General features: G+C 32.5%; 5 protein-coding genes and 3 long non-coding RNA genes across 13 annotated transcripts; 5 read left to right on the top strand and 3 right to left on the bottom strand.

The window, feature by feature from the left end:
• Positions 1–6,543: 6,543 nt before the first annotated feature.
• On the bottom strand, positions 6,544–15,831 carry LOC143048606 (uncharacterized). The gene is made up of 5 exons (XR_012969894.1): positions 15,544–15,831; positions 14,747–15,028; positions 13,540–13,709; positions 11,541–11,716; positions 6,544–6,898 (listed from the first exon to the last, which is right to left on the bottom strand). It is a non-coding gene; the product is annotated as an uncharacterized LOC143048606 (long non-coding RNA).
• A 1,494-nt stretch (positions 15,832–17,325) lies between these two features.
• Positions 17,326–36,153, bottom strand: LOC143048605 (2'-5'-oligoadenylate synthase 1A-like). Its single transcript, XM_076222386.1, has 8 exons — positions 36,111–36,153; positions 31,028–31,221; positions 29,969–30,175; positions 26,863–27,051; positions 25,241–25,520; positions 21,227–21,396; positions 20,197–20,372; positions 17,326–17,771 (listed from the first exon to the last, which is right to left on the bottom strand). The coding sequence occupies exons 1-8, from the start codon at positions 36,145–36,147 to the stop codon at positions 17,630–17,632; spliced, it is 1,395 nt and encodes a 464-aa protein (XP_076078501.1). The 5' UTR covers positions 36,148–36,153; the 3' UTR covers positions 17,326–17,629.
• A 6,291-nt stretch (positions 36,154–42,444) lies between these two features.
• Positions 42,445–46,367, top strand: LOC143049396 (uncharacterized). Of its 2 annotated transcripts, none has more exons than XM_076223052.1 (5): positions 42,445–42,548; positions 42,870–43,014; positions 43,381–43,502; positions 43,795–43,909; positions 46,177–46,367. In XM_076223052.1, the coding sequence occupies exons 1-5, from the start codon at positions 42,509–42,511 to the stop codon at positions 46,316–46,318; spliced, it is 564 nt and encodes a 187-aa protein (XP_076079167.1). In that variant the 5' UTR covers positions 42,445–42,508; the 3' UTR covers positions 46,319–46,367. The 2 variants fall into 2 exon arrangements, with proteins under 2 accessions (XP_076079167.1, XP_076079166.1); XM_076223051.1 differs by having other exon boundaries at positions 42,448–42,548; positions 42,867–43,014.
• A 6,606-nt stretch (positions 46,368–52,973) lies between these two features.
• Positions 52,974–56,912, top strand: LOC143049395 (uncharacterized). 3 transcript variants are annotated; one of them, XM_076223049.1, is made up of 5 exons: positions 52,974–53,051; positions 53,770–53,917; positions 54,793–54,914; positions 55,211–55,325; positions 56,670–56,912. In XM_076223049.1, exons 1-5 carry the CDS (start codon positions 53,012–53,014, stop codon positions 56,809–56,811), a joined length of 567 nt encoding a protein of 188 aa, XP_076079164.1. In that variant the 5' UTR covers positions 52,974–53,011; the 3' UTR covers positions 56,812–56,912. The 3 variants fall into 3 exon arrangements, with proteins under 3 accessions (XP_076079164.1, XP_076079162.1, XP_076079165.1); XM_076223047.1 differs by lacking the exon at positions 54,793–54,914 and adding an exon at positions 54,322–54,443; XM_076223050.1 differs by lacking the exon at positions 54,793–54,914 and adding an exon at positions 54,322–54,443 and having other exon boundaries at positions 52,986–53,051; positions 53,773–53,917.
• A 10,701-nt stretch (positions 56,913–67,613) lies between these two features.
• LOC143049394 (uncharacterized) lies at positions 67,614–78,091 on the top strand. Its single transcript, XR_012970215.1, has 3 exons — positions 67,614–67,654; positions 76,371–76,664; positions 77,800–78,091. It is a non-coding gene; the product is annotated as an uncharacterized LOC143049394 (long non-coding RNA).
• Positions 78,092–78,448: 357 nt separating this feature from the next.
• Positions 78,449–94,884, top strand: LOC143048602 (toll-like receptor 4). Of its 3 annotated transcripts, none has more exons than XR_012969892.1 (2): positions 78,449–80,349; positions 92,340–94,884. XR_012969892.1 is itself a non-coding variant. In XM_076222384.1 (2 exons), the coding sequence occupies exons 1-2, from the start codon at positions 80,301–80,303 to the stop codon at positions 83,212–83,214; spliced, it is 2,430 nt and encodes an 809-aa protein (XP_076078499.1). In that variant the 5' UTR covers positions 78,449–80,300; the 3' UTR covers positions 83,215–83,348. The 3 variants fall into 3 exon arrangements, 1 of the variants encoding a protein (XP_076078499.1); XM_076222384.1 differs by lacking the exon at positions 92,340–94,884 and adding an exon at positions 80,834–83,348; XR_012969893.1 differs by lacking the exon at positions 78,449–80,349 and adding an exon at positions 91,695–91,838.
• A 5,768-nt stretch (positions 94,885–100,652) lies between these two features.
• LOC143048604 (tumor necrosis factor ligand superfamily member 11-like) lies at positions 100,653–105,522 on the bottom strand. Its single transcript, XM_076222385.1, has 4 exons — positions 105,010–105,522; positions 104,649–104,712; positions 103,426–103,506; positions 100,653–101,689 (listed from the first exon to the last, which is right to left on the bottom strand). The coding sequence occupies exons 1-4, from the start codon at positions 105,241–105,243 to the stop codon at positions 101,250–101,252; spliced, it is 819 nt and encodes a 272-aa protein (XP_076078500.1). The 5' UTR covers positions 105,244–105,522; the 3' UTR covers positions 100,653–101,249.
• Positions 105,523–127,878: 22,356 nt separating this feature from the next.
• On the top strand, positions 127,879–129,055 carry LOC143049393 (uncharacterized). The gene is made up of 2 exons (XR_012970214.1): positions 127,879–127,961; positions 128,530–129,055. It is a non-coding gene; the product is annotated as an uncharacterized LOC143049393 (long non-coding RNA).
• The last annotated feature ends 343 nt before the right edge of the window (positions 129,056–129,398 follow it).

Raw genomic sequence — 129,398 nt, 5'->3', positions numbered from 1 at the left:
AATCAAACTGGATAGCAGAACTTTCTAAACTTAAATCTGCAATTAAAAAGGAATGGAAACTCATGTTAAAATCAAATCAATCAATTTCAACTAAAATTCAAATAGACAGAAATCTTTACTTAGAAACACAAAACAAAGCCAAATCAATTTGCATTAAAAAAATAAAAGCTAAATATATATATAACTATATCAAAGTTATGAGGAGGACAGATTAAAATTGACACTCCGTAAATTTTATGGACACCATCACGATTTGGTGGATCCATACGATGTTTCGTTGACCAAACTAGATAAGGACATTTTTACAACATGGTAGATTGTGTTTTGTCATAATGTCGTCTAATCTTTTAATTACCAAACGTGACTTATTCCCGATTGTGACTGTTTTGCCGAGTGTGAACTCGCATTACTATAAGACGTGGTACGGTACTTGTCCATCCCAAATTCATGTATTTAGTTTAAATGTTTAATGTTATATTTGTAATTCTCATCGGATTTTGTCAAATGTGTTGACGTCTTTTCTATTATATTTATGTGTTATGGTAAAGAAAATTAATCACCGCCTTCATTTATCAGATTTGATTTCGTTCAACGTAATCAGTACGATATTTTACGTTTGAAGTTAGATTCATAACAAACCGGATAGAGTTTTATAATATAGTTAATTGCTACCTTAGTTTGATATTAATAAGTATTAAAATGTGCTTTGTTACTAAATGCAATATCAGTATTTAGTTCAAATATATAATCTTAAATTAATCCTAATTCTATCTTATTCATTCTTATGTGACGTCATTTTTGATTTTTTGATGATCTGTTTTACAAATTCAAATGACGTCATTTTTTCGTCATTTTTCAGTTTCAAATAGGACATCACTTGGCGTAGAGGTTTAAACGTATTCGGATGTGTCTACTTTTGTGTTTCAAATGTCTGGTTATGTAAATGTATTTCAGTTGTTTCCTGTAATTAGTTAATACTTCAGCTTTATCATGTACATCTTTTGAATATTCATTTTATTAAATTTACTGTTTGCAAAAGTATAAATTACTCTAAATTATAGGGATTTTCTGGTAACTAACAGAAAACCCTTGCCGTTTTTGGCACAACCTTTTTGATCTTTTGGTCCTCGATGCTGTTCAACTTTGTACTCGTTTCGGCTTTCAAACTTTTGTATCTGTGCGTCACACGTAGGTCTTGTGTGGACAAAATACACTTCTGGCGTATTAAAATTTTGAACTTGTTACCTTCTGTTGGCTGTTGTTCGTGTGATATTTTGTCAATTGTGTTCTCCAATTTATTTATATTGTAGTCCTGTGTTGTCATTTTGATGTTATATTTCACATGGCCATAAAAGTTTGAGGTTTGGCATGCCACAAAACCAGGTTCAACCCACCATTTTTTCCTTTAAACATGCCCTGTACCAAGTCAGGAATATGGCCATTGTTATATTATAGTTCGTTTCTGTGTGTATTACATTATAACGTTGTGTCGTTTGTTTTCTCTTATTTTTGAGTGTAAATTCACATTGCGATAAAACGTGTCACGGTACTTGTCTATCCCAAATTCATGTATTTGGTTTTGATGTTATATATATATGTTATATTTGTTATTCTCGTGGGATTTTGTCTATGTGTGTTACATTTTAGTGTTATGTCGTTGTTCTCCTCTTATATTTAATGCCTTTCCCTCGGTTTTAGTTTGTTACCACGATTTTGTTTTTTGTCCATGGATTTATGAGTTTTGAACAGCGGTATACTACTGTGGCCTTTATTTAGAAAGTGACACACCTATTGGTTTCATAAAATGGAAAAAAATATTCAATCTAAATTCCTCAAATCAATTACATGATATATTAAACTTTAACAAATTAAAAATGTTTAGGTGGAAATTGATCAATTATATATTAACATGTAAGCAACTGCTTTATCAATGGAAAATAATGAAGGATAATCAATGTCACATATGTCACCAAGTAGACAATTATAATCATTTTTTTAAAGAGTGTGAATTTTTACAAGAATTTTGGATTAAAGTTGGGTTATTACTAGATACAATAAAAATAGGTACACATATTTTATCAATGCAAAATTTAATACCTTGATACAAAATTTATGACAGTTCATATTTTGATATTATTGTGTTGTTAACAATTGTTGTATTTGCTGTTTACAAAAGCAATTATGCATCAGAGTTAAAACACAAGTACATAGATGTATACAAGGTTTTTAAATTAGAATTCTTAGAATGGTATGAAAATAGTATACTCTTAGAAAGACAATGCAGTAATTTTTTGAAAGAAACATTTAAATAAATATAATTCACCGCAATGTAATTCAATAGGTTAGGCGTACAAGTACTTATGATTGAGTAGTTGTGTGACAGAGAGTGTGTGTGTGAGAGCTAGTTTTGTGACCAAGTTTGTGTGTAGGTACGATGTGGGTGTGTCTGTTTATGTGAAAGTTAAGACATTATACTCGTAGAGCAATATTATGTTTTTCATTTATGTTTTATGTATACGGTTTCTCTGTTTACACGAAACGATTGTCAATACTTTATACAAAGTATCAAAAAATCTCTGTCTTTATCCATGTTTTGACCATGTTAACTCACCATCAGAATGTCATCAATGTTTGATACTCATAATAGGCTTATGCACCAAGTTTCTCAGTATTCTGTAGCACATTCAAGTTATTGTTAAAGAAAACAGAACAATTATTTCATTAAATTTGAAACTTACCAAATAAGTTAAGAATATTCCAACATACAAGAATGAATAAAATACACGTGTTCGAGATACATAATAAACATCTATACCACGTGATATACAATTAAAATAAGTAGAAAACCGTAATCAGAGAGAACGTATGTTTTCCGGATTTATTGCTATGCTGATTTTGTAAACTATATAGATTGTAATAATTTATTAACCACTTTTGAAACTTATAATAAGTTTATCTTGTGAATCCCCTGCTTCATTTGATAATTCACACACAGGGATAAACCTATCTGGGATAGTTGTACCTGTTAAGGTATTTGTTAACAACCAATAGTGCAATAAACTGAATAATTATTAAAAAAAAACAAAAAAAACGTTTCCTCGCCGTATTCATGACGTTGTGATAAGACACCCTTAATGCGACATTACTAGCATCTGTATCTAAGATGAACTCTTTGTTTAAATCAGGATGTGTTAATATTGGGACATTTTTCAACTTAATTGAAGTAGATCAAATGCATGCATGCTGACAATCAGATATCCATTCAAACCTTTTGCCGTTTTCAGTAAAAACATGCAGACATTAAGCAATTGAGGCAAAGTTTTAAGTGAACTTTCTATAAAAGCTGCAAAGACCTAAAAATGAACTTCAGTAGGGTTTGTTGGAACAGGCCAATTTTGTACAACTTTAATTTTCTCAGGATCTGTGGCTATACCATCTTCTGAAATGATATGTCCTAAATAACGACCCATAGTTACACACAAGTTACACTTTTTAGCCTTTATTTTCAAGCCTGCTGATTTTAATCTGTCAAAAACTGTCCTTAAATTAACCAACATATCGTTAAATTTCTTGCCGAAAACAATAATGTCATCTAGATATACTAGACATACCTCCCATTGGAGCCCTGCTAGAACAGTTTCCATTAAACGCCCAAACGTTTGTGCAGCACAGCACAACATGCACAACCCAAACAGCATTACCCTGAACTGAAACAACCCTCTTCTAGTCGCAAATGCCGTCTGATGTTTATCTTTCTCGGCCAGTTCAACTTGCCAATATCCAGAACAACAGTCAAGAGTACTAAACCAGCTGTTGCCTGCAAGATGTTCAAGTGAATCATCTATTCTAGGCAGTGGATTTGTGTCTTTATTGATGGTCTCGCTATTCAGTTTCCTGTAATCCACACTATTCAGTTTCCTGTAATCCAGACAAAAACGGTACGTGTCGTCCCTTTTCTTAACCAAAACTAAACCTGCAGCCCATGGACTGTGTGAAGGCTCTATGACCCTATTTTCTAACATTTTATCTATATTGTCATTAGCAACCTTCGATAAATGAAAAGGTGTGCGGCGAGGAGGTTCTTTGAAGGGCATTGCATTACCAGTTTCTATTTCATGTTTGACTAAACTAGTCTTACCTAGGTCTGAATCTATTTCAGCAAACAGACTTTCATATTCTTGCACTAAACTTTTGACCTTCTGTTTTTCTGACCATGATAATTTGTCAGATGTTCTGTTTAAAAGATAATGCAAATGTGACCTCAACCCCTTTTTATTTTGTCCGTCATTCTGAGAGGGCAAAGATTTCGCTACGTGGCTGATTTCACACATCTGTGCAATAGTCGTGCCCGGAAATATAGTCTTATCCTCGTTCTTTACGTTCATGAGTCTGACTGGTATACTGTCATTTGATTTGATCAAGGAACGTGCCGTCAAAATGAAATCTTTTCCTTTTTTTTCACTAGCTTCTACTAAAACATCATTTGTCTGACCTTCTGATAAGCAAACATCCCCAGAAACTACTATCTCTGATTGAGCTGGTATTGTAACAGATTCTGTAAAAACACCCTGAAACATCCTAATGTACCTTGAAAAATTAAGGGAACACCAAGGTTACATGTAGCCAAAAGCACAGGCGATAATAAACTACATAAGGATTCTTAATGAGCACTACTTCCTATCTTATGGCAAGCCGTTCTCGTCAAAACTATGTTTAAACCATTTTTCGATAAATTTACACACTGAGAATTACAACAAAGGACACTGAGATTTAAAAACTTCAAAACACACACTGAGAATTAAAAATTACACACTGAGAATTAAAAATTACACACTGAGATTTCATAAAGACGCACTGAGATTACAAAAATGAAAAACACACAATGAGAATTGAAAATTACACACTGAGAATTTGAAATTACACACTGAGAATTGAAAATTACACATTGAGATTTGTGCGCACTTTTTATGCGCACATATCTAATTAGCATACTTAATCTGAATCTATTACAAGCTTAAAACAACTAGGGGACAGAACTCGTTAGTCCTTCGATTTGGTTCCAAATTATTTATAAAAAAAACCTTTCAGAAGTACAAGAAAAAAAAAAAATACCCACTTACTCTTATCACATAATTTAACCAAATGGTGAAAAACTTTATTAAAAATATAAGAAATCATTGGAAGAATGTGCAAAATATACAAAGAATGCAGAGAAATTTTTAATCAAGTGTAATAGCATATAAACGCAACAAAACTATAAAAGATTACCTTGCGAAATCAGGGTAACAGTTGGAAGACTTCTGAAAAGGGACCCATGCTTAAACGGTTTTTAAGTAACAAAAAATCCCGATAAACTGGTAGTAATAATCTGAATTATAGGCAACAAACTTATGAATATAAGCGATGTTTAGTCTTGAAATTTATAACGAAGTTGGTTGAATGAATCGCGTTTCATTATTAAGACAAGAGTTCTTGAGATCACGATATTAATCTGTTGAATTATTTATCTCATGAATATTTATTTGTAATTTGCATATTAATCTCAATGTGTATTTTTGCAATCTCAGTGTGTAATTAACAATTCTCGTGTGTGTTTTTCAATTTATTCCATCTCAGTGTGTCTTTTTAAAATCTCAGTGTGTAATTTTGAATTCTCAGTGTGTGTTTTTTATTTTTTTAAATTTCAGTGTGTAATTTCAATTTCTCAGTGTGTTATTTAAGGTTTTTAAAATCTCAGTGTGTATTTTTTTTCGAAAAAAGGGGTTAAACATGGTTTTGACGAGAACGGCTTGCTATACTATCTGCAGCTCCAGAACTTTTGGGTTATTCGACGATCTTTTAAGGCTTTTCTGGTCATATTTTTTGTAATCCAGAATTAAAAGTATTATAAAAGTGTTCAATTAGTTATATATAACATAGTAGTCAGCTTGATTATAACAATGGCAAGTATTTCAGCACTTATTGAGTAGAACACAAATCTAGGGTGCTCGCAAAATGCAGCTTAACTGCATAAAATGGCTTTGTCCGAACACAATCGTTATATAATCCTTTGATCACGGTTGCCCCTGATAAAAAAGCATTTTGACATTGTTAGTTCACAAACACCGTCCTCTGAAGTCTTTAGCATAGTCCTTATTCCGAATAGAAACCACATACCGGAAAATACATGTACGAAGTTTGTAAAATTAACTTTTTAACTGTTGAAGATTTTTTCCCCGCAGATGTAAACAAATCTTTCGCATTTTGTATGTGTGTGCTTCCGCGCATGACAGACTAATCCCTTGGCGGCATTTTGTGGACCTTTTGCATGAGTAATTCCTATCTAGTTTTGAATAACTCGAACTCTGCAACAGAGCTTATGTCTCCCATACACTTTCTACTTTTATACTGACTTAAACAACCATCTGTAAATTTGTGCATGACTGTGATGTAGGCAGAAATAAATTTTAGGTAGTCAGAGAATAATATTTGACAACGAAATGTGCAATATCTGTCATGTTGAAAGTCAGGACTAATGGAAAAACCCTGTACAGACACAATAACCTTATCTTTTCAATTTTTACACAAGTAATTGAAGACACACATGTAAAATGAAATACATAATACAGCAGGCTGATGTATGGAATCATAGTTAGAGGAATATTGTCAATTAACTGAAACTAAAGATTAAATTACAAATCAAATGACAGGTCTATTATATATATATATGTTTTTCTAAATGAAAGTCCTATATTATTCATGTATTATATTGAGCTAAATAAATTTCGAAGTAGCATTTTTCAACAATGGTGTCTGCAGGAACTTGTACCCCTCCCGGCTTATCTCATCCCAGCGACATTTTGCAGCTTCGTTTGAATACGGATTGACTGGATCAATGATATATGGAACAGAGTGAACCCTTTAAATATAAGAAAAAACAGTGTCAGGTGTTTTCCGAAGAAGAACTAAATGTTATGATATGTCTTTACATACTCAAATGGTCGTCTGATCTGTTAATTTAAATGATTGTGTCCCTTTTCCAAGTATGATAATTTGACTGAGTGTTGATATGAATGACGCACAGTACTTGTATAACAGGAGACACTTACCCTGTAGACGCACCTAGTCTCGGCATTTAGTTTTAAATTCGTGCGATATCCTCAGTGTTATTTTTTCTAGAATCTTTCCTTGTGTGTAGAGTAGTTCGTATATATTGAACTGAGGAAAGGATTGCTGTTTATATTTGATTTATGATCATTTGGATTAATTGCGACAGTTTTTTAAGAGAAATCTTAGGTACGAACAATATCACCAAGAAAGTTTTTTTTTTTAATTTATCCATCATAAGGAATTTAGACTGTGGTTTGGCGATTCATAACATTACAGACTTAAGTTTGCTGTCAGGCTACCGCTATATGTCCAGTATTATTTTATCGGATCATAAATGAAATGACTTCAGCTTTTCAATATGTGTTTGTTTTTGATTGACATCATTTTTTGGTTGTCCGTTGACTTGTACCGTTGATTTTTATTTGGTGTATATCGTATTCTTGTTATTTATTTTATGTTCCGCTATTCCTTTATATTAGTCAACAGTATATTGGTCCTATCATTTATCGGTGTTTCATTGTTTTCTCAATGAAGATCACTCTCTAATTCTACCAATACCAGTAAAGATCAAGATTTTCGATAAGGAAAATTTGATTTCACCGTCTAATCACGACTTGTGTATTTAAGACGTATCAATAAAACAATGATTCATGCATATTAGTATTGTCATATGATAATTAAAGCATGTGCCATTCTTAAATAAAGGCAACAGTAGTATACCGCTGTTCAAAACTCATAAATCCATGGACAAAAAAACAAGTTTAAAATTTTAATACGCCAGAAGTGCATTTTGTCCACACATGACTTACTAGTGACGCTCAGATACAAAAGTTTAAAAGCCGAAACAAGTACAAAGTTGAACAGCATCGAAAGTTCAAAATAATTGTGCCAAAAACGGCCAGGGTTTTCTGTTAGGTACCAGAACATCCCTATTATTTAGAATAATTTCTACTTTGGCAAACAGTAAATTTTATAAAATGACTATACAAAAGATATATGATAAAACTGAAGTATTAACTAAAACCTCAAGGCCAAGTGACGTCATATTTGAAATTGTAAAAAATGACAAAAAAATTACGTCACATTTGAATTTGTAAAACAGATCATCAAAAAATGAAAAATGACGTCACATTTGAATGAATGAATTGAAGATAAAATAAGGATTGATTTAAGATGATATTTGAACTAAATACTGATATTACATTTAATAACAATGCACATTTCAATACCTATTAATAGCAAACTAAGGTAGCAATTAACTATATTATATGTCCGGTTTGATTTGAATCTAACTTCAAACGTAAACCATCGAACAGATTACTTTGAACAAAATGAAATCTGATTAATGAAGGCGGTGATTAATTTTCTTTACCATAACACACGAATATAATAAAAAAGACGTGAACACATTTGACAAAATCCGATGAGAATTACAAATATAACATTAAACATTTAAACTAAATACATGAATTTGGGATAGATAAGTACCGTAACACGTCTTATAGTAATGCGAATTCACACTCAGCAAAACAGTCACAATCGGTAATAAGTCACGTTTGGTAATAAAAAGATTAGACGACGTAATGACAAACCACAATCTACCATGTGGTAAAAATGTCCTTAGCTAGTTTGGTCAAAGACACATCGTATGGATCCACCAATTCGTGATGGTATCCATAAAATTTACGGAGTGTCAATTTTCATCTGTCCTCCTCATAACTTTGTTGGAGCAGTTCCTGCGTAAGGAGCACACTCCTGTATATGAAGTCCGTATAGTTTGAACAAGCACGAGAATAACGTATCAATTGTGATATGTAAACACCACACGAAGGTTCAGAGGGTATGTTACTGCTGAGAAATGGGAAATTAAAAATTGGGAAGTTGAAATCGTCCCGTTTATCATAGATTTTCTCGGAAGTTGTCCATCTGCGTCTCTATTGAGGAAAAGATCAAGGTATGAAGCAGTCCTTCTAGTATCAGTAGTATCCCTTATTTCAAGTTCACCGGGATATATGAGATGTAAGTGTTAGCTGAAATATTGGTTATTTAATGATAGAACATCATCAATATATCGGAAAGTAAAATTAAAGAATTTCGCAAGGTGCTTTTTCTTTTTGTCTTTTAGAAGGTTCTGAATGAACTCTGCTTCATACGAGTACAAAAACAAATCGGCCAGCAGGGGTGCACAATTAGTACCTATTGGAATACCGACTGTCTGCTGAAATATAAATCCTCCAAACTTCAAGAAATATATTGTCGATAAAAAAGTCCAGCATTTTGATAATATCACCTTCAGTATATTTTCTGGAAGATTCAGTGTGATTCTATACAAAATATAAATTATTGTAATACAAAACAAAAAATTTGTATCTACGATTCCCTTTTTATAGAAAATGGTCTGTTTTATGAGATGGTGAAGTCGATCTTTCAACTGAGCATGGGGAATAGTAGTATATAGCGTAGAAAAATCAAAAGTTTTTATGTTGCTGCAAAATTGCAAAGATTGTGATCGAAGATTTAACAGTAGATCTTTTGAATTTTTGAGAATCCACATCTGGTTAACACCAGTTAGAATATATTTCATCACAATATTTTTGAAGCCCATCTTTAACTGTAGAAAGAATAGTAGTCAGTACTTTAGAAAGATGTTTAGTCGAACATTTTGAAGACCCAGCTCTGTATCGTTCTTTATATGGAGTTTTGTGTAATTTAGGTATCCAGTATAATGAAGGTAAGTTTTCTTCGTTTTCTTTGATGTTGATACCAAAAAAAAGAAGGACAGATTTATGATTTTGTAAAATTTCGTCCTTGGTAAATGATGTTAAAGAATATGTAGGGTTACCAGTAGTTTGATTTATTCCAAGCTCTGTTGTGAGACATTGCAAATAATGTTTTTTTACATATGAAGACAATATTATTGGAGGCCTTATCTGCTGGAACATATTTGTCATGCATAGAGGATAAATCATCCACAACATGGGGATTCTTGAAAGGGTTAGTAACTCTTGTACTCATATTACATCGTAGTTTTTGTATGCGCCTCTGAATGCATGATCGAATAGCTTTGATCCATTCAGACAAAGTGTCCAGTGCTGGTTCTTTTGGTTCGCGCTTTACCCATTTTTTTGCATAGTCCTTAACTGCATCCATCAGTAACTTGAAATTCTTTTTCCAGTTGATGGACTGAGGGATTCTATATTTTGGTCCCTTGGCTCACAACTCTCTTAGTTGTTCATTGGTAACGATGCCAAGGTCACCAGTAATACATGACCAGCTGGACTATGATTGTATTGTGACGATGCACATGAGCAATCCGGAGGCTTGGATTTTGTATCTTTGAGGTTAAAAGCCTTTAAAAATCACTTGTGGTTGAAAATCTTGGATGCAATAGACTTGGTGTAAGTATAAGAAATAACAGGTGTAGCTTTATTTTTAAAGTAATCGGGTATAGTTTTATGTACATATTTTTGATGGAAAATATTGCTAATATTTACAGCATCTTAACCTTTATTTGCGAATTCTACCTTAAAAAAATAACGTTTTTCCTCACTATAGGATGTAGTCGATACGGGTTTGAATATTCTATGGTTAGCAATGTCCATGATTATTGCAACTAATCTATACAAAACAGAACGAGAATCAGTAACGGAAGTATTTTGGGCTTCTTGAAATAGTAAAGAAAGTTTTGACAATGGAATGGAGTATAATTTAGTTCTAATATGATGAATTCCTAAAGGTTTATGAACAGACGTTAATAGACTATCAATTGTCACGGTGTGTACAGCAGGTAGTATATATTTTCTGTGATCATGACTTCTATTTCGTCGAGCAGAAGTATTAAATAATTGTAATGTATTGACGGTACTACATCTGGGACTAGACAAAATACCTACACCATCAATTTTGTCATTGCATCCATAGGGAATGGCTGTTCCCAACTCTCTTATCCAAAAGTCTTCTCTTTATAAACGATATGGTGTACCCAATAAGGGGTCATTTGTTGGATAACATATTTTCTTTATAATCCGGTCTTTCGTTGAAACAATAGAATGGTCAGGCTGATTGAAATGTATATAGAGGAATTTGTTGTTATTATGATCATTTACATTAGACCAATGATCATTCATTCTAAAATTGAGTCTTTGTCGAGTTTACCCGACGTAGATCAATCCACAAAGAGTACATTCAATACCGTATACAATATTGGAAGCGGTGCAATTCAAATCCTCATGACTATGTGTATTGTAATTTTTGGTGGTTAAATTACTCTGAAGGTGAGTATCAGTTATTAGTATATCACAGGTTTTACAATTTTTATGGTTACATTTGGTAATAGAGCAATATTGATGGTTGTCATTGAAACGTTGGGTAATTATTTACCTTACATGGTCCTTTTCCTTAAACAAAAACGCCCAATTTCCATTTGATAATTATTATACAACTGTACTCACTTTTGCTGAAACTCCTGGTTGTAATATTCGAAGAATTCAGCTCTTATTTGTGTAGTATCAGCAATAGTTACCATCACTTTCTTCAATGCATTTGTCAGTTTGAATTGTTGAGGAGTGCGGTCCATGTTCCAAAGAAAAATTATCAGTAGTTCAAGTGCAAATGATGATTGAGACCTCTAGTAAAATAAACAAAGTACAATTATTTTCAATTTGTGTGTTTTTTTAACCTTAACATGAACTGTGTAAAGTATTTATAATTAAAATGGAAGCTGCGTTTGTAGATATTGAATACTGTTCTGACCTTGGAATGATCAATTCAATCTAGCTTTAATAAACTCTTTGGCACATTCCCCATTTCCATTCTAAATTTTAGAATTGGATTGGCTTGACAGTTAAACATTTAAATTTCGGGTTTGATAGATAATTTTGAATGGAATATATAGTCCACCATAGAGACGACATTCGCGTGATATCATTGAACATGATGAAATCATTTAATTAGAGCCACAAAATGACGGTTCACTCCTCTTAAAAAATGGTCTCTTACTACAAAATATGTCATGTGTGCATGGCCTATACCTTTTCATTTTAGCTTTATTATCAATTCAAGAACTGTATAAGTTTTATTTAGTTATAACTGACTGACAAACTTGAAGTAGTACACGTATTCAATAAATACTGGAAAGATTTCTATATGCTTTGTTTATGTCAATGTTTTGAAGGATGTCACGCCCGTTGAACAACTTGTTTGTTGTGAATCGCATGGGTCAATATCAACACTTAAGTTTAAAATGAAATATACTAAAATTAGGGGATGATTGCCTATGTTACAACTATTAAACAAAAAACGATCGGTTACGGACATGACTAATTAAAAAGTTTTCTGTATGACCAACGAAATTCAGACACCATCTAAATATTGACAGCTAAATATGAATCCTGTTAATGAAATACAACAGAGCTAAACCTTTGCTTGATTTCGGCAAGAATCACGGTACTGACAATAATTTTGCCATAAAGAATCCAAAAACAAACCTACGGGACTTGAGCTTCCTGCCTTCGAGAATGTGGCGGGATTAAACACGGTTGTTGTTTCCTCGGCACAGCCTTTGTAGGAAAAGTGGGAAAACAGCCCATTCGTGCATCTCCAACGAATGGAAAAAGCAGCCTGACAACATATTTAACCTAAGATACCAAGTAGCGATCGCGTCATGATTTTGACCATTCGAGGTAATAACTGGATAACAATAAATGTATATAAAGTTTTAAAACAAAATTGAATGTGATAGGGATATAATTTAATTTTGGATGTAATGCGTCTTCTGATTGCTTGACGTTGATTTTTTTATCAGATCATAGACATAATTTTGCCAGGTGACCGTGATGTAATCAACGTTTATTCATGGTTTACTCCGGTTCAAAAGAGAATTTGAAATTAAAATATAGAAATGACTGTTATATTTGTTTCTGTCAATTCGAAATAACGTAAAAAAATATAGTGCACACTTTTAAATATTCAATATTATGTTATTTCTTCATAGAACAAATAATGCAGTCATTCCTTGAATAGACTTTATTGATGGATCTTTTTGTTCTAATGTTTAATTTTATACCATGTCAATACGGTATACTAGTATGCGATTTAGACATTTACACTTGATATTGAAATTTAAGGTAGATATATATTTTACTATAGTAGAATATTGCCTCAAAACATATTTGACCACATTAAAGATCAACACTTACCACACTAATGTGAACCCAAATTCCCTCTTTTGTCTTACAACAGGTTAACCAATAACATGATTAAGGACATAAAAGACGATATTTTATATGAAAATAGGGAATAAAATGTTTGGTAATGCCTGAACAGTAATTGCATTTATATCATTAAAGAGGACAACTCTTTTTACTTTGACAAAACGTTGTCATCGTGTTTGAATATTCGATCGATATATTCTAAGTAATTTTTCCTTTTTAACAAGCTAATTGATGATACCTCAACGCAAACATTCTTCGCGTACTTTACAAATCTGATTAGCTTTTTCAGTTGCTCTGTTCTATCTTTCTTGATGAAATCTTTTTGCCATTTTGTTAAAGACGGAGTATACAGATTTCGTTTGTCATCTGACGCTCTTCTCATTTGGGAGTGGATACTCCTGATATCAGCTGAAACAAAATCTTTCAATTTGTACTTTTAATTTCAAGCCTTAAAATCGTTATTATAACTGTGATAATATATCATGAAAAAAAAATTCAAATATTTATGTATTCAATCGAAATCACTTATTTTAGGGGAAAATTGGAGGAGCTATATTAGTAACATAATTCATAATTGTCTGTCGAGATGTGATGGTGTACACATTTTTTTATATGACTCTACTGTTCTTCAGAACAATATGCAATATTTGAATTAGGAAACGTAAAAAGTAAAATCACAAAAATACTGAACTCAGAGGAAAATCAATTCGGAAAGTCCATAATCACATGGCAAAATCAAATAACAAAACGCATAAAAAACGAATGGACAAGAACTGTCATATTCCTGACTTGGTACAGGCATTTTCAAATGTAGAAAATGGTGGATTAAACCTGGTTCTATACAAATAGATAAACGAAATCTACACTATGATTTGTGTCTACCAAAAGTGAACTTTGTACATGTTGTATGATAGATTGTGCGGATTTTCTATACTGAACAATAGAAATATGAATTGTTGTACATCTCTTAATTTTGATACAAGTCATGCAAAATGAAGGTAATTGTTTTTGGACCAAAGGACATTTTTTCTGCTGTAATCGCACAAAGGGGAATAGATTTACTACAGTAGATTCATTTGATTGTTCAAATTAAGAGAATTGTTCATTTTTGGGCTAATCATTTAAATATTTGAATTTTAGTCAGTTTATTGAATAATTTACTGCTTTTTTACTAAACATATACATTATTTTGCTATGTGCAAGTTACATGAAGAAAATATTTTCAACTGATTGCAAATAAGTTTTTAATTCACAAACACACATAAAATACACTTTAAAAGGACACACATAGTACATACATTTTGAATTAACTTTTACCGCGATCATAGGGTTTAATTGTCGTTACAAAAATACATTGTCGTTTTAACAGTCATGCAGATATTTTTGAAATGGATCTGTGTTTCATGTTAAGGTTTCGTCAAACAAATGACAAAATTCATTCTTACCATCGCCAAAGTTTACAGCTGGTAAGATGTCAACATCTATGACATGGACGTGATCAGTCCCAGGTTCTCTACAATCTGTTTGAAATGAAACTGCTCTTGGTTGCACACGCACAGTCCTGAATTGGCGTGAAACATGTTCAGTGCATCTTTGATATTCTTCAAGATTGTCTGCAAGTCAGCATAAAGATGATCAATCGAAGGATATTCTCGTCTTGACAGTAAGAAAACTAAATCTACATCTGACTTCCCTTTGACAGCCGTTCCTTTTGCAATCGATCCAGTCTAAATATTATAATAGAGATATTTGCCTTCAGACTTATAACATGATCATATCAATAATACTTTTATAAGTATCTTGTATTTACAGATAGCTGTAACTCTGAAAAACTAATATTTCTGAATTGTTAAGATATAATAAAATCATCGGCGTTAGAAAAGAGGGACAAAAGATAAGAAGTTTAGATTTGGACGAGATAATGGCTTATCAATTATGCGTAAGATTTCGCCTTGTTAGTTTTTTGTATTTTAGTGAATAGCGTGAAAACAATGACCTCTAAAACAGAATTACAAAATAGAGAAAAGAGTTAATTTATAATTTAATTTAAATGAACTTATCATCCAGAAAACTCCGTTTGAAGATAAAAGATCAAAAGATGTTCTTATTTATAACCTACATATTATAAACCTATTATCGTTAATGCGTTTTTCTGTGTATATCGTCATTGTGTCCAAGCTGGAGTAGTATTCCTGAAATGAAGTCGACATATTTTGATTTGATTGGAATTACATATTCGCACCTTTAAGACTTCCTCTGGTGTGTATTTTCCCTTTATATTATTCTTTAGGATATCACTGACATTCTTGATGACACCTTTGAATACTGTTCTGTATGCATCATTCGTTTCAACATGGTCTCTAATAAATATTTCTAAATCATGTTCAGTCCGAATAGAATCAATTGAAACATTTGCCATTGCCATCGTGTACTAGATTATTTTTAAAATGAAAACACGATAAAGATATAATACATTAATTTATATTATCATGAATAGCCGATTGTAAACGCTTGTAGTTTTTGCGTCGCTAAATGACCTATATTTGAATTTCTCGGAAAGACGATGTGATTTAAGTTTTACTTTCGATTAAAATATCTTAATATATACACAAGGTTACTAAATTTAAATGTTGAGGTCGATCACTAGGTTAAGAAAGAAACAAATTAAAGGTATACATTGATCTATCTGCCAATATTAGTCACAATAATATGAACAGCTGAAACCCTGCTCCATGTGCGTGATTTTGTGTTGAAGTCAAATTGGTGGCCTTCGGCTGTTTTATGCTTCATTTATGGGCATGATGTTTTCTGGTATGTGCGTCTGTTCGTCCGTTCATCCGTCCGTTCGTTCGTTTGTCCAACTGTCGGAGTTCAGTATTTTTGTGATTTTACTTTCGGATTTATTGTTAGAATCCGCCCATCTTTGTTTAAGATATGAGAAAAATATTTAATGACATTATGTTATAAAGTATCATTTCCAATTTATTACATCCCAGCTCCTTTGTTCTAACAGGGGTGATCTGAGCCGGATCACCCCTACCAGATCCCCCCCAGTTTGAGTTTCTTTGTTATGCATGCTTTCCTTTGTTCTGTAACATTTTGGCGAGAATGTCAAATCCTCTATAAAACTTAATCAATTATACGCAGAAGACTATGTATCAAAATTCACGTAGAAAAAATCCAGTGTATATGCTAGGATTCGAACTCAAGACCTTCAGCATATCAAGCCACGAAACATACATTGTACCACTACAACAGGACGACTGGATACGAACTAACAGTTATTTAATATACTTTATGGAAGCAAGATCTTTTTATAAGTGGGGTGAGTTGGCAACCCTTTATTCATTTAGGTTTAAACCGTTTTCGTTAATAAGTGAGTTGTCTGACTGATTGTTCAATTTAATTTTACACTTTTTCAAAAGTGGGGCGAGTCGGTAAACAAGAGTGGGGCGATTTTTTGGGTAAAGTGGCTATATAGTATGGGCCGATTGGCAAGTGGGGCGAGTTGACATTGTTTGATATCTACTCATCGTGTTCGGGGGTCATAAAGGGTATACATCATATAGTAATATATAAAGTATATTTTGATGGTTGTGTGGCGTTCTAAACTAGATTTTATGAATTGTAAATCGTCTAATCAGAAATAGCTGGGATGTAAATTAGTTATCCCACTCGGACTTCGGCCATCGGGTTGATTTTACACTGACATACTGCGTTCTTGTGAGATAACTATTAATTAAGGCCATGATAGCACGCTTGAATTGTAAATGTTCTTTGTTAATTGCATGTAAACAGTTCACCGAACTTGTAAAATACTATAAATGTAGTCAATTTAGTGTGATACGGTACACCTCAGCAACAAAACTTGAACTTTATTTAGATTGCGATAAAAAAAAAAACAATCAACAAATGATATATCATGTGTTGATAATACTTTATAGATTCGAAGTTAATACGAATACAGGTCACCTACATGTCATAGGAAGATTGCAAAATTAATTTGTTGATGTTGTGCACTTGCTTATATAGGATTGTTTGAGGATTTATTTCTCATTTACCAGACTTGGGAATGTATTTTGTCCCACATAATATTTATTTTGTTCAATCTATTATTGTCTTTCCATATTTTCATACACATACCAATGACAAAAATTAATGAAAGAAATAAAAACAAAAAAAATATAGTTTTTTCATGTGCTTAATGCAGTTTATCCCAGCAAAACGCATATAGCCAATAACTTGATACACAGAAGTTTGATAATATATCCAATAACAGTTTCATATCACTGTTTTGTTTAAATCCATCTAAATCAAGACAAATAAGGTTAAATAAATTTCGAAGTAGCACTTCTCATCAAGGGTTTCTGTAGAAACTGGTTCGCTTCTCGACTTATCTCATCCCAGCGGCATTTTGCAGCTTCATTTGAATACGGATTGACAGGATCTATGATATATGGCGGGACATGCCTACAAATATAAAACAGTGTTCAATGAAGAAAACGACTGCATCAGTAATTTTACGGTCACCATCCCAAATTGTTTGAGCGGTACGATATGTTTGCGTCAAAGCTCCCCAATGATATTTATTCGCGGTTTTTATTGTTAGAAACACACATGTGCATGTGTCTTATTACTGATTACAAAAAATTATACTTTGATATGTATGCATAGAAGGATATGCTTACCCTGACGGCGTCCCTATCCCCAATGATAGAGTTATTAATATCATGTTTATAGCGTTTCCTTAGACATGTAAGACCATGCTGAAAGTATTAAAAATATAATTGTTGCCAATATGTTAACGAATTTTTTCCTTTTCAAGCCACAGGTGAAACAATATATTCAGTACAAATTTGCTTTAACATGGTCGATATACATGTAGAAATGCGTGTTGTTAAACGATTAGCTTACGAACGCTTTCTTGTTTACAAAAGCATACGTATAAGCTTAATTTGTTCATAACATTCCTCATGTAATTGAGTTTTTAACTACCTCCAGCCTACAATTGCATGCTCTTTGTAATGTAAACATCCACTCTTGTTGGTCTATTTACTTGTCTCGTTGCTTTCAATCTGTTTTGATTAATACTATGTCTTGATTTCGTTTATTTCAATTGTCTTATTTTTCGGTTCATAAATCACATTCGTCAATAGTATCTTATAGCTATAAATTTTGTGTGTGTCCTATTCAATGTCAATAATATGACATAACCTGTTTGTTTTTGACTGATCATAATTGTGAGTTTGAATATGCATTTACGTTTCAGTCTCGTTGAAATCTCGTTCTGGAATTATTTCCAAAACATGTGATACAAGTCAAAAATATCAATGAATTCTTAAAATATTATAATCAAACATAACTCTGTGAAAAAATTGTGTATTAACAATGAATGGTTTTTATGTAATCCGGTTTTCAAATTTTGGGACCAATCAAGTCAGTCTTTAAAGCCAAAATTTCGAGAAATGGGTGAGGGGTACTAAAAATGATTTTACAAGAATCATGTACACCCCATATCTTTTTTGTCTTTTCAAATTTCTTAGACATGTATTTTTTTCAATCATTTATAACAAAAAAGTTGAAATACTATGCATTTAGCTCTAACAAGTGAGAAAAATCACAACTTTACCAAATTGACAGTATGATAAAACTTTCTTATATTAACACCTACTTATAGTTTTTTTTTTAAATTTAAATGTATTCAAATTGGTCCACTTCATCTTTATTGAAAGTATGAAAAAAGTTTAATTGTGGAACTGTGATCTTTTCACGATTATAGCCCAAAAGTAGGTAAAAATTGACGAAAAATGGGAAAATCGTCAAAATTGGGTATTTTCAAAGAGCTGTAGCAAAAAAAGAAGTGCACCACCGTATTATTTTCTTTTCACCAATTATTTGTTTACAGTCTTATAAACCCAAAAATCAGGTTTAGAAAAAAAGTTTTATTCTAGAAATTGTTGGCTCCTCAGGGGTGTTCATCCTAAATCGAAACATAAAATAAAGAAAATGGGGTCATCGTTCATTTAAGCTCACAATCTGGTTTCAAAAAAGCATACAGTTTTGTAAAGGTACTTCTTTTTTGTTGATCTAATAGGAGAAATAGAGGTAATACTGAGAGAAAAAAAAAAGAACTAAATTACAGAAATCGCTTAAATTTCAAAATCGTTTTGTTTAAGTACAGCTCATTTGATTAAAATAATAAAAAAAATATATGGTCACCGATGAGGTATTAAAGATACTTCAGTTTTAATGCCATAAATATTGCATGTTTGCACCAAACGCAGATAATTTGGAGTTTTTTTTAATGATACATACATTTTAAAAGTCATTTGGGGCGAAAACGAATTGATTTGTTTAGTTGATTTGTTAACCATATGATAAAGGAACAACGAACAAAGTAATGAAAAAAATAAATGTTTGATTTTTTGCTGAAGTTTTTGTACCCTCCAGGCTCCTTAACCATATCATGTTATTGTTAATGTGACAATAACGGCATTGGCCTTACTAAAATTAAAGGACTTTTTTTATAATGTCAGAACTTTCTCTATCAAAAACGATTTATGTTTTATAAAATTTGATCCAATAAAATCGAAAGTCATATATCAATTGAGAGAGAAAAAATCCGGGTTACAAACTAAACCGAGGGAAACACATCAACTATAAAACGAAAACAACGAAATAAGAGAAACATATTAGTTCAAAAAGTCAACGCACACAGCATCGAACTTTAAAATAATAACTGCCATTTTCCTGACTTGGTACAGGACTTTTAAAGAAAAATGCTTTGTATTACCTGGTGTTTTGTATAGTCAAACCTCGTGTTATTATGACAATGTTAAATATAACACTAAATTGACAACATGAAATGACAGGAGTGTCAAACAACTTTATTCACCTTTGCTGAAACTCTTTGCTGTAATACTCGAAGAACTCAGCCCTTATGGTATTTGGATCAGCAATAGTTTCCATCACTTTTTTCAACGCATTTGTCAACTGGAATTGTCTAGGATCATCTTCCTGATTCCATAGATAAATGATCAGTAGTTCAAGTGCAAATGAAGATGGTGACCTCTGGGAATAGACAACTGGACAATCAATTTCATTTTTTTCAATAGAGAAAATGGAAGCTGTATGTATTTTTATATCGTATTTGTGTCTCTTGTACTATTATTTGTCTGTTTGTATTTTTCATTTTGAGCCATGGCATTGTCAGTTTATTTTCGATCTATGTGTTTGACTGTCCCTCTTGTATCTTACGCTCCTCTTTTACAATCCCTGGGAAAAAACAGTTTGAATTCATTTTTCTTTGAACATGTGTTATTACCCCCCTTCCAACATTAAAGAAAACAGAACATTAACCTTATTGATAAACAACTGTCACAGGTTAACGCAATCATCTTATCGCTTACACATACATATCATTTCAAAGTAAGACATGTATTTCCTTCTTTGCGTCCATATCCGTCTTGGATTTATATTGTTGGTTCTTTTTGTTTGATATCTCATTAGCATTTTCATTTCATGTTTTGGTTTTTCTAATTCTTCGGCTACGGGATTCACTAATACGACATTATAGTTCTCTAAATGAGTATCTTGAGCACAAAACAGGTACTGCAAATGTCATTATGCAATAGTTATTCAGTGATAAGTAGAAATAGTAAATAAGGATCGCTGTTACATAAAGGTGAAACTCAGTTTGTGGTAAATGTTCAATAGCTTGTTAGTTCGAATTTACTTTGTATTTCCAAGTTTTTTACATTTTACGTACACAGACACCTTCAGATTGCCCATTTGAAGAATAAGGTGTGAAAATAAAAGAAACACAATAACACTTGTACATTTAAACTACCAGTATTTAATTAATTTCTTGAAAAATGAATGTTCGTCCATTATATTTTTTTTAATATTAAAGTAATTGATGATACCTGAACATTTTCATTCTTCCAGTACTTTACAAATCTGATTAGTTTTTTCAGTTGCTCTGTTCTATCCTTCTTGATGAAATCTCTCTGCCATTTGGTTAAGGACGGGGTAAAAAGATTACGCTTTGCTTCTGATGTTCTCCTCATTTTGGAGTGGATGATCCTTATATCATCTGAAAACAAATCATGATGATGTTAAATTAGTTTATTTAAAGGAAAAGAAGTAAAGGAGAGGCAAAAGATACCAAATGTTGTCCTGTCACACTAACATTCGCGGCTATAAAGAGGATAAGCATTATCAATCTTAACCCGCCAAGTTGACATATTTTTCATGGAGATAAGCCAAGTGTTTTGTGGTATTAATGGGCAACTTTTACAATCAGTTTCATGATGGAACTTTGAGAACAAATCCTTGATCCATTGGCAATGTTTATCTAGGTCTTCTCATGGTGAATAACCCTTAAAAGATCTTATTCATGTTATTGTAGTTAATTCAGGTTAAGCAGTTTTTGCATTGTTTCAAGGAATTTATCGACAACTGATAGAATACTTGTATGCAGTATAAACAGGAGAAATAGCTAAAAAAATATAATTTCTATATATATATTAGCCTAAGGGATGTCAAAATGTCTGAAATCTAATACTCGGATACTCGGTCAAGATACTCGAGTACTCGGATGAATCTTAAACGTCTACTGAAAAGTATAAATTTAGGTGTGATGGAGTATTTTGTTTGTTTGTTATTATCTTCCATAAACATATTAACAAAAGACAAACGTACATGTACTACAAAAATAGCTTGATCCTATGTTTTTGTGTCAATTAAACAATGAATTACCGACCGCCGTTCCTACAAAAAACCTATCGCAGTTGCAATTTTGTTTTATGTACGTGTTCATGAACCAAATTCCAATAAAATCATGAATATTTGCATATAAAGTCCGAGAAAGTAGACAATATTTTAACAATAGATTAACGATTATAGAGTTTTGTAAAATACGAGGATCAAAGGTAAGTTTACCACTTGTAGGTGACTTTTATCTTGTTCTTGTTTAAAAAATTTATCTGATCTACAACTTCAGCTGAAAGTCTGTTTCTGAGTTTAGTAACCACAAGTCCGGCACATGAAAATATCCTCTCAGAAGGAACGGACGTTGCTGGTACTGCTAACACACGTTTTGCAATTATAGATTAACGTGGGTATTTCGTCTCGTTTTCTGACCACCATTCAAGTGGGGATTTATTGAAATCAGATTTATCTAGTAAATAACTTTGTAGTTCTAACTCGTCTTGTGATTTTGGCTTGTCAGGCGATTTACTAAGCAAAAAGTCAATTCCACTTGATCGTCGTTGTCTCTTTATTGATGGCGGAGTATCGGAGCCGCTTGTTTCTGTCTCGATTCAACTCATCACTGATGACATCCGTGGTCTTACGAATCACAACTCCGTCAGAATCTTGTACCTTTAAACTTCTTTTCATTAATCCACACACAATCGGGTAGACCTCAGACAAAGATACACTGTTTTCTGAACATATGTACGGCGTTACATTAGATAAGTCAATAAGAACTGTGGACAGATCGTTCAACAATTCCCACTCATGGTCCCTAGGAAAAAATACAGCGGAATCTGCTTTTTTGTCACTTTCTCGTCTTAAAATATATCCGTGAGCGTACGACGTTGTTCCACGGCACCAGACGTGAAAGCATTGTCTGGGTTGAATTAAACCTGGTTACAACATCCTGTACTTTTGAATCAGTTTTGCAACAGACGCTAATTCAAACACGGGTTTAATACACAGCTGCAACGTATGATCGAAACATCCGAAATCGCCCCACTCTAAGCATTTGTTACCAGCACACTCCATGTTTCGGGCATTATCATGAACTCATGTATCAATTCTGCCGTCTAACTCAAACTCACTGACAATCGATTGCAGTTTATTGGCAATGTTTTCCCCCGTATGTCTTTAAGGCATAGCTCGCGTACACAACACATTAGCTTTAAGTTTCCAATTATCAGTTATGTGATGCTCAGTAACAGTTATGTAACTTTCTGTAACTGTGGAGGACCATGCATCCGTTGTGAGTGACGCTTTTTCTGTTCATCATATAATTTTGTGATACGGGATTTGATTGTATTACGAGTTGGAACCTTGTACTCTGGTGCGACAATGTTTCAAAAATCCATCACCCTCAACAAAACCTAACGGCAAGTAATCCTTTACAACCATTTCTGCGATTGCTATTTTTTTCCTTTGTGTCGGAATTTAGTTTTCTTGGCGAATTGATGAAACTTTGTATTGAATACTGTTTCACTGGTGATTCAGCAGGGCTCTCAGCCGGGTGTTTTAGCATTAAATGATTAATCATTTTTGTTGTACCACCACAATACTTTAATTCCGTGTCACAAAGGGTGCATTTTACAGTATTGTCATTTAACAATCGTTTAAAATAACTCCATACGGCTAACTTTGGTTGAGGCATTTTAATGTACTGAATTTAAATGTTATTTTTGATCTGAGTTGTTTTTACGATGTTAATAGATTTTAAATTAAAACTACAAATGGGATATTTCAAAAGGTACTTAAGGTCAAGTTACAGTAAATGGGCTATGTCACAGATTTCAGTAAAATTTTGCATACAACTCTGGCTTGATGAACTTCAACTGAAAATCGAAAAAATTATGCATTGATTTCATTTATCATTTAAAATATTACTGATTGAATTCTTACAAAATTGGTGAGCATTTGTATAGAAAGCACATAAAATCGGCATAAAACCTTCTAAAATTTGTCTTAAAATCGCCTAATCTCTAATTCTACTCCATAGATTTTTCTTAAAAAACTATATGTTGTTGATACATAAATTACCGTTATAATGATGTAAAATAAAGATAGGGTCACCGACTTCGTTTTTAGGGTATACATCATTCAATGTTGTGTTCTTTGTGAAAAAATCCTATAAAACGTCGAAATAATCGTAACGTCGCCGTGTTGCAGGCCGTAAAACGTTGATTTTTGACGTTTTTCACTACCAACAAGGTGAAAAAAATGATTATTAGACAACAAACGAAGTCGGTGACCCTATCTTTATTTTGCATCATTATAACGGAATGTTATGTGTCAACAACATACAGTTTTTAAAGAAAAATCTATGGAGTAGAATAAAAGATTTGGCGATTTTAAGACAAATTGTGTATGTTTTTTCGCTGATTGTATGTGCTTTCTATACAAATATTCACCCATATTAAAAGAAATCAATCTGCAATATTTCAGATAATAAAAGAGATAAATGCATTATTTTTTCGATTGTCAGTTGTAGTTCACCGAGCCAAGATTGTATGCAAAATTTGCGCAAAATCTGCGACATAGCCCATTTACTGTTCCTTGACCTTAAGTGGATGGAATTTGAGGGGAATGTTTCATAATTATAAAAAGGCTAACGAGTATCCGAGTAGTAAAATGGTACTCCAGTACTCGAGTACTCGTTGCCATCCCTCATATAAATACATTGTATATATATGTAGAAATGAATCATTTACCAGATATACCATACCGGTGCAAAGGTGAACTGTGTTATAAAGTCTCTAAAATATTTTGACTCAAAAGTGATATATGTTTGCCAAATTTCATTAGAGATAAGATGATTCCATTTAAAATCCCACCTAAATCGCGTAGTCCGTTTCTGTGTGTGTTACATTTTTAATGTTGTGTTGTTGCCCTCTTCTTATATGTAATGCGTTTCCCTCAGTTTGAGTTTGTTACCACGATTTTGTTTTTTGTCCTTGGATTTATGAGTTTTGAACAGCGGTATAGTACTGTTGCCTTTATTTGACAATGATAAAAGGGGATTGTACCAGAATTTTAACTTACTATAAATGATTGGAGCTAAAATCTTAAGAAAGAAATGGACCAATCGTCTGATTCTTAAGAAAAGATGGTTAGGTATACTACCGAGGAACAATTTGAGTGTTTGAAAAAATATTTGTCAAACTAATAATACAAATCATTCTTACGAACTCCAAAGTTAACAGCTGGTAAAAGGTCGACATCTATAACATGGGCGTGTCCAGTTCCAGGTTCTCTACAATCTATTTGGAATGAGACTGCTCTTTGTTGTACACGAACATTCTTGAATTGTGGAAACATGGTTAGTGCATCATTAATATCCCCCAAGATTGTTGGCAGGTCATTGTAAAAGTTGTCAATATCTTGATACGCTGTTCTTGACAACAAAAACACAAGATCTACATCAGACTTCCCTTTTATGGCGGTTCCCTTTGCAGTCGAACCAGTCTAAATATATGAACAAGGATATTTACATCAACTTAATATCAAGAAAGATTAATTATATTTTAATTAGTACTAACAACATTTGATGTATAACAGATAATCGTGAATGTGAAACGTAGTTATATTTCTGAAGAAAACAAAAGTATGAAATGTAAAAAATGTCGACCTGCAAAACAAAATTATTTGAAAAAAAAAGGAAAACGATTGAATTGCACAGTCCAAATAGAATACTCTTGTAATGCAAAGAAGACTTATTTCGTCAATATGTACTTGTTAATGAATGTCTCTTGTAGAAATCTCAGCTGTGTTCAAATATGTCGGTTTTAGTCAATTTGTTAATTTATTTTGCCAACACACAGCGATAAACAATTCAAAGCGCATAAAAAATCATATGATGACCTAGTAGTTTGTTCATTTGTAGATCCATCAAATTGTCAGTCTGTTATTTTCAGCTATCCAAAGTAAAGTGAGTCGGATAACAAGAATAAAGAAAAGGTAACTGTTTTATTTACAGCGCAGCTAATGAGTGTATTTGATGTAGGCGAAACAGGCGAATCGTCTAGAGTGTCATTTTGTAATCATGGCATCTCCAAGTATTTTTTAACGAATGATGCAAATGTAAGTTAAATGTTCAGCTTCGATGGTATCCTCACTGTTGTGTAAACATGAAATAACATTTATATGGTTCATTTTTCATAAATTATCTTAAAGCAACTGGTTAATGTATTCGGAACACTTTTAACTTGTAAGTGTCTAACTAACCCTAGTAAGACATTACCTAAACCGTATTTGGCACAATAATTCGAACATTTTGGTTTTAAACGCTTTTTTTACCTCGTTTTTTAGAAGTTTTGTAAATTTTTACAACCACAGGATCGAGTTCCTCTGATAAGTTACAGCGCGTATTGGAAACAACATTTAAAGCCGTTTGTATTCGTTCTACATGCTATCACGAGCCTATTCGAAACTTTTATGTTGACGAGAAATATTCCTGTTAAATAAATCTGCAAAATAAACTGTTAGTGAACTGTTAAACAATCAAGAAGGTACTAAGGGTTTTTGTACCGGAGGTGTAGATTGCCTTAGTTGTATATAGCACAACTCTTCTATTTTTGAAACATTTAAGGGTCTCAAAAGTCGTCTTTGATTAAGTTGTTAATCAGATTTGCTTCAAATGACACCGATGTGACAAATGTGGACGAAACGAGCATCTGACGTAAATATCATCAGCCTAAAATCGTTGATGAGTGGTTACTGCGAATTTCATTATTTTATCACACAGCGTTAGGCGTATTAATAAAATGTAGCTAATATCGTTTGCTTGATTGTGATAGCATAATCTCACCTTTAAGACCTCATCTGGTCTGTATTTTCCCGTTATGTTATTTTTTAAAATATCACCGACATTCCTAATGACACCTTTGCATACACTTCTGTATGCATCATCTGTTTCAACATGGTCTCTGATGAACATTCCTAAATCATGTTCATTCCAAATAGAATTAATAGAACCACTTTTTGATGGCATGGTGTGCTGGAATAAATTAAACAAATTATTAGCATAGTATAAAATTTTTATCATGAACAGTCGATTGATATAACTAACAGGTATTATCTTTCATTTTTCCTGGTGTGTTTTTTATATGCGACTTTTTGTGTTTCTTTGGTTCTTATAACGTGTCTCCGTACTGTAAAAGATCCTAGTATTAAGTTTTTCTTCTATTAAATGTCATTATGTTATAGTTCCATTATAAATGAGAAAATACGTTGAACGACAAACGACAAAATTATTTCAATCGAAAAGTGGTATTAACCATTTTTAGATTCTTTGAAATTCTACAGAACTTCTGGACAATTTTAAATATCGGTCTATTTCTGAAATGAATTCTAACATTCTTTTGATTTTTTAACCCTGTATGCCAACATCTTATATGAAATTATAAAATGGTTTTGTGTAAACATTGAACGACAAAATTTCTTCCTATGTGATGTATACATTTTCTGACGTCAGACACGCGAAGCAATGAATGTGTTTTTTAATTGATAGATGCTTGTGTGCCTTTTTTGGAAAAATAGTTTGTTTTAAGATTGTATCACAGTGATGACTGCTGTACCAATATTTTGACAATTTATTTATGATGTCTGTTTTGTTCACGCACCGTTGTAAATATAACGGAATTTGATAAGACTGTTGTAAAAGTGAGAGGTTTAGCGCTAGAAAACCAGGTTTAATCTACCATTTTCTACATTTGAAAATGCCTGTACCAAGTCAGGAATATGACAGTTGTTGTTCATTCGTTTGATGTGTTTTGTTATTTGATTTTGCCATGTGATTAGGGTTTTCCGATTGAATTTTCCTCGGAGTTCAGTATTTTTGTGATTTTACTTTTTACATGTTAGAATTTATTGAAAGGAACACGTTATTATAGATTATAGAACTGTTTTATATCCTTATCAAAACATAATTGTACATAATTTTAAAATGTAATACCTAGAAAGGCAAGGACGAACACAAAGATGGACTCAAAGTCCAAAATTATAATATCCCAATACAAACTTAAAACAATTAATCACAAAACGGCAAATCAGTATCACATGCTTGTCTATTTTTTCAAACATTTTTTTATAAGATTAAACGTCAAATGAGAGGCCTTCAGACAGGGCTTAAATAAAACCTGTTTGATAAAATATATAAACTACTAAGTGCGGGTGTCGGTTTGTTTTTATACCATATGAAAGAACGGGTCCTTCTAAAATGCGCCCGGGGAAAAGAAAATGCGCCCGGGGAAGAAAATATAGCGCACCGGGAAAAGAAAAGGCGCCCGGGGAAAATATCAAAACTATTTTATTGGCGTGAGACAATTTTGTGTCGATGAAATAGGTTATGAACATTGGGCTTTTTTAAATTTTAGACAAGTATTTTGCAAATTCAGTTACACATAACAGCAAATAAAGCAGTGCTATACATATACCGCCGTAGTTAAAACAAGGGACAAAGAGCAGGAGTTTGGTTTAGATTTAAAACTTAGCATTAAAACCCTGATTAGCAAACTCAATGACACAGTTCAAGTTTTATACTCATGAAATATATATATAAAAAGATATAATAAATCTGTATCAGTATCTGCATAAAAAAAGTGTTCACCATGCATGCAGTTGCCAAAATATAACACCTCAGGCACTGATTATTTTTAAATAACAAAATATACGTTTTAATCGAGGAAAAAATCGTTCATGATTCTTCTATATACTTATATTTATTTACTTACTTATATACTATTTTGAAATCAAAATGTAAAAGTGCAACAACACTTTAGATGTAGCATCGTACATATTCCCATTTATATTAAGGACAAAACAAGCAATTATTAATTTTTTTTCAGGAAAAAAAATATTGTGATAAAATATTATTATATTATAATTTTCTTCTCCGGGCGCTAATTTTCCTTCTCCGGGCGCTTTTTCTTTTCCGAGGGCGCTTTTTCTTTTCCCGGGTGCTCTCGGGCGCTTTTCAGTAGGAACGGAGAGAACAGAAAAGAAAGGGATCTTAAAATCAAGGTATGTTTATGATTTTTGAAACACGATATGCGTTTGACAATTATCTATCTAGTTCCTGCTATGCCTTAAATGTATTCCCAAACCAGTAAACTGGTATGCATCTACCTAGAGTAAATATTGTGGTGTAAACATGGTCATCATTTTTTACTTCTAACTGATGAAACCTTACTGAAATCACTGCGAAATGATTGGCAATTTAATCACATGTAGTTGGATTAATTATTTTATCAAATTATTGTTGTCAAGAAAACCGGCAAAGCTATCATAAAAGAGGGACGAACGATACCATAAGGACAGTCAAACTGATAAATCGAAAAACAACTGACAACGCCATGGCTGAAAATGAAAAAGACAAACAGACGAACAATAGTACACTTGACACAACATAGAAAACTAAAGAATGATTGCCCTCCCCCCCCAAAAAAAAAAACAACAACAAAACTAGAGGTGATTTCAGGTGCTCCGGAAGGGTAAGCAGATGACTGACAAACTCTCCGTATTTAAGTAGCAAACCATCAACGATGCCATTGCTCCTCTCTGTTATGCTGTCGATTTATTTCTCAATATCGGTACTAGTACATAGTCTTTTAACTCAGTACCAAAGTATACAAGACAATAACAATCAAAACCAAGGAGTAAACAAAGACTAAAAAAACCAAAGGACATTTACATCAACAGTTATAAATAATAATTAAGAAAAAACACAAACTCTACTAAAAACTGGGAGTGAAATCAATTGCTCCGGACGGGTAAGCATTTCCTGCACCGTATACGGCACCCGACAGGTGCATTTCTGTGTTCAGTTATGTGATATGCATAACACATTGACATTCCTTAATTATAGTAGATTGATAATCTTCTTTTGGACAGGCTGAAAGCTTTAGATGTATTACCGTTTGTACTTGTGCAGGTCCGTATATATGACGGTACATAGGAGAAACATCATTAGGTGAAACATTATTCCTCAGTATACATGTATCTCCAAGACTTCTTGCAACAGGTTTGTATTCATTTCTATAATTCACATTGGATAAAACTGTGGGGTCAATAATGCTTTTATCTTTAGCCTTTCTCCTTCGTCGTTTCCTTGGTCCTTGACCCTAAAATTACAGACAAGATGGTTAAAACTTAGTTTTTTTTAATTAAAAAACAAAAACAGCATTTAAAAAAACATTTTCCCATTTTTATCTTTATTAAGAAGCGATGCTTTTGTTTCCTTCAATTTGTATAACCACAATCGTCGGATTTATTATTATATAATAATAAATAGTTAGTATATGTAATGTACTTCATAAAATGAAATAGTATTATTTCTTATAAGCGTGCTTGCTTAATTAATTTCCAAACACAGTTCCGTAGCTGGTTCATCACCGTCTACGTTTTGTAAGCAGGCGAAAATGGTTAGGTATTCAATTGTTCTTGAATTTGTGACAACTCGGCCATGGGCCTGTTCGTTCACCTCAAACACTCTCACTTATTATTACAATTGGCATCACTTAATCAAACTGCCACCACCAAAAAATTATAACATACTCTAAGAGATGTGTTTAATCATTTGAATGTTTTCTATTTTTCTTAGTAAATTCCCCCTTTCCGTTCCTTAATCATTAGTATTTAAGGTTGTCTTCTTCTGCTCTGAATTATATCCTCTGTTCTTTGAGCACATATGTAACACAGACACAAAAACTACTCAGGACATTTAAACTCATTTGGAAGAAGAACTGACCAAAACTGTTAACATACTGCATCAGTGCATAATCAACAGTTTGAGAAACGCGAGCCCGAGCTGTGATTCACAATAAGCATTTCAAGTAATCTTTAATCCGCGCTCGGGCGGGTTTTTCTAGTGTTTATAATATTTAACATATGGACAACGCTTTAATTCTGATTACATCATGTTTCATGAACCATAATAACAGGAATATGAACTCAAACAAATTCTAGTAACCTACAGACACAAAATTAGGATCATGTCTTTTTGTCATTTCATCGTGTTGCTGCTGGTCTTCCTCTCTTTTAAATCTTCTTTCCTCGGGTCCACAAATTTTACACAAAAAAGGGAATTCAGCTGGATGTGCCCTCCGATAATCCCACGGAAACTTCATCAGCATACTGATTTGCAATAAAAAAACGTAAGAAAACGATTCTGAAAAGTGAAAAACATATTAAATTTGTAGATCAATAAAATCTGAAACATAATGAAAATCTGACAATAAAAATATTTTCCTAACACTGCACATGAGATCAGGATGATTTTTATTCGTTGTTTTGCATTCCTTAACCAGATGCTCCGCAGGGCGTAGCTTTATACGACCGCAGAGGTTGAACCCTGAACGGTTGGGGCAAGTATGGACACAACATTCAAGCTGGATTCAGCTCTAAATTTGGATTGTGATTAAATAGTTGACACAGCATAGGTTTCTGATACAGAATGAATGTGTTCTAATGAACTTAAAATTTTTGTTTTCTCTTAGAGCAATTCACTATGCTGTTGAATATTAATCCTCTCAAAAAAATGTTTGAAGAAATTTTCTTTTTTATTTATGAAATTTCAAATGAGAAAAATTGAACCCAATTTTTTAATCACACCCCCCCCCTTTTCCCTTATTCCAAAACTAATCTCAATTAAAGTTTCTAATGGAGTTTGCAACAATAACTACTCATTTAGATACATCATAAAATATTAAGATGTAAAAAAACTGCTTGTTATCACTGAATGGTAAAGATTATTTTAATTTATCAGTTGGTAGTAAAAAGTGAATATACATTGTATATTGTATATAACAAAGATTTAAGTTGATTCTGGACAAAGAAAGATAACTCCAATTAAAAAAATATCATGCTATTGCACAATATTTTGCGATTAGATATTTCTTGCTTACTATTCTGGACAAAGAAAGATAACTCTAATTAAAAAAAAATTGCTATTTCACAATATTGTGCAATTAGATATTTCTTGCCATTGCGCAATACTGTGCAATTGAAAAGACTTGCTATTGCACAATACTTAATATAATAATTTTAGATCCTGATTTGGACCAACTTGAAAACTGGGCCCATAATAAAAAATCTAAGTACATTTTTGGATTCAGCATATCAAAGAACCCCAAGATTTCAATTTTTGTTAAAATCAGACTAAGTTTAATTTTGGACCCTTTGGACTTTAGTGTAGACCAATTTGAAAACAGGACCAAAAATGAAGAATCTACATACACAGTTAGATTTGGTATATCAAAGAAACCCATTTATTCAATTTTTGATGAAATCAAACAAAGTTTAATTTTGGACCCCGATTTGGACCAACTTGAAAACTGGGCCAATAATCAAGAATCTAAGTACATTTTTAGATTCAGCATATCAAAGAACCTAACTGATTCATTTTTTGTCAAAATCAAACTAAGTTTAATTTTGGACCCTTTGGACCTTAATGTAGACCAATTTGAAAACGGGACCAAAAGTTAAGAATCTACATACACAGTCATGACAGTTAGATTCGGCATATGAAAGAACCCCAATTATTCAATTTTGATGAAATCAAACAAAGTTTAATTTTGGACCCTTTAGGCCCCTTATTCTGTTGGGACCAAAACTCCCAAAATCAATACCAACCTTCCTTTTATGGTCATAAACCTTGTGTTTAAATTTCATAGATTTCTATTTACTTATACTAACGTTATGGTGCGAAAACCAAGAAAAATGCTTATTTGGGTCCCTTTTTGGCCACTAATTCCTAAACTGTTGGGACCTAAACTCCCAAAATCAATACCAACCTTCCTTTTGTAGTCATTAACATTGTGTTTAAATTTCATTGATTTCTATCTACTTAAACTAAAGTTATTGTGCGAAAACCAAGAATAATGCTTATTTGGGCCCTTTTTTGGCCCCTAATTCCTAAACTGTTGAAACCAAAACTCCCAAAATCAATCTCAACCGTTCTTTTGTGGTCATAAACCTTGTGTCAAAATTTCAAAGATTTCTATTAACTTAAACTAAAATTATAGTGCGAAAACCAAGAAAATGCTTATTTGGGCCCTTTTTGGCCCCTAATTCCTAAAATGTTGGGACCAAAACTCCCAAAATCAATACCAACCTTCCTTTTGTGGTCATAAACCTTGTGTTAAAATTTCATAGATTTCCATTCATGTTTACTAAAGTTATAGTGCGAAAACTAAAAGTATTCGGACGACGACGACGACGCAGACGACGACGCCAACGTGATAGCAATATACGACGAAATTTTTTTCAAATTTTACGGTCGTATAAAAACAAATCAATAGAAAGATATCGAACACCAAGGGGAATTCACAACGGACAGTCTCTTAACATATGGCAATGATAAAGTACTATTGTGTCAAAATACTCGACTATCATAAAGATAGTATGTGGGGAATGGGCGGGGGGGGGGGGGGTAATTTAATTAAATCATTTCTTTACAATTTCAAATTTATAAGACGGACAATTTTAGAAAAGTTATCTTAATCATGTCAATTTCGATGAACTAACTAAAACAATGATGATACCCTCAGGGACTGATAGACAACTAGCGGCAGTATTGGCCAGTAGTTTATATAAAAAAAATCAAACTACATTTTATAGATGAATTGCATGTTACTTTGAACCTATATCTAATGATTGAAAATCCATTTGAATTAAGTTTCAAATTATAATGTTTTGATATATTTAAACATGTTTTGAATATGAAAATGATAAATAATGTTATCGTAGATACCAGGATTGACAATTTGTACTTGCACCAGACTCACGTTTCATCCACAAAAGACTCATCGTTGACGCCCGAATTAAAATATGTTAAAACAGACAAAGAAGTTGAAGAGCATTGAGGACCAATAAGTCCCAAAAAGTTAAGCTAAACACAGCTAATTAGTTTTAACACTTTTTTTTATTTATTTTGTACAAAAATATGCATCAGATTTTATTTGGAATGTTATTATTGAAGGTTATCGAATTCGTTTGCTTCATGAGCCTGAGCCTGCCAATTTTATTTACGTAATGATAAATCATCATTAGATAATAGTTAACAGTTTCAAAAGCTATCAATCGACTGCGAAAACTCAACACAATTTATGCATGCAGAAAGAAAGAAAGAACTCGTGCATCCAAACTTTCGGGTCCTAGATTTTGATAGGAACTTTGAAATCAATGCTTCATGTCAAGAAAAATTAAACTCAAATGGTGTGTAGTCAGGTACAGTGGATATTTATGAACACATACTTCTTGTAAACCTTTGGAATTCCTCAGAAAAATACATTTTTTTTTAATATGACAGATTTAATGTAATGCCAATTCCTTTTTTCGTCATAACATAGCTTGATTTATAACTCAAACTGAAAATTCATATTTTTGTAAAACTATAACTGCAACTGTCATACAAATAAGATCTTCTCGGCATCTATGTTTATTTGAAAAAGGCATGACATTACTTTCCAACTATTCCTTGATAGTAAAAATGAGTGATGAGAAGAGATAAGATCATATTGGAAATGTATACTCTTCTTATATAGATCCAAATTTGATGTTACTGGTGGTTGTCTTTTTGATGTGGTTCATAAGTGTTTCTCGTTTCATGTTTTTTCATATAGAGTAGACTATGGGTTCTTCTCTTTGAATGGTTTTATACAAGTCATGTGGGGCCCTTTGTGACTTGAAAGGAGTGATGTCCCATACGCAATCATAACATATCCTCTGATATCTATTATGCTGTTAAATCTTACTACATCATCACATTCCAGTTGTGTACGAATTAACACAAAATTTGAGTATGAAATATAACAAAGCTGTCTTGTTACACAATAATTGATGTCCAGATCCTATATTCAAATCTTAATTTTTATTATAGGAACAGGTCTCCATTGTTTATATATCCAAGCGTATAACATTGTTATATTTGTTTTCTCTAGATTAAATTTCAACCCCTTGTATATTCAAATAAATTGTACAGTGATACACAAAGTACATAAATTTTGTTAAATGTTAAAAGATAAAAATAAAAAATGGTGTCAATTTAATATGAAACCGTAAAAATCTGGTATCTTTTTTCTTGTGGACAGTCATAATATTCGAAAATTGTCCGTCTTGTACTCAACAAAATCCTTTTTTATCTAGGAAATACTGGTTTTAACTTATCAATAAATGTATAAATAAACTAAAGAGAACGAGTATGGATTTGTTTTGTTATTACCCTTCAGTATATTTCCATTTGATAAACATTGTCGTCTTTGCTTATATTGTTACAAAATATATTCAATAAATATGTTCATAAATACATGTAATACAGATCTTGTTTACACTTTAAAATTCCATAGAATTTAAGTTTGTAGTAATCGACAGTGCAAGTTAAATTTCATCAACGATTTAAAGTTCTGGTATTATAAGAATGACATGGGTTATTGTGTTTTTTTCTTTAAATGTCTTATATCATCGATAAATGTATATAATGTTATAAGTTGTAATTGAATTTGAACAAATTTTAAACTGAATAAAGCGATAGTCAATTGGAATAAACTGTATTATCTAGGTGTATTCCAAATTGCTCTAGTTTTTTTCCAGGTAATGAATGCACCACCATACCAAATTTAGCATTTATGAAATAAAGATTTGTATGTGTAGGTTTAATTTGTCAATCATGTAAATTTATTAAACTTTTCTACGATGTTATTATACTATATTACCATAATTTTCCATATTAAATGTAAATAATTGTGGTATGATTGCAAATGAGACAATTGTAACTCGAGTTTAAACAACGTTGATTTTGGTTTATAATTAAACTCATTTTGGTATTTACCTCAATATAGAGTATCTATCTTTTTTAGTTAAAATAACATTAATACGCCATCTTCCCTATTCAAATATGACGATGGTTTTGTTTAAAATACTATACAAGATATCGCCCTTAGCGTTGATTTTTCCGCTGAAAAAAGGACATCATTAAATAAATTTATTAAAGGTAATTAAAAAAAAACAGTACTAGATTAGATAGTAAATTAATTGTCTTGTTTATAGATTTGTGCTTACCCGTCACTTTGAACCAGGAACAAATTTTATTGCACATACATAATAAAAACTATATTTATAAATGTCGATATTAATCAATGACGTAATGGGTTTCTTCAGTTAATGAAAATTGATACCGAAACTAAATTGCAAATGTTATTTGTGTGAGGAGAAGTCCACCATTGTAGAACACACACACACACACACACACACACAAATAAGCAAACATTCCATTCATCTTGATTTTTTTTCCACAGCAAATACATTTACAGCAGTTAAATTTGAGACATTCTTAAACATGACTGAGACTACATGATTTAATAAAAACACTACCCGTTAAGAAATATGTGTAAGAATTATTAACTTTATTATAACATATGTATATCAAATTTTTCCAAAACATATTAAGTCAAAAATAAATTATCTTAGATATTGACATACTTGTAATTGTGTTCGTAGTACCTTATCAAAGAAGTTGAAGGGGGCATTTAGTTTGCATTCAATCAATCCGTCAGTCTGGCAAATCAGTTTTCATAACTTTATTCTTCGTACTTGAAGATATTGATTTGAAATTTGGTTTTCGTAATTGTGCACAACTTTTTTTTTCGTGATTGAAGATATTAATATGTTATCAACGGTTTTCTTAATATTTAGTTTCCTTTGACTAGAGTCAGATAAATTTTGATTTGTTTTGCAGTTTAATGATTTTCTGCATTGTTATAATTCTTCGACTTTTCTGCACTTTTTTTGTTATGCTGAAATATATTAATTTGATATGTGATATAAAGTTCTTTTTTTATGACACATTAAAGATGAAGTGGTAATTTTGCATAGTTTAAATGATGGTGGTCCTCGGGGTTTGAAAATTACGGCAACAAATTAGTTTTCTCGACTTTGTGTCGTCATGCTTAGAGATCTTGATTTGATATCTGTTATATAGTAAACACCGTGACAAATTGAAGATTAAATTAATATTTCCTTCCATCACCATGCATTTTAACCAGTATGGGACTATGTATTGCAATGCAAATATCTCTAAATGCCTGTTCTTAATTAAAAGGATTACACTTACTATACTGTACAATCAAAATCAAAACGCAATGCATAAAATTTAACAGAGGAATTAAATTGTATTATCTTAACCTTTTTTTCAAATATTTCAAGTTCTGAAATGATTAAACTTGTTGTCGCTCTAAAAGATAAGTTCACCAAACAAAACGTATATAGAGGTGGGGTGAAAGATACAAGAGGGACAGTCAAACTCATAGATCGAATAGTTATCAAAAGTACCAGGATTATAATTTTATACGCCAGACGCGCGTTTCGTCTACATAAGACTCATCAGTGACGCTCAGATCAAAGTAGTTAAAAAGCCAAATAAATACAAAGTTGAAGAGCATTGAGGATCCAAAATTCCAAAAAGTTGTGCCAAATACGGCTAAGGTTATCAACTCCTGGGGTAAGAAAAACCTTAGTTTTTCGAAAAATTGAAAGTTTTGTAAACAGAAAATTTGTAAAAAGGACCATATAATTGATATTCATGTCAACACCGAAGTGCTGACTACTGGGCTGGTGATACCCTCGGGGACGAAACGTCCACCAGCAGTGGCATCGACCCAGTGGTGTAAATAGTTATCAAAAGTACCAGGATTATAATTTTATACGCCAGACGCGCGTTTCGTCTACATAAGACTCATCAGTGACGCTCAGATCAAAGTAGTTAAAAAGCCAAATAAATACAAAGTTGAAGAGCATTGAGGATCCAAAATTCCAAAAAGTTGTGCCAAATACGGCTAAGGTTATCTACTCCTGGGGTAAGAAAAACCTTAGTTTTTCGAAAAATTGAAAGTTTTGTAAACAGAAAATTTGTAAAAAGGACCATATAATTGATATTCATGTCAACACCGAAGTGCTGACTACTGGGCTGGTGATACCCTCGGGGACGAAACGTCCACCAGCAGTGGCATCGACCCAGTGGTGTAAATAGTTATCAAAAGTACCAGGATTATAATTTTATACGCCAGACGCGCGTTTCGTCTACATAAGACTCATCAGTGACGCTCAGATCAAAGTAGTTAAAAAGCCAAATAAATACAAAGTTGAAGAGCATTGAGGATCCAAAATTCCAAAAAGTTGTGCCAAATACGGCTAAGGTTATCTACTCCTGGGGTAAGAAAAACCTTAGTTTTTCGAAAAATTGAAAGTTTTGTAAACAGAAAATTTGTAAAAAGGACCATATAATTGAAAGTATACTGACAACACCATGGCTAAAAAACAAAAGACAAAAAAAAGTACAGACAACACAAAACTGACGACAAAGCAACACGAACCCCACCAACAACGGGGAATGATCTCGGGTGCCCCGGAAGAGTAAGCAGATCATGCTTCACATGTGGCGCCTGTCGTGTTGATCATGTTATTACAAACCAGGTTAATAGTCTAATTCGGTAGGTCACAATCGTGAAAAGGGAAGGGGATTGTATTTACGACATAAGGAATATATCCGATATAAGCTATAAAACGATTATTCCACAAGACAAATCGTGATGGCGTCCATAAAATTTACGAAGGGATGAATTAGTAGGTGGTTCCACTCTTAAACAAAAACAAGATTCTAAGTAAGGAAGCTATTTTTTTTTAAACGTGTATATAGGGAAATGCTACATTTTTAAAAGTAAGACATAACATTATAAGACATTTTAAGTACACATAACAACCGGTTAAATGTGTAAGTAATAACAATTGTTATGAATAGAGGAGAACCGAAATGATATAAACTCAATACAGCGGTTATCTTATCCAAACAATAAAACGATCATATAGTTAAAACTAAAGTTGTATCAATTCCCGAAACTGCATAGTACTGATGTCAACTTATATTTGTTACGTATATAAAAAAATATATGAAAAAAATATAAACAACACGTTATAAATTCCATGCGCCCGAAGCGTTTTTTTCTGAATTTACTTTCATTAGGAACGCTCAAAACCCCATATGTAACAGGATGTTTAATATAGAAATAATTAAAAAGCTAAATTACCCGTTGGACATACAAGTAGACAAATCCATCTTATGTCAACTTTGCTTGAGGGAGTTAGAATATTAGTTTTTTAACAATAAACAATTTACTGACGGACAATTTAGAAAGTGTGTTATAAATCATGTCAGTATTGAAGTATTGACTACTGGTCTGATGAAACATTGGGGAGTGTTAAGCCACAAGCAATGGTAACGCCCCAGTGTTGTAAAATATAAAAAAATGCATTATCAATTCCCTGCGTTTGAGGCGTTTTTCTGGATTTATCTTTACATATAACTTCCGTTTAGAACACTAACAGAGGGTAATATCCTAATTGAACAGAAATTAATCTAACCTGAAGTTTTATATTTATATGCATTTTCAAAATCGATAGGTTTGACCTTTTAATTTTAAGGGGATGTTTACAATTAGTCATAACCTTGAACCGTTGAACGCAAGACAGAACTGGTTAACTGTGTAATAGGACTCTTTGTTTGTAAAGTCAGAGATCGGAGTTCTGTTCCAGTATTTACGGGATCCGTGTTTCTCATTTGTCTGTAGTAAAAAAATCTTGCCTGGGTTCGACGCTATGAAACCAGGTTTAATCCACCATTTGAAAAAGTGAGGAATATGACAGTTATTGTCCATTTGTTTTTGATGTGTTTTGTCATTTGATTTTGCCATGTGATTAGGGACCTATCGATTTGATTTCCCTCTGAGTTCAGTATTTTTGTGATTTTACTTTTGACTTTATTCTTGCTTGATACTTTTTTGCGGTTGAACGGAGTATATAATTCTGCGCTCTATATGATCGGGAAAAATATCGCTCTGTAATTGCCGTTTTGCATTTTACTGTCTTTCTTAAAATAATAGTTGGAAAGCGGATTCGATATTACCATTATAGTACATCATCTAAAATCAAAATATTAGAGTTAAACTTAGCTGAATGAAGAAAATGAAATAAAATACTATACAGTTTTCGAAATATCAGATATTTGTTGAGCATACTTAAAGTTGCATCAAAACTCTGATATCATTTGATCCACTATGGAAAAAAAGACCAACAAGACTGTTGCGCTGTGTATAGGTTTGGACGAGTGACAAATTGAACGTAAACACAATCTGTGATTAAACTACCTTGAAACTGGCCAAGTATGTGAAGTTATGTCTTTTTTTTCCCTTTTCAATACATACACACAAACTACATAATCGGCCTTTGCCGTCAGGTAATAATTACACAGTAATGTTAATGTTATTAGAAAATGATTAACATGTTCAATAAACTGAGACATTCTTAATAATACAAAATATAACGATTGTATGCCTGTTCAAATCGCTCATCAATGTTTTGACACAATCTCCGCATTACAAGTGAAATCTGTCAATTTCAGCCTAGAGATACCTTTTACGTAACATGTCTCACAGATTTCTTATACATAATTATAGCGTCTCCTCTGTTTGCATATGACGAGAGAGGTGTTTTGAAAACACGGGACAACAAACGTGTGACCAAAACATTTTATATATGATAAGTGCTTTGACTTTTAAATATGTTATAAATTATAGCAGTTCAACAGTTTACAAGGCCAACACTGACAAATACTGGTAAATGAGGAAATTAAATATACACTTGTCATTTATACAAACAAATATAATACTTCGGTCTGTTTTTGGTGATGTCTATTTGACGTGGCACTTTAACATTGTGTTATTGTTCTAAGATAATGTTTGTATTCTTGTCTTTAATGTTTGCCGATGTGCTTTGTAGATACTTATAAATCCCGTCATTGTGTAAATGTGCTATAATACGTTTTTGTATTCTTGTCTATTTGTTTTGCTAGTATGCTTTGTCTATGTGCCTTTTTTGCTGTTTGATAGACATGATAGATGTACTTATACATCCCGTCATTTAGTTATTGTGCTATAGTACTTCTTTATATTCTAGTCTTTCATTTTAGTTAAGCTGCTTTATCTATTTGCCTTTTGTGCTTGTTTGATACATATAAATTTTGTTTGTATAGTGATTAAAATGTTTTAACAGACTGTTCATTGCTGTATCCCTATGATTATTTTGTACCTATTATTTCTCTTTGTTTATGTTACACATTGTCAATATAATCGAATTTGATGCGACTGTCATGCAAAAGAGAGGTTCAATTGCCCATTTTCTTAATAGGAAAATGCTTTTACCAAATCAGGAATATGACAGTTGTTATCCACTCGTTTGATGTGTTTGAGCTTTTAATTTTGCCATTTGATTACGGACTTTCCGATTTGAATTTATCTCGGAGTTCAATATTATAGTGATTTCAACTTTTTAAAAGAGAGGCGAAAGACATCAAAGGGTGTTCATCGGTCATTGAGCGATTAAGCGAAAATAGATCTGGATCACAAACAAAAACCAAAGAAAATAAATCATCTGTGAGACGAAAACAACGGAACAACAGGAACAAAGAACTGCTTCAAAAACAAACGCTAACATACATTGAAACGGACGATTGATATCTACTGCCAAAACTAAAGAAAGTAAAATACGAACCCCAAAAAAAAAAAATTAATGCAGGTAGGTGCTCAGGACATGTAAAAGAACTGCATTTCATCAATAGATACGTCATGTATACTATAATATTGCTATGCCAGTTAATTAACTTTTCGTCGTCAACGTCCTAAATAAAAGCCCCTTCGATTAAATTTCCTTATAATGCAAAAATGAGTGCTAACAAACATTTATAGCTTACTAAATGTTAAAAATTCATATGAATAATATTGTTCTGCAGTAGTTCCAAATGAGGAACGGGTGACCATCTTAACCTTTTTTTGTTATATATCTATAAAGTAAGGTCAACTGTGTCTGTGTAAGTTGAAAGTACGTTTTCTTTGTATTATATTAACGTGTTAATAAGGAATGTTTAAAAATGTATTATTGATGATTTCAGTCAAAACATATTGTCAACTGAGATAATGATACCCTCTAAGACTAAGAGTCAATCAACAGAGCTATCGAAAAGTAAAATAACCAAATAAAAACCGAACTCCGAGGAATTTCAAAATAGAAAGTCCTTAAACAAATGCAGAATCCAAAGCTCAAACACATCAAACTAATGGATAACAAATGTCATATTCCAGATTTAACGTGTTATCGACCAAGATAACAATAACCATACGAGTTTTGAAAAAATTTCATGCGACCTTATCAGCGCAATAGTAAACATATGTTTGTACAAATTAAAAACCCATTATGCATTTTCAAAATTAATAATAATAGTTCATCATCTTCAAAATGTGGGAAGGAAATTGTACAATTACATTTGATCTTCAACTTCATAAATGTCAAATATCTTTCATATAAAGCGCTGATATTTGGTCAAAGAAAACATTTTACAAATAACGTTATTCGAGATGTTTAAAAAATTGCTAGGACTTCTTTGTATCTGTTTTGGTAAGTTGCAATCTATTATTTGTTACTTTTCATGATTTACATAATACAAATTTAAATCGAAAACTGAAAAAGATTGAGATGAATAATTATCTCATTAGATTACCTCTAAATTGATTCATAAGTAAAAATTAAAATGCAAAGTTTACTCCTAGCATGTCTTTGACGAAATGACTTAAAGCCTTTTACCACCTTTTTCTCAATAAATAAAGAAGAAAATCTGGTTTGAATCGAAAAAGTAGAAAGATTTTAATTGGATTTACAGTCGTAATTTAAATGTTTAAGATATAATACACTGATATTGGTTGTGCATACTTTCAGTAGGGTTGAATGCAGAATTCGTCATTCCGAAATGTTTAGGTGTATTTTTCTGTGCTGAAATTCCTGAACCTGAAGGACACTTGACAATAAAGAACGGAACGTCTGGAGGCTTCCAAATAAATAAAGATATTGTGACAGAAATTTGTAGGTAAGAAAATCTCTAAGTTCAAAATGTAAACCGATCAATATTTAACCGGAGTAAATAAACCAATCGTACTTTTTTTTATCCTTTTTTGTAGATGATGATAATAGCAGTTAGTTTTGCAAACTCCTTGAAATAAATCTTCCCTAAAATTATTTAATCATTTTTCATATGATGATCGCATAAACATTGATGTTATTTGTTTGTTTTGTCGATGGTTTTTGTTGCAATTGTATTCTCAACATTGTACATTCGTATACTTTTTTTTTTGCTTTACGCTATCATCTGTTAGCGATGGTAGTCTCAGACCTTCCTCAACAACTTTTAATTTTTACAATAAAGGTAAATTTTATAAATGGCATTTCATTACAGTTATTTGTTGAGCATTTCAACATGTATAGATGCTGGTGTGCCTACAACGTGTACAGATTACACCAAGTTATATACAAGCTTCCAGAATGTAGTCACGACTGCCTGCCATAAGAACATCCAAGGTTTGTTTTTATTTATAAAAAGTCTTTACATGTTATTGGTACACATATTATTTAATTTATGTCATTGAAGTATAGTATAAAGTTAGGATATCAATCAAACCATTTCAGTTGCTCAACGCATATAAACGATATATACCATTAAATTTCATAACCTGAAAATCGGTACCAGTGGTTACCAACATAGGCAAAGCATAGCAAATTTTATTATTTGCGAAAGAAATTCAGAATTAATAACCAATTTTGCAATCGTACAGTTAAGTTTGTGTTAATCAGAAAAAAAACTTTTTTGTAGATGTAATGGCTGTGATAGACGGTTTCAATGAACTTGATGGCCCTGAACAGGAAGACTTTATGAATTGCATTGGAAAAAACGATAGTAAAAACCCTGTCGATGGAAACAAGTGCAGGTAGAAGTTTCAATAATTCATTCGTTGTTTTATATCATAAAAATATAAATTTGAGACCCATCTTTAAAGCAGGAATGCATTTTTAAACTATATTGTTCAACGAAAATAATTACATTAGCTATATGTTTCATTATAATACGTTATTCTGAGTGGCTAACTGCTCATCACGTGTTATTCCTTAAGCAGTTGCATTACATAATAATACTTATCCTTCATGATGACACGAGGTCCCATAATTAAGTGCACAGGTGAATTAAATAAAAACTTGACGTAAATCGTGTTTTTATGACACTAGCTAAAAATGTAATTATAAGTATTGAATGCTTCATTTTGTAACTTGAGAGTTGTAAAAGCGTTGACCATGCGCACCTTTTTAGAATAAAACGCTTCTGCGCTTCATACAAAATGTACTTCGGTCAACGCTTTTACACCCAAAAAAGTTACAAAAAAAAGCATTCAATTCTTAAGTAAAATAATCTATATTTGCAAGAAGTGAATAATATACTTCGCAAATTTTGTAAACAAACGTTTCAGTAATCTAAAGTACTCTAGTCTCCAATGAGACAACAATCCAGCAAAGTTCAAATAAAGAGGATGTATGCAATTATGAAACAACATAAATTCACATTTAGTGATTAGTCTCAATCTGCGATGGAATTTATTTATTTTGTTACTACGACTATTGGAAATACACATGCTTCAAACGTTATAAATATGTTCGTTTTGAAGTTTGCTTCATAGGAATAATGCAATAAGTCAGCCTTAGGAAGATTTTTTTCCTGAAGAACTTGTTACTTCTTGTGGAAAAATAAAATATTTCAAGATACATTTTTGTGAGCAAATGTGTCAGCCCATGCATGATCTGTTTTTAAAATACAGAATGAAAAATGATATAAAAGCAGATTACTACTTTTAGAATTAGATTTTAGACAGAGCTTGACATTTTAGCTTCATAGTATTTCTTTAACGTTAGACTTGAGGAGTCTTATGTAGACTTGCGTATTAAATTATAATCCTTGCACCTCTGATGACTATTTACACCACAAGGTCGATGCGAATGGTGGACGTTTTGTCCCTGAGGGTATCACCAGCCCAGTAGTCGGCACATCGGTCTTGACATGAATATCAATTATATGGTCATTTTTATGAATTTCCTGTTTACAAAACTTTGAATATTCGAAAAAGAAAAAAAAATAAGGATTTTCTTATCACAGGCATAAGTCGTATTTGGCACAACCTTTTGGAATTTTGGGTCGTCAATACTCTCCAACTTTGTACTAGTTTGCCTTTTATGACTTTTTTGATCTGAGCGTCATTGAAGAGTCTTATGTAGACAAAACGCGCGTCTGGCATATTAAATTATAATCCTTGTACCTCTGATAACTATTTTGCTTTCAAACTATTTTGATCTGAGAGTAACCAATGAGTCTTATTTAGATAAAAACAACGCGCGTGTATCGTTTTAAATAATACGCATAGTATTTCTCTATCCTGAATGTACTTGCATGTATTTGTACTGTAGTCCTGTCATGTAACGTTGTCCTTTATAACAATGCCGACACAGCGCGAGGTTTGGCTAGGTCCAAAGCAAGGTTCAACTTTAATGATGCTGATGTTTCGTTGTTTTCCTCTTATCGTGGATGTGTTTCCTATCTTATATTTGCTGTGTTTCCCTGGGTTTTAGTTTGTAATCTGGATTTTTTGTTCTCTCAATCGACTTTCGAACAGCGGTATACTACTGTTGTCCTTATTACTATACATAAAGTTAACAATTATATTCATTTTTAAAATCATTGTAAATCAGTAAAAATGTTTATAATTCATTTTGGCTGACTAATAAAGTTGATTGTCGATATCAATAATTTAATGTTATGATATGGTGATGGTAATTGTTGCAATTAGAGCATATACCACTGACGTGCTCTATGTTAGACGTCCTACTAAATGTAATTTGTACGTTTTACACTGACTAAATTAGTAGTTATATCGTGTATTATATAACTTAATAACATGGATAATTTGAGAATTGGGAAAACCTTTAACGACAGCGAAACTAAGTTTTAATAATCTTCTTAAAAAGTTGAAGTAGGCTTTGGTTTACCAAATTTGTAAGCTTGTTCTATACTACAGGTCGTACCTGCCATGTTTAATGTTGCAGAGACAAATTTGATCTAACGTAGAAACATTTGTTGTATTGATGCAATATTTTTGTTTTCATTATCGATTACAATAGATCTGTATCTAATGACAGATTTTTTTTGTTTTAGTGTTTTACAGAAAATGAAGACCTGCAATTATGCTTACTTTAGCTCTAGGAGTCCTGATGCTATGTCCAATATTGACAGCTTTATAGACCAATACAATGATGACATGTGCTACCTAATGTCCTTTTTAGACGGGAAGGAATAGTATTCACTGTATTCGAATTACCCCCTGAATAAAACATTGTTGAATTAAATGTCTATTTGTAAAAAAAAAAAAACCAAAAAAAACATAAACTGGCAGCAATATAAAACATTAACTATATTTGAGTGCAGACGCTGTGAACTCTGTTTCTGTTTGAATAATATATAATATAATACAACTAAAGTAGCTTGACAAAAACGTGTTAGCCTGACTTTGATTGCTGATAAACTCTAAAATCCCGAAAGAAGTTTCGTGAAGCAATTTGAAGACTTAGAAGCATTTTTTTTTAATGAATACATATTACATAAGACAACTGCCATATTCATGGTGCTATAGAAAGCTAAATTTTCTACTTACAAAGGATCTCGTGTCTAATTTTTTTTTCTTAATATTCGCTATATTTTTCTATAACTGAACTTAATCTTATATATGATATAAAACAATAAAAAAAAAATGTGGTCACCATTCATTTACGCTCACAATCTGCCTTCGAAACAAGCATACATTTTTGTAAAAGTAATATTTTTCTGTTGAACTAATAGGCGAAATAAAGGTAATATCGAAATAAAAAAAACTAAATTACAGAAATCGCTCAATTTTAACAACAGATTAGTTTGAAAATAATAATAAAAAATGTAGGTCACCGATGAGCTAAAAAAATATTTCAGTTCTAAAGCCAAAAAGTAGCATTTTTGGACCAAAGGGAGATAATTTGGAGCTTATTCTATGATACATATATATATATTTTAAAGGTCATCTATTTCATAGCTAGGATGTTTACTGCTGGTGACCTTCCAACTGATATAACCACAAACATTTGACCCCAGGATCTACATCTTGTAACAGAAATCACACTTCTATTCGTTTTAATGTCTGTCCGGAGTTCATGTTTCTAAGTCATTGTTCCATATCAATACATAATTCTTTTTTTTAAATGCATAAATCAAAAGTCTATTTGACATATATCCGTTACTTCATGTATTTCTTTTTCTCGTTTATGTTTTACCTGCTACCTGCTACCTTACCTGATATAAAAAGTACCTTGTGGTCAATTCCAGTCCAAGTAAACGAGATCAGTGTTTTTTGCAGTGATTAAAAGCCAGTGGTGCTGGTCCATCAATTTTATATTATTATAAAATGAAAGAGGGACGAAAGATACCAAAGGGACAGTCAAACTCATAAATCTAAAACAAACTGACAACGCCATGGCTAAAAATGAAAAAGACAAACAGAAAAACAATAGTACACATGACACAACACAGAAAACTAAAGAATAAACAACACGAACCCCACCGTTGGGTGAAAACCTTTGTCATTATGAATGGTTCGGATAGCGAAGACATTGCTGAATCTCGAAATAGGTGCAACTACTTTTTCCGTTTGAAAACTAGCTCATAAGAGAAAAGAAAGAAAAACACAAATCACAAATCGTGATGGCGTCCATAAAATTTACGAAGGGATGAATTAGTAGGTGGTTCCACTCATAAACAAAAACAAGATTCTAAGTAAGGAAGCTATTTTTTTTAAACGTGTATATAGTGAAATGCTACATTTTTAAAAGTAAGACATAACATTACAAGACATTTTATGTACACATAACAACCAGTTAAATGTGTAAGTAATAACAATAGTTATGAATAGAGGAGAACCGAAACGATATAAACTCAATACAGCGGTTATCTTATCCAAACAATAAAACGATCATAAAATCAAATCTAAAGCTTTATCGATTGATTTGCGTGTCGAAACTGCATAGTACTGATGTCAACTTATATTTGTTACGTATATAAAAAATATGAAAAAAATAATAACAACACGTTATAAATTTCATGCGCCCGAAGCGTTTTTTTCTGAATTTACTTTCATTAGGAACGCTCAAAACCCCATATGTAACAGGATGTTTAATATAGAAATAATTGTAAAAGCTAATCCATCGTATGTCAACTTTGCCCGAGGGCGTTATAATGTTAGTTGCTAACAATTAACAATTTACTGACGGAAAATTTAGAAATTTTGTTATAAATCATGTCAGTAATGAAGTATTGACTACTGGTCTGATGAAACTTTAGGGAGTGTTAAGCCACCAGCAATGGTAACGCCCCAGTGTTGTAAAATATGAAAACAACTCGTTATCAATTCCTTACGTATGAGGCTTTTTTGGATTTACCTTTACATATAACTTCCGTTTCGAACACTAACAGAGGGCGATATGATTATAGAAACGCAATTAATCTTTCCTGAAGCTTTATATTTATATGCATTTTCAAAATCGATAGGTTTGACCTTTTAACTTTAAGGGGATGTTTACAACAAGTCATAACTTTGAACTGTTGAACACAAGACAAAACTGATTAACTGTGTAATAGGACTCTTTGTAGTGTCAGAGATCGGAGTTCTGTTCCAGTTTTTACGGGATCCGTGTTTCCCATTTGTCTGTAGTTTAAAAAAATATTCTTGCCTGAGTTTGACGCTATGAAACCAGGTTTAATACACCATTTGAAAAAGTCAGGAATATGACAGTTATTGTACATTCGTTTTTGATGTGTTTTGTCATTTGATTTTGCCATGTGATTAGGGACTTTCCGATTTGATTTCCCTCTGAGTTCAGTATTTTTGTGATTTTACTTTTGACTTTATCGCTTAATTCCCTTTATTCTTGACTGATACGTCGGTTTTTTGCGGTCGAACGGAGTATACAATTCCGCGCTCTATATGAACGAAAACAAAATCGCTCTGTAATTTTTGTTTTGCCTTTTACTGTTTTTCCTAAAATAATAGTTGGATAGCGGAATCGATATTTCCCTTATAGTACATCATTTAAAATCAAAACATTAGAGTTAAAATTAGCTGAATAAAGAAAATGAAATAAAATACTATGCAGTTTTCAGAATATCAGATATATGTTGAGCATAGTTAAAGTTTCATCAAAACTCTGATATCATTTGATCCACTATGAAGAAAAAAGACCAACAGGACTGTAGCGCTGTGTATTGGTTATGACAAGCGACAAATTTAATGCTAACAAAATCTTTGATTAAACCATTTTCAAACTGGCCAAGAATGTGAAGTTATTTGAACTTTTTCTTTCTTCAAACAAACATACACACACACTACATAATCAACCTTTGCCGTCAGGTAATAAATTACACAGTAATGGTAATTATATTAGAAAATAATAAACATGTTCAATATACTGAGACGTTCTTAAAAACACAAAACATAACGATTATATGCCTGTTTAAATCGCTAATCTATGTTTTGACACAGCCTGCGCATTAAAAGTGTAACCTGTCGATCTCAACCTCAGACATAACATGTCTCACATATGTCTTATACATAATCATAGAGCCCCCTCTAATTTTCATATTATTAGAGAGGTGTTTTGAAAACACTGGACAAGAAAAAGTGTGACCAAATGATATATTAATATACTATTAAACTAGAAGACCTCATTTTGTGTGTCCTTTCTCTCCCTCCCACAATAAATTAATCATCATGCATCTGTGTCATATAGGTACCATGTATACTCGCATTTGTCATCCTTTCTTTATATGACTATTCAGTTTGGGTTATTTTGGGAGAAAAACGAAAATAAAGGTGTCTGAATATTGTTTCCGTTATCAAACCGACTTTTATGTCAGACATAACTTCCGGATTTAACATTGAGAACCAATCGAATGATAGGTAACAAAAATGAAAAATAAATAAGCCAATCAGAGCGTTGTCCATATCTTGGTTTTCATATCGTAAGAACCACTACTTTATACCGTTTTAACTTTAATACACATAATTTTCATAAGTACTTGGACGGGGACAGGACAATTATTTTTGCGTTTATTTGCATGTATACTGTGGTCAATATACTACTATAATATATAGAGACTCTCTATATAATATAGCAGTGAGTTTCCGTCATCAAAGAGACTTTTAATTCAGACATGATTACCGGTTTTAACATCGAGAATCAATCGTATGATAGATAACAAAAATGATAAATAAATAAGCCAATCAGAGCGTTGTTCATTTTGTGGTTTTAAGATCGTAAGAACCACTACTATTGTACCTCGGTTTTGATTTACAGATAATTTTCATAAGTTCTCGGACGGGGACAGGACAATTATTTTCGCGTTTATCTGCATGTATACTATAAAAAAAAATATACTACTATAATATATAGAGACTCTATATAATATAGCAGTGATGGCCATGGGGAAGGCACTTTGAATTGATAGTTAAAATAGAAAATTAAATACACTTTAATATTTATAATATAGTATACTTATGTTAATAGTATACACAAACGCGAAAATAATAGAATTTAACAGAAAAAAAATAACTGACTTTGGAAACAAGGGAGCTTAAACTGTTTCCAAGTACCTATGAATTTTGACACCTTTTCTGAATTACTCCAGATATGCAATTGTTTTAGGCTGAAATTCCCCAGACACAAAATCTAACAAGCTCTAAATGCCCGGGTGTGTTCTAATACGGTATAAATATAACAGCTTTGATTTTTAAATATTTTATAATTTGTAGCAGTTCAACAGTTTACAATGCTAATGCTGACAAATACTGGCGAATGAGGTAATTATATATGAACCTGTTCTTTATTCAAATAAATATAAGACTTTGATCTGTTGTAAATTTGTGATGTCCATTTGACGTGGCTATGTACTTATGCATCCCGTCATTGTGTTATTTTTCTATTATAAATTTTTTATTCTTGTCTTTCAATTTTACTTACATGCTATGTATATATGCTGATTTGTGTTTCTTTGATACATATGACGTGACTCTGTACTAAAATTCCGTCATTGTGGTATGTGCTTAAGTACAAATTTGTTTGGTTTGAAAGTGGTTACGATTTCAACAGAATGTTGATTGCTGTACCGCTACTCTAGACATTTTTACCTTTTAGTTGTGTTTATTGATTTCATAATATTAGTTGTCAATATGATGGAATTTGATGCGATTGTCATACAAGTGAGAGGTTTAGATATCTATAAAACCAGGTTTGATCCACCATTTTGTTAATGGGAAAATGCCTGTCAGGAATCTGACAGTTTTTATTCATACCTTTGATGTTTTTAAAATTTTAATTTTACCTTTGATTAGGGAGTTTCGATTTTGAATTTTTCTTGAAGTTCAGTATTGTCATAATTTCAGTTTTGTAAAGGAGACGCGAAAGATATACCAAAGGGTGTTTATGAGTCATTGAGCGGTTAAGCGAAAACAAATCCTGATCGCAAACCAAAACTGAGGGAAAAAAATCATCTATAAAACGAAAACAATTGACCAAAAATGGTCGTGCCAGGAACACGATAATATGAGTTTCTGTTGTACGTCTGTGGTTGACATGTTGCAATGCACTATTTTATTCATTTGCATATTGCGCGCTAATTTGAGTGTTCTTTTGTTTACTTGAATAGTATCATGTCAAGTTAGCGGAATATACAAATGAATAATATAATAGTACATTGCAACATGTCAACCACAGACTTGCAACGGATACTTTCGATTGATTTTCGAGAGTATATAATTATAGCATATACATTGTAAGTCGAAGAAAAACTGACTATTATATGGGAAACACGACGAATAGAATAAGAAAATTGCACAAAACAAAACATTAATACAAAAGAGAGTTTTATATGAAACAAAAAAGTAGGGCGCTCTCAGATTGCCTTGACGTGTAATAAGAGCAGATATCTATCAATACATACGTTTCAATATTACTATGGCAGTTAATGAACTTTTCTTCGTCAACGTACTGGCTAAACTCCCCTTGACTAAATTTCCTTATAATGCAAAAAGAAATACTACTCATGATCAAACACGTTTATGGTATATTTAATGTTTAAAATACATATGAATTATAGGATTCTGCAGTAGTTTCAACGGAATACGATTTTAAAATGATGGAGAAACTTCCATTCTCAATGAATACATACCATTTAATGATGTGTGTCAACAAATATTGCTTTATATCTATACCAAGAACGCTGTAACCAAATACGCATTCGAAAGTAAGGGCTGCATACGTACACTCAACACGTACACATTTTTGGTATTTATTACAAAAGGGGATCTAAGTAGGACAGCAAAATAAAATAAGGTCAACTATGCCTTCTTTGTAATATATTAACGTGTTAACGGTTAATTTTATAAAAATGTACAATGATGATTGAAGTACCTAAACAGTGACTATGAGGTGATGATACCCACTAAGAGTCAATCAGCAGAGCTATCAAAAATAACAAAAATAACAAACTCGGAAGGCATTCAAAAAGGAAAGTCCTGAAGCAAATGCAGAATCCAAAGCTGAAACATATCAAACTATTGAATAACAACTGTCATATTCCTGATTTGTTACAGGCACTTTTATATATTCACAAGGTACAAACAAAAGTACCCCATGGGACTTAAATCTAACATCAATATGGTATCGGCCATGGATCGGTTAACACTACCATCAAATTCTTGACACCTTAGCAGCGCAATGGCAAACATATGTTTGTTCAAATTAAAAACCATTATGCATTTTTCAAATTAATAACAATAGTTCATCAGCTTCAAAATGTGGGAAGAAAATTGTCCAATTACATTTGATCTTTTACTTTATAAATGTCAAATATCTGTCATATAAAGCGCTGATATGTGGTAAAAGAAAACATTTTACAAATAACGAAATTCGAGATGTTTAAAATATTGGTAGGACTTTTTTGTATCTGCATAGGTAAGTTGCAATCTATTGACGATTTAACTTTAAGGAAGTTCGCTGCTCAGTTTTAAAATAAATAGCTTTCCATAACACCAGTATGGAATAATTGAGGAATCAAAAAAGCAAAAGAAACTTAGGGTCAAAATACTTGTTTTCGAGATATTAACCATTGGAATTTTGGCGGTGAAATGTTCTCTCTTGATTTTTCATAGCTTTATCATTGACCAGTAAAAGTTCTCAAAACCTATTGAAAAATAAATAAGATTTTATAAGACTTTTACAAATGGCTCATCATTATACATGTAAAAGATAAATAAAAAGAAAAATGGGGGTCAATGGGCAATTATTTTTAAGGCATTTAAATGGATAAAACCAAAGGATTCCGAAAATCTAACAAAAATCACAAAACATGACAAGCGAACTTCCTTAAGCCACTGTTTATGACTTTTTTTAATACAAATTCTATGAAGAAAACTTGCAAAAGTTTGAGTTAATAATTATCTCATTGAATTTCCTTTAGCATGTTTTATACATAAAAATCAATATGCAAAATTTACTCTTAATTAATATGTCTTTGAAAAATTATTGAAGGCCTTTTACTACTTTTTACTTGATAAATAAAGGAGTAGAAAATCTGGTTTGATTCGAAAAGTACAAAGGTTTTAATTGGTTTCCAGTCGTAATTAAGCTGTTTAAAATATATTACATTGATATTGGTTGTGCATATTTTCAGTAGGATTGAACGCAGAATTCGTCATTCCTAAATGTTTAGGTGTATTTTTCTGTACTGAATTTCCTCGCCTTGATGGATACTTGACCATTAAGAACGGAACGTCTGGAAGCTTCCAAATAAATAAAGATATTGTGACAGAAATTTGTAGGTAAGACTATCGTTAAGTTCAGAATGTAAAGCGATCAATATTTAACTTGAGTAAATAAATAAATCTTATGTATTTAATCCATTTTGGAAGATGATGACAAAAGTAGTTAGTTTTTGTATATTATTTGCAACCTCCTTGTAATAAACCTACACTAAAAATTGTTATATATATTGTTCAATCATTTTTCCTGTGATGTTCGCATAAACATTGATGTTATTTGTTTGTTTTGTTGATGGTTTTTGTTGCAATTGTATTCTCAACATTGCACATTCATATACTTTTATTTTGCTTGCTATCAAGACATTTGTCAGTGATGGTAGTCTAAGACCTTCCTAAACATCACAATGTTTTTACTTTTAAAGTTAAATATAAAAGTAAATTTTATAAATGTCGTTTCATTACAGTTATTTGTTGACCATTTCAACATGTATAGATGCTGGTGTGCCTACAACGTGTACAGCTTACACCAAGTTATATACAAGCTACAAGAATGTAGTCACGACTGCTTGTCATAAGAACATCCAAGGTTTCTTTTATTTATTTATAAATAGTCTTTTACATTTTATTTATACACATATTATTTTATTTATGTCATTGAAGTATAGTATAAAGTAAAGATATCAGTTAAACCTTTGATAACTTTAAGCATGTCGAAATGTCTAATTGTTTTATTGTCTTGTTTGTTTGTGTGTTTCTCTGTCCTGAATGTTCTTGCATGTATTTATACTGAAGTCCTGTCATGTACATGTAATGTTGTCCTTTTAGTGTTATATTTAACATTGCCATAAAAACGCGAGGTTTGGCTAGCCATAACACCAGGTTCAACTCTGGTGCCTCGAATTATTCGTTGTTTTCCTCAAATCGTTTCATTACAGTTATTTGTTGACCATTTCAACATGTATAGATACTGGTGTGCCTACAACGTGTGCAGCTTACACCAAGTTATATACAAGCTACCAGAATGTAGTCACGACTGCTTGTAATAAGAACATCCAAGGTTTCCTTTATTTATTCATGAATAGTCTTTTACATTTTATGTATACACATATTATTTTATTTATGTCATTGAAGTATAGTATAAAGTAAAGATATCAGTTAAACCATGTCAGTTGATCAACGCATATAAACTATATATGCCATGAGTTTCATAACCTAAAACATCAGTACCATTGGTTACCAACATAAGCAAATCGAAGCAAATTTTAATATTTGCGACTAGAAATTCAGAATTGATACCAAATTTTGCAATCTTATAGTTAAGTTTGTGTTAATATAAAAACAAATTTTTTGTAGATGTAATGGCTGTGATAGACGGTTTCAATGAACTTGGTGGCCCTGAACAGGAAGACTTTATGAATTGCATGGGGAAACACGATAGTGAAAACTCTGGCGAAGAAAACAAGTGCAGGTAGAATTTTCAATAATTTATTTGTTGTTTAATATTGACATTTTTGTATTTTTATTTATAAAATGTGACATTAATTGAGAGCCGGGCAACTAAAAATGTGTCCAGATACATCACAGATATACAATATAATTGACTAAAATATCATAACAATCATAAAAGTAAATCTTTCAAAATTGCGACAAAACTGTAGATGATTACAAATATGACAACGATTTCAACAAACCGTTTTTGAAGATGACCGTATACAAGGTATACTGACAAAGATGCCGTCAATTTTTTGTGAGCAAATTATTCAGCCCATGCATGATCTGTATTTAAAATACAGTATGAAAAGTGACCCAAAATGCACATAGCTGCTTTTTGGATAAGATTTTGGACTGATATTACATTTTCGTTCACAGTGTTTTTTTTTAACTTTAAACTTGTTTGGCTATATGACTATTTTGATCTGAGCGTCACTGATGAGTCGTATACGCGCGTCTGGTACCTTTGATAACTATAAGCATGTCGAAATGTCTAACTGTTTTATTGTCTTGTTTTTTTTTGTGTTTTTTCTCTGTCCTGAATGTTCTTGCATGTATTTATACTGAAGTCCTGTCATGTACATGTAATGTTGTCTTTTTAGTGTTATATTTAACATTGCCATAAAAGTGCGAGGTTTAGCTAGCCATAACACAAGGTTCAACTTTGGTGCTTCGAATTATTCGTTGTTTCTCAAATAGTTGATGTTTTGCCCTCGATCTTAGTTTGTAACCCGGATTTGATTTTTCTCAATCGATGTTTTACTTTCGAACAACGATATACTACAGTTGCCTTTATTTGTTTCCATTTATTTAACCATTAAATTTATTTTCAAAATCATTGTAAATGACTGAATACTAGTAAAGGCATCACATAGAATCTATGTAATCCATCTTAAATCTATATAACTCATTTTGACTGACTAGTCCAGTTAATTGTGGATATCAATAATCTAATGCTATTATATGGTGGTGTTAATTGTTGCAGTTCGACGTTCTACTAAATGTAATTTGTACGTTTTGCACTGAATAAATTACTATTTATATCGTGTATTATATAACTTAATGACGTGGATAATTTGATAATTGTGGAAAACTTTTAACTTCAGTTAAACTAAGGTAATAATCTCCTTACAAAGTTGACATAAGCTTTGATTTACCAAATGATTAAGCATTTTCCATACTACAGGTCGTACCCGACATGATTAATGTTGCAGAGACAAATTTGATCTAACGTAGAAACATTTGGTGTATTTATGCAATATTTTTTTTTCATTGTCGATTATTCTAGATCTCTATCTAATGATAGATTGTGTTTGTTTAGTGTTTTACAGAGAGTGAAGACATGCAACCATGCTTACTTTAGCTCTAGGAGTCCTGATGCTATGTCCAATATTGACAGTTTTATAGACCAATACAATGATGACATGTGCTACCTGAGATCCTTTTTAGACGGAGAGGAATAGTATTCACTGTATTTCTCATTCATATAAATTGGTCCGATTTTGTATTCGAAAAATGTAAATGTATGACTGCAACACAATTAAATAAAATTCAGTATCTAAAACGACTGTTTTTACTCAAGAATTGGTGTCGTACAGTAACTGGTATTTTTAAAGAAAGACGATCTTTCATAGATATGGTAATATGTTCTGATTAACACTCATACCACAATTCAAACTATGTTCAACACTACATAGATGGCAGAAATTGCCAACATACATTTGGCAGAACAACAGGCAATGGAAAACGTCAACTACAAACACATCGACTAATCCATTAGATGAACTTATTTATATTTCAATCTTTGTTTTATTTGTCGGTATTGACTCTGAATCAGATTTCCGTATTAGCCAGTGAGTCACACTAAAAAAATCTTCATCCCGAACGCAATCTGTATATGGTGCTCCAAAGTCATATGCCTGTACTTTAGTTGTTGTCGTGTGTTGTTGCTATATACTACATTAGTCATGTTAGTATTAGCTTTATTATAGTAAAACAATTGCTAAAGTGGCCTAGCGCGTCGGGCAGTAGAAACTAATGTGAATGGATTTTGTTTTAGTCGTATATGAAATTACACTCTGTTCGAAGTTACTGTTCAGATATCCAAGCGTTATAATAGGATTACTGTGAAAGTACTTTAAAGAAAACAGTAACATAAACCAAGCTATAAACGTATCTTGAATTGTCAAATAATTCTTATCAAAATCAAGCCCAGTATGAAATTATTATTTCCCATATGTACGAGAACTATGAGGATATAAAATGAACACATTATCATACAAGCATATCAATTCCGGGAATCTGACTTTCATCGATCAAACATATTTTTTATGAGAATTAAAAGATCAAAAGTTGTACAGTTTATGTCATTAAGGATTAAATTGGTATAATCCTTGCATGCGGTTGTAGTTCTGTGACTGCTATTAAAGTATTTCCAGATTTGGCGTTATTCAATATATTCTCTAGACCATATCAGTAGTCAACTTACCGAAGGGGATCTTTCCTTGTCTTGATTTGGACAATGGTTGTTTTATTTCGTTGGACATCTAAATTCGTGGATAAAATCATCCACGAAAACCACGAAAATTGGTACCCCATAAAAAATTACTTTCACAGTAATATGATTCTAACTTGTGACAGTAGTAAGTCTTTTTCATTTATATTACAAAAAACCGTCGTTTAGTAACGTTTTGAAAGGAGTAGACCTTTTAGTAAAGGGCGGGGCCCAAAATAATAAGTAATTTATGATAGATATAAAATTGCATTATGGAAAGACTTCCACCCTTTTTAAACAAGAACAATTGAAAATGTTTATGAACAGTTTCGGAACGTTACGTATACGATACATTTGTGTACATGGTAAAAATGATAAAGCCCGACCCTTAATGACAAAAATCAGCCTCCTGCAAACATTTGCTACAAGTCTGCTGCGAACTTGTTGCAAACTTTCAGCGAACATAGCGTCTGTATTTGCGGCATGTTTGCTGCAAATACGCTGCCGGCCTGCCGCAAACAATTTACCTTTAAAATGAGTGTTTGCTACAGACCTGCTGCAAACATAAATATGCAAATGAGTGTTTGCTGCATACTTGCTGCAAACATTTTTATGTTAATTAATTTTTCTCCTGCGTGTTTGTTGCAGACTTGCAGGAACTACATACGTTACACGATTAACTAATATCATATTGACTGTTGTGTACACATCACATTATTTATATTACACAGCAAATCCTGAAAACAAGTATGTTTTATACATACATACAATAATCCAAATACTTTATCATTTGCAAAATTATCATAGCATAAGTTAATACCTTGGAAAACTAGTTTAAAGGTTGTTTTTGTTTGTCCAAGTACATGCATGCTCAAATCAAAATTGCATGAGTGAATATCTCAAATTTTATAAATTACACTTTTAAGATTTGGTGACAAAACAAAATGTATAATTAAACGTTCGATTATATCAACAAGCGAAACGAATGGAAAACAACTGTCATATAACTGACTTGGTCTAGCCATTTCATAAGAACGTTTATTGTTTAACCTTGTTTTATAGCTAGCTTTACCTCCTACTTTTTCATATTGACAAAACCTGGAACACATGAACTGCTTGCGATGTCCGTTGCTTTTCAAAATTTTAGTTTGCAAGTAACAAAAATAGTTTCCACTTGTTTAGGAGAAACATTTTTTTTAAATGTCCATCCGGAGTTCAGGTTTTTCTTGACATTTTTATCTCAATGCAAACTCAATCTTAGTTTGCCCTTATCAAAATCAAGTTTCAAAAGTGATGGCACCGATTTTCAACTTCCTCTGATTAAAAGTAAAATTTAAAAATATCGAACTCCAAGGAAATTCTACACGGAAAAAAAACCAACCAATCGAAAAATATCAAACGAATGGATAGTAACTGTCATATTCCTGACTTGATGTGGGCATTTGCTCATGTAGAAAATTGCGGATTAAACATAGTTTTATAGCCTAGCCTAACTCGCCCTCTCACTTGTATGACAGTCGCAGAAAATCCCATGATATCAACAACAGACATAATAGGTAAAAATGTCAAATATAGGGGTACAGTAGTCAACATTGCAGTATAATCTTAATAATTATAAAAAAAACAAACAAATATGTCAACAAAGAAAAAAAGGCATATAGACAAAGCACATTTGCAACACAAAGAACAATAATACAAAAATTTACTTTTGCACAAAAACACAATAATGTAATGTATAAGTATTAGTGGAGTGACAAATCAGGACAAGTTGCTTAGTTAAGGAGTTTAATGGACCGAAATACCTCACGGCTGAAAATGCACATGAAGATAGAGTTAACATTATACTTTCGTTTTAGCCCTGTCGTAGAGTTTTCCCACGGTGCAGTTTTTTGTAAAATTGCGATAAAGTGTGACTTTCCGATTTTTTTCTTTTTCATTTTCAAAAACTGGAACGTTTATAACTAATTCCCGAATGAAGATATCATCACAAAAGTTGTTATCAGATAAAAGAGTAATGTATCAGCTTTAATTTGATATCAAACTTTCTTATCATATGAACATATAAATTAAGTGAATTGGACGATTTTCAAATGTTTATGTCTTTTTTTACAATGTTACCGTCTGACAAAGTATATAACATTTCTTATATATATATATCATCAGTGGTACATTTTCACAAAAAAATAGTATAATTATCAATATGCAAGAAGTTTTAATACCTAAAAATTCGAAAAAGCATGCAAATTGAGTTTTTCGGGCCGTTTTATAATACTCATCATATAGCAGTTTTACTATTCGATTTTCACCTCATTAAGTATTGTTGCCTTCCCTTTTCCTATTTTCCCCTGACTTCTGATTAGCTGTTTTTTTTCCAGAAAATAAAACTGTGTATCTTCTTTATTTTCATCTATAGTAAGACATATTTATATCGATGTCAATGTCTAGTTTTTGACCGAGTATACAGATTTTATGTTTTAGTGTTTTTTAGTTGTTTTATTTCTTGTTGATTTTGTTGAATAAACTAATTTTAAACCACATTGGTACACCTCCGAAATAACCAGAAAAATAATGGACACGAGTCCTGTTAAGTTTGCTCACTCAGTTCCAAAAAGGAGTAGGCTTAAGAGTAATTGGGAATTATGCGTTATTTGCCAAATATCTACTAATGAAAATTTGTCAAATGCAACAGAAAAAGGGAAAACTACTCTTTTAGACGCAATAGATGTCAGACAGGGTATTGTTTATCGCCACCTTTATGATGCATGTGAGTCAACGAAAGTGATTCCATTAGAACAAATAAAATACCATAGGTCGTGTTATAAAGCCTATACAGGTAAAAAAAAACTTGGAAACATTTCAAATAGGGACAGAAGTATGCTCAACATCGAGTGCAAACCATTCCGTGTTTGAACCAACTTGCGTTAAAACACGCTCAACAGTATTACAATTAGACTGGTCTAAATGTTTATTCTGTAAACAAAAGTCCTACAAGCGAGATAAGCAATTACGGCGAGTCGAGTCTGTTGAACGTGCTGATAATATATTAAATGCCGCAAAAGACAAGTTTGACTATCAAATGGTAAGTTTACTCTCTATGGCGAACTTCAAGGACAAGGCACTGTATCATTCAACATGCATTGCTAACTACATGCTGAACTGGAAAAGGGAACCTTCTGATGATGCTTCAAATGAGTCGGAGCATGACATTGCTTTCAAGAACCTGACGGAAGTTCTACACGATGATCTTTTTTTTAATAAGAAAGCATTTTCGTTGTCGAATTTACTAGACACATATTGTTCCTTTCTTCCACAAGAAATTAGAAGTAGATATACAACTTCTAAACTGCAACACAAACTGGAAAATCACTACGGTGATCGCATTGTTGTTCAGACTCAAAGAGGACAGGGTAAATCAAATATGATTTTCAGTAGCTATATCAGTGTTTCCGAGGCTATTCGCGCTGCCAGTAGTTTAAAAGCGGAATTAAAATTTTCTGAGATGAAAACCAGTTTTGTTAATGATTCCATACATCAAGAAGATCAGACCCTACATGATGCGGCAAAAATTTTGAGAAGCAGTTTACAATCGTTCAAAATTTCGGCTGAATTTTATCCATCTCCTTCGGAAGTTTCTATCCCTACGGCTTTACAATTCATACCTACCTCTTTGATAAACTTTCTTGCCAGATTAATAGATGATAACTATTTTCATATGGAGAATGATTACAATTTACTCCCAGGTGACACAGTACGGAAATGTATTGCTTTAGCCGAGTGTGTGATATCTCTGCATAAAAAACAGTTCACCCCTTTTAGTTTATCATTGGCTCTTCAGTTGCATCATAAATATGGTTCTAAAAATCTAATTGAAACTTTACATTCACATGGCTTCTGTGCGTCTTACACTGAGGTTAGACAATTTCTGACTAGTTAAGCAAACCATGAAATCATAAGGTCCCAAAATGAAACATACATCCCCAATGGCATATGTCCTAAAATTTCAGGTGGAGACTTCATTCAAGAAGGGTCTGACAACGTTGATATGAATGCAGAAACTATTGATGGTAAAACACATTCCATTCTATGGCTCGGGCAGTTTTTCAGGTTGTGAATGATCCGACTTTTCAGACAGACTTAGCTAACGTCAAAATAAAAAGCGGCCAAGAAAGATCCCCGCTCTGGATGAAAACACTTCTAGTCTCATGTCATGTTTGCCTTTCTGTAAACCTAAAGAAAGATTCGGCCCACCTAGATGTACCGAGCCATACGGCCAAATTGAATCATGTGCAACCAATAAATCTGACGTGTCTGATATGGCTTTGTTGACATTGTTGAACTACCTGGGTTTCAAAATGATAAAAAACAAATAATACCTTTTTGGACAGGCTTCCACAAAAGACTTTCCGACCGAAAAACCATTCATGTCGTCGTTGCATATCCTCCAATCATAGATACAAAACCTGCTGACATGGCGACAGTGTATACGACAATGCTGAAATGCCTAGAAATGTCAAAGGCCTCAGGTCAGAATAACCCAGTACAGACCTTCGACCAACAGCTTTATGCCATAGCTCAACAAGTAAAGTGGTCTATGCCTCAGATTTTTCACCCACACGTTGTGAGATTAGGTGGATTCCACATGGTTTCGTGTTACATTTCAGCAATAGGCAAAATATGGGCATCAGCTGGGCTTCGGGATTTATTGGTCGATTCAGATGGATATGCAGGATGTACTGTAGATCAGATTCTACAAGGCAAGCAATTTAATCGCGGTGTTAGAGCTTACACATTAGCATATGAAGCTGTGATGGCACTATGGTTCAAGAATTTTTTTCAATGGTGTTCAAACCAACGAAAAATTGCTAACATAGACGAAAAGTTCTGGCAAACGATGCTTTCTTGTCATGATGCATTCAGTGACCTTAATACAAAGGTATTAGATCTCTCTGAATTTTTAATTTTTTTCCGGGAACAGTTTTCCCCGTTGATTTCGGAGTTCAGAGAGTTTTCTTATAAAGCATCTCCAACTTTTAGATTTTGGGAAATGTTTTTACGAGCCGTTGAAGTTATGCTTATGAATGTCAAAGCAGAACGTGATGGAGATTGGACTTTACACCTCCAATCCGTGTCTTCTATGTTGCCATATTTCTTCATTGCAAACAAGACAAATTATGCTAGGTGGACACCAGCTTATTTAATTGACATGCTGAATGTCCCAGAAGAAACTTATTCAGCTTTCATGTCCGGAAAGTTTGCAGTCAGACAAAAGCCTGGTGTATTCAATGGCATATGGAGTGATATGGCAACAGAGAAGACTATAATCAAAGATGCGAAGGGTAGCGGTGGTATAGTCGGATTAACTTTTTCGTTGGACTTTTACTAGGCACATTCTTGCAAGGTACGCTTCTGAGATGAGGAAAAGGTCTGGAATTGCTATTGGCTCTGACGAAAATCACGAAGAGAGTAGACCGACAGCGATGAAACGCGATGAGCAGCAAGTGAAGGATCTTATTGAGCATGTTCAAAATAATATGACAGATCCATTCGACAATGAAGAATGTCCCAAATCGCTAATAAACATTGCAACAGGTTTGCATGCCAGTAGAGAAGTTGAAGATTCTCTGCTGAATTCTGTAGATCGAGGACAAAAATCGATGAAATCTTTTGTAGACGGTTGTTTCAAAGACAACGAAACTCGCGACTTTTTTTCTCCAATTTCTTAATCTGCACTCAAAACCATTGACGACATGGCAAAGCCATGCAATCTAAAATGTCGATCTGGCGATATTGTAAAAACTCATATTAATCCCGAGCTTATCTTTCGAAGAGCTTTAGCCCTTGCAAATGTCCGAGACGAAGTTACCGTTGAAAAGGTTTTGGCTTACCCCATCGGTAGAATACCAACATCCATTTTCCTTGACGATGGGTTAATAAGGAAATCATGCAAAGCAGATTTCATTCATCTATTGGAAAAAGAAGTGTGCACCTCTTTCACACTTCAACCGTATGATAAGAATCGATCACTCCTGACCAGAGATGGCATGGGTATTGTTCAAAGTCTTTTTGTAAAAAGGTACAACAGTTTTGGAGATTTGGCCAAGGACTACTTTAGAACCTTAATAGCAAGTTTTGAAAATTTCGGGTGTGTGGCAGACGTGTTTGATCGGTATGACGTAGAACATTCTACAAAATCAGCAGAAAGAATGAGGCGGTCTTTTTCAAATGGTGGTAAGATTTTTCAGGTCATTGAAGGCAGGTCAATTCCAGATTGGAAGAAATTTCTATGTGCATCGGAAAATAAACAAGCATTATTAAGATTTTTGGGTGACTATGCGCTCGCACACTTCAATGAATTTGATTTAAATGAGCAAGACGAACTATTCTTAGCTGGATGTTTTCAAAACCCAGAGGCTGTGAAACAAATTTGTGCCGGAACTGTTACTGATTGTATTCAGTTGTTCAGTACACAGGAAGAGGCAGATACAAGAATCATTCTACAGTCTCTGTTTGCTAAAGAACAGCTGATAAAAAGCAATTCCAGGGGTCGCATTGTAATAAAATCATCGGACACTGATGTTTTACTTTTGTGTATTAGGTAATTTCCCCAAATGACAAACATTGATGAATTGTGGTTCCAGACAGGATACGTTTCTTCAACCAAAGACGCCAGACGGTTTATACCTGTACACGATATATACAATGCCATTGGACCAGTGATTTCTAGTACTTTACCAGCTGCTCACGCTCTAACGGGATGCGACACGACGTCTTCTTTCTTTGGAATAGGCAAAAAGACAGTATACAAGGCATTAAAACAACACCCTTTAAGATATCAAAATTGGATCAATCTAGCTAGCTCTGATATCAAAGCATCTGTAACAGTGGGGAGACAATTTATCGCTGATCTATATGACCCCGAAGGCAAGGCTCAATCTGTACATGATGATCTAAATAAACTGCGAGTGAAGTCAGCGCTATCTAAGGATGCTTCCTTAGTGAGACTATCTCCTTCAGAAGCATCTTTCAGACAACACATATTTAGAGTATCCTTACAAGTGTATATCTGGATGAATGCCCATATCGCAAAACCACCACCTAGATCACCTCTTGAATATGGATGGACAATGAGGAATAGATCGATAGTTCCACTATATTTTGAGGGGCCAATGTCTTCTGACTTTTTACAGGACCTTGTTTACACATGCAAAGGCAAAACTATTTGTGGTAAATCGTGTGTATGTTATGAACAACACATGTCATGCACAAGTATTTGTGGTTGTCAGGGCAGTGATGATTGTAGAAACCAGCTTACTCATCAGACTGTTTTAGAAGATTGCAACAACGAGGATGATGATTAGTATGAACCCCAATGCCCAATATTTCATGTGTTTGATGCTAGAAGCCTTTTCTCTGTTGAAAATTTTTGAGAAAATAAAATTTAAAAAAAAAATTAAAAAAAAAAAAAATATATAAAAAAAACCTACCAGTGGTCTCCGACCTTGACGTGGTTGGTAGGCTTGTAAACCAACTGGAGACTTTATCGAATATTTTAGAAGTATAACATGTCCTTTTTTGTGTTATTTTTTCGTAACCACTTCAAATCATTGGACGTGCATAATAATGTCAAATGTCATTGAAATATACACCAATACCTTCATTTGTATCAAAATTTCTGTGAATCGTGTTTGTGTGATATATATAGTGCTTTAAAACGGTTTAAGTCAAAAGTCTACTCTTGATTTTTTGTTGTTTGTGCACATCGTCATGCATTTTCAAAATGATATTACTCTTGCACTGGTTGACCTATTGTCATAAATAAAACTTCATATACTATCGTGTTCATGCTGACATTTATGCATCAAGACTATTTTTATAATTTCAACATTATTTTTTATTTAAAAAAGGAATAATGAATTTGATCATTTTTTTTATTGAATCATGGACCTGGTGTAAACTGTACAGTACTAATTTCTCCTTTATTCTTTATTTTATCTTAACAAAAATTTCCCCAAAATATCTTTATATATTGTAATATATTATTGCAAAGCTGAATATTAAATATAAATATTTTTTATCGATAATTTTTGTAAATAAAGATAATCTTTATCGTTTTCTTCCATGTTGGCTGCAGGGGTCAACATCACTAATCTATGTCAATCTGGCATACATATTAGAAACTGATTTTGTGCAGCACCCCTAGAGCTTGCTTCCATTGAAATGTTTTCTCAGTTATCATGAGTGACTACCGAGAAATTGTCCAAAATGTCCAAAAATTTCGATTTTATAAATCCCCCCTTTTTACCTTTAATCGCAATTATTAAAAATCTGCACCAGTTTGGCATTCTACGACATGCCTTAATCGAAGGGTATAATATTTATCTTCAAAATAAGACCAAAATAAGCCGTGAGGTATTTCGGTCCATTAAATTTTTAAATTTACCTTAATTGTCACCGTACTATATCGAGCCACGTCACATGGATATTACCAAAAATAGACAGTTAAAGTAATAATTTAAAAAGTTAAATAAAAGAATGCTGTAACAAGTTAATAAGATAATAAACAATGTCAGTACCTAAAATCTTTACTTCCAGACCATTTTGTATTATTTGTGAAGTTTATTCGGGATATTTATCACCAAGTTATTGATATCTTCCAAAGATTTTTTTTAGAAAAAGTAAATGTGGCATTAAATGCGTTCGATTTAACATTTAGTGAACACTGGGTCAATTACGCTGCTGGTGGAATTTTAGTCCCCGAAAGTATCATCGGCAAAATAATTCGGAACTGACATAAGTTCATGTACATCAAAAACTCCTACAATTGTTATTTACAATTATGAGCTGATAAATCATTAAGAAAACAGGGTTTTAACTCGATCCGGTAAAGTTGACCTTACATGAGGCTGTTTTTTTCAGTATTTAACTATTATACATGTAGCTCTGCAACTGTTTTGCTTTCTTTACATTTGAATATGTGAAGTTCCTGGTTACGTTAAATCAAGATAAGCATTTTGGACGCATGCAGTTTAAAAAAGTGTTGTTTTAATTATTTTATTTCTCAGATAATTATGAGAGGCTTGGCAATAATTGCATTTTTTTTTTAGTTCTATTTTGCAAATGGATAGAGGAAGGACTTGAGACAAAAATCATAATTTGTGAGGCAAATTTCTCCTTTAGTTAAATATGTAAATGTAAAGAGTGGTGTGTTTGTTTTTCTCTTTTGAATTGTTTGAATTTTTTTCATCCCGGGACCTCTTAATAAGTTTCAATACGGTCAGGTTGTGGTAATTAATTGTTGATCGAAGGAAGTTTGAATGGTGAACTATAGTCGTTTACATCCTCGTCTTTTGATTCGTTTTGAACGTTTCCTCATTAATAATCGTACACCCCCCTTTTTTATGTATTGTGTAATAAATTTACACGGAAATGATATTACTAATAACTTTTTGTCACAATCATCTAAAAAATTTGGCCAAGTAGACTATAGGGTATTCATATATAAAATTCAACAATAAGTAAAAACCCATACCGCATAGTCAGCTATATCATGTATAAAAGGCCCCGAAATGACAATGTAAAACAAGTCAAACGAAAAAAATAACGGCCTAATGTAAGTACAAAAAATGAACGAAATACAATTATGTAAAACATAAACATGATAAACAAACGACAACCACTGAAATACAGGTATACGATTAATAAATGAGTATATTACAGATTCCAGCCCATTATTGATTTTAAATATTCTACTTTCGTTTCAATGTTTTTGGAAAATACTGTTTAAAACATGGCGGCTCGATATCCGTTGTTTGGTAAGTTGATTTAATCAGGTGGACACTGACGTTTTTTTAAAGATACATACACACTTATAATTATTTAGACCTTCTTAATAGCTTCGAACTATTTGTTCAATAATCTAAATTATCGAAACCTATTGTTCATGTTGTTGTAACTGTATCCGTGTTCTAAATTAATTATTGTTTATTATATAGAAATGTAGGTTAACCTATATATTATATGTACAAAACCATATGATTATTTGGACCATAGTAGCATGACCATGATCATCTGCGTGTATACTCATATGGTCCAACCATACGTGTATGGTCCGGGTAATTAAGATAACATTGCAAATGTGTCACATAAATTAAGAGTGTCTAAAAATGAATTGTTGACTCATTCAATCACATGGTAATAGACCACTTTCGAGTTCATCCGTCACCGGAAAAAACTCTTCAATTATGCGCGCCTTTATGACGTCATTTACCAGATAGAGGGGGTCGCCTGGATCCCTGCACTATCAACGTTCATCAAGTGTCTTAGTGATCGCCATCGTGCAGGATAAACCAGAAATAATATTTTTTTTGTAAGTACTTAATCACATTTCCCTAATGACAGCAGTGCTGATTGTCAATATTGAGAATTTAATTTGCCCGGAATGATTTGTGCAATATAACATTATAATTTTCCAACCACTCGCTCAACATTAGAATGGAAGTGACGATGCCCCTAAAAGCACGAGTGACGTTCACTAAAACCAGAGTTTTTGACGGGAATGCATCGAACTCGAAAGTTGTCTATTATTGTAACACGACAAATTTAATAAATTTAATATTACTTACAAGTAGGGTCACACAACAACCACTTTTACATGGTCGTTATCGATTTGTTCGTAAGAAACACAATACGTTGACTTTGGTCCGGAACATATTCATTTGTTATGGATCACAAGATCTTTGTTTGACTTTGTTAACATTCACAGACCAAAATGTATGGTTTTGCAAACACTATTCTATATTTATTAATAATGTCAAACGCCGAAATTGATAACGTCAATGTTTGTGATATGAACAATACAACAATATAATCAACACTTGCCGATCCACGTATAAATTGAGACACGTTTTTGTTTTGTTATATAAAAGTACTATAAAGAACGACTATGAGATACAATGACAAATACACAACATCAAAATTAGTATTAACCCGTATATATAGCATATAACTTACCAAAACATGCACAATGCGTTCATTGATGTTCATAAAACTGTCAGTATTTGTGTTCGTTGTTGTGTTAAAGTATATATGACAGTTCTTATCCAATCGTTTGGTGTGCCTTGTCCATTGAGTTTGCCCTTTGATTGAGGACTTTCCGTTTTTTAATTTTCCTCGGAATTCAGTATTTTTGTGATTTTACTTTTTAATGTTTGAATGCATTAACTTTATTACTTTTTGTCATATTGATCCTTAAATGAATTGATTGTAAATGCTTCCAGTTGCTTTGATCATTTCGTTTTCACATTTTTTTATTCGACTTATGACCGTTCTATTCAAGGATCAAATCGAAACTAAATAAATATTTTACAATAGAAAGTAAACACAACGCGTCAAAAATTACCATCACACTGTCAACCACAAAGACATGGCATCACAACACCTTCAACTTGATTTAGATATATAACGATGTATTATAAAAGTTTTGGTTTACCTAGTGTTTAATTGTAAAAGAAACAGATTTAGAGAAGTCTTAATTTGACTCTCGGGTGAAGAAACCAATTATGAGCACTGTTCAATTGACTGAAGTGAAAAAAGATTGTATGTCATACATCAAAACTTGTATCCCCTCATTATCTGCATTGTATCGTCAAGTTCTTGATTGTTGATGGCGAAGTGGGAAAATGTGATGCATATCAATGTAATATAGTATGTTACAAAACCATATTTTCGCAATCTGAATGGCATCACACCTTTTTGTCTCGATCTGTGGCCATATATTGAAAGTACGAATTCCTGATTTTTTTCATTACATGTTTTTATCAACTCAGGCTACATACATATATGTATATCGCGTGAATAGTCTTTACTATTTTATATCGCTTGTTCAAGTACACAAAAGTTTATCCCTTTAAAGCACAGGGCATCCGATCTCTTCTTCAATGTGTTTTATGTTTAGTGATTTATTATTTGTTTTTGTCTGTTTTTGATTAACACTTGAAATTTATACGAGTGACCTCTGCTATATTCACGTAAACGGACATTGCATCGGTTTGAACGAAATAGTTTTTACGGCCACGGCGCATAAAAAAATCATATTCATTTCTTTTTTCGAAAAGACATAAGGTTGTATTGATCACCCACTTACAAACTGTACCATATATAACGATTGTAAATAATAACATAATAACATATACAGATGCTATTTTACTTAACAATCTCAGTTGAGAAACAAATGGTAAATCTTCATATTTTATAGATACTTACTAGAAGTAACAAAGCTTTACACAAAATAACTTCTGCTGTCTCAATTCATTATCGCAGGAGTTATGCTTGCTATTATTCTTCTTTGAATATTGTTGAGTGGCTAACAATACAGTTTTGATCCCATTTTTTGTAAGATCAATATACAAATGAGATAGATGGGTCGACTCAAATATGTCGAAACTAAATTTATAGGTCACGACTGGTCGAGAAAGAATGAGACTGATTCGATGCTAGTCGAGACTGAATCGATACTTGTTGAGACTTGTCAAGACTGAATTGAGACTGGTCGAGTATTTGTCGAGACCATATTCAGACTATACCAAAATCATCAAGAATGCCATCAGACTTCTAATGTAAAGTTTAAACCACAGTGGAGTACAGTTAAGTACAGTAACGTACTGTCGAGATTGATGTCGAGTCTTGTGAAATTAAAGGAGAAGGGGCTATAAGGGGCAAAATTGGCCCCACTTCAGAATCTATTGATATTTCTTTCAATTGATCCCTATGATATGGAGCTTATAAAACACCAAAAATTTTATAGTTATCTCTTGCGGTTTTCTTGTTATGACGTCGTAAAAATGGTAGGCCGACTAAGCTTAAATATCAGATTTTTAAGTATTTTATCCTTTTTTATGTATTGTGTACATTTTACAATAGATTACACATTAAACAATCAACGTGAGTACATTATTACTAGTGAACCATTGTATTAATACAATGAAGAACAAAATTGATATAAAGTTTAACCATTTGATATCAGTAAAATAGTTGCTATTGTAACAACAAGTTAACATTCGTTCTATGTATGACCAAATTATAGAATTTTTTCACCAGAGAAAATCTACAGTTATTGTTTGTATAAAAAAGAAGATCTGGTTGATTGTCATTGAGACAACTGTCCACAAGAGACCAAAATAACACAGACATTAACAACTATAGTTCACCGGCCTTCAACAATGAGCAAAGCCCATACCACATAGTCAGCTATAAAAGGCCCCGATATGACAATGTAAAACAATTCAAACTAGAAAACTAACGGCCTTATTTATTTTTCTTTTAAATTGAATAACCAAAAATGAGTTTGTGTGTACTTTTATGTACTCGGCTGATAAAAACACAAAAAGGTGGGACATATTATGTACTAGTATACATATAATATATGAATAAAGATCGCAATTTCATAAACTATACATTTCAACAATTACCGGCTCAACCTTAATAAAACTGAAATATTGTTAGCACATTTTTTATTTTTTGTTGTTAAGGTGTCTTTACAATATCATGATAATGTGATTTTAAACGACAAATGTAAAAAATTACGAACCGATGAAAAACAATTGGATTTGATGAGACTCTAACGTACACCATCATGCCCATTGCGCAGCGTGTAGGCGATTTGAACCACATTGACACAGCAACTATTTCAAGTTTATAACTCGTATTGATCATTTTGATTCATAAATGGTAAGAACAATTTTTTTTTTCATTTCGTTACTTCTTATTCAACTAAATTGTTTATATCAATGATATGGCCATTTCATCATTGTTGATTATGTCATGGTCTAAATTATTTTTGTTTTACCAAACAGACGTTAATAGTGCAAAATGGAAACTGAAGTTTTCGTCAGGGGCGTGTTTTATTGTTCTCTTCTGCACATCTCCAGAATGGTGAAGAGTAAAATAAAAATTAATTTTGACGTCGAATATAGCAGATTTTTGTTATGTTGGATGACATAAATTAAGTTTTCGATGACTTTTTTTTTAGAAAATTTTAAAAGTAACCGAACTGGATTTTTTTTTTGTATAAAGCTAAGATATCTGGAAGTTCAAAAAATCATTTTTCTATGGTGCTCATTTAAGAACATCTTCTGGTCCTAACTATTATTTCTAATGCACAATTTTGATGGTCAAAACCTTCGGACTACCATTTTTCTACAACCTTCATTGTATATGGATCTATATGTAAGTATACAAGGTATACCAGACGTTTAATAAACCAACTGATTGATACTTCATTCTGGGAGAACAAGATTTATCTCAGTACTAGTTGCAACTAGTTTTTAACACTCTTCCAGTAATTGCAAATACTTTTAGTTCAATACTCTATTGTCTTAATTCTAGTTTGCTGTTTTTTTTTTGTGTGTTTGTCTCGTACCGATATTTTGAGTTAATCTAATTGCAACTGATTTGTGCAGGTTGTTTTAATATTGTACTGCTACGCTACGGTTTCAGCTTCGGGGAGGGTTGAGCGCTCACAAACATGCTGTTGTGCTGTTAAACCACTGAACTAGGTTAGGGGATGGTTGGGATGGTTGGGATCCGCGGCTTACATGCTTATCTCCACCAAATTATGTATGTAAAAAACTATATGCTTGTCCCAAGTCAGGAGCCTGTAAGTCAGTGGTTGTTGTTTGTTGCTGTGTTACTTACTTGTTTTTCGTTCATTATTTTGTACATTAATTAGGCTGTTAGTTTTCTTCTAGTGATTTCGGGGCCTTTTATAGCTGAGTATGTGAAATGTTGTCTCTTTGACACATTCCCCGTGTCCTTTCTCAATCTTATAATGCTTATTGTTGAAGAGCATATGGTGATCTATGGTAGTTAATTTCTGCATCATTTAGTCTCTTGTGAGAAATTGTCTCATTGGCAATCATACTACATCTTCGTTTTAATATTAACCCCTGCCATATTCTTGATGAACCTGTTCCAAGTCAGGAGCCTGCAGTTTAGTGGTTGTCGTTGGTTCATGTCTCAACTCATTTTTGATATCTTTTAAATTGATTTGTTATACATGTATAATTAAATCGTTAGTTTATTCTTTTAAATTGTTTCACACTTTTCATGGACTTTTATAAACGCCTTAAAAGTATCTGATTTTGTCATTATTGAAGGCCTTACGGTTGCCTGTAATTACTTACATACACTTCATATTTGAACTCCGGTAAACAGTTGCCATATAATCAATAATCACACATTTCTTCGTTTTTATATTTTATATATCTGACGTTTAATCTCGTGTATCCTAAATATGCATGAAATATGTGTCACTGTGCGTTAAAAATTAGCATCAATTTAAAGTTGTGTTAAATAAGAAATAAATCAAAATCCCTTCCCTAGAATTTCAAATAGTTGGCCCTTAACTGTTATTGTTCGTGTCGTTCTTATATTCATCTAGCTTATCATCCTACAGAGATGTCCTACTAAGGCTGTCGTACCATAAAAACATGTATAACACAGCTCACATTCTAATATATCTACATTCATAATAACATTGAGAAAGGAAATGGGGAATGTGTCAAAGCGACAACAACCCGACCATAGAGCAGACAACAGCCGAAGGCTCACAATCTAGTATAATATAAGAGCAAAAACCTTAAGCACGGGGAGGCACTCTATTTATTATTGTCATTTCGACTAAACAACGCCATATTTGTTTTCTGCCTCTGCCGTCTAAACCACCTTTTTAAAAGGAAGAGGTAGAAGAGAGCCAGAAGATCTTCCAAATGCAAAACAAAAAAACCTACAGAAATGGACCTCTTCTGGCTCACCACAAAAGAACAAAAAACACGCCCCTGCTGTGCTGTGGAATTTTTTACGTGTTAAGTTATATATTAAAAGTTTTTTTAAATTCTGTCTGTTAATTTCAAGTATTTAACGAATGATACACTGATTTCTATTCCGGTATAAAAAGGTTCTTAACAACAGAAACCAGTAAAATTCCGTGTGTCAGTTCCGTAATCACTTACAATAAATATAGACGACAAGGGCTAGGCTGTACTTGAAAGGCTTTGTTATACTTTAATATGAAGAAAAGCACTTTATAATTTACTTTCTATAATGAAACTGTTTTATTATCAACCATTGACAAATAATATGTTAAAAAAATACAACTGTTCCTGGTCAACCTTAGTCCGATAACGGTATATATGAAAAACGGACGAAAAATTTTGGAACTTCGATGTCGGTTTTGAGCAAGTTTTAATTAAAATTCAGTATGAGCGCAGCTTTGCCGCACTGAAATATTTCAACATAAGATGCTTTTTGTTGGTATTATTGCTCTGACAAAATATTTCGTTGGGGCAAGAATGCGCTGGTACTTTTTTCGTAAAAAAAGTTAGTGAAAATGAGTAAAAAATTGTCAAAACATGGCATTATGACGTCATAAATACAAAAAAAACATTTTTTTCATAAAATGAATACGTCCAACGGAAAAAGAAAGCCATACACATACGAATAAGTAGAATTTGAAAAATTCTCGAAATTGAGGCCAATTTTGCCCCTTATAGCCCCTTCTGCATTTAATATGGTATTTTTAGACAACTAGCAGTTTGAAGTGTTTACATTCTTGTCTTTCAAATATTCGGCATTAAGCGTTCCTGATAAAAGCATATTTTACAAGACTTTTTGTACACATGAAATTTATAACGAGTTATTTTCAATCTTAACATCACGTGGTCGATGCATCTGTGCTTGGAATGACTATCAGTTATCATAACTTAAGATTAGTAGTCTTTATGTTGATGCTGGCAGGACAAATAACCTTTCTAGAGTTGTCCGTTTACATATTTTATAATTATATAGAAACTACGGTTTCAACTTCCTCAGGCAAAGTTGACCTAAGATGGATTTGGCTATTAGGTTATGTCATTTTTGGTTATACAGCTTTTCAACTGTTCTGGTTCTTATACATATCTGGCTTTAAAATATTCGGATTTGAGCGTTCCTCTTGAGGGTAGCTTTAGAAAAGCGCGACGAACGCACCTTTATAACGTGTTGTTCAAGTTTGGACAAATTTTACTATAACAGTTGTTATTACAATTGTTTTGATATTCAAAGTTGAATCAACAAGGGTCTGGTTGTCTTTCTTATCAACGGCTTTAAATGTCTTTATCTTAAACAGAGTTATGATAAAGAATGGTTTTGCACTACAATGGTTTTACACTAGAAATTATTGGGGCCATTTATAGTTTGCTTTTCGGTGTGAGCCTCGGTTCCGTGTTGAAGGCCGTACCTTGACGTATTATGGTTTATTTCTATAAATTTTTACTAGGATGGAGAGTTGTCTCATTGGCACTCATACCACATATTCCTATATCTATTATGAATTTGTTTAGCTTTAATATGATTAACTGAATGGTTGTTTGATAATTTGTATAGAACAGTATCACATGATACTAGATGGGCAGTTATTTATGTCTGTACTACATGAAGAATTCATGTATTTCTGTGAATCCCTTTCTTGGTCTATTTATTGGCTTAATGCAGTATGGGAGTAAATATAATAATGAATGTTCTCATAACCAACCATGACCATCAACAATGTAAAATTATTGACTGGGTATGAGTGTAATAGTAATTTGATTGTCCCCGAGGTGCAAATATCGCCCTGAGACATAGTCGAGTGCAATAGTTGTATCTGAGGGGACAATAAACTTACTATTCAACAAATATCCTGTCAGTAAGTTTGATTATACTGAAAGAGAAACAGACAATAAATGTCGGTACTATATCAACTATCGTAATTTAAAAAGCAGAAACGTAACCATTGTGTTTGACGTTTGATATTCTGAATGCTCAGGCTACGTGCCGCACTGACGTCAACTATAGTTTGGTCCCCTCCGTACAATATTCATTATGCCTTCGGACTAAACAGATATATATCAAGTATTGTTAAGAATTTCAATAACGGCCGGATTCCAGTCAACGTCAGTCTTAGATTCAATAGGTAAAACACGATGTCGTTACTCCCGCGGTATTTTCAACACTATTAAATACCGTAGCTGCATTTGCAATTCTGTGAAATAAAATAACGCTTGCGGTCAAATAGTTTCACCGAGATCCAATAGTTTGAAAATATTGACCGGTCAAATACATGTTGTTTTAACGCGTGGAATTCGAAAAATAGGGCAAATATTGTGTACTTATTTTATGTCGAAAATGATAACTGAGGTATATTATTGTTTCCCACTGACTTAGTTGAACTGTATGTGCAGAATGGAAATTAAAGATCATTATACCGTTACACTCTTCAACAAACACCATTTGTTTTAAATTAGTTTTCATCAGACATTATAATAAATATTGTGTTATCTACAATTTCAACACATCTATTTACCAGCCTTCCCCTCTCCTCTCCCAAAAAACAACATTAAATGCACTTCGTTTGTGTTTGTACATTTCGTTTAAATCAGCTACACTTATTACATTCTGTAGATTTCTGAAGAAGTATGAAGTCAAAATACTCTTATCATTATCTCATTTTTACAGATATACTAAATGAAGATTTTATTACTACAGTGGGACAGAATATTGGACGAGACTGGGAATCTTTGTTCATTCAGCTCGGATTAGAAGACGTGGATCTACGTCATTTAGAATATGACAATAAGTGCTTATTAGATATAGTTCTAGAAGGTTTACATATGTGGATTGAAAAACCCTTAGTAGAAGAACGTCGAAACTCTAAATGTATAAAAGAAATATTTGACTTGATTATAGACAGATTACGAACAAATAGATGCAATACTATAGCTGATGATCTGTCAAAATTCCTGAGTTCTGGTATGATATAAAATTTTCATATAATACATATGCTTGATTGTAACAAATAGACTAGCATAACATGTATACACAAAAGTAAACAGAATGAAACATAATTAAATCGAAACCAACAACTGAATAGTAATGGTTACATAGAATGCTAGTTTAAGTGACCTTAAACAATACATATAGTGGGGTAAAAAAAATCATATGAGGCGAGAGCGAAGCTTGAAACCCCATATGGAATAACTGACCCCATGTATATAGTTTAAGGTCACTAACACACTATGTAACAAATTTATCTTACCGACAAACTTAACTTCTGGTATCGAGACTAGTAGCCTATCAAAGTGATCTAAGTCTTCAATACCATTAGTATTTATAACGAACTTTCATTGGACTATACAAAACCAAATTCGAACAAAAAATAATTGTTATTAAACTGTAAATGTGTTTGAAGAATTTATTTCAATCGTTCATTAATTTTTTTTGCCTGTTGAAAGACTTTTCTTACCTTCTTACCTTATATGGAATGTACATGGTCTCCACGCTGTTGTTTTGTCAATTATAATCCTAGAAATATATAGGAGGTATGATCAATAATGGAATTAACTTTTAACAAAATGTGTAACCATTTCCCGGGCCTAATGCTATTATGTTCAATATTATTAATATCCTCCTAAATAATAACTAAACTCACCCAATTTGAATTGGAGTTACACGGCCTTCTTATCCATGTAAGTTTCAGTCCCTATATAAATGCTTTTACATTTAGCATTTTAAACCAATAATATAAAAGTATTGACAGTAAAAATCATGCTTGACCTGATCTGGTTTATCATCCCAGATTCATGCATACAATTTATTTGTTAAACTACGCAACACGTTATCATCTGTTCTACGAATAAATAGACAGACGATTTAATGTAGATATGACAAACATTTTACAAATGATAATCATTCCAAAAGAGGTGAGATAATGTTTTGGCCAATTTTTTTTTAAATCTCTATATTATCAAACACTTTATTATCTTTCACTGGTCTATAATTCAAATAATTCGTTCTATATTGATAAACTAAAACAATAGTTCAAAAGTGCTGTGTAAACACAAAATCTCCGTTGAGTAATATTGGACATGTTTCTATTTTTTACAAGTGACTAAGCTTAACCATTTGTGTTGATTTGGGAAGGAGCGGACCATAGAATAAATATGTAAAATAGTTATCAAAGGTACCAGGATTATAATTTAGTACGCCAGACGCGCGTTGCGTCTGCACAAGACTCATCAGTGACGTTTATATCAAAATATTTATAATGTCAAACAAGTACAAAATTCCAAAAAGTTGTGCCAAATACGGCTAAGGTAATCTACTCCTGGAATAAGTAAATCCTTAGTTATAAAATATGGAGTTATCAAATGTATTCTAGGTATTAAATTTTCAAAGAACGTATTGTGTGAAAAATTGTATTTATTACCATGAAGAGCCGCATCACGAAAGAATATTTTGAAAAATTAATCATACTTCGTACCCCGAAAATTTAACAACATATGTGAAAATGTCCCAGCTTCGAAACGAACCATCATACATATCCAAGTTTACGATACGGACTGAGCTACAGAAGAAAACGTCATCATTACCGCCTATGGAGAAACAATTGTGCATATCGCCCAATATGGTCAGGAACATACTTATATCACCTTTAAAATTAAAATAAAAAAGCTGATCAAATAATCTCAAAACCGAACTTTGACTTATATTTTCAATGTTATTCAAACTTTTTTGAATGTTTTAGATATATTGTTCTTGTTTTAACTTCATAACTTTCTTTGCAATTATAACCAACAAACCACAGGTTCCAAGTGTTAAGGTCATCATATACGGACGCCATATGCATCATGCGTTGGTTTACGCTATGGAATAGTGTTTTTTAAACAGATGGCGACAGATATGATCAATTGTAGACAAAACATGACAGTCATCTTCTCGAATAAGATTTATCAGCGAATGTGTACTTGCATGAGCAACATAACGCATTTGAAGTCAGGAGCACCTGGGATCACCTATTTTTGTGTTATATTTGAGTACCTTCATAGTAAGGGCTGTGTTTTTTATGTTGGGGTGTGTTGATGTGTTGTCTTGTAGTCCTCTTTGCCATGGCATTTTCAATAGAAAATATGGAGATGTTCTATGATTGCCAATGAGAATACTATTCAAATGAAGCGGATTTTAATAGTGTTGTAACAGCACATAAATATCAACTGTAAAAATCGTTACTACTAGTGAAATAGTACCATGAATATAAACATTTGATGTGAAACGAACCCTTTTCCTGGATTTACCATCATCAGGTATCAGATCTATTTACCCTTCAGGAGCAAATGAGATCACCCCAGTTCTTGATGTTCTTCGTTTTGATTTATCTTTAGATTTCTATGTTGTGTATTATGTACTATTGTTTGTCTGTTGATCTTTTTCTTTTTCAGCGTTCAACTTGTTTATAGTTATCGACATCTGAGTTTGAATGTCTCCTGGTGTATTTCGCCTCTCTTCTCTTTAAAAGCATAAACAACAAAGCCTTAATAAAAGCAACATAAAAACGTAAATAAAAGAATGGCAAAAAAATTATACATTTACAGCAGAATTTAAAAAAAAAACCAACGCCAAACCCATATTAAGTAGCAAACAGCTCGGCAAAATAAGAAAAACAAATTCAGTTAAAGCGAGAACAATTAAACGTTTACGATAAGATACACAATTCTTGCCGAAAGCTAGTCTAAGAACACTTGTGACTTAGCACTAATTGAAACCCGCATGCATTTTATTTGCATTTGTGTCCCAATAAAATTGAAAATGGAAATTGGGAATGTAGACAACCCGATCGAAGAGCAGAAAACAGCCGAAGCGAAAATCAGTTTTTCCGTGTTATTCTAACTTGAAATAATTCCTTCAGAATAAAGAAGTTTAAGCCAGATGATCTGTACATAGTCTTTATATAATGACAATAAAAGCGTCGCTTGAAATAACAATAAAATCTTGAGATAAAATAACCCTTGGTATGATCTATTCTGTGTTGACCTTTCCAAGCAATTATGCGCATTTGAAGGGGTTTGACAATGTTTGAGAAGCGGACAGATTAAATCATTCACAAGTTTATAATATTAATACATCATTTGATTGCGTTGAAGCTTTCGTAAAACCTATTGGGATGGTGTGTGCTAAAAATAAATTAAAGTAAGGAAAGGAAAGGAAAAAGATATTGAAATGAAAGTATGTTACGTAAATATTTATATACATGTATCAATTTCAAGATTAAAACAACATTGGAAATTATCAACAAAACAGGGAAGTACAAAACCAGGTGAAGGTTGGCTAAATATTTGGCCAGTTGACGGAAATAAAATAAATGAAAAAATCAACTTCATTTTTTTCTACTAAAGAATTCAAACTTTTATTGATTAAGGCATTAAAAAATGTACTATGACATTTTATTCAACAGATAATGACACAAATCGATACAACTAAAAAATTCTAACTTGATAAATGATCACAAATTGACAGCTACAGGAAGAAAAAGAATTTCCGTTGTGCTTTGGTTTCTCCCAATTATATAAATTTTAACTTGCCATCAGATTAGCTGCATACAAATTATTAAGCATGACTGCTGCTGACAGTGGTTTTAGAGGTTTCATCTTGCTTATAGTCGGTGAGTTTTTTTCTGAAATGAATATGTTAGTTTTACATTTGTAATTTCGGGCCCTTTTAGAGCTAACTATGCGGTATGAGCTATGCTCATTGTTGAAGGCCGTCTAGTGATCTATAGTTTTTGTGTCATTTTGATCTCTCGTTGAGAGTTTTTCTCATTGGCAATTTTTGTTTATGTGTTAGCTAGCGGAGTTTGTTGTTTTTATCCTATAAAAATCCAATAATGTTATTTTCATTCAGTGGTCTTTGAACTGTGGCGTTGACCAACAGTATAATAGATAAAAAACAATATGATTGAGTACATGCCTTTATAACTTCATCACTTGTATAACTTAGTTAAATCAATAACTTAAATAAAAGGCATAGTTTTAACTGCCAGAAATTTTAAAGTTTACTCACAAAACAATTACATATAAAATGTCTGAATCATGAATTTGAGTAACAATGAAAAACAAAAATGTTTAAATTCCAATGAATAATTGTAGGTATCAGCCTTGCATCAACTACGTGCAGTCCAAAAACGTTTTCTATTTCAAAGAACATGTATGTTAATTATTCCAAGAGAAATTTGACAGAAATCCCGAGAAATATTCCACGTAATAGTACAATGTTAGACTTTCACATGAACATAATAACTGACATTCCATCAAATATTTTCCAAAACATGTCGGACGTCATATGGATAGATTTGTCCCAGAATTGGTTGAACCGAATTCGAAACGAATCTTTTGCTGGCCTAAAGAAATTAACAACGCTTAATGTGAGCAATAACTACCTGCACATTTCAGACCTTGAACACAATGCTTTTGTTCCTATACAGCAGCTGAGGACTTTGCGAATTGATCAGTTAAAGTTTCTACCAAGGAGCAAGTTTCCAGAGCAACTTGTTAACCTTAAACAACTTGAAATCTTGGAACTAGCCACTTTCATTGGCATGAAATTTGATGAAAGATTTAATGCCTGGACATGTTTGCATACATTCATCTCAAAAAGTTCATATGGGCTTCATTTGCAAAACTATACATTTTCAGGTCTAACAAACTCACCACTAAGGACTCTTTCAATAAAGATTAAACAAGCTGACGCTGATGCTTTGGAACACCTGCCAAATTTACAAATTTTAAATTTATATTTTGGAGTTGCAACGGTGCAAAATACAATAGAAAATTCGTTCAAAATGGTGTCAAACTTCACAACTTTGACTAGGATACTAATGCAAAGAGTTAGTGCCAGAGCGTACATCTTTATCGTAACTGGTATATATCTGCATTATTTCGAAAACATATGTCTAAAAGAGCTTGTCTTTAGACACATGTATTTAGCAGATATTGATGGTACAAGCTTTAAGGAATTTGCTATCAATTCTGTTTGCCTTGAAAGTCTTGAGGTTTCAGGAAATATTGGTTATCCATGGATAACTCTTTTAGTCTTATTCAAAAATTTGAAACATCTGAAACTATCATCGATCGAAAACAACGCATTTTTAAAACAAGTGAGCATGCTCCATGCAATGACTACCAGCCTTCCAAAAAGCTTAGAAACCGTTGATTTACTACATGTAGGAATCAATCTTAAAATGCCGTTACCAAATATTACATTTATAAACGGAGATAACGTTTGGTTCCTCAACTGTAGAGCTTTCACCTTAATTGAATGTAACGGTTACGTAAGTGGTTTGAAGAATTTACGGTATCTAGATGTTTCAGAAAATCGTTGCGGTAATATGATTAATGAGTACATTTTTCAAGGTTTTCCGAAACTTGAGTTTCTAATAGCAACACATTCCGACCTTGGAACGGCTTTCAGAAATAATAACAGATTGGATATTTTACTGAAACCGCTAAAAAATCTCAAACATTTAGATTTTTCTTATAACAATTTTAGAAATGCTGACATTGCCAACTTAAACTTGCAGAATCAATACAATGTATTACAGTCCTTCAACTGTTCAAACAATGCTTTTAATCAAGTTCCGTCCTTTTTCCGGCATTTCACAAATTTGTCTTTTATTGATATTTCCTACAATAATGTTTCTACGTTCAACCGTGACGAAAGAGATATTATTGACTCTTTCATTGGTAAGGCAAAATTGGTTTTGGTAGGTAATCCTTTTAAATGTTCATGTTCAAATTTAGATTTTCTAAAATGGGCTAAACAAACAAAAGCTTACTATTTCGGACATCTTTATTGTCAACTGGAAAGCGGCGAGAACACAACATTTGCTGATCTTTTTGTATATCTGGATCGGTTTGAAAACCGTTGCCATGACAAGATATGGTTGATATTCTCGTTGTCGTTCACAACACTTGTTGTAATAATGGTGGTATTTGTTGTGGTATATCTTCGCTACAGATCTGCATTTCAATATTTTTATCTCAGAATTAAGCTTAGGTTAAAACAATATGAGGAACTGGACGGTGATTCTTATCTGTACGATGTCTTTATATGTTACAACCATAACGATGTTCCCTGGGTTGTAAATTTCAATCGCAGACTTACTGCAGCAAACTTCAAGACGTGCCTTGACGCAAAAGATTTTATTGCTGGAGAGGCCATTGCTGAAAACATTTTACGTGCTATTGATAGTAGCAGGAAAATTATCTTTATTATCACCGAACATTTTCTCCAGAGTACCTGGGGTAACTACGAAATGGAGTTAACCCGCATGCATGCTTTCCAGGAAGGGCGGGAAAACATGGTCATTGTGATTATGAAGGATGATTTATCAATTCATCAAATGCCTAAAGTCCTTAAAAGATTTTGGTATAAAGTTACATGCATAAAGTGGTATGACCAAGGAATACAACCATTCCAAACTGAAGAAATATTTTATGAAAATGTGTTCAGTTCACTTTCAATTGCATAAGTTCTAACTAGATTGTTTGGAATATTGGTTAACGTGTTATAATACAAAATTAAATATACAATGTTCTAGATTATATCCAACTTCGCATGAAATATTAACCAAAAACCTGTGACATTTTTTTAGTTAAACATTATTTACAGTATTACATGTATTATACAAATAAAATATAGTAAACATTTCTTCTTTTTTTGCGATTCTACTCTTAGTGTTCGGCACACATTTTCGACAATGAGAATAGAATGAAGAAACATAACGCATCTATCGATGTCAACACACGACTTTCAATAATTAGACAATAATTATTATATATACAAATCCCGGAGTATCAAATTTTTTGATTAGTACCGTCTTTATAAGCACAACTATTTTCAACCGGAAGTAATTGGTATGCATACACCCAGATAAAGGATATAAGTGATCCCTTATCGATACAAGTTATATTTCACGCATAACACCTGTTGTTGATTGGGAAGTGTGGTGCTTCAAAATCCAAACCGGAAAGTATCAGTTTCAGTTTCCTTTTGCCAAAGTGTCTGATTTGGGATATTCCACTTTAGCATATAATTATGTTCTATTTACCAATGTTTTTTAACTAAATAATGCTGGTCCTAAAGGCTTCGTCTGATATTCATATAAAAAAGTAGTTGTGTTATGATTGCCATTGAGAAAAGACGTTACGCACGGTATTGGTGCCACTTAGCGTTACACGACGTTCCTAATAAAACGACGATTTTGACGTTATTCCACGGAAAGTTTCAAACGTTGAACTTTTATTCTACTCATGTGAAAAAGCCGCTTAAAGTAAAGTTGCTTCTTTATATGGTGTTAATTTTTCAAGCCGGTACAAATGGAAAATTCCATTGAATTAAAACAAAATTTTAAATGCATGCAACAATAACACAAAATAACAATTTGATGTCTTGTAAAAATGATTTAAATATATAAAAAGAAGATTGTGGTATGATTGCCAATGAGACAACTCTCCACAAGAGACCAAATTGACACAGAAATTAACAGCTATAGGTCACTGTACGGCCTTCAACAATGAGCAAAGCCCATACCGCATAGTCTGCTATAAAAGGTCCCGAAATGACAACGTGAAACAATTCAGACAAAAAACTAACTGCCTAATTCATGTTATAAAATGAACGAAAAAGTCTGTGTTGTATATTTTTTGACGTTTTTTTTTTATCTTCAAAATGTTTTAAAACTTTAAAACTTAGTTTGAAACTATGAGTGAAACAAATGCAGGACAAATCTGAGGCTAACCACTTTACTCTTAGGACGAGCGTGCTTATACAACATATTTTATTGGCTGTCTTTGCTTATAACCTTCGATGTATTATTTTCTTCTCTTTTTTTACTATTTGTGTATATTATCAGTTTCTTCTATTTCTTAAAATCAGGCAATGTTTTCTCTGCCAGAAGACGTCTCCTATTATTGCTAGTAAAATTGTAAATATTTCGTTTCTTGTTTCTGTCTCTTTTCCGCCAAATACACGTTTATATATGTTTGTTGTAATTTGATAATTTCGCTCCCTCAATTTACGTTAATGTTCAAATGCTTCTTGATTTGTCTTTGATTATGTGAAAGATGTAGGTAGCATATCGCCAGCTATTTTTCTTTTCAAAATCTTATTTTATCACCATTTTAATCCTGGGACTATTCTACTAACGTTAATATAATAGTCCCAGAATTTGGTTTTATTTTTAATTTTCTTAAACAGTGACTTATACTTACATTTGTTTAGGGGCCAGCTGAAGGACGCCTCCGGGTGCGGGAATTTCTCGCTACATTGAAGACCTGTTGGTGCCCCTCTGCTGTTGTTTTTTATTTGGTCGGGTTGTTGTCTCTTTGACACATTCCCCATTTCCATTCTCAATTTTATTATAATTCATATTATTTATTTTAACGTATAAGTAAGTCCACAATCTTAACATCAATCCCGATTTTATGGAATATGTTATAAATAGCATATTTTCAAAAATCTCTCACAAAAACACTTTATAAAATGTGCATCAAGTTTGCAAAAGACATACGTGCTCTTATGCTGCCGTTGCCAATTTTCAATGATTGAAGTTTGTTGGGGTCTAAAATATTTTTTTAAAAGAAAATGTTGTCATTGATTACAATTTTTAAATCAGGATTGTTTTCCCATGCACAAAAATTAAGAAAATTCATGTTATGTAGGAATTTTCACATTTCGTACATAAATCAGGCCGTTAGTTTTCTCGTTTGAATTGTTTTACATTTGTCATTTCGGGATCTTTTATAGCTGACTATAAGGTATGGTTTTGCTCTTTGTTGATTGCATATAGAAATTATCAATTGGTCTTATACGGCCGCATCCTCTACTTTATTATGAAAATGAGAACGGAGATTATGTATTATTGTTTTGTTTTTGCTTTCGGAAACATATTTTACCATCTATCCTTTCATCTGACATTTTTTCACAAACCTAAGCTTCAAAAAAGGGTCGGTGATCAATACTTTTTTGATAATGTTTGAAAAAAGTATGGCAAACTCTTACACAGACCAATACCTACCTCACAGATTACTAGCAGGTCGAAATGCGATTTTGAATAATACAATTATTTTTATTTGACTAGATGTGATTTTTTAAGTAACTGCTCTATGTGCATGTTCACATGGATCCGTATTTTTTCATTCACTTCAACTTTACTTTACATTATTTTTGGTTCAGCGCTTCCATGTTTAACATATAAATGAGTATCGGTTTACAAGATACATCTTCTTTGACAATTTTTTTAAAACCGTTTCCAAACTGATTATTTTTATGTTTTCGGTTTCAATCTTTTTGGTTTCGTTTTTAAAATTGTTTTAACAAGAATAATCAAGTACAGAAGTACTGAACATCGGATGACCGCAAGTTCTTGTGGATGGTCACAAGCACTTGTCTCAGAAAAAAAAATCACATTTGTATACCTGAAACTAAGGTTTATGTACAGAGATATGGTTTTTTTCTGAGACAAGTTCGTGCGTGGATGATTGATAAATGACAGGGGATTCAACCTCACTGCTTTATTATCTATTATATTGATGTGATACAAATCAGTATACTCTATTTTGTTGTTACATATTATATTATTATAATATTTCTATTTAGCAGTTACATGTATGTATTATTTTCATCTATTGTATATCATTCTATTCTACGATTCTAATAAAAGTGTAGTACAAGTGCATGGTGGACACTCTTCTATAACAATTCGATTTTTCCAATAGATTGGATTTGAGTAATCATTCATATTTTCCCACAAAACTTTCTTGCGATATTCTTCCACATGCGTTAACACAATTTTTCTGTACGTGTGCATATATTCTAATGCATATAAATATTTCTAACGACAAAATATTTTCGTATTATTAATTTCTGTTCTTATGAGTATTCATTGAAGAAATGAATTTATAACAAGAAATAGAAAATGTTATTTTGCACTCGATGATATCAGCGTATTTATGCGATCGGTTACCAGTCAAAGACGAAAGTCAAATTTCTATGGCAACAATACATCGAATGCCCTCACGGTCATCGCGATGTAAAAATCAATATTCGAGCCAGTAAGTTTTGTGGCGTTCTGCAAAGATAAAAAAAGGTCTACTTTAAACACAAAAAAAAATAATCTGCACACACCAGATTGATTGGTTGAATTTTTTCTCTCGAAAGAGTTGGGAGTGTCTGTAAATTAATACCTTAGATATAGCTCCTACATGTTTGTGTGCCATCCATCATATATGTCGGACAACTTCTCTCTCTCTCTCTCTCTCTCTCTCTCTCTCTCTCTCTCTCTCTCTCTCTCTCTCTCTCTCTCTCTCTCTCTCTCTCTCTCTCTCTTTCGTTCTTTGTAAAAGAAAAGTTTCAATTTCAAAATACTAGTTTCATCACATGCCTATGTACCAGGCAATTCTGTTGGAGATTCGAGAAAATAAAATTCATTCTGCCACACTACTTCTAAATGTAATAACCATATTTTTCATACACATATTGCTAGGTAGATGACTAGGAATTGTTCTTCTCAGTAGATAAAAAAAATGATCGTAATAGCTATACTGAAATGTTTATGACGAAAAATAATTTCTCTGATAAAACTTTTTGTAAGATGAGTCGATGCGACAAAAAAAATATTGCACGTTTTACTTAAATGTTCACGACTAAGGAGTTTTTTTTTCTCATAAGATTTTTGTGAGAATTTTCATTCGTGTGTATAGCTTCGAATCTTTTAATAGCAACGCTAGGAATTACAGATAATATCTGTTTGAGGAGGATTATTAAATAGATCTCACTTTTGATCGCATTTTGTTTTTCAATGTATCTTGCTTTTATAAAGTGGGAGTGTGGTCATTAGTAAGTTATCTCTTTGTTATACATGTAGCTCCGGGGCCTTGTCTGTATGAAGTATCCGAGTTAAATATTTCGACATCTTATATCCTTGAAACAATGCAGATCTATATTTTAATGCATATCAAACGGGAACTTTTTTTTATATAGATCAGACCATTTCATGCAATTATGTTATGCCAAATATGCAAGAAAAGTCGTATACAGTTTAACGTTATTATAACGCGAACGTCAAATTACGGTTACGGGGACAGTCATGTCATTGGACATCTTAGATCGTTTGGAATTTTCTACCAGCAACTCAAACAAATGTACATATCACATCATTTTAAAGGAAATTAAATGTATTTTCCATTCATATCAGTTAACAGGTGTTAAAAATTTGAGATGTAGTAGAATTTCGTTTGATAAAAGCCTCTCAATTATTCTTTGTGTTATTTTGTCCATCGGGACATTTTATTGGACACGGGAAAAATAACGATGTTTTTTAAAAAAGACCGCAGTTACATAATGATGACTTCAGATAGCTTCTTTGGGACATGTATAATTTTTCTAATATTATTAAAATCCATTTTCGTCGATTATATCTTATGAAAGTGAAGACAGGAAGTTTTTTTACGGGTTGAGCAGCTAGATGGGACATTTTTTCTCTTTTTTATTTAAACTCTTCTGACGATCTTCCTTCTCTTACAGTTAAAAACTTCTTTTACTTCATTTAACGTTAAATGTATACAAAACAGTTGTAAAATTTTAAACCATTCTACTTACTAATGAATCCGCACTGGGATTTCAAAGACGCACATAAAACAAAATTGTAACAGCGGGACACACTTGAAATGACGTTATAGGCATCGAAATGAGCAAAGTTTTTCATTAAAAAATAGATAAAGCATAAAATCATCTATGTTATTGTTTTCTATGGGTTATTTCCTTTCGAATGATATGCATAACATGGATATTTATGGTATAGGATAAGAGCTTGAATTTGAATAACCCGCCTTCTAACCTATATTTCCAAAGTGACACCAATATCGTGCGCAACGTCAAAACTCTCCATAAGAGACCAAAATGACACAGAAATTAACAAATCTAGGTCACCGTACGGCAATCAGCAAAGCCCATACCGCATAGTCAGCCATAAAAGGCCCCGAAAGGACAATGTAAAACAATTCAAATTCATGCATGGTATTGACTAATGTTCCTTTCAGCTTTAGAAAGAGATCCAGAGCATGATGCCTGGTCATTTAAGTTCATAATGTTAATACCCCATGTACAAATGTAGACGTTATGGGAGGGGTTCAAAATGTAGACGTTATGGGAGGGGTTCAAAATGTTTTGAGTGCTGAACTCTCATCCTAACTTTGTACATGATTACAACATAGCAACAAACTGAAAAATCTGTTTGAAATGGAAATACAAGGTCAATCTTAAAGTTCTCACAGAAATAACTGGATGAAAACCAAATACTATTAAAAATAGATAATAAATAAATAATGGTTTCCATAGATGGTGATTCTGTTATTTCATGTGTACGTTTTTAAATTATTAAAAATATCTCGTATCAAATTGTGTGAAGAACTTCAAAGTAATGACCCTCTAGAAAAGACACGTCTCGTACACATAATGAACTGATTAATACTTTAAGTCTTAATTATTTCATTCAACAAATATAAAGCTTCGAATGATAATAGCTGGTACTATATCAAACAGGCAGCAATACATAGGGCTCAGGTAACACAAAAAGTGTTATATCTTGCATTCTTTGGGAAAACTAGAAGGGATTTCTGATGAAGGGAAAGGGAAAATATCTGCGACATATTTTGTAATGCCAAATTGGAGTATGTTGGTAGTATAACAAATCAAGGAAGAAAATGGGTAAAAATGAACACCAACTATTGAAATAGTAATGCAACAAATTTCATTCAGAAATACAAATTTGGGAAGAGTTGAAAACGTTTTGATATGTACGAATATTATTACACTTTCACAGATTGTGCAGAAGGATTGTTGATGTCTCTTTAACGTCCCATGGCAAATTGTCATAAATATTTAGGGAATGTTTAAAAAAAATTAAAAAAAAAAGATTGACTGTGTTCAATGTTTGAATCTGGGACACTCTGGGACACTCTGGGAGGTGGTGCCATTCAATCCAAAAACAAAATCCTGGATATAATATCAAGCTTTAATTATAAAAAAGAAATTAAATGTATGTATTTTCGTGCTGGCTCATATACGTGTCTTTCATCATTATGCATATAGATCAATGTAGATCCGACATACTGAAATGAGCAAGACTTGAAACACGTATTGATTTAATGAATTGTTCTTATTTTAACTTCATAACTTTCTTTGCAATGATTACCATCAAACCACGGGTTCCAAGTGGTCAGGTCATCATACGGACGCCATATGCATCATGCGTTGTTTACACTATGAAATAGTGTTTTTACACAGATGGTGACAAATATGGTAAATTGAAGTAAAAACATGACAGTCATCTTCTTCTCAAATTAAATCTTCTCAAATTAAATCTTCTCGAATAATCCTATTAGCGATTGTGTACCTGCATGATCAACATGACGCATGTGAAGTCAGGAGCACCTGAAATCACCTCCTATGAAGTCAGGAGCACCTGGGATCACCTTTTATTTTTTGTTAGATTTGAGTACCTACGTTGTAAGGGTTGTGTTTTTAATGTTGGGGTGTGTGAATTTGTTTGTCTTGCAGTCCTCTTTGTCATGGCAATAGAAAATATGGCGATGTGTTCTATGATTGCCAATGATATACTATTCAAATGAAGGGGATTTTAATAGTGTTGTTACAGCACATAAATACCAACTGTAAAAATCGTTACTACTAGTAAAATAGTACCATGAATATAAACATTTGATGTGAAACGAACCTTTTTCCTGATGGATTTACCATCATCAGGTATCAGATATATTTACCCTTCAGGAGCACATGAGATCACCCCCAGTTTTTGATGTGCTTCGTGTTGATTTATCTTTAAGTTGTTTATGTTGTGTATTGTGTACTATTGTTTGTCTGTTGGTCTTTTTCTTTTTCCAGCGTTGTTTATAGTTTTTCGACTTTTGAGTTTGAATGTCTCCTGGTATAGTTCGCCTCTCTTCTTATCATAAACAAAAAAGCCTTAATAAAAGCAGCATAAAAACGTAAAACAAATATGGCAAAAAGATTTATACATTTACAGCAGAATTAACAAAAAAAAAACGCCAAACCCATATTAAGTAGAAAACAACTCGGCAAAAGAAGAAAACGAATTCAGTTAAAGCAAGAACAATTACGCGTTTGCGATAACATACACAATTCTTGTCGGAAGCCCGAACATTTGTGACTTAGCACTGATTGAAACCAGCATGCATTCTATTTGCATTTTTGTCCCCCCTAAAAATGAAAATAAAAATTGGGAATCTGTCAAAGAGACAACAAACAACCCGACCAAAGAGTAGAAAACAGCCGAAACCAAAATCAGTTTTTCCGTGTAACTTGAAATAATTCCTTCAGAATAAAGAAAGTTAAGCCAGATGATCTGTACATAGTCTTTATATAATGACAATAAAAGCGTCGCTTGAAATAACAATAAAATCTTGAGATAAAATAACCCTTGGTATGATCTATTCTGTGTTGACCTTTTCAAGCAGTTATGCGCATTTGAAGGGGTTTGACAATGTTTGAGAAGCGGACAGATAAAATCATTCACAAGTTTATAATATTAATACATCATTTGATTGCGTTGAAGCTTTCTTAAAATCTTTTGGCATGATGTGTGCTAAAAATAAAGTAAGGAAAGGAAAAATATATTGAACTGAAAGTGTGTTACGTAAATATTTATATATCAATTTCAAGATTAAAACAACATTGGAAATTATCAACAAAACAGGGAAATACAGAATCAGGTGAATGTTTTGCTAAATATTTGGCCATTTAAAGGAAATAAAATAAATGAAAAAATCGACTTAATTTTTATCTACTAAAGTATTCAAACTTTTATTGATTAATGCATTAACAAATTTACTATCACATTTTATTCAACAGATAATGACACAAATCAATACAACTAAAACATTCTAGGTTGATAAATGACCACAAATTGACAGCTACAGGAAGAAAAAAAATTTCCGTTGTGCTTTGGGTTCTCCCAATTATATAAATTTTAACTTGCCATCAGATTAGCTGCATACAAATTTCTAAGCATGACTGCTGCTGACAGTGGTTTTAGAGGTTTCATCTTGCTGATAGTCGGTGAGTTTTTTCTGAAATGAATATGTTAGTTTTCTCTTTTGAATTGTTTTACATTTGTCATTTCTGGCCCTTTTATAGCTGACTATGCGATATGGGCTTTGATCATTGTTGAAGGCCGTCTGGTGACCAATAATTGTTACTTTTTGTGTCATTTTGGTCTCTCGTTGAGAGTTTTCTCATTGGCAATTTTTTTTTATGTGCTAGCAGAGTTTGTTGTTTTTATCCTATAAAAATGAAATAATGTTATTTTTATTCAGTCGTGGTCTTTGAACTGTCGCGTTGACCAACAGTATAATAGATTAAAAAATATCATTGAGTACATGACTTTATAGCTTCATCACTAGCATAACTTAGTTAAATCAATAATTTAAATAAAGCATAGTATTAATTGCCAGAAATTTTATAGTTTACTCACAAAACAATTACATATAAAATGTCTGAATCATGAATTTGAGTTACAATGAAAAACAAAAATGTTTAATTTCCAATGAATAATTGTAGGTATCAGCCATGCATCGACTAAGTGCAGTCCGAAAACGTACTCAATTTTAAACACCATATATGTTGATTATTCCAAGAGAAATTTGACAGAAATACCCAGAAATATTCCACGTAGCAGTACAATGTTAGACTTTCACGTGAATATAATAACTGACATTCCATCAAATATTTTCCGAAACATGTCGGACGTCACATGGATAGATTTGTCCCAGAATTGGTTGAACCAAATTAGAAATGAATCTTTTGCTGGTCTAAACAACTTAACAACACTTAATGTAAGCCATAACCACCTGCACATTTCAGACCTTGAACACAATGCTTTTGTTCCTATACAACAACTGAGGATTTTGCGAATTGATGATTTAAAGTTTTCACCAAGGAGCCAGTTTCCAGAGCAACTGGTTAACCTTAAACAACTTGAAATCTTGGAACTAGCCGCATTCCTTGAAATGAATTTTGATGACAGATTTCATTCCTGGTCATGTTTGCATACATTCATCTCAAAAAATTCATATGAGCTTTACTTGCAAAACTATACGTTTGCAGGTCTAACAAACTGTCCACTAAGGACTCTTTCAATAAAGATTAAACAAGCTGACGCTGACGCTTTGGAACACCTTCCAAATTTACAAATTTTAAATTTATATTTTGGAGTTGCAACATTGCAAAATACAATAGAACATTCGTTCAAAATGGTGTCAAACTTTACAACTTTGACTAGGATACTGATGCAAAGAGTTAATGCCAGAGCGTACATTTTTATCGTAACGGGTAAATATCTGCAGTATTTCGAAAACATTTGTCTAAAAGAACTAGTCTTTAGACACATGTATTTAGCAGATATTGATGGTACAAGCTTTAAGAAATTTGCTATCAGTTCTGCTTGCCTTGAAAGTCTTGAGATTTCAGGAAATATTGGTTCTCCATGGATAACACTTTTAGTCTTATTCAAAAATTTGAAACATCTGAAACTATCATCGATCGAAAACAACGCATTTTTAAAACAAGTGCGCATGCTCCCTGCAATGTATCTTAGCCTGCCAAAAACCTTAGAAACGGTTGATTTACAAGATATCAATCTTAAAATGGCGTTACCAAATATTACATTTATAAACGGAGATAACGTTTGGTTCCTCACCTGTAGAGCCTTCACCTTAATTGAATGTAACGGTTACGTAAGTGGTTTAAAGAATTTACGATATCTAGATGTTTCAGAAAATCGTTGCGGTAATATGATAAATGAGTACATTTTTCAAAATTTTTCAAAACTTGAGTTTTTAATAGCAACGCATTCCGACCTTGGAACGGCTTTCAGAAACAATAACAGATTGAATATTTTACTAAAACCGCTAAAAAATCTCAAACATTTAGATATTTCTCATAACAATTTTAGAATTGCTGACATTGCCAACTTAAACTTGCAGAATCAATACAATGTATTACAGTCCTTCAATGGTTCTAACAATGGTTTTAATCAAGTTCCGTTTTTTTTCCGGCATTTCAGAAATTTGTCTTTTATTGATATTTCCTACAATAACTTTTCTACTTTCAACCGTGACGAAAGAGATATAATTGACTTTTTGATTGGTAAAGCAAAGGTGGTTTTGGTAGGTAATCCTTTTAAATGTTCGTGTTCAAATTTAGATTTTCTAAAATGGGCTAAACAAACAAAAGCTAGTTATTTCGGACATCTCTATTGTCAACTAGATAGCGGTGAAAATACAACATTTTCTGATCTTTTTATATATCTGGATCGGTTTGAAAACCGTTGCCATGACAAAATATGGTTAATATTCTCGTTATCATTCACGACACTTGTTGTAATACTTGTGGTATTCGTTGTCATTTATCTTCGCTACAGATCTGCATTTCAATATTTCTATCTCAGAATTAAACTGAGGTTAAAACGATACGAGGAACTGGACGGTGATTCGTATATGTACGATGTGTTTATATGTTACAACCACAACGATGTTCCCTGGGTTGTAAATTTCAATCGCAAACTTACTGCTGCAAATTTCAAGACGTGCCTTGACGCTAAAGATTTTATTGCTGGAGAGGCGATTGCTGAAAATATTTTACGTGCTATTGATAGTAGCAGGAAAATTATCTTTATTATCACCGAACATTTTCTCCAGAGTACCTGGGGTAACTACGAAATGGAGTTAACCCGGATGCATGCTTTCCAGGAAGGGCGGGAAAACATGGTCATTGTGATTATGAAGGATGATTTATCAATTCATCAAATGCCTAAAGTCCTCAAAAGATTTTGGTATAAAGTTACATGCATAAAGTGGTATGACCAAGGAATACAACCATTTCAAACTGAAGAAATATTTTATGAAAATGTGTTCAGTTCACTTTCAATTGCATAAGTTATAACTGGATTGTTTGTAGTATTGTTTAACTTGTTTAACACAATATTACAATGTTCTAAATGATTACCAACTTCGCATGAAATATCAACCATTGCAACTAGTTGTTACATTTATTAGTTAAACATTATTCACATCATTATTATACAAATAAAATATAGTAAACATGTCTTCTTTTTTGCGATTCAGATCATAGTGTTCGGCATGTATTTACGACAACGAGAATAGAATGAAGAAACATAACGCATCTATTGATGTCAACACACGACTTTAAATAACTAGACAATTATATACTAGTATACAAATCCCGGAGTATCAAATCGTTTGATTAGTATCGTCTTTTTTAGCACAACTATTTTCAACCGGACATAATTGGTATAAATATTACATAAGATCACCCAGATAAAGGACTCAAGTGTTTAAAACTGATAACCATTAGATACGAGTTATATGCATAACACCTGCTGTTGATCGGGAAGTGTGGTGCTGGAAAATTCCAAACCGGTATCAGTTTCAGTTTCCTTTTGCGAAAGTGTCTGATTTGGTAAATTCCAGTTTAGAGATAATACAAAGTCATACTTATATTTTATTTACCAATGTTTGTTTAACTTAATAATGCTGGTACTAAAGGCTTCGTTTAATATTCATATAAAAAAGAAGATGTGGTTTGATTCCCATTGAGACAACTCTTGTAAAGAGACCAAAATGACACAAAGATTAACAACTATAGGTCACCGCCTTCAACAATGAGCAAAGCCCATACCGCATAGTCAGCTATAAAACAATTCCAATTCGTGCATAGTCACGGTGGGTATGGTTGTCCTGCGAGAGAACGTACTGTGCTGGTGATTTGGTCCTGACGGGTGCTGGTGGGTCCTGATTCTGTGCTGGTGGGTTTGTTTACATTGTATCAGAACGGCAATAAAACGACTGTTTTGTTGCTTAATTTTTCTCTGATGTGTCATAAGTACCATGCAAAGTATATTACATCAATATTATATTGCAAAAGTCGTGCAAGTTCGTTAAACGGAATTGTCCTGACGCTGTGCTGGTGATAAGAAAAACGGTCCTGGTTCTGTGCTCCTATGTCCTGGTTCTGTGCTTTTATATTTAAGTTAAAAGTGGCATATATTCAAGATCATTGTTGCTGTACTGTTATTGACTAATTAGCTGTTGTCTGCTTTCTTGAAATTGACATTGTTGTGAATCTGTTTATGAGAGAAAAAATACCCCTATTTTTTTTATTATTTTTTTAAATTAACTGTAATCTTATTTATTGGCCTGTTAATGGAACCCTTCTTGACCCCTTTTAAGATAAGAAAATATGTTTACGATTTTCGGGATCACGATCATTTTGCAAGATCACCAAAATACGTTGTAATTTATACAATACTTATATAAAGTAGATGATGTGGTATGTTTGTTGTCAATGGACAAATTTCCATAAGAAACCAAAGGAAGTATGTGTTAACAAAGTAACATACGTCATCGTAAGACCTTCAACAATAACCCATAAGTTAGAGCGAAGTTACAGTGAAAGCTTGGAATAGTCTCCCGTAAGATTTAAAAGTTGTATTGTAAAAGAAAAGTGTATCTTATAGCTATTAAGAATCACTTGCTGTAAGATTTTTCCAACATATTTTTTTTGTCTAAACGGTTATCAGGTTTTTTTTCTTTCGAAAGTTCGATAGAACACTAAAAAAATCACTATTCTATGAAAGGGCAGGCTAGAATATGTCAGAGAATGAAGACGAGATAACCTAGAAAACTCTAACAAAATTAAGATTTCTTAGCTTTTTCATTTCAAATTAAATATTTTTATAAAGAATTATGGGGGAGGAAGTGAACAATGTGTCCTTCTTTTCTATATTTAAATATTTTTCATGAATAATAATTGAAAATGAGTAAATAGAAAAAATACCCAACTAAAATACACTTTTATTTTAATATTGGTAATATCACTAAGCTTTTAAGTTTTGTGTGTCAAACACACCATCTCCGTAGTAATGACTCCTTACTAAGATATTTCACTTCATTCATTTTTTTTTCTGCATTTTTTATATTGTGAATTCATAGAATTATTATATTAAAATGTAGCCTTAATTTATATTTAAAAAAAAACTGAATCTAAAGTCAGATATATCAAACATTTTTGTTTCCATCTATCCGTTTTCAGGACTTTAACAATCAACAATAACACGCCTGGAAAGTAAAATACGTACTCGGCTGTCTGTAATCGACCATTTTTAGACACCCCAGGCTCCTAAAAAAAACAAGCCGGGGTGGGGGTTCAAAGATGCGAATTAAGTACTTATATCAATATTTTATCTTTTCGTGTACGGTTTATGACCCCTCCTGTGGCCTGTCAATTCCGAAATGTGCAAACTGCAATAGTATCAAAACCGCACAGAAAATGAATAATAGAGATATAATTTTGTACATATAACAAGGGGAAACTTCTTGCAAAGCATTATTATTTATAGTTCATTATTGTATTTAGTAGAAATGAGAATTTAGCGAAAATAAAATCACTTTTTTTTGTAGAAAATTCACAGACCTCTGTACAGAGATTTTTGTTATGTTTAGCATGGGATCAACACAATGGTTCATTACCGAGTAAACAAAATCAAAATGTCTATCTATCTTGCACATTTCAGAAAATTCAGATCAGATAACGAAACTGGGTCCAGCAACATTTATAAGCAATTTAAGATTTTGACCCTCACAGTTTCCATTCACCGCAAATATTCTCGTTACAAGAATCATTTTAAATACAAAAATACCAGTTGCAGCCTTTTGTTTATCTATTAATATATGTATACCGACAAATTTATGAAAGGCAGCAGGGTCATCAGGGTGAGGAGTCCATGTCATCTGAAATAAATGCTAAGCATAGATCTAGAAAGCGACAGATAATTATGACATTAAAAATAATCTTTTCTTTTCGACTTTTTTCGAACAAATTGACACACAAAATGAATTATATAGTATTGTGGAATTTTTAACTTATTTTAGATACTATATATTGTTATCTGATATTGGACGAAAGATGTTGACCTTTTATGTTATTATGTAATACAAGTTTAGAACTTTTGAAAACACATATTAAACAGCCAAATGGATGCACAAGAGCTAAAATATGAGTCATAGATCCTGTTGGCAACAATTATATGGCTAACTTTATTGATTTTGTAACATTTGTTTCAAATATGACCAACTTCTTATCCAAAATCACCAGCACTGTATCAGGACCCACCAGCACAATGACAGGACCCACCAGCACAGTATCAGGACATGAATAAATTGAGAAAATGCTAAATTTTAATAAATTGCAATTTTTTTTCACAAAATTGTTTTGTGGTGTGGATTGCGGTATAGAAAGCGGACTCTATGACCATTTTTGTTTTATTTTTTCAGTTCGAGATTTTCTGAAAATGAGCATTTTTGTGTTACGCTTACTAAAACAGTTTAGAGGGTCAATTTTTCAATGGCTTATATATGAACCCATAAGAAACGAAATTGAAAAATCTCAACTGTTTTCTTCCATTTTTTATGAGTGAAAACGTCAAAAATCATCATTTTCGTCTTTGTTTACATTTTTTCATTGATCACCAGCACCCGTCAGGACCGAATCACCAGCACAGTACGTTCTCTCGCAGGACAACCATACCCACCGTGATAGTATTGACTAATGTTCCTTTCATCTTTAGAAAGAGATCTAGATCATGGTATCTATTCAGCTGATAGAACATTTAAATGCATAATTTTAATACCCCATGTACAAATGTAGACGTTATAGGAGGGGTTCAAATGTAGACGTAATGGGAGGGGTTCAAAATGTTTTGAGTGCTGAACTCTCATTCTAACTTTGAACATTACAACCCAGCAACAAACTGAAAAATCTGTTTGAAATGGAAATATATCTTATAAATTTTAAAGAGCTCACAGAAATATTTAAATGAAAAAAGCCAAATCCTATTAAAATTTATAATAAATAAATAATGTTTTCCAAGACTTAAAGTATTTAAAATCAGTTCATTATGTGTACGAGACGTGTCTTTTCTAGAGGGTCATTACTTTGAAGTTCTTCACACAATTTGATACGAGATATTTTTAATAATATAAAAACGTACACATGAAATAACAGAATCATCATCAATTTGTTTTATGCAACAAAATTCAGTCGTGATTAAGGCTTTTGTGACAATAAGCAATCAACAATCAATCACACACATTGTCATTTTTTAGTCTTATTTTTTTTCTTTAGTTTGTTCAGGTATTTTACTGTTGAAGTCGCTCTTTCACAGTATTTATATTTTTTGAATTGTCTTTACAACAAACGCTATATATGCAGTACATCAAAACTCAGGATTTTAAGAACCTCATACATCAATTACATGTACATTGTACTTCAAAAACTGTAATGTCATGAATGTCGTTATCATAAATTGATAAAAACACATAAATACACATTTTGGTAAATTTTATCATACATTTATAGGTCACAAATACATAATGACGTGTTCGTCTTACCTTTTTTTCTCCTGCTTCATTTTAACACTGAAAACATTAGGGTATGGGCTTTGTTCATTGTTGAAGGTCGTATACGGTGACATATAGTTGTTAATTTCTGTGTTATTTTAGTCTCTTGTGGAGAGTTGTCTCATTGGTTAATCATATCCCATTTTCTTTTTTTTAAACACTGAAGACATAAAGAGTCTTTTAATTGTTTATGTGATATTGATGATTATATTTCAAACAGACACAAATCTAACTATAATACTGTTTGGGATAAATTCCACGAATCCATAGAAAAAGCATTGAGATATTCTCCAAATGTTGTAATAACTTGTGATGTAAATGTAGAATTTCATGCACATATTTGACATCATAAGACTATATGGACTTTTTTCTTGTGTTGTACTATTACACTACTGTCCGAGGTTAAGGGGAGGGTTGGGATCCCGCCACATTCTGTATGTATGTGCTTGTCTTTAGTCAGGAGCCTGTAATTCAGTTGTGTCGTTTGTTTATGTGTAACATTTGTTTTTCGTTCATTTTATTTCCATAAATTAGGCCGTTAGTTTCCTCGTGTTTCATCCAGCCACATTCTACGTGTGTCTGTCAAGTGTTCATTCAAAGGCCGAAATGAATAGCAGAAGGTTTCGGAGACCGCTTAAATGGTTAACCCCTCCACATTCTGTATGTGTATGCCCACACACAGGAGCCTGTAATTCAGAGATTGTGTTGCTATATATCATATTTTTCCATTTATTATTTTGTACATTAAACAGGCTGCTAGTTTTCGCGTTCGTCATTTTGTAGCCTAAATTATAGCTTGTCACCCGGTATGGGTTTTGCTCATTGAGAAACGGTTTCCAAGTTCAATCTCATTTGCTGTATGGTGGATATTCGTCTTAATGGGTTCTTATGTTTATACTTACAATAATACCAACTTAACTGTGAGTCACAAACATGGGATCTAAGTAAGCAAGACCTTTTCAGCTAGGCATTTACACTCTATAAATATTTCATTCAACAAATATAAAGCTTCGAATGATAATAGCTGGTACTATAACAAACAGGCAGCGATATATAGACCTCAGGTAACACAAAAAAAGTATTATATCTTGCATTCTTTGGGAAAACTAGAAGGGATTTATGGTGAAGGGAAAATATCTGCATATAAGAAATCTGCGACATATTTTGTAATGCCAAATTGGAGTATGTTGGTAGTGAGTATAACAAATCAAGGAAGAAAATGGGTAAAAAATGAACACAAACTATTGAAATAATAATGCAACAAATTTCATTCAGAAATACATAAAGATTTTTTTTAATATGAATTGATAAATTTAGAGATACAGTAGGATGTTTAGTGGGTATAAGTGAACTTCTCCCTCTATATTAACCTCAAGATCAGAATCAAACAAATAAATTGTAAGAAATTTAACTTTATTTAAAGATACGTGAACAAAACTGTTAAATGAATAATTGTCATTATTACAATATAAAGTAAAATTATATCAAAAGTTATTAAACCACTTGAACACAACAAAACACTTCGAAATGTAAAATATAACTATCCATGCGTTACATTTAAAACAAACTTTTGAGAACTAAACACGATAAATATTAAAAACTTTAAAACATCTCGTCCTTCTGTGAGTGTGGATGTTTTTTAAACATGTACTAAAAGTTTTACTCCCCTGTGTTTGTGTTTTTGAAAAATGTAAATATTACTCTGTGTGTGTGTTTTAAAAACATATAAAGCTTAACCCTCCGTTATATGTTTTAGAACAAGCACAGCATAACTCTACGTGTGTGCTTTTGAAACATGTAAATCATAAAACGGTATGTGTGTGTTTTTATTCAAAGTAAATCATAACTCTCCGTGTGTATATTTCTGTTATTTGTGTAGGTCAATCATATATATTTTTTTTATTGTTGTATAGAATGAAAATCATAACTGTCCGTATGTCATTTTGTGTGTTTTATAGTCATGACCAGTACGTGCTTTCTCTTATTAACATGATTAAATCAAATGTATTCCAAAAACATTCTTTGGTGGACTTGAAGCATACGAAATGTTGGCTACTTTAACATAAATTTCTTCTCCTGCCTCCAGATGAATATCTGCGGAGATGTACGTATCGTATCTAGAAAATATTGCGTTTTCCGATCGCTCATATGGATGGTTGGTACACATTACTTCCTTCTCGCCACTTTTAGTTTCTTTAATGTTTGATTTATATATTGAATGAATTAAACATGAACTCTTGGACTGTACATCAATGGTATTTTGTGTTTTGTTTCGGATAAACTGGTAGTTAAAGTCTATGGCACTATATACATGATAATATCCGCTGACAGGAACACGGACACGGCCATTGTTTAATGTTACACCATTTAACAGCAAACAGTTGTTTCCCCTATACCACTTCCGTATCGGGAGAATGTTCTTGTTTATTTCATCTACAAAGAGAGTACGTAATACAATCATAAAATTGAGAAAGGAAATGGGGAATGTGCCAAAGCGACAACAACCCGACCATAGAGCAGACAACAGCCGAAGATTGAAGTAAAAATATGGCAAGCCGTTCTCGTCAAAACTATGTTTAAACCATTTTTAGAAAAATTTACACAGTGAGAATTAAAAATTACACATTGAGATTTCATAAAGACGCACTGAGATTTCAAAAATGAAAAACACACACTGAGAATTGAAAATTACGCACTTAGAATTGAAAATTACACACTGAGATTTCAAAAAGACACACTTAGAATAAATAAACTGAAAACACACACTGAGAATTTGAAATTACACACTGAGCATTTAAAATTACACAATGATATTTGTGCGCACTTTTTATGCGCACATATCTAATTAGCATACTTAATCTGAATCTATTACAAGCTTAAAACAACTAGGGGACAGAACTCGTTAGTCCTTCGATTTGGTTCCAAATTATTTATAAAAAAACCTTTAGAAATACAAGAACAAGAAAAATACCCACTTACTCTTTTTACAAAATATAACCAAATGGTGAAAAACTTAATTAAAATTATAAGAAAACATTGGAACAATATGCCAAAAAACAAAGAACGCAGTGAAATTTTTACTCAAGTGTATATTATAGCATATAAACGTAACAAAAATATAAAAGATTACCTTGCGAAATCAGGGTAACAGTTTGAAGACTTTTGAAAAGGGACTTATGATTAAACGGTTTTAAGTTAAAAAAAAAAAAATACAATGGTAGTAATGATCTGAATTATAGGCAACAAACTTATGAATATGAGGGAAGTTAAGTCTTGAAATTTATTACGAAAGTTGGTTGAAGGAATTGCATTTCATTATAATGACAAAAGTTCTTAAGATCAAGATATTAATCTGTTGAATTATTCATCTTGTGAATATTCATTAGTAATTTGCATATTAATCTCAGTGTGTATTTTTGAAATCTCAGTGTGTAATTAACAATTCTCAGTGTGTGTTTTTTTTAAATTTATTTCATCTCAGTGTGTCTTTTTAAAATCTCAGTGTGTAATTTTAAATTCTCAGTGTGTGTTTTTTATTTTTTCAAATCTCAGTGTGTAATTTAGATTTCTTAGTGTGTTATTTTAGGTTTTTAAATCTCAGTGTGTTATTTTAGGTTTTTAAATCTCAGTGTGTATTTTTTTTTTCGAAAAAAGGGTTTAAACATGGTTTTGACGAGAACGACTTGACATATAAAAGTACTAAACTATATCATCAAATATATACACGAGTCTAAATAGAAAACAAATTTCAAACCTTTGATTACGTTGGATAAAAAATGCAATTGTTATTCGTGTGCATGCAAACAAATGTCTTGGTAGAGGGGTCTAAATACAGCACAACATTTTCCAAAAGACAAAAAATGTGAAAAAGTATATTTAAACAAAACGTATTTGACTAGCAGGTGGATTAACGGATGTTATAAACACTGCTGACTACCATGGTGATTGCCAATTAATATAAATATTTAAGGACTGTAATATTTTTTCTGTCTATGAAGAAATAACATTTAAATGTGGTGCACACTGAATAACCCGCGTAGTTTAGCTCTCTCTCTTTTTTATCTGACTAAATCTATTTTAAAACTTCTCAGGTTAAAAAAGATTCGTTATTTGCTAGACACAAGGGAGTTTTCAAAGAAGACACATATTCCTGTAGGCTGTACACTAACCTGTTGATGGCATGTCTCGATCCTCTCCAATCAAATGTGCAACTGGTTTCACGTCTCCTATGTAACCTTTGTGGATTTTAACTATAAAATACATCAAAAACTGTATTCTATAAAAACTTCAAAAAGAAGATGCAGAGCTGATGCATTTTTGTTATCAAGATATTTTTTTTACAAAAGGTATGAGGATTGTCTAACCTTTAAATTACACTTGGGATATCCGACTTGTTGAATTCTGCGAAGATTTCTAAATACTAGTTCACCCTAAGTCGTGTATTTGTGATAAAAGTAAGAACCAGGTCATTGGTTGTCCTATGTCACTGTATGTATCATTCATTAGTTTAATTCAATCATCTAGTTTTACAAGAAAATGTGTGTGACAAAATTTACTGCAGTAGCGATGTTTTCGTTTTTGCGGTACAATAATGGAAAATATTTTTTTCTTTGTCTGACATTCAACACAAGGATGCAGATTTGTATACAGAAAACATTAAAAAATCTATTTTTCCGTAAACAAAGGAGAGGCAATTTAGGTTGACAGCGTCCTTTCCAAATTAGACTGTATTACAAATAGTCATCTTTAACTAAACTTTTTTTCTGAATGATTTTTCTTATTCTACTTTTTTTTTACTCATCATGCTCATATATACATGTATTTGTCATTTAGTTTATTTATGGAGTATGTAATTTTTAAAATATTTGCTTTATTCCACAGATTCCAAAATGCTCTTTACATTATTAATTATTACATTACAAAATGTATCAATTTAATTACATGTTTTTTTAATGTACTTGAACGATAACTTTAAACTCACTGATGACAAATGCTCAGTATATGAGATAGCTAAGTCTTGCTTAACCAGTGGAACATATTTCACAGACAAGGAACTTATTTCACAAGGTGAGGAACAATCTCAAACCCAGAACTTATTTCACCATGTAAGGAACAAATCTTACAAACCGAGAACTTATTTCACCAGGTAAGGAACAAATCTCACAAACCCAGAACTTATTTTACCAGGCAAGGGACACACTTGACCAACCCAGAAATTATTTCACTAGGTAAAGTGTGGAACTTATTTAATATATATAGGGATGGAACAAATTATATAGAAATTATCTGTGAAAAAATTTCTCCCAGAACAAATTTCCTGTGTTACTAGTTCAATTGGAACCTTTTTCACAGGAACAAATTTTGGCTTACAAAATTATCATGTTAAACATACCAACTGTTCTTTCAAACATCGCTGAATATTCGGCAGAAATCTCATTGTGTTTTTCATCGAAGGTCTGAAATCGATAAAAAAAAGTATTAACATTATTTTAATGGTTTATCCATTTGCTAATGAGTTCAACAAAGAATATTTCAAACTATGATTATAACTGTTTGCGCAGGTAAGCGTGCTGTTTGTATTCCTAATGTCAGAAAATCAAGCAGACCAGCGCATAATACATATAATAACTATGAATTCAACTGACCTAGATCATTCATTATCTGAAATTCAATATTGACATATTTAACTCCTTACAATGTTCTAAAAATAACTTGCCATACACTTCCTAGTAAACAAACAAACAGAAATTTACCTTTTCCATATAGTTTTGTAGAATGACATCTCGGCAACCACAACATATACCACTAGGGTCGGTCGTGCACTGCAGGCACATATAACCACAGTCCTCCCCGGGGGTACGGGGCTCTGGCATCACCCATAAAATTATTAAAACTATTATTAAGATAACTACGTCTGCTGTAAACACAAACAAAGTAATTCCTTTTGTCCTCTTCGTCAAAACCTTCTGAAATTCAGAAAGCGGCATTGTCACATAAATTCAGATCGTCACTAGGCAACTTAAAAGCCTGGAAATTTAAATGATTCTTTGTTATCACTTTCGATTAATAGAAATATAACTAATAACTTTCGAAATTAACTTTTGGAGACGATGTTACAATTAATGAAACTGTCAAAAGCAAATTAGAAATCCGCAAACTAAGCCTGCTGCAAAAATGCAGCACTGCATAATCTGCCTTAAATGCTAGCTAATATTTTACACAACTGCAATGGCTCCATAGCCCTGCTCGAAATAATTTTAACAAATAACCTACGCATGCGTGGGTTTTATATTATCTATTATATAAATATAAAATTTAACTTTCACTTTCACTTTCAAAGAGACAACATAAGATTGAGAAGTTCTAAAAAGTATAATAGGTATCTGAAAAACCTTTTAGTTTCATTTTCTAAATTAACATTTTTGAGAATTCACGTATGATTAATAAGACGTACTCCACGACCAGTGTGCGAGTATTGTTATACGTGTCATACGTATAGTGAATATACCCAATATTACATGAAAATTACAAAATCCTCGAGAAAACAACAGACTACAGACTACTTATTTCAAAAAATATCCAATTAAAAGAAAAACAAACTAAAACTAATAATGTGACTGTAATGTATTTCAGTGGCGGATCCAGGGGGAGGGTTCCGGGGGTTGGAACCCCCCTTTTTTTGGACGATCAATGCATTTGAATGGGGACATAATAGTTGGAACCCCCCCCTTTCTCCTGGGTTGGGGACCCCCCCTTTTTTTAAATGGCGGGATCCGTCCCTGTATTTATATGCAAACATGATTTCCTTTAACTTGTTAAACGAAATTATAAACTGACCACAATTTGTAATATTTGATTTTTATCTAAAATGAGAGTTTATTATGAAGTTTCTTTAGAATTCCTCAAGCATTGTCAACCTACATATATTACCTAATTTAAAAGGGTGACATTCCTTTACAATGTATGAATGGTTAAATTATTTCTTTTTAGAGATTTTATGCAACCTAAAATTGTCAGAATAAGTGGGATGATCAAAATAAAACCGGCGATTCACAATGATTCAGTATCTATATATGCATCTTAAGAAAATATAAGACAAAAAAGGGAATACGAGCTTCAAGACGATTTGCGTACACAGAACACAAGTTACTATGAGAATACACTTTAATAAGGTTAGCTTCTTATAAGCTCGGGGATTTATGTACACTTGACCAGATAAGCTCGTTATAAAGTTTGGAAAGCCAACACTAAATATAAACAACGGCAGTTCTATCTGGAATTAGTTATATTAGCAAACATGTACAGTTCTTATTTCTTGGCTTGGCTTTACAGGTACAGTGGAGATCACTTCTAACCTCTCATTAGAAGTCCCACGGCCCCAGCTTGTCTGGCAAAACAGCCGTTTGACGTCAGAGTAATCTCGGAGTATATATACATTTGCACCATCTCGTCAATTTAGCCAAACTTATTCATAACGATTATAAATGATATCTGGGAGTATGGAACGTCAGAAAAATATACTCGATCTGAACATGAATGAAACATTTGCCCCTGGACGTTCGGTTACAAACAAAATCATGCATTTTTTTTGCCTTCTTCAAATTATATTAACAGTATACTATTCCAAGAAGCGAACTTCCCATACACATGATGCATGTAATTTTTATTTTAAAATAAAGTATATGAATCAGTCATGTGAGTGTTGGATGATGCCGTTAAATAGTTTGGTTTAAAAAAAAAAACCATCACAAACTATTGACTAAAAAAGTCACTTTAGTGACGGTTCATTATTATGGATACAGAGAGGAATTAACGGCGTGTAAATTTTTAGATATGGTATAAATACACCTTATCGCTATTTGTCCGCCATTACTGTAAATCACACAGGTTCCCCTAAAATTTTGACGTCATAAAACAAAATATCTGACGCCACAATGGAAAAGTGATTGTTGTATGCTTCAAAAGTTCAAGCGGCCGGGTCAGCCAGGATTAGCGATAAGGTGTATTGTGTTCCAAAGTTGGTGTCATTTTTATCATACGATCGGTCCTGATATATAAATATTATTGGTTTACAATGAGACCATATATATTTACATGATAAAGTGTAAATATGTTCAGTTTTGGTTGATGCGGTCAAATAATTTTGTTAAAACGACTCAGTCCTACGGGTGCGGGAGTTTCTCGCTACATTGAAGACCCATTGGTGGCCTTCGGCTGTTGTCTGCTCTATGGTCGGGTTGTTGTCGCTTTGACACATTCCCCGTTTCCTTTCTCAATTTTATTTTTATGATATATAGAAACTACTGAAATTTGTTTACAATTCAATATTTTGAATAAAAAGAGGACTTTCAGCTGGTACTCTAAATTGCTGTGGAAATTTTTTTGTAGCCAATGTGTTCCAATATTGCTGTCATTTGAATTATACAATCCATCTGACATGTAACTATAAGTGATTTACTATGCGGCTATATATATATATTAAGATTTACATAATAAAGTGTAAATATGGTCAGTTTTGGTTGATGCTGTCAAATATGGTCAGTTTTGGTTGATGCAGACAAATAATTTTGTTACATGAGTCAGTCTGAGATATCAAAACTACTGAAATTAGTTTACGATTCAAAATTTTGATTAAAAAGAGGACATGCTGGCACTATAATCTGATGCGAGCATAATTTTGTTTTCCAATATTGCTTTCATTTATATTAAACAATCCATCCTAATATAAAAATATTATATAGATTTACTTTGCGGCTATTAAGATTTACATCATGTAAATAATAAAGTGCAAATATGGTCAGTTTTGGTTGATGCGGGCAAATAATTTTGTTATACCAGTCAGTCTGAGGTATGAAAACTACTGATATTTGTTTATGATGCAATATTTTGAATAAAAAGAGGACATCCTGACACTCTGAATTGATGCAAACGAAATTAGGTAGCATTGTGTTCCAATATTTCTACCATTTGTATTATACAATCCATCCTTACATAAAAATATTACAGATTTACTATGCGACTATAAGAGTTACATACAAAAAGAGCAAATATGGTCAGTTTTTGTTGATGCGGTCAAATATGGTCAGTTTTGGTTGATGCGGTCAAATATGGTCAGTTTTGGTTGATGCTGTCAAATATGGTCAGTTTTGATTGATGCAGACAAATAATTTTGTTACATGAGTCAGTCTGAGGTATGAAAACTACTGATATTTGTTTCTGATTAAAAATAGGAAATGCTGGCACTCTCAATTGATGCAGTGGTCATTGATTTCCAATATTGCAGTTATTTATATACTACAGTCCCTCTTGACCTAAAACTATAACTGAATTACTGTGCAGCTATATAGATTTACATAAATAAAAGCAAATATGGTAAGTTTTGGTTGATGTGGTAAAAAGATTTTATTACACGACTCAGTCTGAAGTATGAAAACTACCGTGCATGAGTATTTGATTTTGGTTATGATTCAATATTTTGAATAAAAAGAGGGGGCGGATCCAGGGTGCGGGGTTCCAGGGGTTGGAACCCCCTTTTTTTGGACGATCAATGCATTTGAATGGGCGCATATAGTTGGACCCCCCTTTTTAAAATGGCTGGATCCGCCCCTGCATGCTGGCACTATAAATTGATGCGATCAAAATTGTTTTCCAATATTGCTGTTACTTGTATATTACAGTCCCACTTGACCTAAAATTATAACTGAAGTACTGCGCAGCTATATAGATTTGCAGAAAGAAAGAGCAAATAATGTCAGTTTAGAATGATGCGGTGAAAAGATTTTTGTTAAACAGGTCCGTCCGAGGTGACTACTCGTAAACAGATATCACATTTGTGGATTGGGAAACAAGTTATTTCATTTGGTTAATGAGGTCCCCTCCCCCCTCCATAATACAGGCACATACATGCAGAATATGGCGGGGTTAAACATGACTATTGTTCTCTTGCCGATTATAAATCTGAAATAAAAGCGGCAAAATAGCAAAACTCTATATAATATTAACCGCTATTTTGCCGAAGCCTTTATATTTAGACAAAGAGTTCTTAAAACTTATAAATCAATTCTAGCCGTAGAATTTATAAATCAATTTTAGCCGTAGAATTTATAAATCAATTCTAGCTGTAGAACTTATAAATCAATTCTAGCCGTAGAATTTGAAATCAATTCTAACCGTAGAACTGTTCTAAAAATAGAACTGTCTAAAACTGTTCTAGGGTAGAACTGTCAGGATCAGTTCTAGCTCTAGAACTGTCTAAAACTGTTCTAGAGTAGAACTGTCAGGATCAGTTCTAGGTAGAACTGTCCAAATCAGTTCTAGGTAGAACTGACCAAATCAGTTCTAGGTTAGAACTGTTCTAGCTAGAACTGACTAAAAGGTGTCAGGCTGACAGTTCTACGTACTGTCCTAGAACAGTTCTCCTGACAGATTCTGACAGATTTAATGAGAGGTTAGGAGTGATCTCTACTGTAAGTTCCATGAAGTTGTTTAATCCCCCAAAACAATTCTGATGTCAAAAACTGTCAATATGATCTGAGGTAAATTGCAACTGACACAAATAGATCATGCACTTCTGTGTGTCCTGAAATTATGAATTCTTTATGATAAGAAATATTTTTGGGACGAGAGTCCATCTCCGGCGAAAGTACAATGATGAAAACCAGGTCGTAAGTCTTTTCATTCAATGATTTACGTTTGATAATGAAATTCAAATGCATATACACAGTGTAGATACTATTCTGTACGCCATCCGGAAGTCGCGATTTTCGAAGCGATGATTTCCAACTGGCTAACAGGACGGTTTTGCCTACGGTTACTTTTCTCATCATTTGTTTACTTCTATATCTACAAAGTGCTTTGAACATCTTCAATGTATATATAGCATCATAAATATGAGTTACTGTAACAAAAACATGCATTAGAACATAAAATATACGTGTGCATCACATCAACTTGGTAGAAAAAAGTGAAATCGATGGACAATTTTGCTCTCGTAGTACAAAGCAAATAATCTTTTATAGCAAATATTTGCATCAGTTTTCAGTTAAATATATACTGTTTCAATATTCTTTTCGTATTTAAGTAGAATATTCGTATTTCCCATAAAAATATGTTTTCCTCGAGGATCCCAAAATAAATTACTGTACGATCAGTCTAGAACTGACTGTATTCTAGAAGCGATTTCAGATTTTTTGACTGTATGACAAGTCGTGATTTTGAAGAAAAAACAACAGCAATTTGAAGGTTTATACGTGTATATTTGATATTATGAAATATCCAGGGAACTGTAACGTGTAATTACTTTCATCAGACAATACAAATAGATTTCTGATGATTTTTTTAGACGGTAAAATAATTGTATTTTTGTTCCATCAGTCTTATTTAAAATCAAATGCCTAAAAAGTAATACATGATTCGCTTGTGGACTTTGTAATAGTGTATCGTTACAGTTATCTGTTTAGCTATTACATTTTTAAAGATTATTTACACCGTCCGCCGATGACCAATTGATGATAACATAAATCAAGCTTGCCTCTTTTAAAATAATAAAAAATGAATAAAGACAGCTTTGCGTAGGGGGATAATTCATGTGATATAATTTTGGTAAGTTTATAGAAATAGAAGGTCCATAATGCATTAATCGAGTAAAAATAGAGCAATTTCAGAAAACTTTAATGATTGGTTTAGGAGGTGTTGGAAATACCTGATGGGTGCCCCCATATAATGCAATGTTCAAGTCCGTATCTTATATAAAGTAATCCCATAAAAGATTTTTACTAACATTACAAAAACACAGTCACGTCTCAGTCCTTACAGCTGAACGGACGTGCTGGGTCAGCTCTCCTTTACCCGCTATCTTCGATGAGGGTTTATTGCTAGATGGTCAACGACATACTACTAAGATGACAGAAACCAATCCATGCCGTACAGAGAGACGTAGTAGTTGGCGTACCCGCGTTAACATGCCTCCAAAACCATTGTCTATTATGGGGAGTGTCATGCCGATTAACGTCCGAGGGCTGTATCCTAGGCTGTTGGGTGATACGACCTTCATTTTCCTGCCTCACGGCTTGGGTCCTGATAACGCTTCCTGTCATCTTTAGAACTACGTCCACGATTCATCTACCAGTACTCCATCATCGAGGCTAGCGGGCTGCCAAGCTGACCAAACTGGCCCTGAAAGCAGCCGTTGTGAAGAAGTAAAATCCAAAATAGTAAACAAACCAAAATCAACTCACCAAAACCAAGATGGCGGCCTCCATTCGGCGTCCTTACTACCTGTTCCTGACCCACGGCAGAAATTATTCAAACGCTCACCAATCGCCTTCGGGCACCGAGCCGACCGTGCGAGGGCTGTATAGCCAGTCAAGGTCGTTAAACACTTCCATTTGTTGTATTTTTACTAAAATTCTAAATAGACGGTGCACAATACAGTCATTATCATTTATGATAAGGAATCCGAATGAGATTAATTAATAGTTATATCAGTGACGGATTAAAAAAAAGGGGATCCGGCAGTTTAAAACCCTTTTTTGACTATCAATGCATTTGTATGGGAACATATATTTGGAATCTCCTTTTCTCCTGGATTGGATCCCCTCTCCATTTAAAAATGGCCGGAACCCCCAATGTATATTAAGTGGTTTATGAGGAGATGCCTTTACAAAACCGGCGAAACATATACCGGTCCAACGGACAAACGGAAAGACGGACTTCTTTATCACTATAACTGTACAATTGAGTGTCAAAGGGACAGCTCTACATCTTAAACAAAGTGAAGGAACTGTGATCAATTTTAGGCTACAGAACATGCATTTTTATATAACAATTAAACTGTGTGTTTGTACAATTTTAAGTATAACGGATGACATTTCTGAAACTTGTATATACAACAAACTTTCCTCTTATTTTAGCAACATTTAAACATCCTTATACTTAATGTAGTAAGTCGAGTACACCCTATCAAGCTAAACCATGTCTCATAAATTTGCATGATGTGACAGGCTGGTACAGGATTGGGGAAATGTTCGTAAATGTCGCCAACGTCGCCAACATTCTGAACAGTACCCGCTTCGCCAACGTCGCCAACGTCGCCAACATTTTGAACAGTACCCCTGTTCGCCAACGTCGCCAACGTCGCCAACATTCTAACCAGTACCCCTGTTCGCCAACGTCGCCAACGTCGCCAACATTCTAACCAGTACCCCTGTTCGCCAACGTCGCCAACGTCGCTAACATTCTAACCAGTACCCCTGTTCGCCAACGTCGCCAACGTCGCCAACATTCTAAACAGTACCCCTGGTCGCCAACGTCGCCAACATTCTAACCAGTACCCCTGTTCGCCAACGTCGCCAACGTCGCCAACATTCTGAACAGTACCCCTGTTCGCCAACGTCGCCAACGTCGCCAACATTCTGAACAGTACCCCTGTTCACCAACGTCGCCAACTTCGCCAACATTCTGAACAGTACCCCTGTTCGCCAACGTCGCCAACTTCGCCAACATTCTAAACAGTACCCCTGTTCGCCAACGTCGCCAACGTCGCCAACATTCTAACCAGTACCCCTGTTCGCCAACGTCGCCAACTTCGCCAACATTCTGAACAGTACCCCTGTTCGCCAACGTCGCCAACATTCTTAACAGTACCCCTGTTCGCCAACGTCGCCAAATCTAAACATAATAAAGGTTCGCCAACTTAAAATATATTTGATGTTATTTAAATATAACATCTTCTTAGTTTCGCTTGTGTTTGTAACAATGCATTTAATTTAAATTAAAAAAATCTCACACCAGGGTTTTCATTATCACTGACTAGTTATTACATTAACTAAATTTCATCATTGATACAAAGACATAATTCATAAATAAATCAACATGCAGACATCTTATATGTCATGTTCAGGACAATTAGGTATTTCATAAGCAACCTTTTATGGTAATATACTATACAAAACACAAAAATGTTGTCATTCCTCAAAGCTAACAAAACCTAGTTATTCAGAAGGGATATCGATATATAGATATAATCCCATAATCCTGTTCGCCAAATTCCACAACTTCCAAATGATTTTAACAAGTACCCCTGTTCTACAGTTTAAGAGTCTTTCAAACAAGTACCACCTGTTTGCCTTAAAATTGCCAACATTCAAATCATTAAAAAAAACATATACCGTAAAAATAAGAATAAATAAAAAACTCATAATGACAAATTCAATCAATACTTAGGAATATAAGGGATATATACTTGACCATCTTTTGTGAGAGAAAAAAAATCATGCAAATCTAATACCATCTCTAAAAATTAATAGTTTAATCAAGTTGAACAATTGCAACCTATCCAGAAACTAAATAGTGCTACATTTTTTATAATTAAATAGCTATAGCCCATAAATAGTTTCCAAAAAGGAATACAAAAATCTTCAAAAAAGACTTACCAGCCTGCTAACAGCCATTTAAACATCATTATAAAATGTAACAAGTGCTTTTAAAATAAAAAGCAGTAACTCAACAGTGAAAATCAGGTCAATGACATGTACATATGACAGACATTTATAACTTCGTAACATTATATATCTGCATAAAAAAAAATGTAAAAAGCATTCAATTCTTTAACTTTAAAATAACTATAGGCTCTAAAGAGCCTGTGTTGTTGACCTTAGTCTAAGTGCATATTCTACAGAGGACACATACTCTCCAAGACTCCAACATTGCTCTTGTCAGATTATCTCAATTCATTACAGTTATCAACTAAATAATAGACAAAATTGCATTTTACACTGTGTTATTTTTTTTACCATGTCTGCCATCTTCATTGGCAGGCGGACAGGGTCAGAGTACATATTTTACAAAAAAAAATACATACTCCAATTATTATTGTAGCCATGTCTGGTAAAATTTTACCTACAAGTTTCAGATTATATTTTTGTTAAAGTAAACCATGTAAATAGACAATTTTAAATGAACATTGTACAAATTCAACTTATATTCAACTAAAGATTTCTTGCTGTTGTGCAATACACTGTGCTGTTGCGCAATACTAAGTATGCTGTTGGGCAATACTTAGTATGCTGTTGGGCAATACTTAGTAAATCTTTTGTCAGTTTGACACATTCCCCATTTCCTTTCTCAATTTTATTCAATAACTTCTCAATGTTTCATCAAAAATTTATAAAAAAAACTAAAGGGAGGTTATCTTAATAAATAAAAATAAGTCATCAATTCTTGATAAAAACTGCTTTAAGCACTTTAAGGATATTGTCCAAACTCGGAAGCGTAAAATCTTCAATTTATAAAAACCAAAAGAAAGCTTACAACAATATAGATATAAACAATTTAAATTGACATCTTTAAGTTACTGTCCGAAAACTGGAAAATCCCCCTTTTTTTATAGAATTAAACCCCATAAATCAAAAAAGGTATACATGTAGTATAAAATTTATAAAAATCAAAAGGAAGCTCATGTAAATAGAATTAAACAATTCACCACAGTTTCTTGCAAGTTGGTGAAATTATTTTTAAGGTTATTGTCTGTAAACTGGAGAATCTCCCCTTTTTTAATAAATAAAAGTAGGAAACGGTAAATCCAGTATATCATTATAAAAAGAAAAGCAACTCACATCAATAGATATAAACAATTTACCAAAGTTTTATGCATATTAGTTAAAGCGTTTTTCAGTTAATGTCCAACATGTTAAAAACGAACGAACACACAGACGGACAAACTTTCAATGATAAACCATAATACGTCAGTCAGGAGTAATACTTGTACAAGTTATTTTTAATTACTTGCAGAAGTAATATTAATTTAAATATATTTTAAAAATAATATTGGCTGAGTTATGTCCCTTAAACATTCAGATTTTTTAACTTTTGAAAGTAAAAAAGTCAACCTATCTTCTTTTATTAATTTTTTATAATTTCTTTGCTGTAATAGAATTTTAAATTATCTGCCCTTTGCAGATGTCTTTACTAATCATTTAAGTGTAATTTAATAGACAATGAAAATCTCATTTGTCTGTTATCTTCAGAACACTGCTCATTTACAAGCTTCCAAGGAGCAATTTTTGAAGGCCTTGCGCAATTACTAAGATCTTTGCGCAATCAGTTTCTTTGTTGAATTAATGAGATGAAACATTGAACTCTAATAAATAAAAAATCAGCAAACCAGGGAAAAATCATGAAAGGCATAAATTTACATCTCAAAACTTAATGACTTTTGTGGGATTGTAAGAAAAATTTACTTAAACAAGTAAATTTTTAAGAAAATTAAGGGGAGATTATTCAAAAATTATTTATTTACTTATTTTTTTTACTTCTTCAAGTAAATAAAAATAAATTGTACAAGTAGTACCCCTGACTGTAAACGGGCGTACAACAAGCATTCTGTGAGTATTGCATGGCAATGCAAAATCCCCTACAAATTAAAAAATTCATTGTATTGGAACAAAATTGTAACTTGATTTATAACTTGTCATTGTAAACATTAAAACAAAAATCAAATCAATGTATGACAAAAAAAGTGTTTAAAACTGATTATTTCAGATAATTTTCTAATCCCAACAACCATTACTCTGCACAAAATTATCAGACCAAATAAAAAATTTAAACTTGAAATGTTACTTGTTATGATAAATTTATATACTAATTATCAAATCCATATATTCAAGAATGACAAAAAAGGTGAGGAAAACTGATTATTTTAGTGAATTTTCAAAAGTAAAAGGACCATAACTCTGCCCAAAATCATTACACTGCAACAAAATTCAAACTTCTTTGTAACTTGCAATGATAAAATAAAAAACCAAACATCAAATTAATATCTTCAAAAAAATGCTTATTTGGACCCCTTTTTAGGACCTAAATTCCTAAACTGTTTGGAACATAACCCCCAAAATCAATCCCAACTTTACTTTTCAAGTTTCCATCCTTGAGTTTAAATTTCATACAGATCAATTCACTTAAACTAAAGTTATGTACGGAAATTAACTATTTCAGGCATTTATAACCATCAACATTCTATGCCTACTTTCATATTTATAAAGTACCATAATTCTTAAAAAGAAAAATAAATATATTACAAATATTTAAATTGATCACTATTTTGTAATGCAGTAACAATGGTTGAAGCATATCAATAAACATAATAAAAGCATTGGCTTATAAGTTCATTAGTAAATTGCATAAAAACAACATAAAGTGCAAATTTCCAATCTATAAAGAACTATAAGTCAAAAATAAAAATTGTCAAAATTTCAATGCATATATTTAACTTTACCATGTTTACTATTGTATTATTACTAGAATTAATACCACCAATGTTTTCCTATATATTTATGATATCAGTTTTTGTTAATTTTGTTTTTTTTAAAGTGTGCATAATTTATTTGTGTCAACATATTCAAATAAAAAAATACTTGATATGAATAAAGTTTTATCCTGTCCAGTAAATCAGCAAAATTTCACATAAGATTTCATTGTATTTAAAAAAAAAATCACCATCACTGCACAAAGCTGGAAGAGTGGAGGTAAACAAATTTTCTCCTGTTTACAAGCTTTTAAAATTAATTTAACCATGTATCCTCAAATTTCAAAAACATTTTATAATTTTATAAAAAAACTAAATAAAAATAAAATAGTGCTATAAAACTCCCAAGATATAAGTTAAAAAAAAATTCTTAAATGAAAAGCAGGTTTATCTTGACATCATATGCATATATAACTGTCAAATTCAAGAAAACATATATTTCTATCCTTTTTTTTTAACTTTATATCAAACAGGATGTCATAGACATGATTGATAGAAGAAGATGTGGTATCAGTTACAATGACACAACTTTCCATCCAAGTCACAATTCATAAAAGTAAACCATTATAGGTAAAAGTACGGTTGTCAACACGGAGCCTTGGCTCACACTAAACAGCAAGCTATAAAGGGCCCCAAAAATTACTAGTGAAAAAAACAATCAAACAGGAAAACTAATGGTTTAATCTACATAAAAAACGAGAAACACTTATGAACCACATAAACAAACGACAATTACTGAACATCAGATTAAAATCAAAATCAAAATCATGCGGGTAATGATAAAAATTAAAATATAGTGTAGACCAATGAATACACATGTAATCAAATATTTGTTTTATAATTTCATCTCCATTAAAACACCATAACATGATACAATTAAAAACCAATTGTTCAGAGAACAATTGAAGGTCTTTCCACCAGCAAGAATCTATTTAAAAATGAAAATATTAAAATTTGATTTTAAATGTCAGTTTCAGTATCAAATGACAGCTTATTCTATGCTGACTCCAAAAATATATGGTTTCTATATAGAAAAATATATAAAAAAGGGAGATAATCTTTTACTTCCGGTTTAAAAGTTTGATAGTTTACTTGACACTGATTCCAAAAATATATGGTTCTATATACTTTTACATTGATTTAGTACAAAAAATAGCTACTTCCGGTTGACAAAATGTCACTTCCAGTTGTTTTTTTAAAGGTAACATTGCTTACAACCTAATGCAAAAAGTCCCATGGCTTTATCATGTGTACATATGAGGTAAAAGCAAAGGTCAAAATCTAGAGTGTTAAATAAGCATATGACCTTGAGCTCAATTTCAAGGTCATAAACCAAGGACCTCAAATCAAAAGACTCTAGTCCTCTACTTTATATTGTTAATGAGTTATATTGCCATACATATGATATTAGATATAAAAAGGGGGAAAACTCGCGCCAAATGTCCATGTTCCAGACCGTATGAGTATTTGGACCGTACGCGTACGGTCTGGACCGTATGCGTACTTTTTCAAAATACTCATACGGTCGGACCGTACGCGTACGGTCTGACTGATATTAGGAAGTTGGTCAAGTGTATTAGATACAAATGCATATAGCAGATCAACATAACTTAACGCTCAAATTAATATAAAAAAGTTCAATGGTAATTGAAATAAAAACTTTATATTTTAACTATTTCAAAAATTCACGCTAATTAAATCTGTTAATCTCTTGTATTTAGCATGTCGATCAGTAATACATTTAGTTCTGATCACTGAAATCGAAGATATCGTAAGTAAACATAATGTGGAAGGACAATTGTTTTAGAATATTTAGCAACTTTACAAAAAAATGCAAATGCAAAGGAACATGCATGAACTGCAAACATGTAAACGAAAACAATATTACGTTACTTGTGGTACCAAGTGCCACCTTGGGCAAGAGTACCAAAACAGGATTCAGATATACAATTAAACAAATATTTAATTTCAATTGTTCGTTTGTTCATTTTATCTATCTACTAGTAATTGTAATAATAGCAATTTGTAAAACTAAAAATAAAGATTGTGATAAATGTTTGTTTAAATTTAAACCATATGATCCAATAACATGTATGGTCAGCTCGTACTGGACCATACGCGTATACTCATACGGTCCGACCGTACGCGTATAGTCGGACCTAACGAGTATACGTATACGGTCCAAATACTCATATGGTCTGGAACATCTACGTACCCTTTCGACTAAGATTTATGTGTTACGACATGTCGTAACTAACAATTTTGTGAAAATATTTTGTCGATATCTCATATGATTTCTGAAATAAGAGATAACAAGCCAAAATCAAAATTTTAATCATGACCTTGACCTTTGACCTTTACCTCATTTTCTTTTTTTGGGACCAAGGACCTCAAATCAAAAGATCCTAGGCCTCTAACACTTATGGTTTTCCAGTTAAAAATGCATATCACTAATATCAAATATAAAAGGGGAAATAACTCTCATATGGAGTCTCCGGATAGCTTCGGTCAAAATTAATCAAATCATCCTGAGGATATAACGAGCAATTTGGTAAAATAAATACGGTTGCGAATATTAAGCGATATCAAGAAAAACAGTGTTTGGGGAGATAACTCTTATATGAGAAAGTGTTCGGTTAAGCAGGGTCAGTTTCAAAAGCGTATAAACTGTTCGATATGATATTCCAAAAATCTAAGCGACATCTTGCGAAACAAAAAAAACAGCGAAGGAAAAAAATTAGCCGGAAAAAAATAATAATAATCAGAAGAAAACCAATAGGTCTTTCCACGGAAAAGTGGAAAGACCTAATAAATGTGTTTAAAATTATAAACACCATTTATGTTTCTATATATGCCTTCATTTTAACTTATAAGTTCTCTAAGTTTCTATCCTTCAAAACTATAACTTTTACTCTATAAATCATGCTAAAAAATATAAGTTTTAGTGTAAATGTAACGGTTTATTTCTTCCTCTGTGATATTTTATCCTGAGGATAATTTGTCCGGGTAATTTTTTTCCAGGCATAGTATTTTACAGGTTGATTTTTTCCAGAGGAGTGAAAATCTATCTGTGTTATGCGGATAGTATGTACTGGTATATATTTGCCGTACTATATTTCACAGAACCGTGTAAAATAGAGTTCCATTAACTACTATGTAAGTTATTCACAATCAATATATACCCGACTATAATTATAAAATGTTTCACAAAGGTAGACCAAATTTGCATAATTTATCAAAGGGAGGTAATTGTGAGCTATTTAAATTTTAAAGATATTAATATAATATATTTCTAAATCTATTTTATAGTGAAATATTCATTGAATCTTATTTTTTATATATTCATTTATATTAAAAGATAACTTACAACTTGATTTAATAAGACAGATAACATTTCACAGGTAAAAACTATCCTGCTGTTAAACATGCTTTTGTTCCAATATATTGTTCTGCTATGATTTATCTGATTTCCATATAATCAACAACTACATCTCTGTCCCAAGACAAAACTATTTATATAGTTAAAAATATCATCATAAGCAAATTCTTCTATTACTGTTTACAGTAGTAATGCAACTATATTTCTACCTTACTTTTAAATTTATATTTGTACTAAGATCTGAAAACAATTCACTTTTACATGTATTTCACTAACCTTATTTAATCATGATATTATTTTTACAATTACGATCTTTGAAATTACTTCTGGTTTTCTTCCTTATGTTCATGAAATTTTTTCAAGGATAATTTGTGAAATTATTTCTCATTATAATACATTTTTTTTTTAACAATTTCGCTTTATTTTAAATACACTATTATTATTTCATAGTCTTTTTAAAGGATAAGTTTTTTCTAATAACTATTCTATAAGTTAACTACCCAGATAGAATTTCACGGCAGAGGAAAAAATATCCCAGGAAAATATTTTCCTCCGGATAAAAAAATAAGAACTACTGTGACATTTTTTCCACCGGATCAAATTTCACCCGAATATAATTTTGCTTTACATAATATCATTGACCCTTAAAAAGAGTAATATATCACAATTCTTTAACTGTACCCCCATTTTACTAAACTTAGTCTTAATCCTAATGTATATTGAGTTGTTATACTTAGTAGCTCTGACACTATCAGTAACTACACCTGTCCACTGTGAATCATAACTGACAATGACTGATCATATTAATATTAACTTTCTTGAAGAAATCATTGAAAAAATAATTTTCTGTTCAATAAAATAAGGGAAATTTATAAATAATTGTGAAAAGATCATAGGCGGATCCAGGGGGGGGGGGGGCCGGGTCCCCCCTTTTGTGGAAAAAATTTGGTTGATTATATAGGGAATCATTGAAGCATGACTGGAGCGGGCCCCCCTTAGGTCATCCAACGGGCCCCCCTTAGGAAAAGTTCTGGATCCGCCACTGAAGATTAAAGATTAAACCTCATGTTTCAAGGCTAGTTTAAAAGCCAAAAAATACTAGCAAAATAAGAAAAGAAATAAATAATAATTTTAAAACAAAAACATTAATTTATTTTATATTAACCAGTTTACTGTCATCAAGGGGGGTGGGGGTTTTAAATTGACAAACTATGCATTAAAATGGGAACATTTAGTTGGACCCTCCCCCTTTTATCCTAGGTTGGCAACCCCAGTCTTCAAGCTTAACCACAAGTCCTACGGCATTGGTTGTAAAATTGCTCTCGGGCTTGTAAAATTCTCTCTACAAGCCAACAGAATCCAACTAAAATTTTCAAAAAATTGAGTGTCTGGCTTGTGGACTCAAAAGTTAAGCGTGAACAGGTGAAGGCTGGAACCCCCCTTTTAAAAATGTCTCATTTCGTCCCTGAGTGGTCTGATAGTATGATAGTAATAGTAGTAAAAAGGAATATATTCTTATAAGTTAAAACATGCCAAAAACACTAACTTCATGTTTTTGACCATACAGTTAAATCAGTCTTATTGTACATGTATGGCAGTGAAATATGGGGTGACATTAACTTTCACAAACTAAACACTCAAGGGGATAACTATTTCAAAAAAACTATGTGGAGACCTGGCAGTAGAGAACGCTCATTTAAGCTTTTGTAAATTTATACTTGGAGTAAGTAAACTAGAGGCTCTAAAGAGCCTGTGTCGCTCACCTTGGTCTATGTGAATATTAAACAAAGGAAGCAGATTGAAAATTGACTACAAAGTTCAATAACTCCTACAGGGGTCAATTGACCATTTCGTTCATGTTGACTTATTTGTAGATCTTACTTTGCTGAAAATTATTGCTGTTTATAGTTTACCTATATCTATAATAATATTCAATATAATAACCAAAAACAGCAAAATGTCCTTAAAATTACCAATTCAGGGGCCGCAACCCAAAAACAGGTTGTCCAATTCATCTGAAAATTTCAGGGCAGATAGATCTTGACCTGATTAACAATTTTACTTCATGTCAGATTTTCTCTAAATTATTTGGTTTTTGAGTTATAAGCCAAAAACTGCATTTTACCCCTATGTTCTATTTTTAGCAGTGGCGGCCATCTTGGTTTGATGGCCAGGTCACCGGACACATTTTTTAAACAAGAAACCCAAAAGATGATTGTGGCCAAGTTTGGATCAATTTGGCACAGCAGTTTCAGAGAAGAAGATTTTAGTAAAAGATATATAAAATTTACGAAAAATGGTTAAAAATTGACTTTAAAGGGCAATAACTCCTAAAGAGGTCAACTGACCATTTTGGTCATGTTGACTTATTTGTAACTCTGACCTTGCTGAACATTATTGCTGTTTACAGTTTACCTATATCTATAATAATATTCAATATAATAACCAAAAACAGCAAAATTTCCTTAAAATTAACAATTCAGGGGCCGCAACCCAAAAACAGGTTGTCCAATTCATCTGAAAATTTCAGGGCAGATAGATCTTCGCCTGATTAACAATTTTATCCAATGTCAGATTAGCTCTAAATGCTTTGGTTTTTGAGTTATAAGCCAAAAACTGCATTTTACCCCTATGTTCTATTTATAGCCATGGCGGTCATCTTGGTTAGTTGGCGGGGTCACCGGACACAATTTTTAAACTAGATACCCCAATGATGATTGTGGCCAAGTTTCAAATAATTTGGTCCAGCAGTTTCAGAGGAGAAGATTTTTCTAAAAGATTACTAAGATTTACGAAAAATGGTTAAAAATTGACTATAAAGGGCAATAACTCCTAAAGTGGTCAACTGATCATTTTGGTCATGTTGACTTATTTGTAGATCTTTCTTTGCTGAACATTATTGCTTTTTACAGTTTATCTCTATCTAAAATAATATTCAAGATAATAACCAAAAACAACAAAATTTCCTTAAAATTACCAATTCAGGGGCAGCAACCTAACAACGGAATGTCAGATTCATCTGAAAATTTCAGAGCAGATAGATCTTAACCTGATTAACAATATTACCCTATGTCAGATTTGCCCTAAATGCTTTGGTTTTTGAGTTATAAGCCAAAAACTGCATTTTACCCCTATGTTCTATTTATAGCCATGGCGGCCATCTTGGTTAGTTGGCGGGGTCACCGGACACAATTTTTAAACTAGATACCCCAATGATGATTGTGGCCAAGTTTGGTTAAATTTGGCCTAGTAGTTTCAGAGGAGAAGATTTTTGTAAAAGTTAACGCAGGACGACGACGGACGACGACGGACGACGACGACGGACGACGACGGACGCCGGACGCCAAGTGATGAGAAAAGCTCACTTGGCCCTTCGGGCCAGGTGAGCTAAAAAGCAACAAATATTGCAGTTATGGGTGAACTAGGCAGATATATACTCTATTTTTGAAGGTTTTATTAAGTTAAAAAATATATTTATGCAAAAAGATGCAATCAAAATATGATTCAATATGGCAAACTGAGCTTAATAATGATTTCAGAGGCAATAAATTATATGGTAACAAGCTTAGAACTTATAGACTTTTTAAAAGCAGATTTTGCTAAGAAAATTACCTTTTGCAGGAAAATTTTAGATATAGACATTATTTTATGAAATTCCGTATCAGTGCTCACGATTTAGAAATTGAGAGGGGAAGGTACAAAAATCTAACAGTGTCAGAACGTATCTGTAAATTGTGTGGTACTGAGGTTGAGGATGAAATTCATTTTCTTCTTCAGTGTCAAAAACATTCAAATATTCGTTTCAACTTTTTAAATAAAATAAAACTACGGTTTAAAAATTTTATTGGTTTGGATATTAAATCACAATTTATTTGGCTAATGTCCTCTGAAGATATTTTCATACTCCAGAAACTCAGAGAATTATTGGAAAATTTATCCTCATATAGGAAAGTTTCCTTAAATGATATATATATATAGTAATGTCCAGTGACCCCCCTTTTTTAACCTAGTTATATTATTAAACACTGTGCTTGTTGTATTCTTCTACTTGTCTTAATAATTTTTTTTTTTATTTTTTTTTTATAACATTGTGTCTTAATCATAATCACTTGTAATCATTTGTATGTAATTAATGTTGATTGTTCTGCTCCTTGTGGGCGCTTAGATAAGCAATAAAATATATTTGAATTTGAATTTGCTGGTCATGGACATTCGCAAATAATTTAAATTAAAAATACAGTATGTGTCAATGTGATCACCTTTGTACTCAAATTTAATTCAATTTTTTAGTAGGTATTTAATATTTGAAACTTACAAAAATAACTTAAGGGACATACTGTATACCATTTCACAGCATTATAATGTTCTATAGCATCAACATGACCAAGTAAGACTCAATAAAAAGTTAGCGGTCAATTTCCAGGAAAAGTTAGAGAAAACGGATGTTGACAACTTGTGTATTTCCAGAGACAAGGACGGATACATAAGGCCAAAATCCGAATTTAATTTTTCACCATAAAGTTATAATAATATATTTATATCTAAATTTAATGTTTTCAAACATGCTAAACAAAACATAAAAAATATTTTTTGCAAACTGTGCAAACAGTAAATAAAAAATAATGTTGGTGAATATAAAAAGATACAAAAATAAATGTTGGCGAACTTGGCAAACTTCAGTAAGTTGGCCAACATTAAATTTAAAACAATGTTGGCGAACTTGGTAAACAATAATTATTATGATATGTTAAGGTTGGCGAACAATGAAGTTGACGCACACTTGGCGAACAGTAAATGTTAGTGAACAGTACAGGTTTCGTAAAGGTTGGCAATGATAGCGACACTGGTGAACAGTAATGTTTTCCTGAATGTTGGCGACATTGGCGAACAGTCATTAGTAATGATTTCGTAAATGTTAACGACGTTTGCGACATTAACGAATAGTAATAAGTTTGTAAATGTTGGCGACGTTGGCGATGTTGGCGAACAGTATTGATTTCATAAATGCTGGTAACGTTGGCGACGTTGGCGACATTGGCGAACAGTAATGAGTTTGTAAATGTTGGCGACATTGGCGACGTTGGCGAACAGTATTGATTTCATAAATGTTGGCGACGTTGGAGACGTTGGCGAACAGTAATGAGTTCGTAAATGTTGGCGACGTCGGCGAACAGTAATGAGTTTGTAAATGTTGGCGACGTTGGCGAACAGTAATGAGTTTGTAAATGTTGGCGACGTTGTCGACGTTGGCGAACAGTATTGATTTCATAAATGTTGGCGACGTTGGCGAACAGTAATGAGTTTGTAAATGTTGGCGACGTTGGCGACGTTGGCGAACAGTATTGATTTCATAAATGTTGGCGACGTTGGCGACGTTGGCGAACAGTAATGAGTTTGTAAATGTTGGCAACGTTGGCGACGTTGGCGAACAGTATTGATTTCATAAATGTTGGCGACGTTGGCGACGTTGGCGAACAGTATTGATTTCATAAATGTTGGGGACGTTGGCGACGTTGGCGAACAGTAATGATTTCGTAAATGTTGGCGACGTTGGCGACGCTCAGTGGCGACGTTAGCGAACATTTACACAATCCTGTACCAGAATGTGATGTGAATGTATTGAAATATATTTGTGTTATTTAGAAAAATGCCATCTTCTAATGTATCGTAAATAACTTTGAAATCACCACTAGAATACAGTGACATGAAGACTGATCATTCAGTTTTAAAATATACAAGCGAGACTGATCGTACAGTGAGAAATTCAAACAAGTGTAATTTTCTTATTTCTGGCTTCAAAGATCTGGTTGAAACTTTTACCACCACTTGAAATATACTTCATTTAGTTAATTAAGTCTGGTTTTTACGTTAATTTGTACACTAAGAGGGTAAAAAGATTGTTTTTAGGTTCGCCGACTGATTTTTCTTAGTGATGCACTTGAAAATCTCTTGATTAAGGCAAAGATATGAATAATGAATGTGCGGAATTTAATTCTAAACCATTTGAGAATATCGATGTCGGCTGAATTAATCATTAAGCAATGTACAGATGATCAACTTACCGTTTAATTCAGTATACCCATCAAATTTAAAATATGATCCAAAAAGTTCTCGCTTCGAAAATCGCGACTTCCGGATAGCGTACAGAATAGTATCTACACTGTGATATAGATTTACTACTTTGCGAAAATATATCGTGTTGTTGTATTATGAATATTACAATTTCAGAGAAAGTTCCTCAAGGATATCCCTATATGTATAAGTGAGTTGTAGCAATCGATTTGCTTAACCATGTGTTCAGTTTTACTTCCTTTTCGATCATCTTTTATGCTATTTATATTAAATATATATTTTCCTGTGTGTTAAATGCAAGTTAACAATATGAAGCCTATACGCGTGAAGCCTATGTCTGCGTTGATTTGATTTTCCTAATTTCAGACGCTGTTTGATGGACATCATGTGCATTTCTTTTAAGAAGTTCGTTATGATAGTAATATTTTTTTCATCTGTGAAACGTAGAATAATAAGAATAAGAATAAGAATATTTTATTATTCCAATCAAGGGCCCTTGATGGGCAGCATAACATGTATACATAAAACAGTAGATGAGGTTAAGCAAGCACTCGGTTGATCTTGTACTGTGACACATTGAACACCGATTGCAATGCTTACTTTTTGCAAATTTCTCAGTCATGGTTATTTTTTTTATAAAGATTTAAGACCGTTGGTTTTTCAGTTGGAATGATTTTACACTAGTCATTGTTGGGGACCTTAATAGCTTGCTGTTCGGTGTTAGCCAAGGCTCCATGTTGAAGACAGTACTTTTACCTATAATGGTTTACTTTCACAACATGTGACTTGGATGGAGAGCTGTCTCATTGGCACTCATACCACATTTTCTTATATCTATGCATATGGTATGGTAAAACGTGTGTTTGGTTGTTATCATTTAAAATAGATTTGACTTGCACATGTAACATTTATCTTGGATGTTGATATTATTTTTAGTTTCGCATATTTCCAACTGATATACAACAGCAAAAGTTTATATTGAAAATTATTGTAAAGAGAAATACAATATAAAATTGAGAATGGAAATGGGGAATGTGTCAAAGAGACAACAACCCGACCATAGAAAAAAACAACAGCAGAAGGTCACCAACAGGTCTTCAATGTAGCGAGATATTCCCGCACCCGGAGGCGTCCTTCAACTGGCCCCTAAACAAATATATACTAGTTCAGTGATAATGAACGCCATACTAATTTCCAAATTGTACACAAGAAACTAAAATTAAAATAATACAAGACTAACAAAGGCCAGAGGCTCCTGACTTGGGACAGGCGCAAAAATGCGGCGGGGTTAAACATGTTTGTGAGATATCAACCCTCCCCCTATACCTCTAGCCAATGTAGAAAAGTAAACGCATAATAATACGCACATTAAAATTCAGTTCAAGAGAAGTCCGAGTCTGATGTCAGAAGATGTAACCAAAATGTCTACTTGGAACGAAAAGCTGAAAAAAAAAATTAAACGAAATGAATAAACGTAAGAGCTATACAATTTGGCAGGTTTAATTTTTAATTTGATGTAAATAAAAAAACATCAATAAACTTCACAACAAAAAATGGAAAGAACAGTTGATTTCTAATCCATTGACCTTCAAAAAGATAAAATAAAACACGTCAATCGAGAAATATCGTCCAATGACCATCACGTGATTCACAAAACATGACAGATTCATTTATGTTTGCAGTTTTATGTTCAAATAGCCATTATAAATGACTATATGTACGTCAGGTCTTAACGTCATGGTCATTGTAACTGATATAAACAATATATACCCATCATTTGTGTTAGCCAATCGTTTAATTGATAGTTCTAATAAGGAAACCATCAACCATATAAAAGAAAGCTTTGGTACGTTGTTATCATTCATAAAATCTACACGCATTGGTCTACACCAGTATGAAGTCTATTATCTATTCTATCGTTCTCTTAATTATTTCTATTTATTTCACTGAAGGTATGTAAAATGCATAGAGTTTAGAGAACAACGAAGATACGTTTTAAAACATTAATTACTACTAAATTTTCTTGTTTATTTTCTTTTACTATTTGTTGCTTTAAGATGACTATATATTAGACTTGTTAGATGGCTACTCCAATTAAAGTTAGAATTATTTCTGAGATTAAATGAATAATTTATCAGCATAAAATAAAAATAATTTGCAGAATTGAGCGTATGTTTCTTTTTTGTAGCACACACGTTGATAGAATAACAACGTTACAAACTTAATATTGTTCTTTTTATTTGTTAATTAAATTGAATTTATCAGCTTATATCCGTATTAAACGAGTTGTCTCCCTTGAAATCATGACAGTAAACTGCGAACGAGACTAGTTAGCCTGACAACCATAATAAATTGAATACAATGAATAAATATTTTTTCGTTTATTTCTAGTTATAATATAATATTATAACTAGAAATAAACGAAAAAAATAATGACATTTTGAATTGACTTAAAGTTTATGTATGCTTCATATAATTAAAAAAAAAAAGATTCAAACTAAATTTTAATCTATTTTGTAGGTCGCAGCTATGGCTACCACAAGAAGACGAAAAATCTTTCAGTTGTGTTACCTAGCAATAAAACTCCACTCTGTAACGTTGGATGTACAAGACAGTTTATATCTCTAGAATGTAGACAGGAAACATTCGGATTTGAGAATGGTGTGAGATGTCAGGGATGCGACATTGATATTTGCAGAGGCAGGGGAGATAATTTCAACAGATGGCAAGATAATGAAAGAAGAGAAAATAATGGGCGCTGGAGAAACCGGGATCAAGGAATCGATGTTGGATTCATTGATAACATTCAAAATGACTTTATAAATCAAGGACAAAGGTTAAATCAAGGTGAATGGTCAAGAAATAGATTTGATACTAGAATAAATAGACAATTCAGAAATGAATGGAATTGATAATCGGACTTTAGTTTTTGGAAAATTTGCTAACAGCTATCATGTTATAACTAGTCATGAAATCCACGTTATATAAGTGAAACATTGTGTATTTTTTATATATTTTTGCAAATAAAAATTATGTTTTTATCAAATATATATCGATTATTTTTTTTATAAACAACGCAGTATAAACCCCGCTAAATATTCTCGGTATCAAGAACTCCCAGACTTTTGGACTTCTTATGGTGGGGGAGGCAAAACAAAGCCAATGTTTTGGCTCCTTGAAATAGAAATTAAAACAAATTACATCTCTCAGATGTTCCTGTGGTGTAACGAATACCAGTTTTAAGAGTTTAGATAATAACTGCGATCATAATCTTTAATGCTCTATTGTTTATTATCACTTGTTTTGTGTTCTTGTATCTATCATTTATGTACAATCAGTATAAAGTTATGTTTTATTTTTGTTAGTTTTTATTGAATATACAAATTAGG

The sequence above is a fragment of the Mytilus galloprovincialis genome, chromosome 10, assembly GCF_965363235.1.
Source record: "Mytilus galloprovincialis chromosome 10, xbMytGall1.hap1.1, whole genome shotgun sequence".
In the NCBI taxonomy this organism is placed as follows: domain Eukaryota; kingdom Metazoa; phylum Mollusca; class Bivalvia; order Mytilida; family Mytilidae; genus Mytilus; species Mytilus galloprovincialis.
Note: the sequence above shows the minus strand (reverse complement) of the source record. Positions and strands in the feature narration are given on the sequence as shown.

What these genes read in the sequence shown, in the direction of transcription:
- LOC143049395 (XM_076223049.1), top strand. Translation starts at nt 53,012, where the DNA reads ATGTTTAAAATATTGGTAGGACTTTTTTGTATCTGCATAG. An exon ending in ATTGTGACAGAAATTTGTAG is followed by an intron (nt 53,918 to 54,792) that starts GTAAGACTATCG and finishes GTTTCATTACAG; the next exon opens with TTATTTGTTGACCATTTCAA. An exon ending in TTGTAATAAGAACATCCAAG is followed by an intron (nt 54,915 to 55,210) that starts GTTTCCTTTATT and finishes AATTTTTTGTAG; the next exon opens with ATGTAATGGCTGTGATAGAC.
- LOC143048605 (XM_076222386.1), bottom strand. Translation starts at nt 36,147, where the DNA reads ATGTGCAATAAAATTTGTTCCTGGTTCAAAGTGACGG. An exon ending in TTCCTGGTTCAAAGTGACGG is followed by an intron (nt 31,222 to 36,110) that starts GTAAGCACAAAT and finishes TTCACTTTTCAG; the next exon opens with AATCGTTTTCTTACGTTTTT. An exon ending in GACCTGCACAAGTACAAACG is followed by an intron (nt 27,052 to 29,968) that starts GTAATACATCTA and finishes AATTTATTCCAG; the next exon opens with CACACCATGCCATCAAAAAG.
- LOC143049396 (XM_076223051.1), top strand. Translation starts at nt 42,509, where the DNA reads ATGTTTAAAAAATTGCTAGGACTTCTTTGTATCTGTTTTG. An exon ending in CTGCCATAAGAACATCCAAG is followed by an intron (nt 43,503 to 43,794) that starts GTTTGTTTTTAT and finishes ACTTTTTTGTAG; the next exon opens with ATGTAATGGCTGTGATAGAC. An exon ending in GTCGATGGAAACAAGTGCAG is followed by an intron (nt 43,910 to 46,176) that starts GTAGAAGTTTCA and finishes TTTTTGTTTTAG; the next exon opens with TGTTTTACAGAAAATGAAGA.
- LOC143048602 (XM_076222384.1), top strand. Translation starts at nt 80,301, where the DNA reads ATGACTGCTGCTGACAGTGGTTTTAGAGGTTTCATCTTGCTTATAGTC. An exon ending in TTTCATCTTGCTTATAGTCG is followed by an intron (nt 80,350 to 80,833) that starts GTGAGTTTTTTT and finishes GAATAATTGTAG; the next exon opens with GTATCAGCCTTGCATCAACT.
- LOC143048604 (XM_076222385.1), bottom strand. Translation starts at nt 105,243, where the DNA reads ATGCCGCTTTCTGAATTTCAGAAGGTTTTGACGAAGAGGACAAAAGGA. An exon ending in GATGTTTGAAAGAACAGTTG is followed by an intron (nt 103,507 to 104,648) that starts GTATGTTTAACA and finishes TGTATTTTATAG; the next exon opens with TTAAAATCCACAAAGGTTAC. An exon ending in TCGAGACATGCCATCAACAG is followed by an intron (nt 101,690 to 103,425) that starts GTTAGTGTACAG and finishes CTCTCTTTGTAG; the next exon opens with ATGAAATAAACAAGAACATT.